Raw genomic sequence first — 119,071 nt, forward strand, 5'->3', positions numbered from 1 at the left:
ACTCTGTGGCGACCAAGTTATATAATGATTCCTCACGCTCCCTGAACCACTCTTTGACAGTTTGAACCCAATGAATCTTGGTATCCTTGTCCTGGAATATGTCCATGCCGACAGGGAAGAGAAACATCCATTGCTGATGGATGGAGGCGTAACCTGGCCAGTCAGTAGATTCAGGTACTCAGCTGACTTCACTTTATTGCTGCGTAACGTTGCTGTAATAATGATCCAGTCATTGGCTGTTAAGTATTTGCAGATATGGGTTCAAATGGTGCATTTTTTGTTGGCCGGGCAGCATATAAGATATACAGTACAAATACAACACATGTAGCTTGCATTGCATTTTCACTGCATACGTGTAAAGGCTTATGATTCAATAACACCCATCAGAAAAATCATACTATATTGACAGACAAATTACTGAGCTTTGTAGAAGGAATCACTGGAAACTGATATTCATTTTTCCAAACTAGTATCAAATAAAGACACCAGAATATACTAGCTTTTCATTGCGGTCAAAAAGAATTCATTTCTTCATATGAATGAATGAATCGATATGACCTTATTTTTATAGAAAATTCGCCAGTTATTGTTAAAATGATACATTTGGGTTCGATAAGCATTTGTTTCTTAAAAGGAAATCAATTGTAATAAGATGTATTAGATAGGCAGGTTCAGGGAAAATAAATGGTTTAAGTAAGTATTTTTGTATTTCCCCAGGAACAAATAAAATTCTTAATGACTTTCCCAATGGTCGTATTTCGTATATCAGAGTATTTGCAAGCTCATATCGATTATCTCATGGAGTATGAAACAACTTATGGGTTTATGAAATAAAGTGAAAAAAAGAGAGAAAAATCACTAAACTGTCATACAATTTATATGATAAGATGCCAAAGATTTTAGCTCGGAAATGTTTACTCTAGAAAGTGGCCTGGCTCTTACACGCACTAATTTACTTCATCACAAAGGGTTTGCAGGAATACTTTGAATTTTTCGGATGCTTTAATACGGCACAAAGACTCTCACTCAAAGAAGGAAGGAAACGCCGCGATCAATCAACTGATCAATCGAGCTTAGACATCAACTCTGCTGGAAGCAATACTGGTATAAAGACTTTATCTAGAATGAAAATGTGGGATTCAGGCTGCCTAAGACATTTGCATGGTAATGCTGACAGATGTGTCTGTGCTATTTAGTAACGTTTCACTATTAGTGTGTTTCGCTGACTACAACACTGCACGTTAGTCAACATAATGTGCAAATGTGAAGTCTGATTTTACCACTTTGGAGTTTGGAATCTGTTGAGAATCCACAGTGACCTTTATGAGTTTTATACATTGTTTCTCGGTGAATATTAGTAACTGATACAATATGTAGTAAAATGAGTATGGACCTAATTTCAAATCCTTTAAGATTCCGTCAGATGGCGGATCTCCAGGTCCAATTCAGCAGCGATGGCTGTCGGGTTTTGTGCCACACAGGCCTCGCAGCTAAAACCGGACTCTTGGCCTGGTTGTGTTTTTTGCTGGTTCACATAAGACGAAAGCAATGTATCAGATTTTTTGCTGGGCCGTTGTGTTTCTGGCCAGTTTGCCAGCTAGATTGAACTGGCCTGTCGAACCCCATTGACTTAGTTATTTTTACACTGTAGTTCTCCTAGTCATTAATCATTTTCTTAAGCAAAAAAGGAATAAGGAAGAATCCTGGCTTTCATCAGTCTCACACCTGAAAAGCAGGTGCTTTCGTTAGACCGTTTTCCTCCTGAAATCTGGGCAAGCATGGGGTGGCGTCATGCCAAGGACAAACAACAGGGGGCGACACACCTGCCCGCTCAGGAGCCTTTTGCACCTGAGCCATATAATATGTTCTGTCAAGTACTAGCTGATTATAATAAATGTGTTTAAAGGTTTTTTATAAGTAATTTTATTTGAGAATTAATTATTATTGACTATAGTTATAGTTTCTTACAATCAGTGAAAGCTGAGTAACGATATTTTATATTGTATATTGTTATTTTATTCACTGATGCCTTTCTGTGAGAACTTGGTCTACATTGTCCAAAATTTGGTTAAGTTAAAGCTAAAAAGCTTAAAAATACTGAGGAAGCGTCTGTCCCATGGAAACTTCAGTAATTCACTCAGAATAACTGCAGGGTAGACAAGGTAATGTGAAAATCAGACTTATTAAAAACAATTCTTGCAGTTGCTTTCAGAGGCAGCGACGGCCTTGATTGGATGTCTGTCCTGTGGATATTTGATGCCTGAGCAACAAAACAAATTAAAATTAAACAAAAAAATTCAATATAAACAACGACGAATTATTCAATTTATTATCCAACTTTCCTTTTCACAAAGGCAGCATCGATCACAAACAGGGAACCAGTTAGAGATGAATACATTTATAACTTCATTCTAAATAAAATATTTTTGTTTCTTGTGTTTGTCATCTACCCGTACATTGATAATTTGCAACTATTCATATTTGGCTGATTCTAAGGAATTTCAGTCTTTAATTATAATATTAAGCTTCATTATTAAGACTCTCCTGAGGTGGACTGGTGCTGAGAAGATTATAGGAAATGTGTTTAAAAGTGTTTTTATAAGTAAATTGATTTGAGAATTTACTAGAAATCATAACTCTGTTGACTATAGTTATAATAGTTTTTTACAGTTATCAAAAGTTAAGTAATGATATTTTATAATGTATAGTGTCCCTTGTATGTCTCTTGGATATTTGATAGCTGAGCAACAAAAGAAGTAATTTCAAAATGTAATATAAACGACAACGAATTATTCTAATCATCACACAAACTTTACTTTTCACAAGGACGGAATCAATCACAAAGAGGGGGGTCACTTATTAAATAATACATTAATTCTGCCAAATTCTAAGGGATCTGAGTCTTTAATTATGGTATTAAACTTGATTATTAAGGCCAATATCGAGAAATTACCTAAATTAATTGCCCTGTGGCGGGTCAGCGCTCCATCCTGGGTTATTTGCAGACTTGTGCCCATAAATTCCAGGATAAGCGTCGGACCCCCGCGACCCCGAGTAGGGCAAGCGGGTTTAGGAGATGCACGGATGGATATTAACTAAGCAGTTACTCACCACTAGGTGGGGCCGAGTTTAAAAGGTTAGGGCAGATTTCCAGGGCCACCGTCCAGATTCCCAATTAGCGACTCCCTGCATGTCGGTCTCCCAGACCAGAATAATAAAACTGTCCTGGGGGGGCAGGGCTGATAAAACATGCCAGGGACACAACTCAACAAGTTCAGACTGTATACGGCCATGATTTGAAGGCTCTAAATCACATAGTAGATATCAAACTGGAGACAAATGCACACCATTCAGTGTAGGTTTAATGAGGCCTGGAAATTCAAATCTTCCACACAGCGGAATCTGACCCAAACTTAAGCAACTATTTTTTCTGTCAGCTTGGATTCTGATTCAATCCAATACACAAGAAATGATGTAGAATTTTAATATCCAAGGACACTTGCAACATAATAAAACACCATTATAGTGTTATATTAGCTTAAATCAGGTTGGTGCCGAACCGCTGATAGGCTTGTTACCCGAAGGATGTGAGTCAGGAGTGACACCTTCTTGTAGTCCCCAGTGGAGCTGACGTCATCACACCAAGGAACGATCCGGCTGAATAAATGAATTGATAAAGTCGTCTTACTTCTGTCCAAAGCGCCAGCTAAGCACCTTTTAAAAAGAATCATTTCCATAAGCAGGTGGAAGGGTCAGGTGTTGCACATAATTAAATTGTAACCATAATCTCTTCTGTAAGTCACTTTGGATAAGAGCGTCTGATATGTTGAAATAGATTAAAATGAATCAAGTCAGAAGTGTCAAAAAAGTGTCTCGTTAATCAGACGTAGTTTTAAATGCAACCAGGTGAAGTGGGCATGTGTGTTGCTCAGTTTCTCTGTACCCCTGCTGTCAAGTAGGAGGTAAAATAGAGAGTTTTCTGCAGGCAATAAGAGATTGGAAACCAGCACATTAATCCTATCAGTACCAGTACATTGTCACGACCCGCTCGGGTCGCTGGGCGATCGGGTGGTCGCACGGGTCGGAGAGCGAGCGAAAGCAGGCAAAACAGGCAGGATACAGGGCAAACGGGGATTTAATGGGGAGATTCGGGACAAGGAACATTCGACGCCAACTAACATCAATGACAGCCAAGGGGTACAGGCAAGACCTGGACTTAAATACACCAGACGAAGAAAAACAACAAGACACAGCTGGGTACGATCAGGGAACCACACGTGGATAATTAGGGGGGCGTGGCACACAGGAGGATCGTACAAGCCGGGCATCACATACATTAAGCGTAATGAGAACTGGTTCATTTTGAGCTACTGCAGATGTTTGTAAATCTGTATTACCTTAGTTGGTAGAAGTCGGTTTACTGTATTGTTGCTTTTGTTGGATAGACGTATATATTTTATTGCGTCGTCAGTAGTAGTATAATTATTGTTATGACTGTCCTATTTTTAGTGGCTGTAGAGAAATGTCTTTTTTTTCCATTCTGACATATGTGTAACAATGTATGATTTAAATGACAGTAAAGTTCACTTTGAATCTGTAAATGACAAATGAAAACCGAAAGGCTCGATGGAACGGAGGCCGTGTGCGTAGCGACAAATCTCCCGCTTTCATTGTGACCTCGGTGAGACGCTCCAGGAGAAGGCTGCCCCCATTCAAATGAAAAGGACCTTTACCGGTGTCATGCTGTCTACCTCCAACGGTCCACGAAAACAGACCACTCCCGCCTGGCCTCGGCAATAACCGGCACACATCACCTTATCAGCCCTACCGCAGACTTCAAAACCCATTCATACGAAAAGCCTTTTCTCAGAGTAACTTGAAGATCTCTGCAGCTGAATATATCTTAGTGTGTGTATGTAAAATTACAGGAATTATGACACTATTTGACTGGTGCAGCAATCTGAGTGTAATTTGGCTTCAACAGTCAAGAGAGTGATTTCCATATCCACAGTACCGCATCATTAGCCAGCTGTTGAAATGGGATGGAAGAGTGATGCTTCACGCCTTTTAATGCTCGCCTTTTTTTAGTCTCGAGCAAGTACGGCCCCGGAGATCTCTGCCGCTTTAAAAAATAGATTAAAAATAAACTTCGAATGAACGTGACGCATGGCTTTGTTTAGCGCTGCAAATATCGGGAGGTCGGTGCTACTGTTAGTAGATCTTTCAGCCAAAGTTACGTGCAGTCACGCCTTTACAATCATTATTAGACAAAATACTGGTATAAAGTGGAATGGATGACTTTTCAGCCACAGGAAACTTGCGATCAACATTAATACACTGATATCATGTGTTGGATCTTAACTTCCACTTCTGCTCCACTTGATCCATAGAGACAGTCATGTGACAATTGGCCAAAGTCATACTTATGCGATGGCATCTTATCCATTCTACAGACAGGCCATTGCCAGGACTTATTTTTTATGGATCATACTCTGCCTGTAAATCCCCATTTGGTTTCCCTCACATTCTGCACGATCAAATGACTTTGCCGTAGGGCAGTTTTATAGTAAATGGTGCGCCATTGCTCTCCATTGCACTGTGAGTGGCACCTTCCGGAGCCAGACGGGATTTTGAGAATGTTACGTTACGTGACCTTACATTCATTATTCATTCCGGAGCCCGGATAACTGTGGGCCCCATGGCCCATGTGTCAGGCACTCAGTGGGCCTTTGTCGTGGTGGAGAAAAAAGAGAGTTTAGAAAAGAGGGAATTTTTTTGGCATGGTTCAGGTAGTGACACTTGGGCAGAAAACAGATTTCCTGTGCAATCGAGAACACACCGTTAAAGGTTAAGATAGGAGTTCTTTGTTCTTGAAGAATGGAGGAGAAAGTGTTGGGATTAACGATGATTAGGTGTCAGGGATCAAACAGCAGTGTTTCACGGGAGCCCAGAGTTTGGACGACGTCGCATTTCTAACAGCTCTTAAGGACGCGTGAGTCATCTGATTCGTGCAGGGCAGTGAGAACTCTCAGCGGCAGGAGAAGCGGGTGGCGTTTGGAGACAGACGCAGGGAGTGTGAGCCGAACTGGGAGCCAGGGGAGGGCTCACCCTGGGGTGACTTACCTTAGGGGCCCCCACATTTCCAAAGAGCGGCGACTCCTCCGTCCCCAGAACAGCCGCGCCAACGCATGGCGCATTTTACCCGCCGCTCCATTCCGTTTATCCGTCCATTAGTGGTGTTTGTGCCGAGACGAGGTTCCCAGGGAACGGGCCTCGATTGTACAGGCCAGATTCTGCGGCCCAGTTCAGGGGAGGTAATAGGAAAGAAATATCTGCACTGCCACTAGTAAAAACAATTACCCTCTATAAACTCACATTAGCAACCTGTGATTGCTATCAGTCCCAGGTTTCATGGGTCTGCTTGCCTTTCATTGCTCCACACATTAGGCACACTGGTTAATGGTGCAGTGTGAGCAATAGCGTGTGTAATTATAGAATTATTCAACTGTATACTTTGTATTTACACTTTTGGTACAGTGTGAGTACATTGGACAGTGGAATAAATGGATGTCGTTTTGTGAATGTTTCAATCAGATTTGATGCTGGCCTGTGTAATAGTATTTTTAATGGTGCAGTATTTATAAATACTGAGAAGATATTCGGTGATTCTCCGCCTCTACAACAATGACACTGTGTCGGTCCCTGTGGAGAAATTCTCTTTTCTCCAGTGATCATCTTGCTCACCGTGACACACAGACATACAGTATGTGTAGGTAAGAGCGAGTTTTCCAGCGAAGGGCAGCCGCCTGCAGTGACGCCCGTCAAGCTGGGGGTTAAGGGCCTCGCTCAAGGGCCCACAGACGTGTGACTATTCTGCCGAGGCCAGGCTCAGACGAGGGCGCTTCTGATCACAGGTGCAGAGGCTTCGCCTGCTAAACCGCACTCTCCAAGTGATGGAAAGGGAGATATTGTATTTTTGCTTTAACCATCCATCCATCCATCCATCTATCCATATTTCTTCCAAAATCTCGATCAGTCTAGGTTATAGGGAGCTCAGATCCTTTCCAATACAGTTTAGGATTAAGCTAATTCATCTAGCGATGTGCTAATTGAGGTTCACTCTCCGTGGCCCGATTTAGTACCTAATTGCTGTTGGGCTTGTACACACCTTGGTTTAGCTTGAATTCTGTCACTCTTGCTTGACAGCCAGTATGCCGGAGGGTGGGACTACAGCTGTCCTTCTGCACATGCTACTCCTCCTTGGCTATTTATCTCCCAGTATTTTTCCCTGCTTTCTTCTCCAGCTTCACTTGCAGTGTCCTTTCTTAGCACGTGTCTCGCGGTGACCTGGGAACAGGCAAAATGACCGCCGTGCCTCTGTGCGACCCTAACCTTTAAAAAGATACCGAGGGTAATTCAAAAGACTGAATCTCATTCGTAAAAAATGTGCTCATTTCGGTGTCAGGCACCAATCATTTTTGCTAAATCTTAACAAGAATGCTTATGAAATGTTTCTGACTCCTTACGGCTTCCGGGAGACCGATTTCATACATAAACAAGCGGATTAACAACAACATCAATTGTCTTTCTCAAGTTCTTAGAATTCAGGCTTCTGAGCTCAATTCGAATTTTCAAATACTTCCCCCAATCTGGCCTCCATAGCGCTCTGGCCTAATGACCGTGCCATTGCAGACCAGGCTCTCGGCCCGGCTCCTTTCCTTCCCACGGCCGTCTCCAGGCACGACCTCCCACACAGGTACCTCTCGGGTCCCTTGCATGTCTCCCTGGCTTCTAGGATCTCCCTCTCCATCACGCTGGTTTGCTTTGGGCCTGCTCTTCCTGGAGGTGTTCATCTAAACCCGGCAGTCACCCTGGCACTTGCAGCGGGACAAAAAATAAGCCCTTGGAAAGCTATTCTGTACTGTGTGTGGGGGTGCGGTTACTGGGGGCTGTAAGTGCTTGTGGGGCCCTTCTGAAGCTGGGGCCTACACCGCTTTGCCACCAGGGGGCACTAAACCAGCTAAGTGCAGTTTCTATAAATGATGGAAATTTGATCCCTCTGTCACTAACTAACATGGAAACTGTGAGTTGTATATAATGCCCTGCGACGGACTGGCATCCCATCCAAGGTGCGTCTTGCCGTGTCCCTTGTGGTTTCTGGGATAAGCTCCAGATTCACTATGACTTCATATTGGATGAACGATTATGTAAGTTGCATAGATGGATGAGTCACAGGCAATTATCAAATAATATTAAGGGAACGAGGAAATTCTCCACTGAAAAAGACTCCTCATAAAATATAATTAGTGTGTTATTTGCAGCAAGGAAGTCCTTTAGCCATTTCCATAATTCATCATCTGATATAAATTATTTATTTGCTAATTTGCATCATTGTGAAGCATTCTACATGTCATTCATCAATACCACGGTATTCACAGCGACGATTTAAGGACAGGTGGTCGATCGCGCTGTCACACGCGTCGCTCTTTAGCCGACCGTCCGCAGTAAAAGATGCCGATGGATTTCTTTACACAGCGTGTAGTTAGAGTATGGAATAGTCTTCTTGCTAGTGTAGCACAAGCTAAAACCCTGGGTTCCTTTGAATCAGAGCTAGGTAAGATTTTAACAACTCTGAGCTATTAGTTAAGTTCTCCCCAAACGAGCCTGATGGCCCGAATGGCCTCCTCTCGTTTGTACATTTGTTATGTTCTTATGTTAACTGGTTAGTTGGAACAAAATCTTGGTCTGGACTTTTACTCCCTGGACCTGAACTGCGCAACTCTGATATACATGGAGTCAACTTGGCATAAGTGCAGCTAGGCTGAGCTTAAAGATGAGTCCAAGTGTAAGAAGAATAACAGCAGGAAGAACATAATAAAACTAATTATGGGCTGGAAGGCAATATAAGAACATTCAGGGAACACAAAGAGGTTTTAGTTATTCCTTTTTGTTGGGAAAGTGTGGACTATTCTTCCATGTGAAGTGAAAGTAAAAACACACACATCTAAACGCTGAAGCGTAAACAGCACGTGTGATAAACTTGATTTCTCTCATCCTCTGTGTCGCCTCCTGATTGGATTCACGGGCTGTGGGATGAATCCAGCCCGGTCCTTTGGTCCAGCTGTCGTCACTCTGAACTTCCACAATCACTGGGTGAGTCCTTCTTATCGTACCCATCGTGCATTTTGACAGTTACGCGTGTTCTTCCCCTGACCGGGTTAAGTGGTTATAAGATGTGTTTTTTGGTTTTTCCTTGATTCGGGGTCTGATTCATTCAGCATAAGCGTAGGAGTATTTCTGCAGACCATATAAAAGACAACGTAGAATGCATATGATGCAGTCATACACTAATTCCCTGCAGAACATGAACAGCTTTGACATTTCATCTATTTAAATTTGGTTCAATCTCTTTACCTAAACATTTAAGTCCAGGCTCTTGGTGCACTCCGTAATTTTGTTATGGATATTAAAGGGCAATGCTTTTCTGAGGCCTGGGGGAATTTGAGTAAAGAGACGTTGATATAGGAGCAGTGTGTGTGCAGGTGTACTGGGCAGGGCTGTGCACTGGGGAGCTGCTGGCGGGTACACTGCATGATCTACTTCTTTACCCCCGCTGGAGTCGACCTGCTGACCGGCTAGATGATCTCAAGAAGATGCTTCTCAATGGCCACCACAGGCAGCCCGTGGGTTCCAGGAAACGCTGGAGAATAGGGGCCCCGTCCCTCTGCACATGCATGCTGCAGATAAGGCATATGTGATGTCACTGTGCTGTTCAGTTCATCCATCCATCCATCCATCCAGTTTCAGTGAAACTTAATATAGTTAAGGCCATGGTACCTTCAGCATGAAAGAGAATTCAAATCAAAACACTTTTCCACGTCACTTCACATTTGATATGAATGAGAAAATGTGTCCAAACTCCACAACAGCAGCAATGAAATACTGCAAATAATTCCAGCACATAGGAGAGTCCATGTTTCCCTTTTGACTTTATAATGGTAAAACTAATCATTTAATAAAAATTTTAAAAAAAACACCATGAATGAAATGTCACCGTGCTTGAAGCACCTGGCTACATCTCTAAACATTCAGGGTCACCCAGAGCACATACGCCGTCTGTTCCCACAGAGATGAATAGATTTCCTGAGGGTCAAAGGTCAGGCGGCCGGATAATGATTCTTCTCACCCTAATTCTTCTCTAAATTATAAATGTCTATCACCAGGGGGGGCAGGTCTTCTATTAACCTTCTTAGATAAATGAAAGTCTTTTCATATCTTTCAGTTTCTCTATTTCATAGAAATATACCGTTAAAGAGGCCTTGTCACTGCCTGGACCAGATTCAGTTTAATTAAACCAACTCAAGATATAGAATTACAAGTATAATCAGTCAGATAAATGATACTTGCACTGGTTTTAATTCATCTTGCATTGTATATTCAGATTAGACAGCAGTCGAAAGTTCATGGCCAAAAAATAAAAGTCCAGACCAGGATTTTGTTTCAACCAACCAGTTGAGTGCTCTGTGACTGTGACTCTTTATGTGCAACTGGTTGGTTGAAACAAAATCTTGGTCTGGATTTTAGTTTTGGACCTGAACTATTGACCTCTAATATTGACCCAGAATTGCACATCACCTTTAGCTATTGTAAATTGATGAAGGACACTTTCATAGATGTCACAGGGGAGAAACGAGAATGGCTGAAGCCGTAAACATGTAGAACAATGCATGTTGCCTCCATCTCGCTGCTTGCCGAGCCAATAAATTAAAAATGGAATGGCGCTTAAATACACCTACTCTGCAACAGGCGTGTTTGATCTTCAGCCCACGCTGGGTAAGTTTAAGTTGGAGGGCTGTTTTCACGTCTCTGTGGAGAAAGTAAAATGCCACAGAGACCAAATATCTTTGTGTGCAAACCTCAAACAGAAAAACAAACTCAAAATGAAAAATGCGTTACATTATCTTATTTACGTTTTAACGTTATAACACTTGTATACTTTGAATCTTCTTTAGAAACACTGCCTATGACACATTCTCACCATTTTGACTTACTGGCTTTCGAAAATGAACACTCAAAGTATTCTTGGTTATAATTCATGTTTTATGAATGATATGTAAATGTGGGCTAGGGGGCCAAAGGTGACATTTCATCTGGGGGCTGAGAATGTCTGGCTACAGCGCTGCGCGTAGCCTTAGCTGCGCTGTGTAGCTGGCTACAGATGGACTTGTGGACGGCCAGCAGGCCTGTATTTGGTGTTGACGCGAGGCACGCTCCGGGTGATTGGCTGCCTTCAGAGGCATATCTGCCACGAGCCTCCGCTCTTTGATTTATTACGGTGACGCGGCTGCATAATTCCTCTGACACTTTCGGAGGGATCACACTTCATAAGCTTCCCCCCCAATGCCCAATTACTCCATTTATCATGCGTGTCCACCTGAAGACAGGGCACCCCCATGTGTGTGCTGTTGTCTATGCACCAATTTCCATTGTACATGCCTGGGTCTTCATCCAGTGAGATAGCACAGCTAGAAGATACCAGGTCCTAGTGAAAATTAAGCCATAGTCTTGTAGGCGTCCAGCCAATACCAACCATATACACTCTCAGAAAAAGGATAAACATTTGAACCTTTGCTTATTACTGGGGTTGTACCTTTGTAATTATACTTTTTAAGGTACAGAAATGGGATTCTGAGGAACATCCCAAAGGTTCAAATATCATTAATGTACCAGCAATGGAGTCCATTTCTGTACCTTAAAAGGTAGAAATACCTACAGCTAAGGGTACAATTGGCAGACAAGCAAACATACACATTGTTAGCCGTTTTTTCTGTGAGTGTACAACATGAAATCCCAGCCAGACTAACCAGTCAGTTAAAATTGAATTTAGGCCTCTCTAAATGCCAAATGACATCCCTAAGACAAACAGGGAAAACTACAAAAGTCCAAATATGCGCATATACTGTCAGAACTGAACTTATAATGCAATTATTACCAATGTAGTACTGTACACCCAGCAAGAATAAATCCACTGTGTGGATTATCCACAGTTTACGTCTCTGCCATTGTGAAGGGGTGTAGCACTGTGGTAATTTCAGGATCAGTTGATTTCCCGATGGCTTGAAAGATCTAACAAACCGCTGTTGAGATGTTTCCAGAAAGGCTGGCGCGAGTCACCGGTCGTCTCCGTGACGTCTTACAATAAGTCGGTATCAAACTCACACAGCAGCAGGCGCAGTGGGTTGCTCTGTATATGTCTGTAGGGGGAAATGTCCTAAGCTGCACAAATTAATTAAGGACTCAAGAGACATACTATAATGTGCGTAAGATGCACACACTTTACACTTACCGTAACTGCGCAATAATTGCTTCGACAGTGTCTGTGCACTTCACTTACAAAACTGATTAAACAAATTCAAGAGATACAAAAACAACAGTCACTAGCCGTTTGGGAACAATTTCACAAACCCATTTTCTTTAATCTCTCAGACTCTAGTTGTTTTGGTTCCCCACCCTGGATAATCTGACCGTTGTTTACATCACGGCTGTCTGTTTACATGAACTTTCCCAGTGAACTGCACTGCATACTCCATACCTCGTAGACATTCCGTATCTGCTGTTTTGAGTCCTTTGGCTCATGTAGTCTTATTCTACTACTTGTCTTCATTGTGTTTTAATTAATGTTGCTGCAATACCTGCAAACTCTGTATTGTGATTGTTTGTGCTGGGTACATTTCCTGGTTCTTATTATGCTTTTGGGTTTATAATAATGTTACATTATCTTTTTCAATTAGTTTTTTTTTATCCTCCAATTTGTTTGCTCAGTGATCATACTTTTTTTTTGCAGAGTTACTCTGTTGTATATTATTATGTAGAAACAACGCAGTCTTCAAATCGCCTGAAATAAATCTACTTGAAATGCAACTCGTCTTCAAAGATGTCGATTCTGGAATATTTCTATGTATGGGAAATGGCTGACTAAAGCAATTACTTATGCAAACACATATTTGGTCAAGAACTTCAACTTCCCAACCACATTTCCTACTCTTCTAAGCTTCAGACAGTGGCAGATACCGCCGTACGGCACATTGCGGAAATAAGATAGCAGATACAACGGAATAGTTGCAGAAGGAAAAGGCGTATCGTCATATATAACGCTCACTGCAGTACCAAAGAAATTCACTTCAGATGCAAAAGATGAAGAGAACAGAGAATTATCTGTTGCTACTTGTTTTTCATGTGTTCAGTACGTTTCCTCATCTTGCCTCAGCCTTAAACTTGGATGCAGAGAATGTGACTGTTTATTCTGGTCCGGAGGGAAGCTATTTTGGATTTTCTGTGGACTTTTATGAAGACAAAAATAAATCGTGAGTACCTCCTTCTAACACTGCATGCCTGCCTAAAATCTCTAGGCTTTCTGAAGCATCATGCATCAATGTAAGTGATCCAGCAGCACCAACGTACCTGTTAACCTACCCTTCGCCCCCCGCAAGTCAGAATTCTGAACTGTACTCTTTCAGAACTCACATTTAAAACAATGATTATTTTTTTGAATGCGGGAATTCAATAAAATTCATTAGATTTTTTTTTCTTGATTTCAGTGTAAATCTGATGCATACTAGCTGTCTTCGGATCTAGAGTTACGGACGAAGGTTCCGTGTCGTACTTTCTGAGCAGTGCAGATCCGCGTGATGTCACAGGCCTGACACTGGGGTCGGAGCAGGAAGCCTCCATGGTGGAATGTCTGAGAAGCTGTTCATTATCTTTCTCTCCAGGGTCAGTCTAGTGGTGGGGGCCCCTAAAGCCAACACGAGCCAGCCTGGAGTCACAGAGGGTGGTGCAGTGTTCCACTGCCTTTGGTCTCATGGGAATAACCCGTGTGACAGACTGGCCTTTGACGGTAAAGGTAAATGCTCATGTCAGTCATGCAACAACAGCAGAGGGCTGCAGAGACTTTTGGAGGAGCAGGTGCTGAATGGGGGGGGGGGGGGGGCTTGGTAAATTTTCTGTAATTGTTTGTCATCCACATGGGGACATTTAGGACCCCGCCAGGCGCATGAAAGAGACACAAGTTGCGCGAAAACATAAAACTTGAAATTATTCATTATCTTAATCATCAAATACTTAATCATTGTTATGAATCGCAGTCGAGAGGAGCATCAAATGTGTACTGGAATGCCGGCGTAAATATAAATTCTGAATAAAATCAGAAAATCGTGGATTTTGAATAATCTATCATTCCCTCGCGTACTGTTTCATGAGGCAATGTATAATTATGTTTTAATAGGCAGTGAAAATTATTCCTACTCCAGCTACCACATAGAAGCGTCCAAGTCGCACCAGTGGTTCGGAGCCAGCGTGCGAGCTGCACAGAGCTACGTTTTGGTAAGCGCCTAGTCACGGAGGACAGGGGTCTCAGACTTTTTGTGTCGAACCCCCTAAGGAATCAAGCCGAAGGTATAACTTGCTTAAGGATTGCTACCTATAATATTTCTGGGGGTGGGGGTGTCAAAGAAAGAATGTTTAAATTTCTTCTTTTTTTTTGGCGTCTCCGGAAAATCATTTCGCCCACCCTCCGAATTGTTTGCCCCGCAGTCTACGAAGCGGTTGGGTCAATCCGTAACCCGCTGGACATCTCACTCCATTGGTCCGTGTATCACTACCAGGCTTGTGCCCCGCTGTACCACTGGAACGTAAAGGAGAACAAAAACGAATCGGGGAGCACGCCAGTGGGAAACTGCCAGATGCTGGACATGCAGTCGGGGACGCTTACAGAATACGCCCCCTGCAAAGACCTGCTGATTGATCAGGTGTATGAGGACAGGAGCTTCTGTAAGTACGAAGCCCGGCTGTTCATTGCTTAACCACGTTAATCTGGGCAATTTATCATCACCCTTCAGACAGCTGCACTTATTAATATTTTAACTGACTTGACTAATTTTACAAATATAACAAACATATACGACACTATAGTCAGATGCTTAGACCAGTGTTTCTCAACCTGTGGGTCGCGACCCAAGATCTGAGGGAGTCGGTAGACAGAGCTCTTTTGCTGATCCACGATCAGATTTCCCAGCCCCAATACTAGAATTAACCTAAATAAACGGGTCTTGGGTCTGCAGCTGCTTAGCGCATAACTAGTGACCAGTCAACCAATCCACGAAGCCAAACCACAGAAGCTTAATTTAAAATTCACTGGCGCATCCAATCAGATTTGTGCCATAGGCATCGATTGGCGTAAACTGCAGAGCGCACTAAGCGCACTAAGTTAATTAAACCTATACTTGATATACTGTAGGGTCGGACTGAGGTGGCATGGTGAAAATTGGGTTGATAACCACTGGTTTTGGGGTGGGTTAAAATCTTCTTGTTAAACAAAAGTGAGCGAAATGGTTGTTTAATTTCTGTCCCGTTCAAAGGGACCACACGCCTGATGTAGTGCTAACATATGTGCATTGACTTTCTCAGATCACGACAGGCGATACTGTGAGGCTGGATTTAGTTCGGACATTACAAAGGTGGAGATCGTTTACTGAATTTTTCTAATCTAAAACGCACAAGCTGGTACAGTGGTAATATCGTTGTCATTTACCTTTCTGCTACTTAGCTGTAAGTCTCAGACCCATGTTTTTCTCTTAAAGGATGGAAAGGTTGTTCTTGGTGCCCCAGGTGGTTACTACTTCGAAGGTAAAATAAACTTAGAAATAAACTTTCCTTTAGAAGTAAAGGAAATGCCATGGGTATCGATTCAGTAAAATGTTCCCATGTAGAAACGTCACTTCTGTATTTCACATTTTTGCAGCAAATTCGATTGTGCATTGATCCGTTTAAGTGTATCTGTTTTCTGATAAATACAAGAGGTAGGAATTAAACGAAAAGATAAAATAAACAGAGATGGCTGGCGCCCCCTACAGTCACCAGTCAGGAATTATGTTCGCGCAGTTGGTTCCTTGCTCCCTCCAGTGTTTAGAAAGTTGCAAAATACAGAAGGCAACTGCCGGAGGCAAACTATTTATTCGATTTAAAAGTTTAAGATCAGAGCATAAACACTGCGGTTATGTTATGGTTAACAGTAGTCAGAGGACGTATATATAAGACACTGAATATATAGTCTTGTTCGTCACTCACAAACCGCGCGCGGTCCGGTAAATGACAGCCAGTGCCTCCGTGTTGCAGGTCAGATTATCGCTGCAGATATACCTCGCATCATTAAAAGCCGTCAGACTACAAGCCCAGTGCGATATGTGGAGAACACAATACTGTCGCCGGAGATGAGTAACTACGATGTCTATAAAGGTAAGGGTGATTCACATTACACAGATTATGAAAGAATACATGATTCTAAATGAAAATTAATTTAAAATGTACACGTGCAAGGAAACTGTAAAAAATATGCATGTGTATATTTATTGTTTTGCATATTTCAATATGCATCACAACTACCGTGAAATCAGAGCACGGTTGTGTTGGACATGGGTATTTAAGTATATGTTTGTTTATTATTAATTAATTTATTTTGTTTTGCCTCTTAATTTAATTATTCACATATTTCCCCCTCCCATTTTCCCAGTTAGCCATATAAACTGAAGTCCTATGGATTTTTCATGATATGTACTTATGATTTATGAACATTTAATTTATATGAGCAAAAACACATTTTTTTCTCCTTGGCTTTTAAAACCTATGATCTGTTACACAACAGTGTCCCTGTCAAGTTTAAATTGTATTTATCACACAGACAACGATACAATGTATCTGTGTAGCGACATTCTTCCCCACCCGCTTCCAGAATTGTGCCTGAAATGACATTGGCCTACAGTATACGATACAAACAGAGGTGGAGATTCCAGGTCCATAAAGTACCAGTCCAGACCAGGATTTTGTTTCAACATTTCATTAGCAATGTTAGCAATAGCGTGTACTGGATATCACTGCTGCTGCGTCTGTTTGTCAGGTTATTCGGTGGCTGTTGGCGAATTCACGGGAGATTCCATCCCTGGTATGTCGGCGAACTTTGACGGTTACTTTCTACTGTAAAGGTTTAGTTTTCCCGCTGAACGTTACATGCATCATAATGTCACCCACATGTTTGAGAATATGATTTATTGGCTCTGCAAGACTATGATATGGAGTGATATTTGCGTCATTTGTTTCAGACTATGTGGTCGGAGCTCCCAATGATCAGAACACAGTGGGTTCAGTAAGTTTCGCTGCCAGATCGTTACTCCTGTCAGTGCTACGCGAGTGGGGGTAAAATTAGCCTTATTCGCTTTCATTAGGAAGGACAGAATCAGGTGGCAGGGGCATGGATGGCATTTAAACAAGACCGAGAAATTATCTCTCTGAACAATTTATTTGTGGTGTTTATGGTGTTCTACAGCCTCACAGACCTTTGCTGTTTTAGGTTAAAATCTACAATGGAAATACAAAGTATTCTTTACAGATGTCCCACACGTTCTTCGGCACCCAGGTGAGACACTTCCTGCATGGTGTAAATGGAAGCTTCCGCAACGCCCAGCATCTCAGCATTTGATTAACGTGATATGAGCTTCTGTCTTATTGCTAGTGTTATCATTGATTTAAAGACAGCTGAAAAGCCCCACACCCTCCAGGATGAAGAACAGGCACCAAAGGCAACCAACGTTGTTTATTTAAATCTTCTCTTCAGGTTGCCTCGTATTTTGGTCATGCTGTTGCAGTGACTGACATCAATAACGATGGGTAAGGCACCAGGGCGCTTATTAGTGACGAACAAAACGATGCTTCGTGAACCATTTGCTGTATTTTTTGACCCCACTAGATGTTATTGATAATCCAATAACACCATTATTATAAATAATAATTAATGCATCACAAGTGCCTCTGGGGATCCTATGCTTAATCTATCTCTGAATGAATCCCTCTTTCACTAAACAAAGTCATGCCTATCCCCGTACCTGCAGGCGTGACGATATCCTGGTCGGGGCTCCACTCTTTATGCAATGGCAGTCATCCAAACAGCTGCTTGAAGTGGGCCAGGTGTTGGTCTACCTTCAGAAGGAGCGATTCACCTTCTCCAGCAAGCCTGACCAGAAGCTAATAGGTGCTGACACGTACGGACGCTTTGGAAGTGCCATTGCACCACTGGGAGACGTTGACCAGGATGGCTTCAATGGTCAGGCAACCTCCATAGTTCTCTGGCCATAACCATCAATGCCGATGGTGCCTTTTTGAAGTCTTAGAATGTTGAAATTATAATGTTTTTTTCTCAGATATTGCAGTGGGGGCTCCCTTCTCGCACAGCGAGGGCCGGGTTTTCATCTTCATGGGGCAGGCTGATGGATTATTCTCCCACCACCGCCAGGTTCTCCAAAGTCCATTCCAGAACCTGCCAACCCCAGCAGCATTTGGCTTCACCCTGAGGGGGGCGACTGACATCGATGCCAATGGTTACCCAGGTCAGATTAAGAAGCCGTTTCTGACAGTTCGCTCTCGCTCTCACTCTTGTTGATCCCAGGAAGTGTTGAGTTCATATGTGTGTGTCTCAGAGCGTCGATGTGCTGTGGCTGTGACTGCAAGGTCACCGGTTCAAATTCTGTGCAAAGCAATTTCAATGCTGGGCCCCTGAATGAGGCCCCCAGGCCTCCCCAAGTCCGCAGGACCGATCTGCTTCCTCCATTGTACAATATACATTAAGATACCTTTTTGTTTGCGCAAGTCCATGACGTTCCGTTCCCATAATATGCTTGGTTGCTTTGTTATCTAAGCATCTTTGAGATCCTGAAAAGTGCTATATAAATAAAATGTATTTCAGCAGTTCCAATGACAGGTAAAATGTCAGGCTGTCACTCGTCAAGTTCTCACCTTCATGGAGGGTCAGAAATGGGAGTCTGTAGAAGATGTCCCAAACTGGGGCAGAGTGCCTGTCCCTGCGCGTATGCTTCCTTATGTGTGGCGTTTCATTTTTAGGGCTGTCTTCGACTTTCTCCTGATAAACGACATTTCAGTTCACCTCTCTGACAGCGAGCGTTACGTGACAGTTCCATTAGAGCCTCTACATTCTTGCAGATCAAGTATCGCCGCGGTACTTATTCACTGCACACGACAAAAACTGAGCATTTGATGGGGCGTCCGCACTTAACTATGTAAGAAATATCTCCTAGGCAGACTGAGCGAGGATGCAGACTCGTGAAAGTTACGCGTAGGAGCATTTCACCCTCACTCTCTTTTTACGAATCCTGTCCTGGCCTCCAGTGCATTACCATCCATTTTTCGGAGGAGCGAATAATTGTAATAACTGTCAAAGCGTCTCTGAAGACAAAGATATATTTTTATCTGCCTTTTTACAGATCTTGTAGTTGGAGCATGGGGCGTCAGCAAGGTTGCTGTGTACAGGTAGGATCTAGCTACTGAAACACGGATTATCTTGCAGGGCCATGGAATCCAGCAAAAAACAGGAATAATCTGCGTAAGACGTAACATAAATGCGGGGCCCTGTGCTCAGATATGTTGTCAGTACCTGTAAGTTATCCAGTGCATTTGTCGCAAATAATTATTCTTATTTAAATAATTAAGTTTGGATGAGCTTCAGGCTTTTTCCGTTCATTTTAAGATACAATGAGTGTGTTTTAATAACGGTGTTTAATTTTGTGTTTAATTTTTAACATAGTTCTTTTAATTACTGAATGCATATCTTCTGAATTCAGGAAATACATACTTGTATTATTGTTATTAGTATTAACATAAATGGTAGTAATACTGTTTTTAGTATTTCAGAAATGTCAGTGAAATGCCATCAGTGTGTGTGTGTGTGGTGTGTTCTTGGTCTGCAAAGGGCACAAGCCGTGGTGATAGCGAAAGCCCTTATCTCCCTTCACCCCGATTTCCTGAACCCTGACGTTAAGCTCTGCCGGCTTCCGGCGACTTCCAGGGACGTCTCCTGGTAGGAGAACCTCATCAAATACGTGACTCATGAACCACTGTTCCCTGTAATCACCGCGACTTGTTGACTGACAGGAACGCACTTATTTGTAGATAAGGGGGGTAAAATGATAGTAGGAATCTGCTAATTATTTTCCATTTTTTCAACATAGCTTCACAATCCGGACGTGTGTCAGCGTGTCTGGCCACAGAATTCCAGAAGAGATAGGTAAATGTTTCATGTGCACTAGTGACCAAAACTGTGGAAACATCTGGCATTTTTGGCATTGCATTTTAAAAATTACTGCACAAATATTGGGGGAAATGTTTATAAGAATGTTACAAATATCATACATTGGACGATTAAATAAGTAACTGGAGCAACAGTTGAATAAAATTCCACAATCTCTAAAAATTGGAAGTGTTTCCACAATTTTGGCCACTAATGTAACATGTCTCACTTAAGATTTAAATTAAAATTTAATTTACGTGATTTATGTAATGCTACCCTAGGGCCAATAACGAACAGCTACCTACTTGCTTACTGAATTCTCATCTTTCACCTTTCTCTTCATTGCGACACTTTCAGTCCTGAACGCTGAGCTTCAGCTAGATAAGATGAAGCAGAAGACTGGAAGAAGGACCCTCTTCATGAAGTCCAGTAACCCACAGGAGAACCTCTCCTTCAATATCCTAAAGGGAGTGGGCGAGGCCTGTACGAACCACACTGCCTACCTACGGGTAGGTTGCTCCAAGTGAAACATCAATTATATGTTACTTGAATAGGGAAAAGGTCCAATGATGACTTTTAGACGCCATTACGGCATTAGGGGGGATGGTGTATTTTTTGTAGATAGCTAGCACTCATAAATAGTGACGGACAAATAAAGCTTCATGATCCGCTTGCAGTATCTTCTGACCTCACCATATTTTGCTCTTTGTTCAAAAAAAGAGCTCAAAGCCACTCCCCAAAGCAAAGCAACAGCGCCATCTAGTGGGGTCACGAAATACAGCAAATGGTTCATGAAGCTTCATGTGGCCATCACTACTGTAAGGTACTACTATTTCCAGAAATACTTCTTAGCATATACTGTGATCCATTTTCTTTCTTCAATAATTACTGTACACATGGACAACTAAAGTACTGATTTCCAATCAATTAGAATGACTGCAAAACATCACAGCAATGTTTAATCCACTATTTGAAATCTGCATTGAGTATTGTACTTATTACTCGCTGGTTACTTTAGAATTGTCCTGTTTGTACTGATTTTCAATAGTACACAGTAACCAATCACAAAGTCTTGTAGTTTTATCTGATATTACGTGGACGTTTTCTGTGCAGCACGAGTCGGAGTTCAAGGACAAGCTGAGCCCCATATTCATCGCCCTGAGCTACAGGCTGGCAAACTCCACCCAGGCCGTGCTGCAGGGCCAGATGGCAGCCATCGCACAGGTGACCTTGTAGGAAATATTAAGTGAGGGAATAATGGCTCCGTGAGCATGTGTCTTAAACGTGGTCATGTGACTGTGCCTGAATGATCCTTCCTGATGTATGGATGGAAACGGTTTTGGACTAGCTTAGGGGTAACACCTCACCACGCTAGGGTTCTGGCTCTGGTTCCTGTTCCTACTCTGTGTGTGGAGCTTGCATGCTCTCTCCATGTTGTGCAGATTTCTCCAGGTACTCTAGTTTTCTCCTGCAATTTCACATAAGTCAACTAGTATGTCTGAAGTGCCCAAAGGGTATGATTGTGTACATGCATGTGTGTCCTGTGATGGACTGGCGTCTCATATAGGGAGTCCCCTGCCTTGTGTCCTGTGATGGACTGGCGTCTCATATAGGGAGTCCCCTGCCTTGTGTCCTGTGATGGACTGGCGTCTCATATAGGGAGTCCCCTGCCTTGTGTCCTGTGATGGACTGGCGTCTCATATAGGGAGTCCCCTGCCTTGTGTCCTGTGATGGACTGGCGTCTCATATAGGGAGTCCCCTGCCTTGTGTCCTGTAATGGACTGGCGTCTCATATAGGGAGTCCCCTGCCTTGTGCCCTGTGATGCACTTGCGTCTCATATAGGGAGTCCCCTGCCTTGTGCCCTGTGATGCACTGGCGTCTCATGCAGGGAGTCCCCTGCCTTGTGTCCTGTGATGGACTGGCGTCTCATGCAGGGAGTCCCCTGCCTTGTGTCCTGTGATGGACTGGCGTCTCATATAGGGAGTCCCCTGCCTTGTGTCCTGTGATGGACTGGCGTCTCATATAGGGAGTCCCCTGCCTTGTGTCCTGTGATGGACTGGCGTCTCATTTAGGGAGTCCCCTGCCTTGTGTCCTGTGATGGACTGGCGTCTCATTTAGGGAGTCCCCTGCCTTGTGCCCTGTGATGCACTGGCGTCTCATATAGGGAGTCCCCTGCCTTGTGTCCTGTGATGGACTGGCGTCTCATGCAGGGAGTCCCCTGCCTTGTGTCCTGTGATGGACTGGCGTCTCATATAGGGAGTCCCCTGCCTTGTGTCCTGTGATGGACTGGCGTCTCATATAGGGAGTCCCCTGCCTTGTGCCCTGTGGAGCTTGTTCAAAGGGCCACGGATTGTTCTGCCAAGGCTGGGGCTTGAACTAGTACCCTACCGATTACTGGCACTGCTTGTTCTATGCAGGGTCGCGAGGGTCCACAGCCAATCCTGGAAACAATGGACACAAGGCAGGGAATAACTCAGGACAGTGTACCAAACTACTGCAGAGGATGGTGTAATATTATAATTAAAATATGTTGGTAGACAGGTCCTGGAAGGAAGGTATGGATGCATATTGGTTATTGGCTTTTTCATCTTGTGTTACAGACCCGCATCATATTGGACTGCGGCGAGGACAATGTGTGTGTACCTGATCTGAGGCTGACGGCCAAGGCGTAAGTATTTTCCCAGTAATGCTCACTGAAGACGCTGTGACTTATGTCTTAGACAAGCATCCAGGAAACACAATAGTTCGTAAGCAGTGGGCAGCACATCTTGTATACGTCAGATAAAGCCACATTTCTTAGCGTAGGGTCTGTTTGTGAATGACTTTCCGCTTTTGCGGTAAGTTCCTGATCAACGTGACTGTTGGTGAAAATGGCTGAGGGAGATGTACCCTGAACCGGCAGCTTTATTTTCACCTGCGTTGAAGCCAGCAGCATGCGGCCTTGGCACTAGTTTTCATCCAGAATATACCTCTGTGCATCTCCGCTGATGATTCTGTGATTTGGTCTGAAAGGGAAAATGACCGTCTGCTGATTGGAGACGAGAGTCCGGCGCTGCTGCTGATTGGTGCAGAGAACCGGGGGGAAGGTGCCTATGAAACAGAACTGCAGATACACCCGCCCCCTCACACACACTACCAGGGGGTCCTGAGCAACAGAGAGGTGATGTCTGGGTCCATGTCGTCTTATCACCTATATCACCTACATCCAGATGTTCTATCAGAATTCATGCACCACACAATGACATGACTTCAAGATTAATTAATTGGTTGACCAACTGATTAATTGGCACCGTAATTGATTGCTTGATGGATTTTAGCATTTTGTATTATTTCAGATTCGCATCAGCTAAGTTCAAAAGTATGACAGTATTTTATATTTCTGTGTATGCTTCAAATACTGGATGAAATGCAACCCGTAATCACTTTAAAATCTATGCATGCATGCAGCCTCTTAAAATGTGCTTTCAATTGGAGTGCTCTTTGAAAGATAAAGGTGAAAGCATAGAATTGCAACCCCATTCCCTTAAAAGCTCCCATGTGAATGGAGTGTGATGTCACCAGTTTGAGATTTCTGACAAGCAAGCTTTGTTTATACCAAAGGAACTGACCTCACGTGGGAAATAAGGGTGTTTCTCAGCGTATTTGGGGGAATCGGGGCTTTGGTGTTGTTGTCATGAGGGATAAAGATGTGCTCCAACATGCATACGCCTGTGAATGGCGCAGATTAGCATCAGTAGACCGGCCACGCTATGTTTTTGCAGTGATATGTCTATCTGACTCCACCAGGGTTTCAGTCGGCTAATGTGCTCTCAGAAGAAGGACAATGGGAGCGTCGTGGTGATCTGCGATCTGGGAAACCCCATGAGGCAAGGGCAGAAGGTGAAGGCCTGACAGGATGTGTCCTTATTAGCTTTGGACTGAGTTACATATATTCATATTCATACCAGTGCTGACTGCGGAAAGCCGATTTCCGGAAGCGGATAGTTCAGATCCGGAAAGTAAAAATTCAGACCAAGATTTTGCATAAGCAGTAAAGAGTCACAGTCACAGAGGACTCAACTGGTTGGTTGAAGCTAAATCTTGGTCTGGATTTTTCCTTTCTGGACCTGAACTGTCCACCAATTTCCAAACAGAAATATACTTAATAAGTGATACTTTATCTTCATTTCTCCTGCATAACTCCTTCTTCTATCTGACCTTGAATTTGCTACAGGTGCAGGCAGGTCTCTATTTCAGTGTGGGTAACCTGGAAGAAGTGGATAGCCATGTGTCCTTCCAGATACAAATAAAAAGGCAAGACAAACGCCTTCTTTTTACTGGCTTTCAGAGTGTGAGTATGGTGCCACACTTGTCTCATTCCTGTTTTAATCCTCAGCAAGAACAGCCTCAACCCTGACAGCAACCTTATCGATCTGCCTCTCAATGTCAGCGCCATTGCCACTCTGGAAATGAGAGGGTGGGTCTCAGCGTGTCAGATGTCAGAAATATTCTCCACTTTCGAATTTAAAGTAGGATGAAATATTAGTGCAAGTGTGGAGCTTGGCGCCCCCTACCTCGATCAGCTGAAGTTCACCACAAAATGCAATAATCAGGGCAGGGGTAAAGTAAAACAACTGTACAATTGGGTCAGGGGTGCGGTAGTGGGGGAGAAAGCTAGGGGATTCCAGGGGCCCCTAAGTGACTGTGGCCCTAAAAAAATTGGAGTGTAATTGAATTGGTCTGGGTTGGGGACCCTATATGATATGCTTCTGTGGGGCCCCTGCTTGAGCCAAGAGAGAAAGGAATCACCAGCCTGAAGCACTGCCTCTCCGTTTGGGCAGGGGCTCCTCTCCTGCGGAGTGTGTTCTGCCCATCGTTAACTGGAAACCAGCACCACAGCCCCAGAGCCTAGATGATGTCGGACCTCTTGTTGAACACGTATATGAAGTAAGTCAGTCAAAGTCCAGTCATTTTAATGCCAGTTTCAGACACAAAATTGCTTTTCTGAGGAGCATCAGACAGCCAGAAGAAAACACATTTGCAAAATAACCTTATAGTTCAAAGCACAATGGTTTTCCGTCCTTAAAATAGCAACTTACTCCAGAGTGTTGGCTATGAAATATTTCCTGAAAAGGGACTCATGTTAGGGAGCGTGGTGACGTCTCTGTGGTTGATCTTCCAGCTTCGCAACTTGGGTCCAGCCACAGTCAATGCCAGAGTGCGGGTGGATTTCCCCACCCGTCTGCAGGGGAAGTTCCTGCTGTATGTGTTTGCCAACGCCTCAGAGGAATCTCTCACCTGCCATACTAACTCCACTGATATTGATCGCTACAATGTAAGCATCTCCTGCCTATTTAGAGAGTCTCTCTAGGCAAATCTAGAGTGGGCAAAGCTAAGTTTTTTATTAAATATTAAACATTTAAATTAATCACAAAACGATCAAATTTCGTAAATGTTTTGTCCAGTCACTTGGATTTAGGTTTATAGAATGAAACTCAAGAAGACAGTTTATGTGTATATATTTTTTAAATTTAATGAAATTAATTAAAGTAGACATTGGGAGATAGTTCTGCTTTTTATCTTTCCGTTGCTTTAGCTGGTTAAGGATAACCCATTCAGTATAACCACTGACCGAATTCATCGGATCGACAAGCGCGCGGCAGTGGAGGCTGAGCCCCTGCGCAAGGAGACAGTGCACGTGGTACCAGATTACCCCGCACCCACAGACGCCGCACAAGCAGTAGCAATTCCAAAAACTGCCACCAGAGGGGGATATCTTCCCAAAAAATAACATGAACTTTCTTACTGGTATTTCAAGCGTTAGGTTACATCTTGTTCATTTTACCGACGTATTAGATTTTATTAATTTACTCATCCCAAGTCCTACTTTATTCATGAATGGCATAATATTTCAATGAAAACTGGCTTTGATTAATGCATTTGCTGCACTGGTGTGAGTGAATGAATTTTGCTGGCAGAACTGCTCTGGCAGGGATATCTGTTCGAGCTTCGTTTGTGAGGCCAAGGGCTTGGAGAGGGGTGGCAGTGCTGTGGTGAAGGTCATGTCCAGACTGTGGGTGCAGACATTTTTGGAGGTAAGAGCAAAGGCAAATTCTACGCATTTGGTTCATTTTGCATCCAAAGGGCAAGTCAGTAAGGAGAATGTATACCTTTCAAAAGTGCTGGAGCTGACGATTTTCAGCATAACCTTAATTGATTCCTCCTTGTTCTAGAAACATCTTCTTATTTTGCAATATGCCCCATCTCTCCCACTTTCAAGAGACCCTATGAAGTCTTCGTGCTTCATTCTAAAGCTTCTTATGAGCTGGAGAGCATGTCCTCCAAGATCCAATCAGAGGTGCACCTCAGTGGCCAGTCAGAGGTGAGACAATACAGCTGTCAGTGACGTAGCAAGCCAGTGAGCTTCTTTAGAGAGATTATATGCTGAGATGGAAACCTCCGGTTCAGAAAGTACAAATCCAGACCAAGATTTCGATTCAACGGACCAGTTTAATATAAAGAGTCGCATTCAGAGAATTCTCAACTGGATGGTTGAAACAAAATCTTGGTCTGGATTTTTAACTTTCTGAAACTGAACTACCAATCTCAATAAAAAGACATACAGAAGGTTTGAGGGAACATAAACTAAAGACATAGAAGGTTTTAGGGAACATAAGCAAGAGACATAGAAGGTTTGAGGGAACATAAACAAAAGACAGAAGGTTTGAGGGAACATAAGCAAGAGACATAGAAGGTTTGAGGGAACATAAGCAAGAGACATAGAAGGTTTTAGGGAACATAAGCAAGAGACATAGAAGGTTTTAGGGAACATAAGCAAGAGACATAGAAGGTTTGAGGGAACATAAACAAAAGACATAGAAGGTTTGAGGGAACATAAGCAAGAGATATAGAAGGTTTTAGGGAACATAAGCAAGAGACATAGAAGGTTTTAGGGAACAAACAAAAGACAGAAGGTTTGAGGGAACATAAGCAAGAGACATAGAAGGTTTTAGGGAACATAAGCAAGAGACATAGAAGGTTTTAGGGAACATAAGCAAAAGACATAGAAGGTTCTCATCCAGTATTGGCCATAAAACATCATACTGACAAATTATTGTGGTGTAAAACCAGGTGTTTCAGTTTCATTGTCCAACCCCTGTATGTGGAAGCAGTTGGATCAATGCCATACTGACATTAGTGCTGGTGCTCATGCAGACCCACACAAAGGTGGTGTGGAAGAGCCCCGATGGGGAGAAGAAGGTGCCAGTGTGGTGGGTTGTGGTGGCCATCGTCGCTGGTCTCCTTCTCCTTGCTCTGCTGAACTTCATCTTCTGGAAGGTACTCCAGTCTATTGTGTGTCTCATGTAGCAGGTCTGCACTTTATTCCTATTTAGCATCTTTTTCATCGTTAAATTCAGCTTCATTGGGCTGAATTTGATGTTTAGTGTTTGTTGCTCAAATAAGACATATTATTTTATTATGTCCCTGTTGTTCTGCTTTCCTGTCTGTTTTGGCTGTTTTTTTTGCCCATTTCATATGTGTGCTGTTCATTCGCAGTTACAGTATGTTGTACAGTAGCCGGTAATGTGTTAATAAGGGAGAAAAGTGAACAGGCAGACCTGAGATATCATTATATCCCTGTATGTACGTACAGGTCTATTCAAATCTGCCCATGCTACCTTATTTCCACAAAATGCTTGCCTTTCAGGTCGGCTTCTTCAAGCGCATCAGGCCTCCCAGCGATAGTGACAACACCTGTGAACTCGACGCCGAGCAGAACGAATGTTTAGTAGAACAGCCGAGAACTTCAACTGACATTTGAGCCGCCTCAGGTGTAGACATTGAACGTGGATTCCAGGGGGACGAGAATTTTAGGATGTGTCAGCCAATGAGTGTGTGCTGTTTAATTGTGACGTCGTCATCGGAACCCCAGATTCTCCTAATATTGTGAATTGAGGTTGTTAGCCTGCAATTCTGCAATCTTCCTCAAGGTGTCCCCATAGGCATGCTGGCTTCGGCAATGATTTTATAATAAGCACAGATATTGTAGTTTGAGCAAAACAATTACAGCTTGTCTATGCAAACAACTGTCTGTCATTGTTAGCGTAGAGTATCAATCAAACACTTGCTTGATGTTTGACATCAATAATTTTTCTATAAACACTTGGAGAACATAGGAGTACCGAAACTGTGATCCAGAAATAACAGCTTCACAAACAACAGGTTTTTGATTAAAAAGTTTCAGCATATATTTCCAGGTGTCCTGCAGCAATTCCCGCAGACGTAGGCTGCTGATAAATTGCTTCTCATTGACTCTCCTGTCCAATTAATCCTTAATTAATAACTTGTGCGTAACTGCGATCTCAAGACATCATCATTAGTCATTAGTTTGTTGTCGTTTGTAGTTAGAAGGTCATTAGTTTGTTGTATTTTGCTTTCCTTCTTGGCCATGTTTTTATCGTTCTTATTCTTGCAAAAGTATTTGATCACGATCTTGCTGGAGCGTTAAGGACCGCCCCCATCAGGCATAATCCTGAACAACGAGGCACCACTGAGGTACCCTGAGCACGGTACCGCCCCCCCCCCCCCCCCCCCCCCCAAGCACTGCTCCCCGGGCGCTGAATTAGCTGCCCCCTGTTGTGTGACATATATGTTAAATGCAGAGTCGTGCGCTGTGTGCTGTGGTGTCAACAGTGACAACTGATCAGCTTTCCCCCTCTCCTGCTAGTTAGCGATGACCTGGATTTGGTGAAGATCATCAGTGTCTAAGCAGCCATTCCACCACAGATCGTAACACTGCCTCCTCCATTAATTAACCCATAAGGCCAACTCATATTAATAGAGAATATATATATATATATATATATATATATATATATATATATATATATATATATATATATATTATATATAATATGGCATAAATAAATAGTCTCAAGCAGAGGTACGCAGACTTTCACCAGGTACTGTTTGCCCTACAAGGCAAACACAATGAACATGTCAGGACCTATTCCCACCACAACAGCACCACAACGACTGAAAGGCGTGGTACATTTAATGAATTTTTATTTGGAACCTGTTTAGAAGATCAAAGCGCCGGACATTTAAGAAAGAAAAAGCATTTATTTAATGGCCACAGCTGAAGTTTAAAGGGAAAGAAAACAGCCAGTGGCAGTACAGATGAATTTATTGTTCAGCTAAAGCGATGCTGAATGCATCATCTTTCTCCTGAGAAAATGCGTTTTTTTCACAAAGGACGTGGTTAATGTTGGAAGTGTAATCAGATCTAATATTACGTGAAGCCCAGTAAAAAAGTATTTCCTTGAAGTTTCTAATTTAGATTAAACTGGTCAAAACATCAAATGGCGTCCAGACGCAAAACATTTTGGACATATTTGTTTTGCTAGAATTGATTAGATGTTGTGTCTATACCCTGTACGATGTTCTTCCTTCTACAGCCTAGTTTTTATTTATGTCTTGCAGAACATTCATTGTTTGTTTAGGTGATATTTTGTTTGCAATAGTTTAATATATAGAAAACTACGATCTTTTATATGATTTCAAAGTTCTCTTCATACAAGACACATACATTCAATTTGTATGGGTTTAGATGATCGATTGAGTATTGGTGGTAACAGTAACAATTACATCTAGGCTATATTACCGAACCGAATATTACTGATAATAGATTCCTAATTTAACCAGTTTAGCTAATTAAAAGCTCCATCCTCGACTTTAGCAATGAAGGGCAGAAAAAATAAAAAGCAGGAAAGAAAAAGCAGGAAGGAACGTCAGGCCACAATTGTTGTACGTTACGTTACATCCAGAAATGTATCGCTTTATTGCTGAAATGAACAAATGAAGGTTGAAACATTTTAGATATTGTTTGTATTGTCTGTATTCAGGGAACTCAAACAAGGGTAACATTGAACACTTACTCAGCTAAATGTTTATTGAGCCATTTCAAAACAAACAACTCACTTTCAAAACAATACAACAGCTTACATTCAATTAATAAAATACATAGATTACTTGTTTTTCACTTCCCTGGGTGTGTCGCTTTAATGGTCTATTCTAGTTTACAGTTTTCAAAGCTTTATGTGAATTATTGGATACAATGTGGCATAATACACATTGAATTCTAGGACATTGTGAAATCAGCAACAAGAAAAGACATTTGTGCACTGAAGGGATCTCCTGCTAACTATGGCGTTTCCTAAATTGTCTTTGTGGTACTTATTGTAAAGGAGGCAGTGTGGCAATTAAACATCTTCATTTCCTTTCCAGTTTTTCTCCAGTTTACTTCAGATTCATTGTAATGTAGACTAGACACCTACGTTTTTACTTGGAATAAAGTAAACTGATGTTAAATATGTAGCAATTAATATAATATAATGAAAAGTTTTATATACAATGCAGTTGCCAAATGTATATTGGCTCTACCGTAAGATACGGCGCTATATAATTGCACATAGCGGATGTGTTCAGTCCATCCGTCTATCCATTTTCTAAACACTTATTGCTGGTCAGGGTTGCAGGTGGGATGTAACGCGTATCTCTGAAATGCCTTTATTCCACCGATGTCGCGATCAGCAAATTTAATCCCACTGCGTATAAAAGCGAAGGATTTCGTCATCGTTAAGATTTTAACTGGTGAAGCGCCGACTTAGCGACTCACCGGGTATCCAGGAGGGGGCGTACGCGGACACAGCTCCACCACTATCCCCTCCCACGTAAGACAATGGGAGTGGGCATGCAAGGCAGCGATCTGCGAGCTTTCGGTACCGACCCCAGAAACAACATGGACGCATGGCTGCTTGCTCGACGATGCTGATGTCGCCGTGAGAATGTCAGCTCTGCCCATGTCGCGTTTTCTTTTACTCTTCCTCCTCCTGAACAACCTCTGGAAAAAAACACTTGCTAAATCCATCCCGGATCTGGGAGCGATTGGTAAGTCTGGCGTTGAGATCTAGCATTAAAAATGATTTTAAAAGACATTGAGATTAATTTTGCGGATGAGGAAATTGATGCTTTTAGAGAAGAAATGCCTTACTTTTTTCCTGCAATGTGCGTTAGTATTGGCAAGTGGATGGCGTGGTTTCTCGATTATGTAATCGCCTCATTTTATATTGCATTAGTGTCCGTAAGATTGATAACCGTGTACTTAAAATTTTTAATTACACTTTGGAAACAAAGATTTTAATTTGAACTTCTGGGCTGTGGCGTGTTAAATGTTAATATTCGCGTTACTGATGTTTCAATGCAAACAAAAGAACATAAACTGAATACGTTATGAAATCAAATGGGGCGCTTATTGTTATATCCTTTCAGAGATAATGAGCAAATCTTCTACACTCGAAATTAAGAACATTTTGCGATTCACTGTGATAATCCTGAACCTTGTATAATATAATATCCCTGTGCCGACACATGCATCAATGCGCCCAAATGTTCCATTATCAGTTTGCTGTTTAAATGTTGGTTGTTTTACCCTGCTTTTTATTTAGCATGAAGATGTTTAGGTGATAAAGGCGTAAGATTTTATCTTAGCTTGGCCGGTGGTCTTATTGATTTCACGCCCCGTTTTGTTAATTGGAGGGACAAAGAACGGCATTGGATCCATTTTACGTAATTGTACGGATAGATGAATTAGACTTTTTTATATTTGCGTATTCTTTAGTGTCGTGGATTATGATAGAGTAGCTGGTGTATCTCGGGGCTATAGAATCAAACGAGGGCTTAAAGACATTAAGGTTATGTTATATATATATATATATATAGTATATAATTCTGAGTAAGTAAAATATAAATGCGATCTGATTTCACGGTTTGGAGATTTATGGGGACACGATGTGGTGCCCTAGGCGAGATTCACTGCCGGCGCCCCCCAAAGTGAAATTGGCTGGAAGTTGGATCTGTAGGCAGCTGCCTATGTTGCCTATAGACAGGGGCATAGCTTTGGGTTAAGCATTGGGGGGTTGAGGTCCCCACCCATTTAAGGGGGTACAGGGGGTTGTATTGGCTGCTGTGGGGTTTCCTCTGGGTACTCCGGTTCCTCCCTGGAGCCCCCCCCCCCCCCCCCCCCAATAATTCACATCCATGCCTATAGAATTCACCAGGCCTGTCTTATAGTTGCAGTTTAGATCAAAGTTAGTCTTTGTTTTTGGTGTCCGAGTTGCTGGTGGTGATGGTGTCCAATTACTTTCCATTATAAGGTCCGTCCATTGATCCAACCATCTTCAAACTGCCTTTCCTTGTGATGGTCGTAGTTGGAGCAACGCATATGGAGACTCGTGCCCCTGACTGATCAGTTGTCCTCATCGCATACAATAATGTTGACTTGCAGTTGCTTAGGGGCGGCATGGTGGTGCAGTGGTTAGCACTGCTGCCTCACCCCTCTGGGACCCGGGTTCGAGTCTCCGCCGTGTTTGCACCTTGTCATTGTGGGATTTCCTCTGGCTGCTCCGGTTTCCCCCTGTAGTCCAAAAAACATGCTGAGATTAACTGAGTTATGAAATTGCCTGTCTGTGATGGGCTGTTTCCTGACTTGTGCTCGTACGCTCTGGTCATATAGTAAAACTATGTGATTAATATTTAATCATATTATAATCATAAAATCACCCCAACTTTGTAAGGCTTTCTGGCTGGATTCCCATAAAGTTTGAGGGCTTCGTGTTTGTAGGCTTGATCTAGGGTTTAGGTTTAGGTTTAGCCTACCATGCAGACCTACCATCCACTGGACTAAAGTGATCTCATTCCACAATGCATTAAGAAACAACTTCTGGACTGCTTTCACTCCTCAAGGCGATGGGTGCACATGGGGAGCAGCGGTGCCGTCCTTCAGCAGTGTATGTCATGTTCTTTCATGGCTCTTCAGCCTCCCAGGTAGACCATTCATCTCCGCCGTCTTGCCTTCCCTGAGAAACTCCTGCAAATCCAACACGCCCCATTCCAACGGATCAGTGTCAAGCTACAATTACCACGGTCGCGTAACCATATCGTCCTGTTGTGCGTAGACTAACTGTTACTGCTGGTTTGCGTCTCTCATTAAAGTTCTCTTTGTTTAATTAACAGTATATGCTACAGCAAACAAAATGGCTGAACAATAAAATGAAAGGAATCCCCTTTTGCGTGTCTGTAAGCTCCGTCCAACTCCTGATGCGAAGAGCTTCAGCTTGACAAGTTTCAGGCTGAATAAGTTTAACTGATTATTATTATTTACCCTGTATCCTTTGCTGATGGGAGGAGCACTGATTGGATTATAAGAAGGTTCCCGGAGAACACGGCCTGCTCAGAATTCGGCTCTCGGTTTCTTGCAAGGGACTCTTGGCATAAAGGGCCGAGCCTTCTATGTAAAAAGTGGGAAACTAAGCGCAGGCCCAGTCACATAGCTGCCAGCTAAAAGGCTTTCTGTGTGTGCGCAGGAAAATGCTCGCTAACCCTTAGCATCTACAGAAGTGTAGCTGGATGACAGTGAACCTGCAGTCTCTGCATTGGGCTGCTCCGCACAGTTGCCTTTAAATGAAGAGGATGTGTCTTTAATATGAATGCAGGCAGAACTTCTGTCTCACAAACGGCTGGCAGAATGCTTATGTTTACCGTATAGGGAGAATTTAATTGGTTTCGTGTCTTTTTTTTTTTAAGGATCAAAGCAGACTGGCTTGTTGGATTGTTCTAGGTACTAATTCCTCTGCAGCCTCCTCTGTGTCCTTCACAGTCATGTCAGTTCCGGTTATTGTACGAAAGTTCTGACCAAGTGGTTTCACCGATAAGGACTGCAGTGATCAGACGGAGCTGATCTGCCTTGGATGTGTCTCAGTAGGCCTTTTTATATCTAGATTGACTGGTCTGTCTTTGCACGGTGAGCAAGTGACTGATCTAACCAAGCTGTCACCATCTGGAACAAAGAATTCTGGGAAATATTGAGAGACAGACAGAGAGAGAGAAGACTTCTGTGGAAGTCTGAAATTAGAATATCTGGAAGCAAGTGGATGATGAGTCACGTTTGCTTTGAAGTTTTCGCCATACAGACACTTTGAAAAAAACATGTGAAATCAAGTTCTGCCACCTATATTAAACTGCTTAATATGATTTTTTTTTGGGGGGGGGGATGGGCAGTTGCAGTTTTTGGTCATTACTTACCATTAAGGTGCAGTGTATTCTTTAGGCTAAATGTAGTTTGCTTTTCTGCTGGATTTTGGAGGGATAACAACGGATATTTTTGCAACCTTGGCTGAAAGGATTCCGCTTCCCTGTGACTTCCTTCAGGAAAGGAAATGTGTGCAGATGAATCGTGTGGCTTGCGAGTGTCACATTACTTTGTGTTTTCAAACCCGTCGTTCTCACTGTTTAACCTTTTAAAAGAGAACTATCATTCGGAATTTATATCAATTCATATTGCTTGTGTTTTAAACCAGTGTTTCCCAGTCAGGTCCTCGGGCACCCTTGAACAGTCCATGTTTTTGCTCTCTCCCTACCTTGAGCTGGGAGGGAGCAAAAATGTGGATGGCTATGGGTTCCTGAGGACTGGAGTGGGAAACCCTGCTTTAAACAAACAAACCGATCATTTCTTTGATCTGAGCGTCATGTGACCGTAGCACAAACTATCTTTTTATACATGGTGAAAGGTGCTAAAATGTTATAATGGGTGAAGTGGGTGGTGTATCTTACCTTATAAGTAAGCTGTTTCTCAACCATAGGTTCACAAGTTGACCTTTTGATGGACTGCTGCCGGGCCTTGTGGTTTGGAAAGGTTCAGACTCCCTTATGCCCCTCCAGAAATATTTTTATCAGATTAGAGATCACTGTATTTTCCAAAGAGATGGATGCCAGATCTTTATGCAGGAGTAAGAAAATAGAATCAAAGGAATGCAGAGTCCTGTGATTTTCCGATAACAACATGTACTCTCCTCCAGTCATGCAGCGCTGAGTTCTAGTTCTCTGTCTACATTTCGAACAAATATCTGTGTTAGTGTGGAAATACCATTCAGTGACAGTGCAATTTGGAACAGTACTCGTCCTGTAGTAATTAAATTCTGAGACGTTAACTAAAAATTCATTATTCTGTAATTAATCCCCAAGCAGTAAAAGAACTTGCCTCGCGTTAATTATAATTTGCCGCTATCATTTTCTATATATGATGTCACTGTTTAAACATTTGGGAGGTGAATCACTTGTCGGGCTGTTAATCCTCTTCTGGCGTCCAGAGTTCATCTTCTTAAACACCCGTGGGATTAATTGTCGCTGATGTTAATCCAAGTGAGAAAATACTAAAATAAAGGTAGACGGCTATTAAGCTGTGTAACCACTTAACTCGTTCCTGGCTTATTTTCAACAAGAAGTAGAATCCAGTGGGTCCGCTGTCACTGGTGTGTAGTGATACATCGCTTGCAGGATAGAAGAGCCCTGCATCCAAGAGGCAGAAGATTGACTTCCTGATGTACCAGAAGAAACCCTCCTCTTTGGGGTGATCTATCTCCTTCTTCTTATGGGAAAGTGGGCTTCCACCTCCAAGATCAATTGAAGGGGAGCATAAAGTTTTTGATGTTACGAGGCTAAAGAAACCAATTTGGCATGTGCTGTCAGACAAATTGGGACCAGTGACGCTGATCCCAGCTGGCAGAACCTGTCATTTCTGTTTGTCTTTCATCTTACAACAGGACACAAGCATTCTGGGATTCTTTAGGAAATCTGTATCCCATCGTAGGCGCTTAGCCCTTTTGCTAACCTCGGTGTTTCAGAGAATCTGTGTCACTGAGTCAGATTACAGCAGTGGGTGTCCAATGAACTTCAGGTAAAATTCTGTGTAGGCCACAGGAAGGCTGGATTTATCTCAGGACATACAGTAGACAACTCTCCCAAGGGATTGATGGATAGAATATATGGATTCTATTTTCCAAACCACTTATCCTACTGGGTCACGGGGAGTCCGGAGCCTATCCCGGAATCAATGGGCACGAGGCAGGGAACAACCCAGGATGGGGGGCCAGCCCATCGCAGGGCACCATTCACTCACACCATTCACTCACACCATTCACTCACACATGCACTCCTACGGGCAATTTAGTAACTCCAATTAGCCTCAGCATGTTTTTGGACTGTGGGGGGGGAACCGGAGTACCCGGAGGAAACCCCACGAGGACATGGGGAGAACATGAAACCTCCACATACATGTGACCCAGGTGGAGACTCGAACCCGGGTCCCAGGGGTGTGAGGCAACAGTGCTAACCACTGCACCACCATGCCGCCCCGTGTCATTCTATAAATAGATATATAAAAAAATATACTGATGTTACTGAATTTGTGGTAGGGACTGAACATAAGAAAATAGAAATTGAACGAATCTCTTGAAACGATTGTCCAGGACTCCTGGTTTTGCCGTAGCATGCTGGACCGACAGCGGGGAGAAGTCTGGAATTTGATAGCTAGCGGATTTTCCGCCTCCTGCTCTGCGGTGTTTTGGCAGAGGCCCACCTGGCAGATGCCCCCAGACCCCCCCCCCCCCCCCAGTCTGGTCAACAGGGGTTCTCATAGGCAGCTTCAACCATCTGTGTGATCTGATATGGAGGAACATGCATCTTCATGTGGAAACGCTGTCCTCAAATATCCCCCCCACTGGTGGACAGGATGAGAATGCTGTCGTGTTGACAGGGGGCCTCACCTTAATAACAGTGTCCAAACCTGTGCCAGCCTGTCATTTTTCTAAGCATTAATGCAAAAGGCATTAAGTGAAGAATGTTACATCGGCGGCACTTCTCCGCTTCCTCTGGCTTGTCTGCCAGACACAGTTGGCTTTTCTGGGAAGGTTTTACCTGGGATTTATTAGGCTTTATAAGTTACAGCAAACACAGAACTGTAGGGACGATGTGTGGCTCAGTGGGTTGAGGTGCTGTGCTCGGAAGGTCACCGGTTCAAATCCCAGACTCAGCAGAGTGACGTCACCAGTGATGGGGACTGTCTGATTCTGCTTTCCCATTTTGCATAAAAGAAATGTAAATAGGTAGGATATAGCGTAGAAATATATAAAAGGGAATCACGGGACTCCAGCGCTGCTGGAACTGAAGTTAATTACACCATTGGTGGTTGATTCTGCGTTCCCATGATCCTGGAGGAAGCGTCCTGTTCTGCTACGCCGAGCAATTTCTGTGACCTGTCCGTACCCCTCTTCAAAGCTCCACCCCATATGATTCAAAAGGATTAGTTCTTGCCGTCCCTCACCTGTCCGTCTCACTTTCCCCCCTGTTTTTACTCCTTCAGTGTCTAACCACGGAGATGGTCCTTTAACTGCAGGCGCTGTTCGCTTGTCTTCCAGCTGTCCCATAAGCCTCAGGGTTGAGCTTAGCAAAGTCACGTCCAGATGAATTGAATCTGACATTGCCGATCGCCACAGCACAGTAAATGCCATCTGTTAACCGTTTTCATTTTTGCTCATTTAATGAGTATTCCTACCCATTTGTTTTGAGGAATTCCCCCAAAAATCTAGCACGTTGAATCACTACAAATTAAAAGCAAACACTTCTAACATCAAATGCAAGTCATTTTCACTTGAATCAGGACCTTATTAAATGCCATGCAGTAAACATATTTTGTCAACGTATTTTAATGTTTTTATTCTGCATTTAATACTTTCCTTTGCCAGCAGGGAAATTAATAAAGATGATTTTTCACTTACCAAATTTTTTTTAGATGTACCGAACACAGATTTAATAAATAAAAACACGGCAATAAAACGAATACGGCAAAGACCTAAAAAGAATGAGGATTTATTAACTGGTGGTATGTGTTTTTTTCCGGAATCTGGGAGGTGTGATGAGGTAATCTCACGAAGTGATGGTGTTATTAATAATCCATTTTAAGTGGTGCAGGAAGTTGGAATGGGTGAGTCTTCACGCAACACGTCAGTGGATTGGAATTTTAAGTTACATTGAGTTTACCCCCCCCCCCCCAAAAAAAAAGTTACACTTATCCTTTTATTTCTTCAAGGACAACTTTTGACATCCATGGAAACGATACAAATAATCTAATTAGAATAATGAATGTGTTTCTGGAAGGACCGTGTGAATAATTAGATTAATTAAAGCGGTGATTGGCGCGGACTGTTCCTCTCTCCTTTATCCTGTTTCCTCACGACCAGCTCTGCCTTTATAGGAGACGTGGTTACACGTAGACGTAGGAGATGTGGCTTCCAATAGCAGGCGGAGACTGATTTGTTGCATCAGTTGTTGCACTTACTGGTCAGAATCTGACCAAGTCATATTTAAAATTTATTTAAATTAATTTTGATGCTGTGTGCAAAGAACATAGTCTGTGCATGTACTAAGGGCATGAAACACCCTTAGCCAACAAGGCTTGAGGGTGAGGTAGGAGCAGCAAGAAATGCGATGAGAGGGATGCACGTAACTGGCACGCAAGTACGCATTCGCCGGAGCGATAGGCGCGACAATTTCTTGCTGTAACAGAGCAAATTCGTACTTAATGTATTTGGATTTGTCCTGCTAGGACAAGAAGAATGAAGTACGAATTAGCGGTATAAAGGTTAAAATTCATGATAATTTCTTGTCATATTGCACATAAATGCACATAAAATAAGTTTGCACCTGCCCTGTCACAAGAAATTGTCGCACAAAATGCGCAATTGCGTACCAGTTATGTGCAATCCCATCTGTAAATAAGACTAAGAAATAGATGCTAACCGATAAATAATGGGTTTGTCGCAGTAATGTGCGAGTGTCAGTACTGTAAAATCAATGGTTCATGACTTATCTAACAAAATCTTACAATCAGTGGTGTGAAAGCAATATCCTGACTGTTGGTTTCAGGACTGATGAACCAGGTCATCACCGTGGAAACCAGGGAACATGTGATCAGTGCTGGCCAATCCCAAGGCTTGTTTTCCAGGCATTTTTGCAGGACTTTCAGTATCAATAGTACTCGGTGGCTGATGTCCCAAATAGACTTTATAGGGCAGGAAAGTGCTAATCTGTTTTCTGCATTTCACTGTCAAATAAGCAGAACCAAGCATACATATGAAGGAAAAGGAAAACCATGTTTGGTAACTTGACTTGATAATCTGGAGATATGTTTTTAATGATCCATCCATCCATCCAGGGGCGCTGTAAAGGGGGGGTAAACGATGGCGATTCTCGGGGCCCATGACTGAGAGGGGGCCCAGAGAAGCCCCCAATAAACTGTGTTGGGGGCCCTGTCAAGATTCTTTTCATGGGGCCCAAAATCCTTAGCAGCGCCCCTGCATCCATCCATCCATCCATTTTCCAATCAATTATCCATTAAAAAGTTGTCAACAGTGTCAATTTCAAGATGTAACCGGAAACTTTGTGTTTATAGAAATACCGTGTATATTTTGAGTCTAAAGTTTTGCCCCCCCCCCCCCCCCCCCTTTTTCTATTCACAGAGGTGCTGATCAAAGTTCAGGTTTTTGACAACAGTGACCTTTCACCTCTGGCGGGCGCTGCTGTTGAGATCTACGGGAACCAGTCCACACTGGCATCTAGCAGGGCTGGCAGCGATGGTGTCGTCATGGCTACCTTCGTGTACCGTCCAGGAACATGGGTGATCGTCACCCGCAACTAAACAGGGCTACGTCACCAACTCCGCCCCCTGGCATGCCAACCGTGTCCCCTGTGAGTGACTTTCTCACTTTATCTCTGTAATATTTCATTTTTTGGTCTCTCTCTTGCTCTCTCTCCGCCCCCCCAACCACAAAAGCCATAAAATAATTACCATTAAACACCAGTTTTGTAGATTCGCTTTTCATAAAGCTCCAGGTTTAGGTTCTGTGTCAGCCAAGGCTTCTGCAGGAAGGAAACAGCTGCGATTTGTCTCATCTGCTGCCAGCACCTTTTTAACTATGAAAGTGCTGTCAGCTTCTACACCCAGTGATTTGTTTTTGGCACCACCTTCTCACTTATTTACCAGGCCAACAGATCCACTGCTGTGTTTCCACTTTCAAAAGGCCTGCGTTCATTATCTTTCTTCAGGAATTTCTGCTTTACTTCGATGCATATTATTCAATTACCCAAACCAGGATTACTGCCCAAGTCTACATTACGCACCACAGAGTGACTCGGCCCACTTAGTCTTTCAGATGATCTTGGATGATCTTCAAAAACAGATCAGCAATGATCGCTAATAAAATTTCTGGTTATGTGGCTCTGAAGTGGATTTCATTTTCGAGGTACAACATCACATGACGTAAAGGACGTCAACACGACGTCGTCTGTTAATCCCTGTTGCTGTCAAGCATGTTGTGTGTTGTTCTGCTGAACTTGATCAGTCTCCCAAGCAAGCACTACAGCCACATCACCAGCATATCTCATTCTTATAACGGCCTGCCTTTCATGGTGAGGCTTCCCCAGAGTGGCCTCTCTTCAGTGCTCGTTGAAAAGGTCTTTGAACGTTCCTCTGCTGGATTTCATCCCCTCAAAACATTGCAGTGATACCTGACAGTCCTATTGCAAAATCAACTTCTAACCAATCTGAGCAGCTTTTCCATTGCATTTTTGTTGCATTTCGTATGTAAAATATGACTAATACTCCTTCCCGCTTCCCCAAGAAACTGCTCAAGTGATTCACTCGTGCTGGAGTGTTTGTTGGACACGTGTTTCTCGTCAACAAATACCGATTTGTCGAGGCTTTGGTTTTACTGTTCCTTAGATGTTTCGGTGCTTGTTTCTTTGTGCCTGGCGACAGTGGAACAAGGGACCTTTGCGTGTGGTCAAGCCTTGGCTGAAGCAGGGCTGCCGCTCCTTAGGAGGCCTGAACGCAAGCCTGCCCAGCAGATGGTGAGATGGAAGGCCCAGTGCTGGCGCCATCAGGGCACATGGGGGGGCATTTCCTGTGAGGATCATGAGGGGAGCCAGATCGACGTACCTTTGGAATCAAAGGGACTGGAAGAAACATGAGGAGGATTCTCCCTGAAGGTGTTCAGCAAATGATGATTAGAAGCACTTCTTAGCCAATACCTGCAAACTCCCAACAAATTATGTTGCATCTGTATGTTCAGCCTCTCTCCAGGTTACGATGGCGTTAGGGTTATTGGAACCTATCTTAAGCCTAAAAATGCATTTTTATACAGTACACCTAACCTAACAAGCATCATAGCCAAGCTTAGCCGTATCGTAAATATGCTTAGAGTTGGCCTACAGTTGGGCAAAAGCATTAACACAAAGCCTATTTTATAATAAAGTGTTGAACAGTAATTTATTGAACAGTACACTGAAAATGGATAAACAGATTGGAATTGGGATACGCATCGTAAAGTGAAAATATCGTAAATATCTGATTTGACTCCCTGCCGGCCCCTGGAGGATGGGCTCCCCCTTTGAGTCTGGTCTCTCCCAAGGTTTCTTCATTCTTGGGAGTTTTTCCTTGCCACTGTTGCCTTTGGCTTACTCACTGGGGGCTTTGGGTGGGGATGCTGTAAAGCGCTTTGAGACGATGTAACGTTGTGATAACTAACTATACAAGATTAAATTTGTTGGCGAGTTGTATGTTGCCCTTTGTGCGTCTGATACATTCTGTATCACCCTCTCCAGTTTTTTAGATCTTTGGATTTAATTTTTCACACCTGCCGGCACCTTGCTTTAACAATCCCTCACTTTGGTCCGTCTTCCTGGAAGCAGCTTTATAGAATTTATGTTACGTTACAGTTGGTTGCTCTATAAGCAGCTACACTTGTGAATTTTTTTAGATGGGTGTTTAATGTACACAGAAACCCTCAGTGACAAATGATGCAGGTTGTGTTACATGTAATTACTCCTGAAGTACGAGTATATTTATAACCCGAAATTGCAGTCTTGCCAATCGCAGTAGTAAAATTAAACATTTTACAATTACTTATTTTCCTCTCCGTGCTTGTCGGCTTCGCAGGTCCATTCAGAGGCAGCATTGCCAGGCGCGGGAGAAGCTCTTAAACGTTGCGCTTTAGAGGCAGCATTGCCAGGGGCGGGAAAAGCAACCCTCCTCGATTCGTTATCCGCTAGCTGGCATCTACGTGAGCTACATGTATCCTACATCAGTTGGGGGGGAAGGAGAAACCCCCAAGAGCCTCGCAAGCACAGTAACAAAGATACTTGGCAGGCGCAGCCTAGAGAGCGGGTTGGCATAAATATTCAAGCCCCCCCTGCCGCCTCACCCTCGCCCTATTGGTGTCAAAACAAATCTGGATTCCACTTTAGCCCTGAACCATTCTGGGAGCGGCTCGCCCTTTAATTTGGGCTGCCAGGTCCTGGCAACGACAGATTTATGGTTTCCCTCACTAGTGTGCTTGTGGTTTGTTTGGACAAGGGCATGTTTATACCTGTCTGGCATCGGTGGGGGGGAGGAAATGCTACAGCCCTCCCTCAGTCTCGCGTGTGAGTTGGCTGGAATTGGATTTGTGACCAAATACATTATTACATGCAGCCCTCACAGAAAGTCTTGGCACTCTTTCTTAATCCTGCAAAATAGGAAATTTATTAGTTTTCTAACATAAGTCCATTGACAAGCAATGTTTAACACATCTGCACATATCATCCACACAGACATTTTCTTTTTTATGTTTTTTTTTTTTTTGACCGACTCATTCACTTCTGTTCTTGCCATTTTTATATTATTTGCAATTGTAGTCACTGGCTCCCAGAGGGACACTAAACAGAAATGTTAGGTGTTTTATGTTATTGTTTCCAATGTGGTGTGTGTGTGTGTGTGTGTGTGTGTGTGTGTGTGTGGATAATAAATGAATAAAGTATGAATGAATGAAATGAGCGTTCCAAGACTTTACAGCATAAAATCAAGAAGTAAATAGTTGATCATGACATTCCTGTTTCTTCCAGTATACGCCTCCGTCAGCCTCTACCTGCTGCCTCAGAGGCCGGCCACGCTCATCCTCTACGACGACGTGGTCCAGATGCTGCTGGGGTTGCCAGGTGAGACCGTCTTCCAGGATTTAGGCGAGGAGCATCCTGTCCAGTGGATTTAATGGATATCCAAAAGCAGCTGGCAGGAAGCAGGCCGGTGCTTCGAGTGTTCAGCAGTGTTTTCCTCGTTAAAAACCCCCATTAAATGCTGACCCTGCAAATGTCAGCAGCCGGAAACCAAAGTAGAGAATTTGCTGAAAAACAAGAAAGCCGTGTTTTTTTGTTAGACCATTTACGAGATTTTGTTGACCATAAATATGACAATAAATATCTTGAGACTTTAGCTGATTACGCTAACATAATTTTAATTAACTGCCTAAATCTTTCTGTACCCTACAATGTCGTACTTTTGTGGCTAAAAGACGCGCAGGATAGGATTTGGATAAACGCTTGAGCCATGGAGTGTGTGGGCTCTTTGGGAATTTTAGTTAAACGAGTAGAAATTGAAAGTAAAACATAAATTTACATCAATTAATTATCTTGGGAAGTCGGAATACATGTCAGGTACTGTGTTGGGATCTTTAATATAACGGCACTCGGTTTTGGGAAACATTTAGCTGTTTACGTCCCGTTGTCAGTGCTTAAGATGGTTTTTGTACATTTCTGAAGATGATGTAAATCCTCTGAGAGCTTGCTGAGGTAGCAGATTGCAGGGTTCAGAATGCATGTGCATATTAAAGAAAAATCAATAAGAGGCGCGTAACAGCAGCAGCTATAGTCATCCATCTGCAAGCAAAGTGTAAATATCTGCCTCTTATCTGCGTTGGGGGGGTCAAGCCAAATGCATAAAATCCTGTGATGGAGAGCAATGTCAGAATCCAGGATTACTGATCGCAAAGGGTGATTGAGGCTCGGTGTGAATTTCCTAATGAGGTAGTGAAGACGGTCTTTGTCTCGCTAGCGCTTAGTTATTCAGCGTTTATTTAATCTGTGTCCTTGAGGGCACTTCTGCTCTTTTTTCCATGTACAAATTTGGTTCAGGTCGTTATAATTTGCAAGCTTATATGTGAAATTCAAATTAAGATAGCTAAGTGTGTTTTTTTTTTTTTTTTTCTTTCTAGCAAGCGGTTGTCCGTGTCATACTTAATTTGCAACTGCATTTGGGGGGGGGGGGGGGGGGTGGTTTCTAGGGAGACAGTGGCACAATGCTGAGGGCGGGGGCTTTGATTCGGGGGGGTGTGGGCGTCTGTCAGGAGATGGCCCATCACATCCGCCATCCACGTGCTCTTACTGCAGATTTGACAGGCCATGACGGATAAAGGTTACGACTCGTAGATACTCGCTAGGTGTTTTGAGGGTGTTCAAAAGGAAGTGTGCCCATAATTGTCACCAGCTCACAGAAAGCTTGAACTGCTCTAAACACTAATACATCCATGTAAAAAACCTGAATGCTAATATAATAGACTTCATTTTGATCACAATGTTGCTGGATTCTCTTGGCCCATTTTAGGTTGCTGTGGAAGGAATTCACTTACATATTTAAAATACGTTAATCAAGCAGAAAGCCAGGAACTCAAGGCCCGCGCCATTACAACTAATATTAGCGTCAACAGCTGTAGACGTTATTATCCTAGTTAGTGGATTTCATTTCATTAGTCCCTTAAAAGGGAGAGTTCTAAGACGGTGAGAGAGTTCTGTTTTAACATACATGACTGTATGTTGGACTATTAGTCGGTTATTTAAAGATCAAATACCTGAAGCAAAGGGATGGTTACAAACATCCCACCTCAGGCGTATTGATTTCAGGGAGGTGAGAGGATGGAGAACACAGTCACAAAATGAATGAATGAAAGAAGTAACACGTCGAAAGGGGTCGGGGTTGGTGGGGGGGGGGGTTCTTTTGACGGAAAAATTTGTCGAACGTTTAGGGGGAGGAGGAAAAATATGCAGATTAAACAACAAATTTTTGGGCCATAGTGCATCATTCATGGATGTCGGGGAGCTGCAGTCAGTGTACAGGAGACTCTTGGAAGTGATTATATATCGCTGCTAATATGATGCAACTTCCTTTCCCTGTTTACACGACAAGGTAAGTTGGTTGCCGTGACTCCATCTGTATTACCTGAAGAATTTTGCTGAGGAGAATTGGCTTACTGGGGGTCGATGTGCAGGAAGAGGCCGAACTACCCGCGGGTCGCGTTTCAAAAAAGGCGTTTAATTTGCCTTGTGTATGTAGGATTGGCACGTTTCTCAAAAGAAGCACATGACCGGTAGCCGGTTAGGTTTCTGATGTGTCTGCGTGGTTTGTGATGACATTCCGTCTTTCTGCTGCCACCTTATCGGCAGTTTTGGTGCCTGGACGGCTGCAGGTCTGCACAGGAAACCAACACCAGGGTCTTTGTCTCGGTCTCTGGAAATGACCGGGACAGTTTGTGCAGCAATCACTGGAGGACTTTTTCCGGCATCTTAGCTGGGCCTGAAGGCCAAACCGCAGTGGCTGGTCGGAACGGAAGACTGCAATTTAGAATTTTTCGAGCACACCGATGTCACTAACCCAAAACGCCACCCCAGAGAGCGCCGAGAGGGGGGCAGTCGGCCAGCCGAAGAACGGATCAGTAGGCAGAACAGCGATCTGTAATGCACGTGAAATGAAGAATGAAAACTCACTGACCGACAGATCACTACAGCCAGCACTCCTGGAGAGTAAACTTAAAAGTATCCTGTCCGTCACTGCGTTTTTTCACTCTGGTACTAACGATAATGAAAACACTGTTTCTGTGAATATTATATGTTACCACTGGGATGGAGAGCAAATCCTGCCAGTAGGGTGTGATGCCGGAAAGATTAAGCGTAGACCCACTTTCGGGAAGCACGGATTCCCTCTAGCTCGTGCTTAATGCCCTGGGCTGGACCTTTCGGTGAATAGTACACAGGGAGCAAAAATGTGGACTGTCTGTGGGTCCCCGAGGACTGGATTGGGAAACCCTGCTACAGAGAGTAAACAGTCATCAGCTGCCAAAGTGGGAAGACCAGAAACCATTTATCTCACCTCATGGCATCATAAGATCGGACACTTGCAGTAAGTAGATGCCCAGTAAGGTAAACTGCCTGCCCCATTACCCTTTGACCTGTGACCAACTCTGGTCCAATGGGAAGGCAAGCATCCTCTGTCTGATGTACGTGACTTAAATACAATGTCTTGATACATCTGTCAGGGAAACACTTGAAAGATATACAGAAAGTGACAGAAAGTCTTGGGAAGCTTGCATAATTCTGTAAAAATGCCGCAAGTTTATTGCAGTTCTGTTTCTGCTATTAACTGCAATTGAATGAACTTTTTAACTCGGAACAGCCCCTTCAGAACTATAATGTAGGTTTCAATTCATCACCTACTTGTTTTACTTAAAACTACTCATTGTGTCTAATGTGATATGTATGTATGTATATATGTATGTATGTATATATGTATGTATATATGTATGTATGTATATATGTATGTATGTATATATGTATGTATGTATGTATGTATATATATATATGTATGTATGTATGTATGTATGTATGTATGTATGTATGTATATATATATATGTATATATATATATGTGTATATATATATATATATATATATATATATATGTATATATATATATATATATATATTATATATATATATATATATATGTGTAAAGAAATGAGTAACGTATTGATTTTATTGTAAAACAAATACATTTGCGGTATCTTTAGCGAATTAAGCAGGCGTCCCAAGACTTTGTGTGAACTCTGTATATAGATCCCTCTTTTATAACTGAGCCTGTTGCTTGATTTAAGGATAATAAATGAATGAAGCCTTTGATATGTGACTTTCCTCTGAGGTTCTTCGCCTTTAAAGGTTGCTTCTCCACAGCAGCCTTCAGGGGCGGCTCTAAGAAACTGGAAGAATCTCTTGACCTCACTTCCTGTCTTCTGCCTCCCAGGCATCTGGACCGTTCTGTTCTCCTGGGTTCTTTGTCTCCCCCCACCCCCCCTCCTGGCACGGGCCCCCGGTGCTGGCGAGTGGCAGGCCCTTTTTTGGAAGAGACCCCTCTTGAGGTCCCTGGTCATCTGAAGGAGCGATTCAATGGCTCATAGTTCTGCGACTCCGACTTTGGCTTTGACAAGGGCCTGGGAACAGCTCGTAGATGAATGAGGGGCAGTAAGTAGCTGTGGGAAATACTGCAGGAAATCACGGCCTCATTCGGCAGGGTAGCCGTATGCAAAGCAGAGTTGTGCGGTACCTGCCGCTGTGAGATTGCAAGGCTACAATATTTCTACTTTCCTGGGCACATTGTAGTGGGGAAAAGAAAACAGTCCAGGAAGAGATTCACTGACTTGTTCGGGTTTTATAGATGTACACAGGGATGTGTCTGCTTAGAGGAGTGTCACAGTGATCGAAGAGCCGCATATAAAATAGCCGCAGAGCACAGAGATATGCGGGTCGCACAGCTGACGGACCGGTCCCCAGTGCGCAGCTGTGGCTGGTTAAGACCCCAGGAATGCATGCACTCCCTTTGCTGTGGTCACAGGATCCCAGGGTGTAGCGTGCTCCGTGCTGGATGGTAGAGGATCGTTGGCTCATGCAGTTGATATTGAGAGGAACACAACGCGCGTGCAGTGTTTTCCGAAAACGTTATCGTCAATTATTTTGCTGTTGACTGTATCGAGGATTGACCTAGATATTGCGTAATCCCCCGGCGGGCCGAGCAGATTGGAATTTTTCGGTCCTAAGCTTCCTCTTCTACACCCTACAGTCAAGCTCAGAAAGATATTTATGCCAGTGTGTGTCATAAATTATTTCTCGCAAGAAGGCTGTCTTATCTTGTCAGCTAACAGCTTCTTAATTCTTTCGTCAAGCTCGCTGTGGGGAGCCTAAATGGCTGGGGGGCACTAATATTTTTGACCTAATGTGGTTGTTGTTGTTGTTGTTGTTGTTAACAGTATTTTCATTGTTCGTTAAATCGCTCAGCTGGAAAAAAGATCATCAACAGGAAACGAGCTCTTCCTGAAACAACCTTGCCTCGCACAGGCCGGGACCTTTCCCCATTGTGTCGCCACTCTTGTCACTGGCTAGGAGACACACTGGGTCTTTATTAGAAACAGACGTCACTTCAGCCTGCTCTCTGTTAGCTCTGCCAGCACAGCTGATGCGAATAGGGCCCAGCGGAGACGACCTCAGCTGACCGCAAGCAGCTAAACGTCACGGCCCTTAGGTCTATATCCTTGATCTTTATTGATCACTTTGTTGATTTTGTTTGAAATTTTAATCTCACTTTTTGGAATAACACTCTGTTACACTCAAATCAGAACTTTCTAAGGTCTCCAGTCAGGCTAGTCGGACAACGGGGCCAATTCAACTTTCACTGTCGGCAGAGGTGGAAAGTTGAGGTCCAGATAGTAGAAGTCCAGGCCAAGATTTTGTTTCAACCAACCAGTTGAGTGTTCTGTGACTGCGACGGGCACAACCAAATCTTCGCCTGGATATTTACTTTCTGAACCTGAAAAGCACCCCTGTTGGTCTCTAGAAAAGCTACTGTTATAACGTAGGATATGGAAGATTATAAGCACAAAAATTCAAATGGCAATTCATTTTGCAATTGTCAATTCAATATTCAACCAGAGCATGCATTTGTCATTTCAATATTTAATCTGTGCATGTAATTTGAAAATAAATTTTGCAATCGGCAATTCAATGTGCAAAGTGCTTATGCAATCCTTAATTCATTTCATAATGTTTTGAATAAAAAATAGAATGACAATTCACTGAATTGCATTTCGTTTTGCCATGGGCTTTTTGCCTCTTTATTCAAATGGCAATTCATTTGGCAATTGTCAATTCAATATTCAATCAGAGCATGCATTTGTCATTTCAATATTTAATCTGTGCATGTAATTTGAAAATACATTTTGCAATCGGCAATTCAATGTGCAAAGTGCTTATGCAATCCTTAATTCATTTCATAATGTTTTGAATAAAAAATAGAATGACAATTCACTGAATTGCATTTCGTTTTTGCCATGGGCTTTTTGCCTCTTTATTCAAATGGCAATGGCGTCCCCGGGAATTGCATTGCATGTTGGGGAGAAAACTCAATTTGCAATTCCCAACTGTCAGATCGCTCATCAAGGTGGACCTTCATTAACGACGTCACTTCCTTGTTTAGGGCCTCGCTACCATTGATTTGTTCGTTTAGTTAGAATGAGTAATGGCGGCTGAAGAGCTTGCAGCAAATATTTCTGCCTTAGCAGATGACATGGAAATTAATCGGGTATCAGCAGTAGATGCGTTTGATAGGTTGTTTGTGTTGTCACAGAGGGTAACCAACTGCGTGACTTGATGTAACGCCTGAGCTACATTAGTTTGCACCCTTCTCGTATCAAGTCCAGTTAAGATTGTAAGTTCCTCTACCCTCTGTGACAACACAAACAACCTATCAAACGCATCTACTGCTGATACCCGATTAATTTCCATGTCATCTGCTAAGACAGAAATATTTACTGCAAGCTCTTCTGCCGCCATTACTCATTCTAACTTTTTTTTTTTTTACGTTTTAAAGAACTTTATTTAGAGCAAAACAATTACAAACTCAAACAAACAGTTACTTATAAAAGTCTACATAACAATATATCACACCTCCTGTGGTAAAAGCATGTTATTGCAATGATATAATCAGCATGTTACAATCAAATAAGGAAAAGTGCAACTAGTTATAATTATTACAAATAATAAAAATAATAAATAATAATAAAAAAATTTAAAAAAAAATAATAAAGAAGATAAAGGGGGTTTACTCATTCTAACTAAACGAACAAATCCGTTGAATGGTAGCGAGGCCCTAAACAAGGAAGTGACGTCGTTAATGAAGGTCCACCTTGATGAGCGGTCTGACAGTTGGGAATTGCAAATTGAGTTTTCTCCCCAACATGCAATGCAATTCCCGGGGACGCCATTGCCATTTGAATAAAGAGGCAAAAAGCCCATGGCAAAACGAAATGCAATTCAGTGAATTGTCATTCTATTTTTTATTCAAAACATTATGAAATGAATTAAGGATTGCATAAGCACTTTGCACATTGAATTGCCGATTGCAAAATGTATTTTCAAATTACATGCACAGATTAAATATTGAAATGACAAATGCATGCTCTGATTGAATATTGAATTGACAATTGCCAAATGAATTGCCATTTGAATAAAGAGGCAAAAAGCCCATGGCAAAACGAAATGCAATTCAGTGAATTGTCATTCTATTTTTTATTCAAAACATTATGAAATGAATTAAGGATTGCATAAGCACTTTGCACATTGAATTGCCGATTGCAAAATGTATTTTCAAATTACATGCACAGATTAAATATTGAAATGACAAATGCATGCTCTGGTTGAATATTGAATTGACAATTGCAAAATGAATTGCCATTTGAATTTTGTGCTTATAATCTTCCATAGTAGGACACTGAGAGATTAACATCCCCTCCACCATCAGGATAACATCACAAACAGATCCTCTGGCCAGTAAGATTTACATATGAAGTCATTTATTCCCTTGATCTTAAATGCTTCTAAATAAGGCTTTGTGATATTTGATTTTAATGCTTGTTGTGTCGTATAATGTTATGTACGAGCTGTGTAAGAGGAATTTCTGTTAGTTTGCAATAGAGACAGTTTTCTTGAAACTTGGTGACAATCACAGAACGACTTTCCCGTCGTCGTACGGCATGTTCACCAGTCCTGGAGTCAGGGATACGCAGTTCAAAGGTGAATAAGACACCAGGGTCAAGTGAAATAGAAGCTCAGCGACAGAAGACTTCTGTGATTTAAAATGTACTCTCTGTGGGACTGGTGCCGTGGTCTTGCTCCGGTATGGGGGGAAGGGGGGGGTGCGATGCCTTGAATATTGAAAGAGATTGGAGGGGAGACGGAGAAGCAGTCGATGGGTGGGCATGGCGACAGAAGCAGCACTGTCTAAACAATCAGACAAGAGCACCAAGAAATGGTGATTGGTCAAGACAACTGTGAGGATGGTGGAAACGGATGTTTTTATTTTAAGCTCTATGTCTCCCTCTGCAGTTCAAAACTTTCTGGGAGCATTGTCGTCTGTAGATTAAACAGTGCGTGTTACTGATTTGAAGTGCATTTAATTATTGTTTTCCTTCTGATTTACCCTTTTGTAGCACATCCATACATATTTGGATGTTGGGTTGCCTTGTGTTGATGGTGGTAGCTGCTGGTTTTAGGATCACTCAGTTACTTGCTAAGTTACCCCACCCAGGGTGCTACCCTCTAGGTGAGTGGTCCTCAAACCGGTCCTCAGGGACCCCGAGACGGTGCACGTTTGTGCCCTACAGCAACCGTGACCGGTTTGGGAAACGCTGCTCTAGGTCAGTGGCCGATTTTTAAATAGGTAGGTTTCTAGAACTATGTCCTACTTCAGCTTCTGTGAATCTCTGGGATAATAACCCTCAGTGTTGGCAGTGATTAAGAGCAGGGGCTGGTTCTTTTTTCCTATATTTAATCTCTGTCCCTCTCCGCCATTCCAGGAGGCAGAAGCCAACCTTGGGTGCAGTTTCAGAGGAAGGCCATCCGACTGTCCCTCAACTCTTCCTACACCGATCTGGTGGCTATGCTGACGGCGGCCAAGAGCCAGTACGAGATCGGAGGCTTCCCCTACCCACTGGGCCGGGAGGCCAATGGCACAGGTGAGGGGGCGGGGCCTTTAGGGAAGGAAGTGAGTACAAGCAGATTGTTTGTTTGTTTTCCCATAAAACATCTAATTCTTGATTAACAACAAGGATTCTTGTCACTGATGTTTCAGTTGGATATTGTCTGATTGCTTTAATGAAGTACTTGTGTGCTTGGCTGTAGGGGGAGACGGCAGCTGGGTGGATCTGACGGCGGTGGGTGCGGTCAGCACCCTCCTCTCCACCCGCGACGGCAGCGTCCTCCACGTGTCGGACCCCGTGCACGTCTCCGTCCCGCTGCCCCCCGACACGCCCCTCAAGGCGGCCACCAGCGTGCCTGTTTGGAGATTTGAAGCCAGCACAGGTGAGCGCTGCCACAGCGCGGGTCATGTGACTGTAATGGCCACACCTCCTTGGCGGTCTGGATTATATCATAGTAAACTGGTTTGTCAATAGGCATAACCAGTCCCTGGGGTCAGTCTGTGGCTTAGTGGTTTAGCACACTGGCTACGTCCAAATTCAGGGGTTGCATCCTTCAAATGACGTGGTCAACGAAGCTGCAGCCTTTGGAGATCGAGTCCTTTGAAGGTTGAGCAGAAAGCCTGGTCAAACGGTCTGCTCTCCAGATTATTTCCTATTTGTGTCACCAGCCTTTTCCGCTCTTACCCTTGAGTTGCGAGGTGCTGCTCCTCCCGCCTGGCTGGACGCACCCACCACACCTGAGGTTTGGGGCATGTTGGGTTGCAAAGGATCCATCGGGTGAAGCCTTTGCGACTCGGCCAGAGATGGACACTTTTCTGGACCGTATTCGAAGGGGGCTTTGAAATTGGACGGCCTGCTTGGATCACTGTCGCACATGCAGTCTTTGAAGCTTTAGATCAGTGGTTCTCAAACTCGGTCCTCAGGCCCCACTGCCCTGCTTGTTTTCCAGCCATCCCTGCCCTACACACTGCTGATTACCTGGATCAGGTGTGTTCAACTGACGATAGCGACGGACCTACGGCAAGTTTAAAGAAACCACTGACCACCTGGCTACAATTTAAAGGCGGGGCTACAGGACACGCCGGCGCCCGTTTTATTATTCGGGGAAAGCTCGTTTAACATGGACCCCCTACCACGGTAAACATGACAGACAGATGGCACGCAGGGGGAGAAAGGGAAGCTAATTTAAGGCTCGGGGCCACCGGCGCGTTTCGAGAATGCTGCCGTCAGCTTTTCCTGTCCGGACCGCGGCGCTGAAGGGTTAAACCAGTCTGGCTGCACCGCGAGCTTCGCCCGGCTGAAAGCCCCGTTATGCGAGAGCTCGAAGGCTTTCAGAGAGGTCGCCCCACAGTTTTCCACATAGTGGGGGCTTTTGTGTGCCTCCCGTCAGCTTGAAGGAATGAGAGGCTCGCCAGACTGGGCCTCTTGAGTGTTTGCAGCCTTCATCCAAATTTTCATTTTGAAGAATCCGATTTAATCTGAGGAATCTCATCTCGGTTCCCTCTGCTTTGCGGGATGAATGAAATGCGTTTCCCTGCAGATGTTCACGTCGCACTTATCCTCTCAGCGGTATCGACTTCGTTTAGGCAGTACGCCTTTAAGTTAGTCGAAAGTGGGGGGGGTTCTGCGGACGCCATTTTCGATGCGTCAGTAAACAAAACAGCCTCTTGAAGCTACTTTGATGCTGTTGCATTTCAGCCTTGGGGGGGGGGGGGGTTCATAGCTGTTTGCTAAATTCCCAGTTTAAGCAGTGGGAGAAGTGATGTTTAAGACTCTGTCCACAAAATAGCAGGATGCTGTCTGATGCTGATGCTGGTCTGATTTGCCGATAGATGTGGTGTAAACTCCATGAACGGCGAATAAATTATCCACACCTTTCTGTTTTTTTGTCGGAGGGACACTGTTGCCATGGTAACCTGCTCAGTGACAGAAAAGGGTGGAAATTAGTGGAGGGTAGGTGGAAAGGAAAGAGGAAGGAAGCTGTGTTTCTGTGGGGTTTTGAGGTCCCAAAAAAGCCCATTTGCTGTCCCTGGGGGATTAATCCCACAACCTGTCTTTCTATTGACTGGATCTTTCACTATAAACATGAGCAGATCAGTAGATCAGTGATCGGGATGGGTGATGTAGTCAGAGCCCCCTCGTTAGTCCCTCACTTCCCCCCACCCCCGCAAATTATGCTGCATGCCCCAGCCCATGTAAGCATACCCAAGAATAGGCTGAGTATATTTTATATAGCTTCTGTCACTCAACAAGTAGAGCACTAACAATGCATAGGCTGTGGGTTCGAATCCCATGTTGTATAACGCAAATTGCAGCCCTTCTCTGTACTGTAAGTTGCTATCATATAAACAAATAAATATGTTGGAGTGAGAGGAACCGTTTGCTTTTCAAATCAGCAAGACAGACACAGGGAGGATTTAATTTGCCCGTAAGGTGACAGTGCTGGCTGACTGGCGTCAGCGTGGACCCCACAGAAAAGCGTGAAGGAAGGGCTGTCCGGACACGATCCGGAGTGGGTGACCAGCCGATGAGGGCAGCCAGACTGGGATTTACGCTGCGTTTGCTCCCCCCCTGCCCATCTCTCACTCTCCCTGCATAGTGACTCTGTCCCCTTTCATAACACATACTTAATAAACCACGAGACAAGCTCTCCCTGAGGTGCCAAACTGACGTCCTGATCTGTGAGAGAGGGGGGGGCTCGGGATCCCACACACACCTGCCTTTTTATCCCATCTAGTCCGGATAACGGGCGACTTTATTCCCATCGTCTCCTTCGGCGCGTCTTTCCTAATCTAGCTGTTGGATCGAGCCCGTGGTTTTCCAGTCCGCCAATTGCCCGGAGTTGCCGTTTGGGATTTTTCATTTCAGTGGGTCCTGCCACGTGCAGAAGAGCTCGAGATGGGAATTAGTATTCGGTGTGTGTCTATGGGCAAAAACAGGGATGCTGGCGGAAGAGCAGAGAGCCAGCAAGAAATGGAAATGCAGGGTTTCTGACGATGACCGGGGCCGGCATGTGGGACGGTTATAACCCCCCCCCCACCCACCCACCCACAAAATGGCACTTTCTTCTATTAGAAAGGAGGGGCTGTATTTTTATTATTGGGACTCTGGAGTCAGTGCACAAAGACTGATGATTTCCGTTATTTTAACTGAAGCTTTGTGACTAGAAAACAGGAAACTGAATACTGGTAAACCTGCAGGCCATACATTAATATCGAGCTTAAAATGCTGAAGAAGGCCCTCTGCCCCACAGGGTAATGAGGCCGCCCTCTACTGCCACTCAAACAGCGCCCTCGTGTGGTCGGAATCTTAAACAACATGCAGAGCCCCTGTATTCAGGACTTCTATCTGCTGTTCCATTCCTTCGCATTCTTATTGAAGGCTGGATTTTTTTTAATGGGATCCCACTGGGATTCGTCACAGCAGAGGATATGAAAGGCTTGGAGAGGGGAAGACGGCCGATCGAGGGTTCGGGCCGTCTGGCTGAAGCGAGAATAACATTGACTGTTAGCTGACTAATGGACCTGCTGTGTGGAAGCTGAGAAGCAGACAAGGGCTGCCGAGGAGCAGAAGAGAAGCGCGTCCCCACGGTCGTTCCTTCGGCATTTTAACTCTTCAGGAACGACAAACGAAGAGCTCACCCTACGTAACACTGAGGATCGCTGTTCACCATCCATCCCGCATAGATTTCATTTCTTGTTCATATCAGAAACGACTATCAGGACCGGGGGTTGGGCATTTCGGGTCCAGAAGCTACAAATCCAGCCCAAGGTTTTGTTTCTACCGACCAGTTGAGTGTAAGGACTCTCGGACACAGAGGACTCACCTGCTTGGTAGAAACAAAATTTTGGTCTGGATTTGTAGCTTCTGGACCTGAATTGGCCAACACTGGCAGAGAAGACTGAATTAACACTCCGGCAGTGGGATCCCACTGCCGATTTCCATAGACACGTCAGTGACGTACGTCAAATAATACAAAGGTCCCCTAGACTGGATGTGGTTAAAGGTGATCGACACCCTTAACATGACTGTGACAGTTAAACCTGCTGCTTTTGACTTCCCTGGTTCCACGCTCAGGAATGAATGAAATTAATTTCATCCTCCACCCTCCTATATGAATCCCCGTATCAGGAATAAAAGGGTTTAGATTTATTTTTGCCACGTCTGTCAGCACTGGAAGCAATCAAGAAACCATTGCAGTGCAGGTTTATCTTGTTTTGCTTTAATTTTGGGGATGGGGATGGGGGGGGCGGGGGGGTAGGCATGGCAGGCTGCTGGGGATACATTTATAGAGCGCAGTGTAATTATGAAATTGCCAATGGAAGCCAAAATATGGTCAGATGTGGTTTTGATTCCAGTGAAATTGGACTTTATCCATAATACCAAATGTTCTGTATTAAATATGAAGGTCAGGGTGTGTTTTTATATTGTCTGTCATCCTTAGTTTAGTGTTTTAAAAATCCATTAACAAAATTCACTGTCCTGGAATTTGTTATGAAGGTCGATAGATGGGATTAACAAAATGTACAATTGTAAAATACAGTAGTTTATAGGGAGATTGGATGGATGGATGGACAAACGGACATGTACACATGTTATGGAGCAGTATGTTGTCTAGGGTTATACTTTGCCATTTGCCCTGTGCATTCTGGGATAGACCCCAGGGTCACCATGACCCTGCACTGCATAAGCAGATATAGGACACGGTCTGATAGATGGAATTAGAAGCACATATGTATATATGTATATTTGTCAAAAGTGTGAAGATGCTGAGCCTGACTTTGGCGCCATCTGGCGCCTGGAAGCGGAAGTGCATTCTTGTCACGCTTGCATGGATCCTCGTTAGCTGACGGTGTCTTGTGCTCTCGTAGGTCTCTGGATCAGGAACGGCACAGGATACATTAAGAAAGAGGGAGTGCAGATGGTCTGGAGCTTTGTGGCCCCTCAGCTGGGCTACTGGCTGGCAGCCTTCCCTTCAAGCTCAGGTAACTGCAGCCTCTCCTGTGATACAATAACCCCCCATTTCCCAGCAATGAACGTAATACTTACACTCTATGTTCTAACTGTGCAGTTTGTTTGTTTGTTTAGTTGTTTTATTTTTAGATATACCAAACTCCAAGCGATTAAAAACTAAAAGACATCTGAAAACAAATAGGATGAAATAAAGGTCATTCATTCCTACCCACAACAAATTCTTGTTTGCGTCTTAATAGTTAAAAATAAAATTCATATACAAATATGATTCTTCCTGATTGGCTCAGTTTGCTCAAGTTTATAGTGATACTGCATCTAATTGGGTATATAATGCAATTCAATATCTAATGAGTTTTTAAAGGTGCCTACTGAACGGCTTGTTACTTGGTATACTTTCAGAGAGAAAACAATTTGTAATTATAGGTTTGTAATTATAGTCTAAAATAAACTTTATGCTTTGGATTACAAATTGTGAACACATGAAACCATCAACTGTGTACATCTTTGACATTACATTAGTAATTCTATTCTTTGTTTAATACATGAGTAGTAAGAATAGGATTACTAATTTATGTGAAAAATACATATACTTGTTCTCTTTACTTAATGTTTTGCATTTTGGAAAAAATGTAGCTATGCTATACGAGAGCCCAAGATTACCATAAAGAAATAATGTTTCATTCAGGCTGAGAGAAAAGGCATCTTCACTTTCTTTGCAAAAGCAAAATATCACAGTGCCAGTAAGTTAAAAAGGTCAAGGTAGCTGCCGGCAAATTCCCATTCAGGCACTATAAGAAAAAAAATCCCTTTAATGGCTGAATAATTCCATGACCCATAACCCTTTGTGCATTCTCCCGCGGAATGTAAAACGCCGAATGTTAGAAAACGGGCTCAGTAACTGCAGTCTGTCATGACTGCCTGACATTTTCATCTCCTCGACGGATTAAGCTGTACTCGACGGATCGCAAACTCAGAGCACCCGTTCTTGCTTGTAACTCATAGCAACAGCCCGGTCTCAGCATGATGCTGTTATGGCGGGTTCAAAAGTCCAAAAATGATCCCAGCTTTTGCCAGCATCGTTTGGTTCTGTACCTACAGTTTAAGGGCTGATTTATGCTTAATGGTCTTGACATGATCGGCGTATTTTAACAAAAATGTTGTCTGGAACGTAAAAAACTATCAATGATTGCATCTTAACAACCTCAGTATTGTTCATTCCAAGATGAGTCCATCTAAGCGTACTTAAAACCTGGCCGGCATTTTTTAATGAATAATTAATAATTTATGGATGAAAATCACAATTTAGGTGCTTTATTAATATATCGATTACTTTTAAATGGTATTTACTTTATTAGCCACTTTACTGAAAATTACTGCACGTACAGATCTTGTGAAGTCTAATTATAATCATTCATATTTATTTTATTTTATCCACGACCCAAAAAGGATAAGCGGTTTGGAAAATGGGTGGATTATTATTCCATTTGAAGGGAGCATTAAAATGTGCTGCCCACAGCTTTCTCTGCCTTTTTCTGGTGGATATGGGCCTGAGATCTGGACACTTTGTGCAGAGCATGAGCCTCATGAAGAAATCCCTATTTTTAGCAGGTCTGGCTCTAAACCCTTCTGGCTTGCGTGACATCACCACCTACCACACCATCTTTCTCCTCGCCATCTTGGGCTCCTTGGCCTTGCTGGTGCTCATCCTGCTCTGCCTGCTGCTGTACTATTGCAGGTAATTGGAGCATCAGTGACATGCATGCTGGGAGAATTCCCGAAGCCTGGCTGTCGCAACATTATATGGAAAAAAAAAATGATTGGTTCAGTGAGATGACCAATCAGATTGTAGTGGAGGTGGGTCCAAGCACCTAGAGGAGGCGGGGCCAAGTCTTGGACCCAACTCTGCTACAATATAATTTGTCATTTCTGTGAACCAATCATTTTTCATTCTGTCCTCAGAACATTTTTTGTGTAAGTAAAACTCCCACAAGCAAGCAGAGGTAGATAGTTTAGGTCCAGAAAGCTTTGTTTCAACCAACCAGTTGAGTGCTCTGTGACTGTGACACTGTGATACTCAAGTGGCTGGTTGAAACAAAATCTTGGTCTGGATTTTTACCTTCTTTACCTGAACTATCCACCCCTGCTCTGACGTTTTCTCTTGCTTAGAGTCCCTCATTCCTCACCCCCCCAGTGTAAAAGTCTCAGGGTTTCTGCCTGGGTTTTCTTTTTCACCTGCCATTTTCTCTAGGATTGAGTTGTCTTTCCTCCATCGTTCTTCAGGAGGAGGTGTCTGAAGCCTCGGCAGCAGCCTCGTAAGATGCACGTCGCCTCCACGCTGGAGGCCTTGAAGCAGGACCAGGGCACCTCAACCTCACACCTCAACCTCATCAGCAGCAGCCATATCGAGTCGGCCTCCTCCAACGGCAACCTGGGTGCAGGCAAGGCCGAGCTCTCCTCACGGGAGGAATACTTCCGCCACATCCCCACCCAGAAGGTGCGTCAGTCCACGGTCAAGGTGGATGTGGCTGCCCGACACGGGGAGAGTTTTCCCATGAAAGTGACTCACTCGACTGAAACCAACAACCTGGACGCCCCACGGCGAGATGACAGACATCATTTCCACATCGCAAACGATAACCGGGGCTACTCCTCCGACCCCCCTTCTCCTCCTTCTTTCAGTAGCCACTACCAAGACCCCAGTCATAATGGCCGACCCCCTGAGTATTCCATGTCGCAGGCTTCAGAACCCATGGTCCGGCCCACCTCCCTGAACACCCAACCCGGTCAGCTCATCTTTTGTAGTTCCATGGACCAAATGAAGGAAAGCATGTACCGGAGCGTGGTGCCCACTTTGGTCATCCCAGCCCACTACATGCAGCTCTCCACAGACTTCTCTGGTGTGGAGCAAGCTTTGGAGCAGCAACAGCAACAGCAGCATGACCGAGAAGGGATCCAGGTGAGCATGACCCTGCCCCGGCAGACAGCATCTCATCAGCAGCAGCAGGGCCTGCAACAGCAGATAAGCGGCCAGCAGGGGGAGCCGTCGGGCACCGTTCGTATTCCAGTGCTGTTCGACGACTCCACTATGGCCCAGATGAACGGCGAGCTGCAAGCTTTGACAGAGAAGAAACTGCTGGAGCTTGGAGTGAAGCCCCACCCTCGCGCCTGGTTCGTGTCCTTGGATGGACGGTCTAACTCTCTAGTGCGGCACTCCTACATCGAGCTTGGAAATGAACGTGGTGCCAGTGGCTCAGAGTCCAGGCTGGAGACGCGTGACGGCAGACTGCAGCCCCGGAAAGTGAAGGAGGAACGAAGCGGCGCCGGAGAGCGGAGGGGTCACGGAGCCAAGGTGTATTCCAAGCTTGCCTGCATGGATGACACGGAGCCCAGTAGCAGTGACAGCCGCACTGGGATGTGCTCGCCGGATGACAACTCCCTCACCCCGCTTCTAGACGAGGCTCCCGAGCCCCGAGGAGCCACCTTCCCCCGGCCGAGTCGTAGCCGGGGCAACAGCTCGAGGAGCGGCGACAGCGAGAACCGCCGGGGTTCCGTCACTAGCCCCGAGGAGAACACCGAAGGGGATGACAAGGACGATGATGGCGAGAACAAGAAGAGTCCATGGCAGAAGCGCGAGGAAAGACCCCTCATGGTCTTCAACGTCAAGTAAGGTCTTCAGAAGCCATTTTGTAAGAGTTTACGGTTATCCCCTTGGGAACATCTCAAACCTCGTGCCCTTCGATTGTGTCATTGAAGTCTTTGCTGTAAACGGTCTGTAAGTTAAATCAAAGGAGGATAAAGAAAATCGCACTTACTTAAATCTAAGGCACAAAGCACAACTGTGAACTGGACCAACATCTGATAACCTTCCTTTCTAATTGTCGTTGTCCTTCATGCTGGAGACTGATCACCTTAACCACGCTCCTGTACATCGGATGCCTTTCGAATTGTTTGTTCGTCGTCATTTCTGCGGGCCGCAAACCTTGAGCAAAGTCGGCATTTACTCTTTGGGTTCGTGTGACATGAGAGGAAATCAAGACATAAAATAGAAATAGTTTTTAACGTTCTCTCTTTTTCAAGGTAACGCCACATAATCCGAAAATTCACCTGTCATACTTTTTTTTTTTTTTTTTTTTTACGTAACCTGCTCTTCACCTCATTGGTGAAAGATTTTGTATTGACTTCGGGAGCAAACAGCAGGTAGACGTGTTTATTCCTATGGAAAGAAAAATACATCTTTTTTTCTGCAGACGAAGGAAGGAGTGTAGATAATCCAGTTTTTTTAAGGATTGCTGTTTTTTTTATTTTTTATTCTGTAGTTTTTAGGTTGAAACGGGAGCTAAATGACTAGAGTAACTGGAGAGAGAGAGCAAGGAACTTCCAGTCAGATCGAATAAATCTATATATAGATATAACAAAACTCTTCATCCGACCGGGCTGTCCCGTGAGTTTTTTTTTTTAGTAGCAGGTTAATGTTGCTGGGGGTGGAGGGGGGGTCTTTCGTTTGTAAGTGCTGCAGAGAACACTGGAAGGTTTGCTCAATCTTTTGTTCAACTGAATTTTTTTTCATTAGTACTGGAGGCATCAAAGCACGAACACGTAAGGAAAAGAAACGCCTTCCGTTCCTGTTTGCTGAGCTGGGTGGTTCAGGTTAATATTAGTAACAAAGCCACTTAAAACTCTCTGTGCATTACAGTTGTTTCCTCGATTACTGACAGTAACCCTTCCTGTGAAAATCTTGAAGAAATAGCTAAGTATGTCGTACCGTCGGGTCTCCTCCAGCACTTTTTAGGCATGAGGCTGATCCAGGACTAAAACTGGTGCCATGCCTAGGTTTTCATTAATTAACGGGGGATTTATTTTACAAATAACGGGGGATATTATGGAGAACAAACTCTGGAATATCATTAAGTGTGGCGGTTTAAAACAACTCAACAACACTCCGCATATGCCACTCAGAACCCTATTTTGCGTAGTTGATAAATTTAAGAACAACAGAAATATTCCATTGGATATACATACACACAATAAAAACAATAGTAGTTACGTTTTATATATGACAGTTCGAAGTACAAGAATTTGAAGTGTTCTGAATTTTATATTATCGAATTTGACTGCAGAGAGATCGAGTATCTAATTCAATATAATCCTCTAACTTTATTTTGAACCATCTAATTTTGTTTTTCAACGGCATTTGTACATTTTTTCTACGCAAGTTTTTTATTTTTATTTTATATATACATAAAATTCAACAGGGTGTAAGAAAGTCACACGGTTGCAGCTTTTGGTTTTAGGTGCTTTGTGGTAATCGGTTCCCTCGAATCACTCTCCAGTATCACACCCCTCCTGGTTTGCCCGACCAAAATAAGCAAACCAGAATAAAAGACCGTTCGTTCTCGGTCGCCTTTGGCTTTGCATTTTTGCATGAGTACTGAGTTATCCAACAATGCCTTTGCTTCAAGAATTCTAGGCTTACCTGGAACTGCTTGGGCCTTCACCATACCGTCCTGTGAGTTGAGAAGAAGCTGATAACGAAGCCTGAGTTGCGCTCATCGGGCTGAGAGCTGAGTGAGATGCGCCTCTGCTCACCCACACGGCGTCCTTGCTGAGTCTCGCTCTTAAAGATGTACAGCTGAAATATATAAATTCTGGATTAGATAGATAATATAGTAAAAAGATGTTAAACACAAGATTTGTTTGTTAATTTTAAATGTGGAAAAATATTGTACTTTTCTGTAGCGTGGTTAACAATTGGTGAAATGCATATTTGAAATGCAAAAATGCTGCAATGCACCAATTGCCCAGCAATGGACGCTGCAGTCTGAAATTCTTTCGGAATTCTTTATGGAACTTCATCCCCAAAAAAGTCATGTTCCGCAGTACGTTTTCACAAAGGACTGTGGGGTGTCAAACATCAATGAAACAAGCTCCCAAGGACTGTTTGGGAGTCTCTGAGGACCAGGTTGGGAAACACTGATGAAGTGTATGTATAGGACTGCCTGCTCAACATTACTAGGCTGGAATGATGAGCCAGTTTGTAAAACCAGCAGTAGTTTTACACAGGCTACGTGTCCCTTAACAAGATATGTAAAGTATTTTTACATTACAGCAAAGTTTCTGCCTTGACTCTGGTATGACTGCACTGTAGTACTGGGTTAACCACTGTGAGGCAGAAGCAGGAATGGAGTAAAGCTGTAGGTGTGGTTCCTTGAATGAAATCTTTTCGAGTCTTTGCTTTTTGTACGGATATAAGCGAGTCTCTGTTCGGTTTCTGTCGGCTCCAGCATTATGGCTTCCCGCGGAGCTGAGGATCATGGTCTTTTTGAGTCCATTTTTTCCTCTCTTGATTCACTGTGGCAGGTAAACCTTTTCCCGTTCCTCTTTTATGTACTTAATTTTTTTTAACTCATCACCATCAACAGTTGTGATTCAATTTCTTAAGAAACTTTTAAGAAATGACAAAGGGAAACATTTGTCAGCATGAGCTCCCAGGCAATACTCCCGCAACGTGTGCAAGCGTGGACCTTTTCACGGCTCCAGTGCAGGACTGTGTAGAACAGTAACTTCGTGGCTATACCATAGCGCTCTGTTTCCCATTTGGATTACACAGCTAATAAGCTTTCACGTGTAATTTTGTCTAGCTGTTGTTGAATTCAGCTGGAGAAAAACGCCAAAGGAAAGTGTTACTGCTGAATGTTTATGGCTATTTTTTCTGCGAAAGATAACGCATAATAAAATGTAGGCACTTACTTTTCTCTTATCTGTGGTAAATATAAGTGTTTTATTGTTCAAGAAGGGGTTTTACATTTTTTTTTAGATATTGTCAATCTTCATATCCCATTCAGCAAAAGGGGAAAGGCGTTAATGCGTCTTAACAGTGCCAAATTAACCCCCCATGCCATCTTCCTGACTGGAGACCTGAAATGAAGCAAGCCTGTTTCATCAATAGGTCTCCATCTGCATTTTGGTGCCTTAGTTTCCAGTCACTTGTACTACAGCCAATCAGATTACAAATATTTTTTCCCATGCAGATTAAAATAGAAATATGTGCCTGTTCCAGAATGCACACTGAATTTTTCTCTTTTTTTGCCGTTATCCAGACACTGTAAGGAGCCATTACTTGATAGAATCGCCACTCCACAAGGAAGTTTAAATATTTTGACATTAACAAACTTTTTATCCATAAATGTAACTAAATTATAACGTTAAAATTTCACAGGGATAGTTGTATATATTTTATAAGGGGTGTTTTTCTTTTCTTTCTTCTTTGTCCTTCGTGGTTAGATCACTGGTGTGTCGCTGCTCAGCAAAATATTGAGCAATTTCTGAGGAGATATTACTTCGTCAAAGTTCTCCACCAGGGGGCAAAATTGGACAAATATGGGAAGTTTCAGGCGGTTCTGTGACTTGAAAGAAGGCATTGTTTGATATTTTTGTATTATTTATGTTGCTGTTTTGTATAATAAGAAGGTGTGGTGTAATTCGGCCTATGCGGGCAACACAGAAAGCAAAACAATGTCCTGTATGCTTGACTTGAGAAATGCCACTCGGCTCCCTCTCAAGAAACCTTTTTTGTGTGTGAACTTTGAAGTACTTTATGCCCGTTCTTACTAAAAATGTTACAATTCAAAGATTAAAGCATTTAACAAGTAATCTGGGTGCTTTTGTCCATTTAATGTGAAAATAGTACAGTATTTAATGTTCTGTCCAGTATTGACAACTGCATGTTTTTGTAGTGTGTGTGTGTGTGTGTGTGTGTGTGTGTGTGTGTGTAAATCAACCCAAGCAAAATATTTAGAATGCATAACTTCTCAATATGACATGTATATGTTTTAACGCAGTGATCTAATGTCAAATACAGTATATATTGTGCAGTACAAAGCAGTATATATTGTTCTGTTTTAAAGAGAATGGATCTGCAAATCTGCATGCCAATAACATAGGGTCAGATGGGTACATACATTTCAGTTGGGTCAGTCAAAATTATGCACTTAAACGCAGATAATATTTACAAGTTTTGTCTTCTTGCACAGAACCATCGAGTTCCAAGTCCTAAATGCTAGACGAATCGAGCACTGTTTTTGCCCATGACTGTGTTGTTGTGTTTTATTATGCAATTTGTTATGTGCGCCACACCCTGAACACGTCACAGCTCCCCACTCAATGGAGGTGGATGGTGAACCGGTGTCTGTAAGTCATGCACTAACAGCATCATGGCGGTAGGACAAAGTGGGTCCTGCTAAGGAACTGGGACGCCACGTTTCCTCTTCCTGTTCTTGGTAACCGGTATCCAGTGTATTGCCATCACTGAATTTTAACAAAGACCCTTAATTTAGTCAAGGAAAAGAAAAAAAACAAGATTTTCAGTGGACATATGAAGCATACAAGGCTTGTTTTATTTTTTGCTTTTGTTATTTCAATCGTGTTCCTAATTTCTTGATTCAGCATTGGCCAGTCAGCTTTTGCAGAGCACAAAGGACTCTCACTTCTGGAAAACAGTTCCGCTTTCAAAGACAGTTGTCACACAACTATTGTCTCACAAAATTTGGGGTCATTAGCTGTCCTCACATGGTATCATGACCACAAACGTTGTTCTCAAGGGCAGTGGTCCCTTGCTCATGCCACCTCCAGGAAGCTGAAAACAGTGGTGGTTCTAGTTTGTACGGTGAACCCACCACCCTTAGGCAGACATTGGCAGAAATACATCAGAATGTAAGTGTATCAAACTAATATACATATAAAGCCACCTATAAAGCATCAGAACAAAGTACAGGATCTTGCCTTTTAAAAATGCAAAAATACATTTCACATACTTCTATCTGTCTGTTCCTTCACATGCACACTGATTCGAATGGACATGCATAAGAGCAACATTTTCTCACTGCTTGATGAGACGCAAAACAAATGTGGAACCAAACGAAACGCCAAATATTCAGAAGTGTCTGAAATATATCCCAACTATTCACGTGAACAGTCAAATAATGGCAATTCGACTAATAACAACAAACTCAGAAATATTTGTTTTTTTCCTTGGTAATATAATTAACAAAACTGCTTCCTTTTTCGCACCAAAGTTGCAAATAACTCAAAACAACAAAATTTAAACTGAAAAATGAGAGACACCAGTTAAGTGCTTCACTCAATTACATCTTAAAAACTTTAAACACAAATAGGCCTGAATGGAGGTGTATAAGAGAACCATTTTTGTTTACCCACTACCTCTGTTCCTGCTGGTGGTGACATGTACAAAGTGTCCTAATTGATACATTCCTCAGGTCCCCCTACCTCAGCCTTCCAGTGGGAAGGCCTGAGGGCAGCCTGGCTACACCCCTTTGCCCACCTTCTAAGTGGCAGCCTGTCTAGCTCACAAGCGAAGATCAGGGACTCACTCCGACAAGGTCAGCTGACCCACTCATTGACGTAATATCATTCACGTAACGTGCAAATGAGTGATAGAAAACCGATCACGCAAATATCACAACCAAGTTGGTTTTTTGTATGTGGGTGCCTCCGTGCCCCCCTGGCAGGATGCCTAAATCCGGCAGTGCTCCCACCTTCACAAGGTCCTCACCTGTTGTAATTTTAATCAGTGGAAAATGTGTTTTCCAGAACAATTTTGTGCGGAACGAATCACATTCTAATTCTGCAATGAAAGTGTGGAATTTGCCGAACTTACTAAAAGTGAATTGTTGCACGATTTTGTACTAATTATACCCTTTTCACCAGAAGATTTATCTTCTGCATTTTTGGGGTGTTCGAGGAGCACCAGGGAAAGTCTGTGGGATGTCATTCTACGAAAACTATAAAGCTGGAAGTCATATTTCTGCAGGCCTAAATTTTAGAGGTCAATATCAAATTTATAAAACTCTTGTGTTTTATTCAGAAATGGAGAGAAACTGAAGTAACTAAAATTCAGTTTAATTGCTATATCGACTAGGGAATCTAAATACTTTCATTTTTAGTATACAAAGTTTATGCAATTACTATTCACATCCCATCTCGTGTTTTCCCTCACAGGACTATTATTAGTTTCTTCCTCCAGTCCAATGAGATGCAGTTTAGACGGAGCAGTGCCCTGACATTTTTGCACCTGGTTCCTCTTTTGTGTTTCACTGGCTTGCTGTTACCTTGTGCTGGATTTGCACATTTCAGAATGACATCTTAAATAAGTTAAATCAGTTCATCGACGAGCCCAGCGCTCCCCTAAACACTGGGCTCGCACAGTATTGATACGGGCATGTCCTTACCGTCCACAGACAAATGGACGCCCTTGATCCCGACCCAAATTCACGATTAGTTGTCGACCAGTGTAAGATCTATTTTTTTTCTAAACCACACTCAATGATAATAGTCTCCCGACCCACTGTTATGTGGGTCCCACTGCTTGAGAAACGATACTTAAATCTTAGATAATTTTCAGAGTAAATGTACGAACCAATCCCCTCTTCGTAAAAATAGGAGATGTGACGTGGTGTCCTGATTGACAGTTCGCTCGACGATTCAAACACAGGTTATGGTCCATTCGCCAATCAACAAAGTTATAATTATTTTATACTGCGAATGTTCGGGTATTCGTGTTGATCAGGTAGTACGAATTGTTTTAAGTAGCTCTCTGTCCCGGGGGCCGGAGGTTATAAACAGAGGTAAGATCACAGCAATACGTTTTGACTTTCTGTGTTTGTGTCGGGATTATTGTAATCGTTATGCATAATGTACAGTTCATTTTATAATTTATAATACTGACATGATCATACTTACACATTTGGACGAGTGCAGTGGCAGAAGTGAAATATAGGCTACTTTCCCCTAAAACCAAATTTTAAATCCACTCCAGTTTTGCCAAAATTTAATTAAGTAAGCAACGATAAAAACGAAGGAGCGGTCGCGGTGTCCTGCTTAGTACGTTAAGGACATTATATTATGGATTTTTTTAAATTAATTGCTTGCATAATCGACTGTTCATAGGCCATATTGTTTTAGACTGAATTAATGCTGATATGTAGAACCGACTTAAAAAAAAAACTAGCTATTAAAAATATTATTACTCTGCTTCCTCTGAAATAGCCTACAATGAAATGTTTCATATAATGTAAAAATGTTACGATTGTGTTGCTAAATATGTGAAGGATTGTAAATTAAACTCATGTGTTTATAGGTGATGCATGTGCGTTTTTGCAACTCTTGACATAATCTACAATGAGGATGTAGCCTAATGTAAATCTTAAAGAAAACGAAACAAAACGACACAAAACGACAGCAACAAACATATTCTACAACAGGATGTCTAGTCAAAAGTGCATCATCGCAATCTAATTCACAAAATAGTATTGTTTTTGTCGCTATTGTGGTTATTTATGCTCTTTCCGTACAAAAGCAGTGTATTTCGTAGTAAAGTATAAATCGAAACCCACAACCCGCTCCGCTTAAAACTTTTTTAATATCGTACAACAATTCATTAGTCTCCAACAAGCGAATACAATTTGGTTCTGTGAATGCATTCTGTGCTACGAAAATCTGTGTACTAGGTTATACCTTTTATACTGATTATTCAGGTATGGTGACAGTCCACTTTACACAGACAGGTTAATGAGGGAGGAGGAAGTCCTGTTTACATGCATATAAACGGGGAATTCCTGAGAACTAAAACAGGCAATATTAAAACAAGGGAAATATTACGTGAATGTGACAGTCATACTCATTCTTACAGTAAGTGTGAAATCGCATTTACACCATATTTATATGTTGAAAAGGTCAATCACTTTTTCATTGTCCATGGGTATATGAGATTTTGTTGTTCTTCTTCTTGTTGTATCGAGTACGCATGTTTCATCTCTATTGTCTTACAGAGAAAATAATCCCGACTGCCTTTTTCTGAGGTATTTGTGAACTCTTATTACTCATAAGAGGAAGTGAAAGTGCAGTCTGCTATTAGCTTGATTTAAATTTTCTGTTACGGTAGCCATGGAAAGGAGAAATACTTGTAAACATAACTGAAGTACATTAATTGTTCATTGCGCGACAAGATCACGTGTTACTTTCCCCGTCCTTCATTTCTTGCTCTTCCTCATCCTGGTTATCGCTTGATATCTCCCTTGATTTCTTCTTAAACACATCTGCCCTGATTTCAGATTATGACCTCACTGCATATTAGCATGTGCAATATTTTCTTAATTGCACCGCTGTAACGTACAATATTTTCATATTCATTGTGAATCTGAATAACATTTATTTTAAACACCTACTTTTTCTCATATTTCTCCAGTTTATTTTTACATTTTTATGCTTTACACTTCTGTTTTGGTCAAGTTTGTTGTCTGTTTACGTAATTATATCGTGATTTGTGTTTATGCTGTTCATCTTCTGTTTATATTATATTCTACTCATTTTATTTGTTCTGTAATTGGTATTTTTTCTGTCCTTTCTCTTTCTGGCGCCGACGAGTCTTCCAATTGTACCTTGTACAATGACAATAAAGGCATTCATTTATTCATTCATTCATTCATTCATTCATTCACCTCTCCTAGATGCTGCCATCAGTGGTGCTCTGCATGGCCCTGCTGGCCTCGGCGGCTGCCATGACGTGTCCCGATGGTAGAGTCACTCAGGATGGTAGCAGTTGCTGCCTCAGCCCCTCGGGTGTCTATACCTCTTGTCCTCTGCCTCACGTAAGTTGAGAGGTCGCTTCGCCAGAGTACCAGGATCACAGGCGCCGTCGCCCCGCACTGATGTCCTCACATCCTCTCTTGCATTTTCCTGGTGATTTACATTCAACGGAGTCAGTACTGCTTTCATCTCCCGGTTCACGCGGCATATCTCCACACCGTCCTTCATTTCACGAATCAGTGACGTCTGTTTAATTTAAGTCATTATTGGGAACTGTTCTTTTCTTAAGGCCGTTTGCTGTGAGGATCACTTGCACTGCTGCTCCGAGAGCAGCACCTGTGACCTGGAACATAACAAGTGTGTCAATGCAACTGAATCACTAGAGATGGTCAAGAGGATTCCTACAAGACTGCTGCCAAAGGTATGCGGCTGTCAGTGGTCCCAGCCTGAACATACGCCTTAGCTTTCAGCGACTTAGGGAGAAACTCTTTAGGGTTTGTCCTTCTGTTCTGCTGTATGTGTGAAAAACTTAAAAATCTATTCAGTGTAATGTTACATCAAGGGCATTTTAGAAACAAGTCTTTTGAAAAATGTACCTTCAATGATGTCAGAAAACCTTGGCATCTTTTTAATGTTACTAAGCAAACTCATTGTCTTTTCTGTTACTAGTCTTCCCAGATGATCCCCACTTTCTCAGAAGATACGAATTATAGGACAATGTGTGCAGACAAGACTCGCTGCCCCACTGCTTACTCTTGTTTGAAGACGGGCGACGCTTTCGGCTGCTGCCGCTTAAAGCAGGTGACCCGAATTTGCAAATCGTATTTATGCATCATTCTTCCCAAAACAGGCATCCAAAAGCGAAAAGCCAAAGCATTTAGCGATCAGACCAGGCTCATAGAGAGACAATGTGACAGTAAGATACAAGTGTTATTGACAATAAGAGCAGGAGGAAAAAATAGAAAAGACAAAACAGGAAGCGGAAGACAGAACCAGGTATCAGTTACATTAGATGCCAGATCATTCCTTAGATTAGAGGCAGGGATTACAGTTTATAGCATTCCTAAAAAGGAGGGGAGGAATTTGTGTGTCTTGAAGGGGATTCCAGTAAGGAACTATGAAAATAAGGGTAGATTCATGCTTCCTTCCTGTATTTAAAGGTCTATTTAAAATTTTCTCATACTGTACCTCCCTATTTGCTCTGTATATGCTTTGTTAGACCTTTAAGCCCCACCCCCAGTATGTTCTAATTGGTCAGCTGACCTTGGTTGGCGTGTACTTTGGCTATTAGGAATTAGCAACTCGTTTATATGCATATAAAGCTATATAGCACACTGGAACAATTGAGAAAAATTGGAAGACCATAATAGAGTCCCTTTAAGACTCTTAAAAAGAGACCACTTACCCACTGTGTGTTCAGAGTGAGCCTGGAGCCTATCCCAACAAACAGAGGCTGACTACCTGGGATGGGATGCTAGCCTATGACATCTCGTCAACTATTCAGATATGTCTTTATTTCATGAACTGTGCATTCAGTTTATTGAGGTAAACTAGGTGTATCATTGTTAATTTTGCTGTATATTAAGATGATTCTTTTCTTGCAGGGTGTCCCTTGTTCAGATGGTAAACACTGCTGTCACAAGGGCCACAAATGTAGTGAGGATGGAAGGTTCTGCATCGAACAAAAAGGTTGAGATTTTTGACTGACTTTGGTTGATGCATGGTACTGGAAAGTAAAGATAATTATTGTTTACACGTATTCTTTTTGAAGCGAAAGACATACATCGTAGGAGAAACAAAATATAAGTAATGAGAACCGCAGAAATAAAAGTACAGAAATGATAAACACTCTTATTTTCCAGATAGCAAGCTGTTTGAAAAGACAAGAGATGTTCCTTGTGATGATACCACTGCCTGTCCTGATAATGCAACCTGCTGCAAGACAACTACAGGTGGCTGGGCTTGTTGCCCCATGCCAGAGGTAATAAACTGAAGTGTGGAAATTTACTGGGGTATAGTGACAGCTCCCCATCTTACTATGTTGACCAAATTACAATTGTGACCCATCACCACGAAATGAGTCTTATGGGTGTATTACTACCAGTGTGACTTAAGACTCATTCCGTGGTGATGGGTCACAATTATCTGGTTGTCAGACTGGAGGAACAAATGGGATGCGGAATTTTATGCAGTGAGCAAGGTCCAGATGATTATCACATTATTTTAACAATGGAGACGGACAGCATGGTTCTACAAAGCACAGAACTTTCTGGAAAGACTGTATAGGTGGTAAAATTACGGTACAGTGTAAATGTTCTCTGCATTTATAGAATAAAACGTGTTTCAAAGTATTGTAGGTATATGGTTAATTTTCATGTATTACGTGGAATTCATTGGGAACCACTGAGGTCACGTTGAGTTTGGGAATCATTTATGGTCTTGACATGGCAATGAAGTATTCCCTTGATCCCTCTCACAGGCCGTGTGCTGTGATGACCACGTCCATTGCTGTCCTCACGGTACCAAGTGCAACCTAGCTAGCAGCACCTGTGATAACGCTACGAGCTCCATACCCTGGTTGGAGAAGTTGCCCACCATAAACAGGCAGTCTGCTAAAGGACAAGATGTTCCTTGTGATGATACCACTGCCTGTCCTGTTAATGCAACCTGCTGCAAGACAACTACAGGTGGCTGGGCTTGTTGCCTCATGCCAGAGGTAATAAACTGAAGTGTGGAAATTTACTGGGGTATTGTGACAGCTCCCCATCTTAGTATGTTGACCAAATTACAGTTATCTGGTTGTCAGACTGGGAGAACAAATGGGATGGGGAATTTTATGCAGTGAGCGATGTCCAGATGATTATCACATTATTTTAACAATGGAGACGGACAGCATGGTTCTACAAAGCACAGAACTTTCTGGAAAGACTGTATAGGTGGTAAAATTACGGTACAGTGTAAATGTTCTCTGCATTTATAGAATAAAACGTGTTTCAAAGTATTGTAGGTATATGGTTAATTTTCATGTATTACGTGGAATTCATTGGGAACCACTGAGGTCACGTTGAGTTTGGGAATCATTTATGGTCTTGACATGGCAATGAAGTATTCCCTTGATCCCTCTCACAGGCCGTGTGCTGTGATGACCACGTCCATTGCTGTCCTCACGGTACCAAGTGCAACCTAGCTAGCAGCACCTGTGATAACGCTACGAGCTCCATACCCTGGTTGGAGAAGTTGCCCACCATAAACAGGCAGTCTGCTAAAGGACAAGATGTTCCTTGTGATGATACCACTGCCTGTCCTGATAATGCAACCTGCTGCAAGACAACTACAGGTGGCTGGGCTTGTTGCCCCATGCCAGAGGTAATAAACTGAAGTGTGGAAATTTACTGGGGTATTGTGACAGCTCCCCATCTTAGTATGTTGACCAAATTACAGTTATCTGGTTGTCAGACTGGGAGAACAAATGGGATGGGGAATTTTATGCAGTGAGCGATGTCCAGATGATTATCACATTATTTTAACAATATAGATGCACAGCATGGTTCCACAAAGCGCAGAACTTTCTGGAAAGACTGTATAGGTGGTAAAATTACGGTACAGTGTAAATGTTCTCTGGATTTATATAATAAAACGTGTTTCAAAGTATTGTAGGTATATGGTTAATTTTCATGTATTGCGTGGAATTTATTGGGAATCACTGAGGTCACGTCGAGTTTGGAAATCATTTATGGTCTTGACATGGCAATGAAGTATTCCCTTGATCCCTCTCACAGGCCGTGTGCTGTGATGACCACGTCCATTGCTGTCCTCATGGTACCAAGTGCAACCTAGCTAGCAGCACCTGTGATAACGCTACGAGCTCCATACCCTGGTTGGAGAAGTTGCCCACCATAAACAGGCAGTCTGCTAAAGGACAAGATGTTCCTTGTGATGATACCACTGCCTGTCCTGATAATGCAACCTGCTGCAAGACAACTACAGGTGGCTGGGCTTGTTGCCCCATGCCAGAGGTAATAAACTGAAGTGTGGAAATTTACTGGGGTATTGTGACAGCTCCCCATCTTACTATGTTGACCAAATTACAGTTATCTGGTTGTCAGACTGGGAGAACAAATGGGATGGGGAATTTTATGCAGTGAGCGATGTCCAGATGATTATCACATTATTTTAACAATGTAGATGCACAGCATGGTTCCACAAAGCACAGAACTTTCTGGAAAGACTGTATAGGTGGTAAAATTACGGTACAGTGTAAAATCTTCTCTGGATTTATATAATAAAACGTGTTTCAAAGTATTGTAGGTATATGGTTAATTTTCATGTATTGCGTGGAATTTATTGGGAATCACTGAGGTCACGTCGAGTTTGGAAATCATTTATGGTCTTGACATGGCAATGAAGTATTCCCTTGATCCCTCTCACAGGCCGTGTGCTGTGATGACCACGTCCATTGCTGTCCTCACGGTACCAAGTGCAACCTAGCTAGCAGCACCTGTGATAACGCTACGAGCTCCATACCCTGGTTGGAGAAGTTGCCCACCATAAACAGGCAGTCTGCTAAAGGACAAGATGTTCCTTGTGATGATACCACTGCCTGTCCTGTTAATGCAACCTGCTGCAAGACAACTACAGGTGGCTGGGCTTGTTGCCTCATGCCAGAGGTAATAAACTGAAGTGTGGAAATTTACTGGGGTATTGTGACAGCTCCCCATCTTACTATGTTGACCAAATTACAGTTATCTGGTTGTCAGACTGGGAGAACAAATGGGATGGGGAATTTTATGCAGTGAGCGATGTCCAGATGATTATCACATTATTTTAACAATGTAGATGCACAGCATGGTTCCACAAAGCACAGAACTTTCTGGAAAGACTGTATAGGTGGTAAAATTACGGTACAGTGTAAAATCTTCTCTGGATTTATATAATAAAACGTGTTTCAAAGTATTGTAGGTATATGGTTAATTTTCATGTATTGCGTGGAATTTATTGGGAATCACTGAGGTCACGTCGAGTTTGGAAATCATTTATGGTCTTGACATGGCAATGAAGTATTCCCTTGATCCCTCTCACAGGCCGTGTGCTGTGATGACCACGTCCATTGCTGTCCTCACGGTACCAAGTGCAACCTAGCTAGCAGCACCTGTGATAACGCTACGAGCTCCATACCCTGGTTGGAGAAGTTGCCCACCATAAACAGGCAGTCTGCTAAAGGACAAGATGTTCCTTGTGATGATACCACTGCCTGTCCTGTTAATGCAACCTGCTGCAAGACAACTACAGGTGGCTGGGCTTGTTGCCTCATGCCAGAGGTAATAAACTGAAGTGTGGAAATTTACTGGGGTATTGTGACAGCTCCCCATCTTACTATGTTGACCAAATTACAGTTATCTGGTTGTCAGACTGGGAGAACAAATGGGATGGGGAATTTTATGCAGTGAGCGATGTCCAGATGATTATCACATTATTTTAACAATGGAGACGCACAGTATGGTTCTATAAAGCACAGAACTTTCTGGAAAGACTGTATAGGTGGTAAAATTAGGGTACACTGTAAAATCTTCTCTGGATTTATATAATAAAACGTGTTTCAAAGTATTGTAGGTATATGGTTAATTTTCATGTATTGCGTGGAATTTATTGGGAATCACTGAGGTCACGTCGAGTTTGGAAATCATTTATGGTCTTGACATGGCAATGAAGTATTCCCTTGATCCCTCTCACAGGCCGTGTGCTGTGATGACCACGTCCATTGCTGTCCTCACGGTACCAAGTGCAACCTAGCTAGCAGCACCTGTGATAACGCTACGAGCTCCATACCCTGGTTGGAGAAGTTGCCCACCATAAACAGGCAATCTGCTAAAGGACAAGATGTTCCTTGTGATGATACCACTGCCTGTCCTGATAATGCAACCTGCTGCAAGACAACTACAGGTGGCTGGGCTTGTTGCCCCATGCCAGAGGTAATAAACTGAAGTGTGGAAATTTACTGGGGTATTGTGACAGCTCCCCATCTTACTATGTTGACCAAATTACAGTTATCTGGTTGTCAGACTGGGAGAACAAATGGGATGGGGAATTTTATGCAGTGAGCGATGTCCAGATGATTATCACATTATTTTAACAATGTAGATGCACAGCATGGTTCCACAAAGCACAGAACTTTCTGGAAAGACTGTATAGGTGATAAAATTACGGTACAGTGTAAAATCTTCTCTGGATTTATATAATAAAACGTGTTTCAAAGTATTGTAGGTATATGGTTAATTTTCATGTATTGCGTGGAATTTATTGGGAATCACTGAGGTCACGTCGAGTTTGGAAATCATTTATGGTCTTGACATGGCAATGAAGTATTCCCTTGATCCCTCTCACAGGCCGTGTGCTGTGATGACCACGTCCATTGCTGTCCTCACGGTACCAAGTGCAACCTAGCTAGCAGCACCTGTGATAACGCTACGAGCTCCATACCCTGGTTGGAGAAGTTGCCCACCATAAACAGGCAGTCTGCTAAAGGACAAGATGTTCCTTGTGATGATACCACTGCCTGTCCTGATAATGCAACCTGCTGCAAGACAACTACAGGTGGCTGGGCTTGTTGCCCCATGCCAGAGGTAATAAACTGAAGTGTGGAAATTTACTGGGGTATTGTGACAGCTCCCCATCTTACTATGTTGACCAAATTACAGTTATCTGGTTGTCAGACTGGGAGAACAAATGGGATGGGGAATTTTATGCAGTGAGCGATGTCCAGATGATTATCACATTATTTTAACAATGTAGATGCACAGCATGGTTCCACAAAGCACAGAACTTTCTGGAAAGACTGTATAGGTGGTAAAATTATGGTACAGTGTAAAATCTTCTCTGGATTTATATAATAAAACGTGTTTCAAAGTATTGTAGGTATATGGTTAATTTTCATGTATTGCGTGGAATTTATTGGGAATCACTGAGGTCACGTCGAGTTTGGAAATCATTTATGGTCTTGACATGGCAATGAAGTATTCCCTTGATCCCTCTCACAGGCCGTGTGCTGTGATGACCACGTCCATTGCTGTCCTCACGGTACCAAGTGCAACCTAGCTAGCAGCACCTGTGATAACGCTACGAGCTCCATACCCTGGTTGGAGAAGTTGCCCACCATAAACAGGCAGTCTGCTAAAGGACAAGATGTTCCTTGTGATGATACCACTGCCTGTCCTGTTAATGCAACCTGCTGCAAGACAACTACAGGTGGCTGGGCTTGTTGCCTCATGCCAGAGGTAATAAACTGAAGTGTGGAAATTTACTGGGGTATTGTGACAGCTCCCCATCTTACTATGTTGACCAAATTACAGTTATCTGGTTGTCAGACTGGGAGAACAAATGGGATTGGGAATATTATGCAGTGAGCGATGTCCAGATGATTATCACATTATTTTAACAATGGAGACGCACAGTATGGTTCTATAAAGCACAGAACTTTCTGGAAAGACTGTATAGGTGGTAAAATTACGGTACAGTGTAAAATCTTCTCTGGATTTATATAATAAACGTGTTTCAAAGTATTGTAGGTATATGGTTAATTTTCATGTATTGCGTGGAATTTATTGGGAATCACTGAGGTCACGTCGAGTTTGGAAATCATTTATGGTCTTGACATGGCAATGAAGTATTCCCTTGATCCCTCTCACAGGCCGTGTGCTGTGATGACCACGTCCATTGCTGTCCTCACGGTACCAAGTGCAACCTAGCTAGCAGCACCTGTGATAACGCTACGAGCTCCATACCCTGGTTGGAGAAGTTGCCCACCATAAACAGGCAATCTGCTAAAGGACAAGATGTTCCTTGTGATGATACCACTGCCTGTCCTGATAATGCAACCTGCTGCAAGACAACTACAGGTGGCTGGGCTTGTTGCCCCATGCCAGAGGTAATAAACTGAAGTGTGGAAATTTACTGGGGTATTGTGACAGCTCCCCATCTTACTATGTTGACCAAATTACAGTTATCTGGTTGTCAGACTGGGAGAACAAATGGGATGGGGAATTTTATGCAGTGAGCGATGTCCAGATGATTATCACATTATTTTAACAATGTAGATGCACAGCATGGTTCCACAAAGCACAGAACTTTCTGGAAAGACTGTATAGGTGATAAAATTACGGTACAGTGTAAAATCTTCTCTGGATTTATATAATAAAACGTGTTTCAAAGTATTGTAGGTATATGGTTAATTTTCATGTATTGCGTGGAATTTATTGGGAATCACTGAGGTCACGTCGAGTTTGGAAATCATTTATGGTCTTGACATGGCAATGAAGTATTCCCTTGATCCCTCTCACAGGCCGTGTGCTGTGATGACCACGTCCATTGCTGTCCTCACGGTACCAAGTGCAACCTAGCTAGCAGCACCTGTGATAACGCTACGAGCTCCATACCCTGGTTGGAGAAGTTGCCCACCATAAACAGGCAGTCTGCTAAAGGACAAGATGTTCCTTGTGATGATACCACTGCCTGTCCTGTTAATGCAACCTGCTGCAAGACAACTACAGGTGGCTGGGCTTGTTGCCTCATGCCAGAGGTAATAAACTGAAGTGTGGAAATTTACTGGGGTATTGTGACAGCTCCCCATCTTACTATGTTGACCAAATTACAGTTATCTGGTTGTCAGACTGGGAGAACAAATGGGATGGGGAATTTTATGCAGTGAGCGATGTCCAGATGATTATCACATTATTTTAACAATGTAGATGCACAGCATGGTTCCACAAAGCGCAGAACTTTCTGGAAAGACTGTATAGGTGGTAAAATTATGGTACAGTGTAAAATCTTCTCTGGATTTATATAATAAAACGTGTTTCAAAGTATTGTAGGTATATGGTTAATTTTCATGTATTGCGTGGAATTTATTGGGAATCACTGAGGTCACGTCGAGTTTGGAAATCATTTATGGTCTTGACATGGCAATGAAGTATTCCCTTGATCCCTCTCACAGGCCGTGTGCTGTGATGACCACGTCCATTGCTGTCCTCACGGTACCAAGTGCAACCTAGCTAGCAGCACCTGTGATAACGCTACGAGCTCCATACCCTGGTTGGAGAAGTTGCCCACCATAAACAGGCAATCTGCTAAAGGACAAGATGTTCCTTGTGATGATACCACTGCCTGTCCTGATAATGCAACCTGCTGCAAGACAACTACAGGTGGCTGGGCTTGTTGCCCCATGCCAGAGGTAATAAACTGAAGTGTGGAAATTTACTGGGGTATTGTGACAGCTCCCCATCTTACTATGTTGACCAAATTACAGTTATCTGGTTGTCAGACTGGGAGAACAAATGGGATGGGGAATTTTATGCAGTGAGCGATGTCCAGATGATTATCACATTATTTTAACAATGTAGATGCACAGCATGGTTCCACAAAGCACAGAACTTTCTGGAAAGACTGTATAGGTGGTAAAATTACGGTACAGTGTAAAATCTTCTCTGGATTTATATAATAAAACGTGTTTCAAAGTATTGTAGGTATATGGTTAATTTTCATGTATTGCGTGGAATTTATTGGGAATCACTGAGGTCACGTCGAGTTTGGAAATCATTTATGGTCTTGACATGGCAATGAAGTATTCCCTTGATCCCTCTCACAGGCCGTGTGCTGTGATGACCACGTCCATTGTTGTCCTCACGGTACCAAGTGCAACCTAGCTAGCAGCACCTGTGATAACGCTACGAGCTCCATACCCTGGTTGGAGAAGTTGCCCACCATAAACAGGCAATCTGCTAAAGGACAAGATGTTCCTTGTGATGATACCACTGCCTGTCCTGATAATGCAACCTGCTGCAAGACAACTACAGGTGGCTGGGCTTGTTGCCTCATGCCAGAGGTAATAAACTGAAGTGTGGAAATTTACTGGGGTATTGTGACAGCTCCCCATCTTACTATGTTGACCAAATTACAGTTATCTGGTTGTCAGACTGGGAGAACAAATGGGATGGGGAATTTTATGCAGTGAGCGATGTCCAGATGATTATCACATTATTTTAACAATGTAGATGCACAGCATGGTTCCACAAAGCGCAGAACTTTCTGGAAAGACTGTATAGGTGGTAAAATTATGGTACAGTGTAAAATCTTCTCTGGATTTATATAATAAAACGTGTTTCAAAGTATTGTAGGTATATGGTTAATTTTCATGTATTGCGTGGAATTTATTGGGAATCACTGAGGTCACGTCGAGTTTGGAAATCATTTATGGTCTTGACATGGCAATGAAGTATTCCCTTGATCCCTCTCACAGGCCGTGTGCTGTGATGACCACGTCCATTGCTGTCCTCACGGTACCAAGTGCAACCTAGCTAGCAGCACCTGTGATAACGCTACGAGCTCCATACCCTGGTTGGAGAAGTTGCCCACCATAAACAGGCAATCTGCTAAAGGACAAGATGTTCCTTGTGATGATACCACTGCCTGTCCTGATAATGCAACCTGCTGCAAGACAACTACAGGTGGCTGGGCTTGTTGCCCCATGCCAGAGGTAATAAACTGAAGTGTGGAAATTTACTGGGGTATTGTGACAGCTCCCCATCTTACTATGTTGACCAAATTACAGTTATCTGGTTGTCAGACTGGGAGAACAAATGGGATGGGGAATTTTATGCAGTGAGCGATGTCCAGATGATTATCACATTATTTTAACAATGTAGATGCACAGCATGGTTCCACAAAGCACAGAACTTTCTGGAAAGACTGTATAGGTGGTAAAATTACGGTACAGTGTAAAATCTTCTCTGGATTTATATAATAAAACGTGTTTCAAAGTATTGTAGGTATATGGTTAATTTTCATGTATTGCGTGGAATTTATTGGGAATCACTGAGGTCACGTCGAGTTTGGAAATCATTTATGGTCTTGACATGGCAATGAAGTATTCCCTTGATCCCTCTCACAGGCCGTGTGCTGTGATGACCACGTCCATTGTTGTCCTCACGGTACCAAGTGCAACCTAGCTAGCAGCACCTGTGATAACGCTACGAGCTCCATACCCTGGTTGGAGAAGTTGCCCACCATAAACAGGCAATCTGCTAAAGGACAAGATGTTCCTTGTGATGATACCACTGCCTGTCCTGATAATGCAACCTGCTGCAAGACAACTACAGGTGGCTGGGCTTGTTGCCTCATGCCAGAGGTAATAAACTGAAGTGTGGAAATTTACTGGGGTATTGTGACAGCTCCCCATCTTACTATGTTGACCAAATTACAGTTATCTGGTTGTCAGACTGGGAGAACAAATGGGATGGGGAATATTATGCAGTGAGCGATGTCCAGATGATTATCACATTATTTTAACAATGGAGACGCACAGTATGGTTCTATAAAGCACAGAACTTTCTGGAAAGACTGTATAGGTGGTAAAATTACGGTACAGTGTAAAATCTTCTCTGGATTTATATAATAAACGTGTTTCAAAGTATTGTAGGTATATGGTTAATTTTCATGTATTGCGTGGAATTTATTGGGAATCACTGAGGTCACGTCGAGTTTGGAAATCATTTATGGTCTTGACATGGCAATGAAGTATTCCCTTGATCCCTCTCACAGGCCGTGTGCTGTGATGACCACGTCCATTGCTGTCCTCACGGTACCAAGTGCAACCTAGCTAGCAGCACCTGTGATAACGCTACGAGCTCCATACCCTGGTTGGAGAAGTTGCCCACCATAAACAGGCAATCTGCTAAAGGACAAGATGTTCCTTGTGATGATACCACTGCCTGTCCTGATAATGCAACCTGCTGCAAGACAACTACAGGTGGCTGGGCTTGTTGCCCCATGCCAGAGGTAATAAACTGAAGTGTGGAAATTTACTGGGGTATTGTGACAGCTCCCCATCTTACTATGTTGACCAAATTACAGTTATCTGGTTGTCAGACTGGGAGAACAAATGGGATGGGGAATTTTATGCAGTGAGCGATGTCCAGATGATTATCACATTATTTTAACAATGTAGATGCACAGCATGGTTCCACAAAGCACAGAACTTTCTGGAAAGACTGTATAGGTGGTAAAATTACGGTACAGTGTAAAATCTTCTCTGGATTTATATAATAAAACGTGTTTCAAAGTATTGTAGGTATATGGTTAATTTTCATGTATTGCGTGGAATTTATTGGGAATCACTGAGGTCACGTCGAGTTTGGAAATCATTTATGGTCTTGACATGGCAATGAAGTATTCCCTTGATCCCTCTCACAGGCCGTGTGCTGTGATGACCACGTCCATTGTTGTCCTCACGGTACCAAGTGCAACCTAGCTAGCAGCACCTGTGATAACGCTACGAGCTCCATACCCTGGTTGGAGAAGTTGCCCACTATGAACAGGCAGTCTGCTAAAGGACAAGATGTTCCTTGTGATGATACCACTGCCTGTCCTGTTAATGCAACCTGCTGCAAGACAACTACAGGTGGCTGGGCTTGTTGCCTCATGCCAGAGGTAATAAACTGAAGTGTGGAAATTTACTGGGGTATTGTGACAGCTCCCCATCTTACTATGTTGACCAAATTACAGTTATCTGGTTGTCAGACTGGGAGAACAAATGGGATGGGGAATATTATGCAGTGAGCGATGTCCAGATGATTATCACATTATTTTAACAATGGAGACGCACAGTATGGTTCTATAAAGCACAGAACTTTCTGGAAAGACTGTATAGGTGGTAAAATTACGGTACAGTGTAAAATCTTCTCTGGATTTATATAATAAACGTGTTTCAAAGTATTGTAGGTATATGGTTAATTTTCATGTATTTCGTGGAATTTATTGGGAATCACTGAGGTCACGTCGAGTTTGGAAATCATTTATGGTCTTGACATGGCAATGAAGTATTCCCTTGATCCCTCTCACAGGCCGTGTGCTGTGATGACCACGTCCATTGCTGTCCTCACGGTACCAAGTGCAACCTAGCTAGCAGCACCTGTGATAACGCTACGAGCTCCATACCCTGGTTGGAGAAGTTGCCCACCATAAACAGGCAATCTGCTAAAGGACAAGATGTTCCTTGTGATGATACCACTGCCTGTCCTGATAATGCAACCTGCTGCAAGACAACTACAGGTGGCTGGGCTTGTTGCCCCATGCCAGAGGTAATAAACTGAAGTGTGGAAATTTACTGGGGTATTGTGACAGCTCCCCATCTTACTATGTTGACCAAATTACAGTTATCTGGTTGTCAGACTGGGAGAACAAATGGGATGGGGAATTTTATGCAGTGAGCGATGTCCAGATGATTATCACATTATTTTAACAATGTAGATGCACAGCATGGTTCCACAAAGCACAGAACTTTCTGGAAAGACTGTATAGGTGGTAAAATTACGGTACAGTGTAAAATCTTCTCTGGATTTATATAATAAAACGTGTTTCAAAGTATTGTAGGTATATGGTTAATTTTCATGTATTGCGTGGAATTTATTGGGAATCACTGAGGTCACGTCGAGTTTGGAAATCATTTATGGTCTTGACATGGCAATGAAGTATTCCCTTGATCCCTCTCACAGGCCGTGTGCTGTGATGACCACGTCCATTGTTGTCCTCACGGTACCAAGTGCAACCTAGCTAGCAGCACCTGTGATAACGCTACGAGGTCCATACCCTGGTTGGAGAAGTTGCCCACCATAAACAGGCAGTCTGCTAAAGGACAAGATGTTCCTTGTGATGATACCACTGCCTGTCCTGTTAATGCAACCTGCTGCAAGACAACTACAGGTGGCTGGGCTTGTTGCCTCATGCCAGAGGTAATAAACTGAAGTGTGGAAATTTACTGGGGTATTGTGACAGCTCCCCATCTTACTATGTTGACCAAATTACAGTTATCTGGTTGTCAGACTGGGAGAACAAATGGGATGGGGAATATTATGCAGTGAGCGATGTCCAGATGATTATCACATTATTTTAACAATGGAGACGCACAGTATGGTTCTATAAAGCACAGAACTTTCTGGAAAGACTGTATAGGTGGTAAAATTACGGTACAGTATAAAATCTTCTCTGGATTTATAGAATAAAACGTGTTTCAAAGTAGAAGTAGAAGTATTCCCTTGATCCCTCTCACAGGCCGTGTGCTGTGATGACCACGTCCATTGCTGTCCTCACGGTACCAAGTGCAACCTAGCTAGCAGCACCTGTGATAACGCTACGAGCTCCATACCCTGGTTGGAGAAGTTGCCCACCATAAACAGGCAGTCTGCTAAAGGACAAGATGTTCCTTGTGATGATACCACTGCCTGTCCTGATAATGCAACCTGCTGCAAGACAACTACAGGTGGCTGGGCTTGTTGCCTCATGCCAGAGGTAATAAACTGAAGTGTGGAAATTTACTGGGGTATTGTGACAGCTCCCCATCTTACTATGTTGACCAAATTACAGTTATCTGGTTGTCAGACTGGGAGAACAAATGGGATGGGGAATATTATGCAGTGAGCGATGTCCAGATGATTATCACATTATTTTAACAATGGAGACGCACAGTATGGTTCTATAAAGCACAGAACTTTCTGGAAAGACTGTATAGGTGGTAAAATTACGGTACAGTATAAAATCTTCTCTGGATTTATAGAATAAAACGTGTTTCAAAGTAGAAGTAGAAGTATTCCCTTGATCCCTCTCACAGGCCGTGTGCTGTGATGACCACGTCCATTGCTGTCCTCACGGTACCAAGTGCAACCTAGCTAGCAGCACCTGTGATAACGCTACGAGCTCCATACCCTGGTTGGAGAAGTTGCCCACCATAAACAGGCAGTCTGCTAAAGGACAAGATGTTCCTTGTGATGATACCACTGCCTGTCCTGATAATGCAACCTGCTGCAAGACAACTACAGGTGGCTGGGCTTGTTGCCCCATGCCAGAGGTAATAAACTGAAGTGTGGAATTTTGCTGGGGTATTGTGACAGCTCCCCATCTTACTATGTTGACCTGCTGCATTCTCCCGTCTCCTTTTAGGCAATATGCTGTGACGATCAAAAGCACTGCTGTCCCAAGGGCTACGTTTGCGACATGCTTGTGCAGACTTGCAGATCATCAGGCAGCCCCAGCTCCCCTTGGGTGCAGAGAAAACCTGCCATGAAGGAGATGCCCACAGATGTCGTCTCCAGCTCTTCTGAGTCTTCCCGCCAAAAATGTGACCCTTTCAGCAGCTGCTCCAAGGATACAACTTGCTGTTATATGAATAAAATCAGCAAGTGGGGCTGCTGCCCTTTGCCAGAGGTACATTGCCTTAGTAAATCCATTTAGGTTCTTTTTACGTTATGTTACTGCTCTTCTAGGTGTAGTTGCATACTGGTAATGGACCGTCTTTCTCTTAGGCTGTGTGCTGCGGGGATGGGGAGCATTGCTGTCCTTCGGGATACAAGTGCAACGTGAAACGGACCACCTGCTCCCGCGATACCCTGGTCATTCCCTGGTACAGCAAAATGGAAGCCGAGGCCAATCAAGTGCCTCGCACATCTGTCAAGTGCAGCATGAAGGACGGCTGTGGCTCGGGCACCCCCTGCTATCAGCTTCCGTCGGGGCAGCTTCGCTACTGCCCACTGGCCAAGGTGTGTGCAGCTTTATCACAGCTTGTAGCAGAAGTATCTTCATTTATTTGTGTCCCCGGGCTCCTGAAAGGCAGCATTTATCCTTTCACATTGCCACCAGTTCGAGTCTCCGCCTGGGTCACACGTGTGTGGAGTTTGCATGTTCTCCCCATGTCGCCGTGGGGTTTCCTCCGGGTACTCCGGTTTCCCCCCACACTCCAAAAACATGCTGAGGCTGATTGGAGTTGCTAAATTGCCCGTAGGTGTGCATGTGTGCGTGAATGGTGTGTGAGTGTGCCCTGCGATGGGCTGGCCCCCCATCCTGGGTTGTTCCCTGCCTCATGCCCATTGCTTCCGGGATAGGCTCCGGACCCCCCGCCACCCAGTAGGATAAGCGGTTTGGAAAATGGATGGATGGATGGACATTGCCACCATGACATTAGAAGTTAAACGACAAATTACAGATAAAACAATGGATTCACATGATACAGGCCTTCGGGAAGATTTCAAAGTAGAAACCTTGCATATAATTGCACTAATAAATTTGTTTTTCATTTTGCTGCTGATATAATAAAGAGCTGCATTATAAAGCTTTTAATAAACAGTAGAAACATGGCATGGTAAGCTGGCACAGTGGTGCAGTGGTTCGCACTGCTGCCTTACCTCTCTGGGCCCAGTGTTTGAGCTCCTCCACTACAGGTCTATATGTGGAGTCTATATGTGGAATTAGGGTTGCCAAATTGCTAATAGCTGTCAGTGTGCCCAGTGTTAGTTTGGTGCCCTATCCAGGGTTGGTCCCTGCCTTGTACTCATAGGTTTCAGACCCCCTGCAACACTGAATATAACAAGTGGGTACAGAAAATGGATGGATAACAATGTAATTGTAGACATACTTCGATATATTAACATCAATGTTCAGCCCAAATGTCAGCCTTAGTTAAAAGGTAGCCTTATACCAAGAGATATCTTTCCAGTTAAGGATATCTTTTACAATTGATTGACAACTGACAATATCTCCATTCCTTACCTGTACTTTCATTGTTTCTCAGGCTGTATGCTGTAGTGATATGCAGCACTGCTGTCCAAGCGGCTACACCTGTGATCTTGTCGGTAGATCCTGCACCAGGGCAGACCACAGATGGGACGGCTGGGATGAATTCATCACAAAGCGAAAACCTCTCATCCATTTGTGATGCTGTGTTGAGATTTTCTGCTCGCACTGATCAGTCTGTCACACACTGATTAATCTGCTACACATGACTTAATTACTTGAAACAGAATTCTTATTGTTTGATTGGGGCATGTAAATTTTCAAAGGGTTTGATTTTTGTTTTTTTATATGATTTCATAGTGTATTATTAACAGCTACTTATTCAGCAACTGATTGGATGATCACAAAAACCTGCTTTGTTTCTACAGTTGGCGAATATGAATATATAAAGATATAGTTGATTTTAAGGGTATTCTTACTTTCCTCCAGGTTCATTCCATGTGGCAGACAATCAAAATTTACAGCACAGTAATAACCTCATGAGTAAATGATCTGAATCCATTATCTTTTGCTGATGCCAGATGAATGTGGTAACAGTGCTCACATGCAACTCAAGCTGCATGCAAGTTTTTAAAAACTTGTGTAAAGAGTTTTCACTTTGCAATAAAAAAACAGAATGTGCCTTTATATTTAACAGAAAAGTAAAACAAGAATCAAATATAAAATAACAGACGTAAAACTACTGACAAAACTCCGTGATTTGGGGCTGTGTCATGTTTGGTGATATCACTTTGTTAATTCTGGCCATGTACATTTTTAAGGTAAAATGATTGTAATTACTGCCTTTATTACCACTGTTGTTTCATATCAAAATAAAATTCAGGGACAGTGTACACAGTTACTGTACTAATCAAATTTTTATGAAAAGGCTGAATGTAAAAGTAGTATGAGTAACATTCATCCATGTTGATGACCTTAGGTTTTGTTGTACCAGGTAAAATCTCAATGCAAAATATAAGTCATCCTTTAAAACTCTGAACACTTAAATAATGCCAACATCCATCCATCCACCCATCCAATGCCGACATATTGAATATTAATCTAGGTGTATCTGTGTTGTGCTCATTTATTAATACTTGTCAATATAACAAATTGGTAGTTTACGAGAATCTGACATACTTTAAGTTTATAAAAAAGTAAAGGAGAGTCTCTTTTTGATCCTCAGATTGCTAAAGACACGTTTTCTTTCTTTGGTAAAAATCTGCTCTAGTCAGACATGTTCTATGACATGTCCGGTGGTGAACATGTCTCAGTGACACCCATCCATCCATCCATCCATCTTCAGTAACTGCTTATCCTGTTGAGGGTCGCGGGGGTCTTATGGGTGACGGGTAGGGAACAACCCAGGATATGGTGCCACTGAATTGTAGCTGTATGTTTGTGCTGTGTGCCAAAGCAGGCTCGGGAGTGTACTGAAAAAGATTTGGATTTAAGAACAGCCTAGCAGCCTTTGTTTTGGGCTTTCGCCTTAAAATAAATAATTTTTAAAAAAATTAGCGCAAACAGCACGGTGGGCGTCATATGGGCCTGGGCAGGGGGCACGCGGTGTTTGTTTAAGCATGACGTCACTGACAGCCTTTATTCATCGTCACACTTCCTCCAAGATGGCGTAGCGCTCCTCTATAGCGGCAGTATATATATTTATATTTAAAATAATTGTCCAAGTAGGCTTATCTAAATTTACCAAGAGTGCCGCTTAAACAGGAGCACTTATATCGCTTGTTTATACTGCCGGCTTCATTTGACGCAGCATGTCGACGGAAGAGCTTTCGGCCTCAGACAGCGAAGCGGCACTGGCAGGTGCCGGCGAGCGATGGGCGCCGGTGGGAGCCGTAGCCAGCCCCGAAGACGAGGACCCGGGCAAACGGGAGCCGGAGCCGGGTCGAAAAGGCTCTGCGTCCACGGGCGTCGCTGAGATGGCGACGAAGCTGCGGAAGCTGGAGGAAGAGCAGGAGCAGCTGAACTCGTCGCTGCTGGCGCTCACGTCGCATTTCGCCCAGGTGCAGTTCAGGCTGAAGCAGATCGTGCACGCGCAGAGCGACGAGAAGGAGAGGATGCTGCTGGAGCTGGAGGAGTTCGCCTTCAAGGGCTGCCCCCACGTCCTGGGCTGCAGGGCGCGGGACGCCCAGCTGCTGGAGAACTCGGTGAGCCGCAGCACCGTGCACTTCACTGATCCATAAAATTACCTGTCCGTCACCAATCATGACGCTGTTACTGCACTGCAAGGTACTCAGGAGTAAATGTGTTCCTCACATTACCAAATGACACGAGCAAACTCTGAAAACTTATTGCACTGGATAAAACATGAACTCCTTATGAGGGAGCCAATAAATGTAATGCACGGTTATGAATTATAGCCCAGTCAAATTATACTGACATCAAATATTGCACAACAGTTATTTAGATAAGGATTAGTGGGCGTGTCTTATTTTTGCCTGTGGTAAAGTGCTTTGTCCTCTTTCCTTCTTTACCTCCATCTCTGTTAAATATGTTGGGAATTTTCCCGTAACTAAATCTTGTTTCTTCCTCATGCACAAACATTGTAAGGAGGGCCTGGTGAGTATGATTGTGCTTGAAGATTCACTTTGTTTGTTTTATCCTGGCAGTGTTAGGAAGTTCGCAGTAGCTTTGTGCTCGCTTTAAACAGCAGGAAGTTCCCTTATGTATTTATTACATTACCGGGGGCTGGTATCATGAGGCAGATGACGAGTCGGATTTAACGCTAAACGTAAGTGAACAAAAATAAAGTCTATTTAACCGGGGGTGCCTCAAATCCGACAAGTTACCAGGCTAAGCAAGAAGTCCTGCTTCGTGATACAGGTCCCAGATGCTTTCAGTCATTCATTTTCTAACTTCTCATCCTGGTCATCGTCACAGGGCCCTGGATCCTACTCCAGCAGCCCAGAGTATATGGCTAGGGGCACACCCTGGATGGGATGCCAGTCCATCACAGGGGACATATGCTCATACGCCACAAGCAATGTAGAGATGCCAGTTAACCTAACCAGGGCCGGCCCTGGGCAAGATTCTCCCCCATCCTGCCTATAAACACAACAACATAAATAAATAAACCCGCATAAATTCCCCCTATACAACACAAGATTCTTCTCCGCGTCATTGTGTGTTCAAAACACCAACAAAATACAAACAAAAGGTTATGAAGTACAACAAATAAAACAAAAGGAGCAAAATCTGTTGCATAAATAAAACATACGAATACAAACGTCAAAGTGATGAAGCGCGCAAAATTCGGCTTAGCAATGTAGTATGCACTGGATTTTAAATAAGTATGCACTGGATTTTAAATGTAACATTTTTTGAAAATGATATGGTTCTCATCAAAAATCAGATGGTCCTCTACACATTTTGAGATTTCTCAGGTGCATTCGAAATTAAAATCTGATGTAAATTAAGAACGGAGTAATTATCCTGACCTGGAGCTACCAATGAAGAAAAGTGATGGCTATAAGTGTTGAAAAGGAGGCGTTCTTTGATAGTGCCCAAAAAGAGTTTTGTTTTTACGCTCTATGCATTTTCCCATATACATCGACTTCTATATTTATGCACTGCAGGCTGAAAAAAGAACTTCACAATACAGATCAGCAGAAAACAAATTTTGTCAGCTCACTTGTATTAACAACATTTCAGTAGCACTTACCTCTCTGGCTCTGATACCTTCATAATGCATTATAATGGTCAGTATAAACCATTATAATGCATTATGAAGGTATTTATAGTGCATTATAAAAGATATAATGCATAATACACGTGAACATATGTTGTGCCTTTGAATAAATAGTTACAGTTGTGTCTATAATACTTTATAAATGCATTTTAATGTTTTACAAAGGTATATATGCATTTACATGAGTGCTTTAAGTGAAGCATTACCATTAGGTTCTTTTAATTTAAAAGAATCAAACTAACTAGCTGCAATAATAAAATACCTGTGTGTTTTAATTTTTCCTGGTCTTCTTTTTGGCGTTTTTTTTCCGTGCAGCCCTGAGTCGCCTGTAGGGGGCTGCAGCCCTGAGTCGCCTGTAGGGGGCTGCAGCCCTGAGTCGCCTGTAGGGGGCTGCAGCCCTGAGTCGCCTGTAGGGGGCTGCAGCCCTGATTCGCCTGTAGGGGGCTGCAGCCCTGATTCGCCTGTAGGGGGCTGCAGCCCTGAGCCTAACTGCATGCTCACTTCACTCTGTGTTCACGACTTACTCAGAGTGAGAGGGAGAAGAGGGAGCGTCTGGAGGCCCAGAGGAAGAAGCAGAAGGAGCTCATCATCCAGCTGAAGACTCAGCTGGACGACCTGGAGAGGTTTGCCTACCAGGAGGGCAGCTACGACTCCCTGCCCCAGTCGGTGGTCATGGAGAGGCAGAAGGTAGGCGCCCACATCCTGAGCACCTGACGCTGTCAGAAAAAGGGTATAAGAATGCTGCAGATTTGTACCCCAAAGTACAAACAGCATTAATGTACCCCAATGGTTAAAAAAATGTTCCTCATAGTCCATTTTTGTACCTTAATAGGTGCAGTTTAAAACAACCTACAGCTAGGGTACAGTTGGCAGACTCTTGAGGGTACAACCACAGTGATAAGTAATTGTACCTTCAAAGGCACAAATTGGTACCTTTTTCCTGACAGTATACCTTTGTTCCGTAACTGTACACTAACATAGGGGTTTATTTGCACACAGAAAGACTAAAAAAAAAATCAGTCCATTACAAATCGTTCTGTTGACTTTGCAGGTGATAATCGACGAGCTGATCAAGAAGCTTGACGTAAACCTGAATGAGGACATCGGGGATCTGAGCCCTGAGGAGCTGCGGCAGAGGGTGGATGCCGCTATTTCCCAGATTGTAAACCCCGTCCGTGTGAAAGAGCAGCTGGTGGACCAGCTGAAGACCCAGATCCGCGACCTGGAGATGTTCATCAATTTCATACAAGGTGCCATCTGCCTACATCTATGTGATATTTGTCATGTCACATGACAAGTTACTGGTTACCAGTCCTTCTTTTCTGGGAGGATTTAATCTAGAATCAGCCAAACCACATGCAGCATAGTCAGTTACTTCTTCACCAGTGGTGCATGAAGTTTTTATCTTGTGTAATTACAGCTAAAGATACATTAGGTCTCTTCAGTCAGAAATAAATATCCTGTCCTTCTGTGTGCTGAGCGTTCTTCTTTAGTTTCCTTATCTTCCTGCTCAGATGAGGTTGGAAATCCCCTTCTATCTGAAGACGATCAGAACAGACCAGCGGGTTTATCTGGTTCTAATGTGCGAGGCATGGGTGGAAGAAGAAGAGGTCAGTGTGGCTCCACCTTGCCTGTGTTCTAGCCTAGTTGAAGCGGCATATCTGCCAGCTTACTGAAAAGTGCGATTGAGCCTCTCTGGTAGCCGCCGCTGTGGCATTTCAGTGACGTTCTCAGCTTTGTGTCCTCACTGCTCTGCGGTTCCCCATCTCCTCCCAGTGGACACCGAGCAGGCCCAGAAGATGCGGGACACGGGCCTGCAGCTGATCCAGCGTGCTGTGGCGGTGCTGCAGATCTTCGCCGTCAGTCAGTTCGGGTGTGCCGCCGGGCACGTGCCCCAGAAGGTGTGGTCCCAGGGGGACGGAGGCCAGGACTACGGGCCCCTGCTGCAGCGTCTTGAGGCCGCCGTGGACCGGGTGCGGCAGCAAGCTCTCGGCAAGCCGACCCCCGAAGAACATGTGGTCAGTTTCAACAGTGGCGCCCCCTGCGGGGCCCGCGACCAACTGACAGTCACAGTCCGCAAGGAGCTGGCTTTGGCACTACGTGACCTACTAGCCCACGGCCTCTACTCCCCGTCCCAAGGCATGAGCCTGGTGCTGGCCCCCATTGCTTGCTTGTTGCCTTTCAGCCCTGCTCCTCAGGATTTGCACCCCTGGGAGCTCTTTGTCAAGTACTACCATTCCAAAAACGGCCAAGCTTTCGTTGAGTCTCCGGCCCGGCAGCTCTCGCAGTCGTTCAGCTTGCCCGTCGGAGCTGGCCCGGTGACCATCACGCCCAAGCAGTCGCTGCTGTGGGCTGTGCACTGCGTGCTGCAAGAGCACAACCCCTACAAGAGGAGCGCCGATTCCGAGTTCAAGGCTCTGGTGTGCTTGGCGCTCAACGAGCAGCGGCTGGTCTCCTGGGTCAACCTCCTTTGCAAGTCCAGCACGTTGGTCAATTCGCACTACCAGCCATGGAGCTACATGATCCAGACGGGCTTTGAAAGCGCCCTCCGCATCCTGGGCCGCCTCAGCCACTTGAAATTTAGCCTTCCCGTGGACCTGGCTGTCCGACAGCTCAAAAACATTAAAGATGCTTTTTAAACTCTGATTTCTCTAATCAGGGCAAGTGCATCACTGGAATGTTAATCTTTATGAACTCGCTTCCCTGCTGCATGAAGGTGAATGAACCACGTTTTCCGATGGTGTCTCATTATGGATTTCTCCCACTGTAGGAGGAGTAGAGGGGCCTAGTGTAGTGTCTTATTTTAGACTCATTTCAAAGGGCTCTGAATGAGCTCTAAAATCCCTGGGCTCCATGTAGCCTCCTTGCAACATTCCAAAAGAACCCGTGTCTTTTTAATGCCAGTAGTCGTTTCCTTGAAGGGCATCGTTTAGCATAAATTTCGCTGCATGCTGCCAACCAAAGTTCAGTGAGTCCCATGCAAGGTAACTGGTACATGGGTAACGTTATGGCCGAAAAGCCAATTGTCCCATACCTGACTCTCGCCAAACGTGTAACATTCCCCACGATTTGAAAATGCAGTGCCAATGTGTGACACACTTGCATAGTTGCACTGAAAAGCATACTGCATTTAATTTTATTTACATATGAATCGATATGTGCCACACTTTGTCCCCATTGGGATGAGATAGATAAGGTGGCTCTGAGCTGAGCAAAAATTGAAAAGAAATCTGACATTTAGCAGTGAAAATATGTCATTACATCGCTGACCACCCATTGTGAGACTTTGCAGAGAATAGACCACTATCTGTATATCATTTCCTCTAAATCTGTTGTACATCTAGAACCCTAAGTTCCCAGGGTTCCCCAGTCCCAGCCTAGGAGGGCCGGTCTGCAACACAGTTTGCAGATTTCCCTGCTCAGGCACTCCTACTAAAGCTGGCAATTAGCTGGTGAGCTGAATAAGGCGTGTTTGAGCATAGAAATCTGCAAACTGTGTTGCAGACTCGCCCTCTAGGGCCAGAATTGGGGAACCCTGATCTAGTCTAATGTGCGTGTCTTTAATTTATTGATGTTTAACGGGAGTTTATTTCACGGAGTACATATATAATGATGGGACTGCTTTAAGAACCCCACAAGATCGCCATCTGTAGGCATAATCTCAGGAGATGAGGAAAAAAAAATGTGTACATACCTGCATTCTGAATGTATAAAAGCTATCTGGAAAATGAGCAGTTTCAGCATGTCGGCTGTTATGTGTTGAGTTTATAGCTTCTGTTTTACGAGGTCTATGGCATATATACTTTTATTAAATAATCAGTGTGTGTCTTTGAGCAGATGTAAGTTCAAATCCAGGGAAACCAGGGCTGTACTGATCCTGTGGAATGGTCAAGAAGTGAATGTTGCTATAATCATATAATTTCAATATTTAAGTTAATTTGGAGTTGCCGCTGGTTCTTTTCGTATTGAAGTTTAAAAGGAAGTCTTTCTGGGACTTGTGAATCATTATTTACATATCGGTAAGTGAATCTGAATGTACCAATGGTATATGCTGTATAACGAAAAAACTAAGATTTAAATGCATACATTTCCAAAGCTGGTCATTCATCACTCCACTTTGAAAAGCATGATCTAAAGCTAGTTCTTGTCCTTGAGAACTGCAGTGAGGATTTTTTTTTCTTTTTCAACTGTAGAAACACAAAGACCTCTTGTTGGTTTAAGTGGTGAAAATGTTTAAGTAGCCCTCCGGGTTATTTTAATGTAGATCAGTAGTTGCATCAAAAGTAATTCAAGGAAATGCAAGGCTTGCCTCAGCTGATTTTGTCAGACTCGCTGAAAATTGCTATTTGATTAGGTACCCTTTTTTCTTTAGTAAATGCAATTACTTATCTCTTTGTACTACATAGAGGTTTCATCTCTAGTGTTGAAGCATACGGTCCTTGGTTTTATGACACTGTGCTTTGGGTATTTACAGCATATATGTTGTAACTTGTTTACCCAAGAATATGTGCATCGTTCCCTTTGATAGAAGTTATTTCACGTCAAGCTTTGTAATCAGACCAGTGAAATATGACCAAATCTGTAAAATCTCTCCTGCTCTGTGAACGTTTTTTTCCTCAGTATAAAATATAAACCTGTGAATGATCTAGTTACTCTTTTAGCCTGTGTAAAAGTAACTACTACTGAAATACACTGTAAACTAAAATAAAGTACTGTATGGGTATGCCTTACATGATAAATTGTGCATAGCAAAAGGTTAAATGCAAACCTTTTTTTAATACCTTACAGTGTATATTGTTTTACTGTTGCATTTACAGTGTTGCCAACTCTCACGCATCTGGCGCAACATGCATTCAAACTCCCACGCAAATATTTTACAGCAAATCTACATTATTCCATTATAATTATAAAATTAGCTACATCAAAGGCGTTGGGGCAGTTTTGCATACCCTACAAACCATTTACTAGGTAATAAAACTCTTACATATAAATGTATATGTAGACAAGTCTCGAATTGGAAATCTCACTCCAGCCAGCTGACCAACCTTAGCAAAACATATCACTGGATCTCTTCAGGGCTAGTCTGCCATAACTGTCCTCATATGACTCACAACACATAACGACGACCACTGGGATGTTGCTACCGTTACTGCTACTGCATTTTAATTGATTGAGATCATTTGTGCAACAAGGGGCGTTACCTTCATCTTAAGCCATTACTCTAAGAAACGCTACATTAAGTGTACATCGGGTTATCAATAAAGTAAGATATTTAAGAATGGAAAAATCTAGCTGTTTACTTTGTTGAGGTAAGCTAAAATGGTATAGAAATAATACCCTGGAAATTGCTTGTGTGTGACCAGCTATACTGACATTAAAATAAAGTTTTTTCAAAAGGAAGTAGTGTCTGGGTAATTCTGTTAACCGGAAGTTGCGTCTCTACATAGGGGTGAAAGGTCATGCGAAATGTTTCTACTTCCTTTCCTGTTAGCGGCAGCCATTGAGCACTACTAGTGAGTATTCTACCCCGCAAAGTAATCGTTCACCATCATTAAGAATGCCTATAAATAGCGATCTTATTCTGGTCTCTTATCGTTGCGTGTACATCCAGCAACGTTTGCTGATGTCCATTGTTATTAATTTTGCTGAACTGATAAAGAAAATCCCCATATTATCAGCTCATGTTCCTTCGCATATACACTGCAGAATTTAACCAAATGGTCGTATCATATGATTCATTTAAACTGTTTTTGACTTGTTGTTTGCCTTGTATAACTTGGTTGCACGTATGATATTGGTAACAAAATACTGGTTTCCCTTGTTTGAGTAGCCAAAGTACCGATGTACTTCTGGGTTGCTCTAATTTTGCTGCGGATCTTTTTCAAAATAATCGTTCAACAGAACAATAAGAAACGAGACAGTAGATAGTGAAGTTGGGTATTTGAACGCATGTTATATTAGCTATACTATAGAGAAACTTAATATATTAATCTCAGGGCTCCGCCAGTTTTAGTTACACTACTTCCTGTAATTTTTAGCATTGTCGAGTTATTCTGGAAAATTATGTGTATTTGCGGTGTTGCAGTCTTTCCTTTCATAGCCTCTGCTTTCTGTCCATGCGTATAGTCGACATCCTTATCACTAAGTTGCTGCCAGGTGAATTTGACCAGTAATCTGTTTGCACAGAAATGGGCAAGTTCATGAAACCCGGGAAGGTGGTGATGGTGCTGGCTGGACGCTACGCTGGTCGCAAGGCGGTCATCGTGAAGGTAAATGCAGGAAATGCCTCCCCGTGCCGTCTCCCACTGAAGGTCTATCCTGTGCTATTTTGTCAGGAATCACTCTTGTTGATAATGGGAATTTCATTGCCCTCGCCTTCTCTGGCAGAATATCGATGATGGCACTGCGGACCGCCCATACAGCCATGCCTTGGTGTCCGGCATTGACCGTTATCCCCGCAAAGTGACCACGAAGATGAGCAAGAAGAAGGTTGCCAAGAGGTCGAAGATGAAGGCTTTCGTGAAGGTGTTCAACTACAACCATCTGATGCCCACCAGGTCGGTGCATGGAATGGAGACTATGGGGTGGTGATTATAAGCCAGTGCTTTAGCCTGTGTGTCTTTGGGTTGCCTGTTTTTGTTTCCACATTACTGTGATGTGCAGGCAGTGGACACATTACTTCCTCAAGGATAGTTACATTTTCTCATATTGAGTAAAATGTGTCGTGGTTTTTGTTTTTCTACTTAAAGGCAAGACTATTTTCTGTTAGAGGTGAATGGTCAGTGTTGATTTACGTGTGACACTATTATTTTAAATGTAATGAAAAATGCTCGCAGTCAGCAAATGTAATGCATGTCTTATTTCAGCTTTTTATTCAGTGTTGTGGTAAATGTTTAACATTTGTTTTGAAAAATAAATGATGACCGGGAATTTAGTTTATTCTGTGCTAGTGAATAGATCGATTATAATGTTAATGGAATGTCATTCTTCAGTGATTCCTCAAATGTTCTCATGCTATAAACTGTTTTTAACAAGCTATCGCTCTTCATTCTGAAACGTAGGTACTCTGTCGATATCCCCTTCGACAAAACTGTTGTCAATAAGGATGTCTTCAGGGACCCTGCCCTAAAACGCAAAGCCAGGCGGGAGGCCAAGGTCAAATTTGAGGAGAGGTGAGAAGAATTGGTGGGGGTGCTAGTATTAGGTGCTTTCCCACCCACTGAAGTTTTGAGAATCCAGTTACTGGTTCCTAACTCCTGGCAACTGTCTTATCTTTCTCACCACATAACTGGAACTATGACCTACATGGTATATAACCATGGGAGATGTAAAAAGCTCATAGGGTGAACGTCACACCTAATTTTATACACAATTACACCCCAAAACAGTGGAAGATGAACAAGTTGTTTGTTAGTGATCACTTAGTTCGAAAAATGGGACAGAGCCTTTTTTATATGACCGGTGACATGTTTGATTCATTATTAAATCTGGCCAGTAGATTTTATTCCTCAGAAGAAAAAATAACGTCATTTTGCGGCGGAGCATAAATTAGATCAGTTTTCAGTCGAATTTGCCGATGCAGAAATATTGAGGCAAGCAAAAAGGTATTTATTGATGCATTTAATTAAGATACAAAAATTTCATTTTGCTCAATTTTTGCTCCACTGCTTGTCGTCTTCCCAGACTTCTGCATCACTTCTTAGTTCCTGCCAGGGCTTGTGGTCAGTCAGCAAGTTTCTAGCCAAAAGTTCCACTGCAGTAGTTGGTGGTTGATCGAAAAGTACTTAGTCAGGGGTAGGGACTGGAAAAGGTTCCAGAACTGCCTCAGAGGAACTACAATCGGATCAAGTTTCAGCAGTGATAACAAGTGACAGAAGTTTCTGGTTCCGGGGAAAAAGTTCCTATGATGGGAAAGATCCTTTAGACTGGGGCTGGGAAAATAACGACCGAATTACAAGTTTGTTAAAAACAGGCTGAAATGCACATTTCGATTGGGGGGAGGGCTGGCATTTTGTGGAACTTATTCTGGGTCCTACCCATGTCCCTGTGCTGAGCTGAATGTAGCATCTGACAGTTGTTACCCATTTTTAACGCATTCTCTCTCCCCACAGGTACAAGACGGGCAAGAATAAGTGGTTCTTCCAGAAGCTCAGATTCTGATTTGGCATCTGCATCAATAATAAAATTGTAAAATAAAACACGGGTCTTTTTTCCCTTTCTCTGTATTTCAGCTGTATGTTGGGATCATTCAGCCTCAAAAATCAACAAAATTAAATTTAAAAAAGAAATTGCACTGATTTAGAATAACCTTATCATCTTGCCCATATTTTTATTTGTATTCTACATTGAAATCAAATGAAGTGCAAGTAATCACACTAATTCGGTTTTTATGGATAAACATTACCCCTGCTTTGACTGTCTTGATCTCATACTGCAGTTAGCTTTGTAATTGCATACAGAAGCGTCCTCCATCCTGTCCAAAGGCTGTGTAGTCATTGGACCTCCTTGTACCTGGTTTTCCTCTAAGTCTATAAATGATAATTTTGAGACTTGTAGTTTGTAAAAGAAATACAGAAGTATTTAGCCATGTATTTAACTGGACTGTTCGCTGAGGTTAAGGTAAGTACTGGCTCATCATTCAATGCCATATTGGAACTGATAGGTAGAGAAGTATGGGAGGTTGCAAAATGAGTAAGAAATTGAACAAGTGACCAGCTTTAAAGACTGCCTGAACATCTTAAAACTTGGCTTTAATGTACGGTATTTCAGACCAAATGAGCATTACACTGAAATGGCGATGTTCCGCTCTCCCCATCTCTAGTGAATTAATAATGCGCCGATGGATACAAAAGCTTTTAACCACTTGGTTAGGAGAACTATTTTTAAATGTTTCGATTTTTTTTTTTTTTATCGAAAGATAAGGGCATGTAAAATGTTCTGAGTTTATAATACTTGTATGTAAATGCCTCGAGAGGGTTGCCAACTCAGGCATCTGCGTGACGCTCACGCTTTCAGACTAATAAATAAATAATTATTAATAATAATATAAAAAAAAAAACATTTAATCAGACATCTCTCCCGCAAATTGACAGCAGCTCCCTGACACCCGCAAATGATGGCCAGTGTCCCGGCAATCTGTCGTTCTACGATTCAGCGGATGTATCGGCCGCTGCGGACTCACACCAAATTTCACCGCCGCACTTTAGTCCTGGTCAACAAATTGTATCCTTCTACCCTCCCCCGCCCCGGTCAGCAATACATATGCGCTATTACCGTAATACCAGGCGAGCACTGCCCCCCGGATGCCCCTAATTCGCCTCCCTGAGATCAGTATCCCTCAGGTGGGATGTCTGTCGAAAACGAAACCGAAACGCTCAGAAAACGAAAGCCTAGTTCGCGTTAGCGACATCGGTAAGAAACGGCCTGGGTCTTGTATTTTTACGTACTTGTTTTTGATTTAAGCGCAAATTCGGTTGACGTACTGAATCTTGGGTGTTTTATAGACATGTTAACAGGCATAAATCGACTTCTGCTTTACCTGGTAAAGCCTTTACCAGTAGAGCAGGTAGTGCGTGGTAGCGAAGCTACACTGCTGAATACTCGCGAAAGTTTTGAAAGTGTACTGAAGTTCACAGAAACGCGTTCATTAGAGCTTAAAATCAAAGAAATGGAAAGGCGTAACCTACCTATATTTTATAACGAGACGATTATATGTGTATACATGATATGTGCCTTTGATTGGGGTTATGGTCAATGACGCTATGCATCATTATGAAAAGCTTTAGGGGTCCATATTTGCTTTGCACTTTCTGGTTATATCATTTGGCTTGTTTGGCAACCATATGTCTTTATTCAAAATCAAATTAACTCTCTCTGCAGAGAAACATTCTGACATCAGCATGTCATCTGATGAGGTAAAGGTTCCTGTTTTGAAGTTTATGCCTTTGGTCATATTAAAGCTGTCAGATGGACTAGATCAGTGGTTCTCAAACTCGGTCCTCAGGCCCCACTGCCCTGCTTGTTTTCCAGCCATCCCTGCCCTACACACTTCTGATTATCTGGATCAGGTGTGTTCAGTCAATCAGAAGCTGAACGACAGCTGGGACTCGTGTGTGTGTGTGTGGGGCAGGAAACAAGCAGGGCAGTGGGGCCCGAGGACCGGGTTTGAGAACCACTGCACTAGATAAATGGCAGTTTAGTGAAATCAACAAGGTTTACCTAAACTCTAACTTACTGTCTTTCAGGACTTTTCTCTAGTATCTGATAATGGCCAGGAATCTCCATCTTCTCTGGAGGAAATCGGACAGGAGATAGAAAATTACAAGGTGTGTGTACTTAGAGATGAAAATACTTGTGTGCAATACTGAGTCTGCTTTCCACAGTATCCGGTCCAAATTTACAACAAAGTATCTTGATCAAAGAATTTGGTAAATGACTATATATGATCTACAAATTGATTTGTGCTTTTTTTCCCCCCAATACTACTTTTCAGGAAAAACATAGGCAGGTGATTGCTGACCAGGAGGAGATATCTAAGGCCATAGATGTTGCGAATCACTTCGCTGAGGAGTTTCGCCAGCGCGCCATCAGACATGGGGAGATGCAGCTTGAGGAGGAGCTGGAGCGAGCCAAGCATCAGAACGTTCTCGAGGTGCGGGAATTCCCGTAAATCTATTTGAGCTTGTTCTATATGGGTAGCAGAACTTGCAGGAAGGGAAAGTAATATATTCTGATAAAGTCCCCAATTTCAGTACCGGGGAGGTTCCACTATTGAGTTCTCAGCCACGAAATTTCTTGTTAATTCTTTGAGAAAATGTATTCATTTTTGTAAATTTAGACCGTTTATACTTGGTTTTGAACTGCATCTTGGGAACAAATCACGATAAGACTGCTGAGACGCATCGTAGTTTACACCTGTGTCTTTCATGCATCTCCGTGGTGTCCACTTCTGTTCAGATTTCCTTACTGCCCCGCGACGCAGTTATTTTGACGTCCTTCTCAGGGATGCATCAGGACGCTTTAGCGTTTACAGTCAAAAAGATACGTGGCCAAATGCATCCCAGACCACTTTAGCAAGTGGTTTGAGTCATTGGATCACAATGCATCTTGGTGGTCATTTACACGCATGCTTAACGTTGTCCATTTGTGATCTGATCGCCCAACACGTGTTTTAAAAGCATGTGTAAACAGGGTCTTAGATGCAGCTGCAAGCCTGAAGAACTGAGATGGGTAACTAGTTGCATTTTAGAGCGAGCTGGCAGGGCCTAGATGGGTGCCACTGAGCTTGATGGTATGTGTGACGTTTCTGTGCTTTTCAGGGCAAACTGCTCCTCCTGCAGCAAGAGGAGTCCAGGCTGGAAGAAGAAGAACTGAAGGCCAAGGAGGCACTGCATCGTTTGGAAGAGATGATTGGCATCGCTCGACAAGAGACACAAGTCCGTCTATACTGATACTCAGCTGCACTACACATATGAATGGATAGCCATGCATTACTATATCTGTTAAAGGGGAGAATGTCTGAAGTAGCCCGATAGTCTGACATCCCTGCTGCATTCCAAGACACAACATGAAAAACATCCAATCAATCATCTTTTGATGAAGGAGCATTCATTACTTTTCCCCAATCCGGTCCTTGGGGACCCACAGTCGGTCCACGTTTTTGCTCCCTCTGAGCTTCCTGCCAGACAGTCCACATTTTTGCTCCCTCTGAGCTTCCTGCCAGACAGTCCACATTTTTGCTCCCTCTGAGCTTCCTGCCAGACAGTCCACATTTTTGCTCCCTCTGAGCTTCCTGCCAGACAGTCCACATTTATGTTCCAACTCTAGTAGGTAGCAGGGAGGGAGCAAAACGCAGACCGTCTGTGGGCCCTTGAGGACCGGATCGGGAAACACTGCTGTACGCATTATACTGTAAATAAGACTGGTTAGTAATGTCATACTGGTCATGTGACCTGTAATAGTGTTAGTAAAAAAAAAAGGTTGCAGGTAAGTTTGCTTGGCAAGGTGCGCTCACTTTTAGAGCGGATCGGGCAATGTTGGATTCATCCTTGACCTTGTTTAATTTCTTATAGTTGCCTACTGCCGCACCTGAGAAGAATGTCATTTTCACTGGAGCCGCCTGTGGCGAGGAGGTCTCCTGTAATTTTGACAGCAAGCCCCGTATTTTATACCCAATGGCTGGTGGCACGGCGCTGTTAACCTTCGAAGAAGTGGAAGGTCAGATTGGAAAATACTTTGAAAATGCCTGTTTTACCAGATCTAAGTCGATCACAGAAGCGACGTTCCTTTAATGATGGATCTGACAAGATCTAATATGCCTTAGAATTTAAAATGCGCGTTTACCATGTTTATAGCTGTAGCTAAAATAATACCAAGTAATACTTTTACCTCTATATTTGGGCCTGCAAGAAACGCTGATTGGATGAATGACGTTTGGCCTGAGTATGGAAGGAAATGGCTGTGTGTGTCTTTATTTCTGTGTGGGTGTATGGGTACACTGGGTGTGAAACAGGGCAGAGTGGAAATGTAAGGTGTCGTCTGCACGGAATGATGGGAGCGTTGTGCTGTGTGTTGACAGTGGCGGAGAAGATCATGAAGTTAAAGCACCACGAGGTCAGTTTAGGGGAGTGTTTCATCAAGTTACAGGCTGATCCTGTCTGGGTCCTGCAGCCCAGTCACATAGAGGTACAGTAGTGCTGTGTTTTCCTTTCTTGATCCTGAGCCCATGTGCGGCGCTCACAGAAAGCCTTGGGATGCTTGCAGATTTATTGGTTTTTACAGCAAAAGTTCATCTGCAGGCATTGTTTAACATATCTGCACATATCTTCCACAAAAACATTTTTCTCGTTATGAAGTGTCATGATGTTTTTTGGCCGATTTTAATTCGTATCGATTGCAGTATTAATTCGTAATGTAATCGCTGACTCTCAAAGGGACACTAAACGCAAATGTTTGGCATGTTATGTTATTGTGAAGGTGTTATACATTAAAAAGCACCCAATGAGATTGCTTGGCAATGAACTTTTTAACTCAGAAGAGCTCTTTCAGAACTGTAGTTCTGACTTTTAATTTATTGGTTTTGTAAACAAAAGCATAAAGTAATAATTTTTGTTAGAAAATCAATAAATTTGCTTTTAAGCAAGCATCTCAAGACTTTCTTTCAGCGCTGCATGTTATATGCATCAGTCAATGCTATATAGGTGCAAGTAGAATTATAAAAAGTGCACAAAGTATGTTTAAAACTTGCCTATGAATTTGTTGGGGCGTATGGTCCTTACAAGTGGGTTTGTGGGTGCATTGTACGGTTAGGTGAGCACCCACATTTGCCCGAAGCGCATTCTGGTGTCCAACCTGCCGACGACTGGCATGAGCCGCACGCTGGACAAGCTGGAAATTCACTTCTCCAAGAGTCGCAACGGAGGTGGAGAAGTGGAGGCTGTCGAGTTCCTGCAAGACTCCGGCAATGTCGTCATCACGTTCGTGCAGGATACTGGTTGGTGTTAGCTCCGTTATCGGAGCCGTCTCTCACAGCACAGATTACTGTGAACATTTCCTGAACTTTTTAAAAATTTTATTTTATTTCAAGTCCATCCTTTACATTTTCAGCCAGTACTGTTCTGTGAGCCCCACGGTTCATTCGGATTGATCTTTTTTCAGTTGCTAAGGCACTGACTGACGGTCTTTTCCACAACGTGGATTTTGGAACTGGGAGGAAGCAAAGGGTGAATGTAAACCCTTTTATGAACGGGGAGATCACAGCCTTAAAGGTCAGAAGGTTCACTCATTATCTGCCTGCATGACCAGCATGGAGTAAATTCGTTTTTGCCATTGTACTTATAAGTAAATATGTAAAATTTTACCACTTGGGCGTATTGTGATGGCTTCCAGATTGGGCTTCGAACTCCCATGACCCCGCATAAGACAAATTTCAGAAGATGGATGGATGGATGTTATTGTGCTGAGAATTATTTATCTACTGCTGTTGGACAACAGAAATGTCACCCCTGGTGCATCAATAATGTTCTGGCTGCATCTTGAGCCCCGTATCTGCCTTTGTCTGACCTCCTACCTTTATGTCCCTCTTCCCATACCTGCGCCGAACGCTGCCAGACGCGCATGTCCAAATCGGCACGCACTGTGCTGCTGACTGGCATCCCCACCGTCATGGAGCAGGAAGACCTGCAGGACCACTTGGAGATCCACTTCCAAAAGGCCGTCAACGGAGGTGGTGAGATCGATGCCATCACCTACAATCCCCTTGGCCAGCGCAAGCTGGCCGTCTTCCTGGAGGACTGTCCAAGTCCATGATCTACCAGTAGAAATGACCCAGTTGGGTAACAAGCATTTTACCCTAGAAGAAGTGGGGTGCAGAAAATGCATGGATGGATATTATAAGTCGTCATTTGTTAGGGTCTCCTGCTTATCGCTTGATACTCTTCAATCCCAACAAGGATGATGCACAATATGTTCCCACTTTCTCTTAGTTTTGATTTAGTAGCTGTCCTTAACGTGTCACTTTGTAATGGGGTGTAAGATACTGTCCTGCTACTATATTAAGATATATGCATATTTAGTGCCTGCTGTCCGAGCCAAATCCTGAAGTCTTTCGTTATTCACTCATGTTTTGGTTTCTTCCGTATAATTAAAAAAAATTATTTAAAAAAGCCCAGTTCTGTCTGTGCATCTTTACAAAAGCATCCTGTGTCACTGGGCCTGACGTAACTGGGCTTCGTGGTTCATGTGGAAGTTGAGAATGGTAGCCAGTAATGAATGTTTTTGTCAAGAATAATAATAAATATTAAAATGTTTGTTTTTGGAATTTCCACATAACTACACTTGTCTTTTGAGGAATATTTTTAGAGAATTTCTGCGCATTTGCATAACAAATTCTGTGTTAATGTATAGATTTTTTTTATTTTATTACCTTCTGCAAGAGATATTGTTCGGAAATAATTCCTCCTATAACTGAAGTGCATATTTTTGGTTATACAAGAAAAATAAATGAATATGGTAGTTTTGAGAGATACCAGTCCAAAATGGGATAAACGCATTCTGCTCCTTTCATTAATAATGTACCTTCTCGTTCCAAGCACATTGCTGGTTTGTGTGTGGCTGTTTGTGCCTGATTGTGTTACAGAAACCTGTTAATGTGACAGACTCTGGTACATGAGCTTATTAAAATGAACACACATTACAATCTCTGTTTCATTATTTTTACTGTATCGTTTTAATACCGTTTGTTGATTTGATAGGTACCTGAAACTCCTTTGACACAAGGAAGAAAAACTGGCAGTAACATTCATAGTGGCTACAACTAATTACAAAAAAAATACTTGACACGTAAAACAAAACAAAGCGTTTTTTTCCATATGAAGAATTAATTTCATTCTCTGCTTGGATTCTCACAGAAATGGTCTGATGCTTTATTTCTGCTTGAACTTCATCAGAGACCTTCAGTTACGTAAGAGGCAGGCAGAGAACAAGGAGGGAGAAGGACTTCTGTCTTAGCTTCAAACCAGAAGCTGCCACTAGGAGGCAGTCAAGTCCATTCTGTTCAAATTTTACCATGTAGGGTCTCTTGAGGTCAACTCTGCTGCAGTGAGATAAGACTCCGTGCTTCCGCCCACTTCCGTACTTCTCTGCCTGCCCTGCCTCAACACATACAACACTCCAATATTCCAGCGCCCCCCACCCTGCCCGCTTGCTCTAAAATGCGACTGGCAGCTGAACTTAGAAAACCTGATAGTTTACGTAATTTTCACATTTTTACAGTAGGAATAAAACAGTTCACATAAGCTGATGTTTTCACAGCTGACTCACAGCATTGTTCAAATAAACAGATTCACAAGTCTATTCAAACATCGTTGTCAGACCAGGAACACCAATGTGGACGTCGAGGTGTGGCCGGCCGGCCAGCTCAGTTCCGCGTTTCCAGCATTCCTTCCCTGACCCGCCACGTCCAGCCATCGCTGCGGTTGGGAGCTCGCGTGCAGCGCAGGTAGAAGCCCGAATGTTGCACCTCCTCGTCGGGTGAAACCGGCTGCCCGTCCTGGGTCTCCAGGCTGAAGGCCTGCTCTGAGATCTGAGGGAGAGCAGTACATAATGGATTGAGATGAGGCTTCACGCCCTCAGGTCAGGCGCCCCAACCAGGTACGACAAGCACCTACCTGCTCGCTAATCCCTATGGCGATGTGTCCCACTTTCACTTTGTGGTTCTCACGGATTTTCAGACAATGGCCTTCAAGGTCTTTGATATACACGTCCACCCCTGCATCCAACAGTCAAGGCAAGGGTGTAAAAATCCACGTGTCCTGGCAGTGCTCCTTTACAGAGTAACTACTTAAAAAATCTGCTGCTATATATTTAGCTCTATAAATCCATCCATCTCCCTTAACCGCTTATCTAGTACAGGGTCACGGTGGGACAAGAGCTCATCCCATGAAGCACAGAATACAAGACAGGGGACATCCTACACATCTTGGCCCCAGTCCATCTTCAGGTCACAAACTCACAATAACATACTACGAGCAATGTAGAGGTAACAGGTCATCTAACTGCATGTTTCGGTAGTTTGACAAAACAGGACACACAGGACTTCAATCCCCAATCCTGAAGGTGTTAGCCCTACATACTGCTCTCTACGTTTATAATGTTTATAAATTCTGCATTTCGTATGAACCTCTCATAAAGCTTTGAATTCTGGTTGCATAAATATCTTTACCTTCAAAACAGCGTGGTGTTGGTAAGCTGGAGGACCCCAACCAGTCCTTGCTAAAACTCTTCTGTCCCTCTGATTGGCTGTTGTAAGAGAAGACCCCAGAACTGAGGTCGTCGCTGGTGCTGACTGACCACCTGACGAAGTCCTACAAGGCAAGGAATTAAATAAGGTCCAAGTGCACAGCAAGTCACACACCGGCATCCCTAAACTTTCGGGCGAACGATTCACAGTTCGATGTTGAAGGTAGAACAACAGCAGCACCGGCCAACTGGCACTGATCTCGATGTGAACTGACCTTGTCACCGGGGGCAGTGTAGGAGGAAAAGCTGCTACTCAGGCAGGATAGCATCTGTTCCTGGAGCTCGGGGGAGTATGGCTGGGACAGACTGCTCAGGTAGAAGTCTGCAGAAAGAGAGGAACCACGGTGCTGAGTCTCAGGGGCATGTAGCACAGGCTACTGCTGAAGCCCCTAATTTAGAATCTCTCCTTATTCACCTGCTCTACCTTCTGAACTACACTCTTCCTTTTTGGAATAGGTCCTCAATTCAAATTCATCATTTCCTCGTCACTTACGCAAACCTCACACCTTCTTTTAGATGCTTTTATGAAATTACAAGTTAGATGGCCTATAACAGAAAATACATATATAGATATATATGTGCATCCAAGTTATGGAAATCTTTGCATGTCGGGATATTATTTTACACACCGAATGACAAAAGAGCAGTTAGTTTGGTTTTGGCCTTAACCTAGCCTGTCATAAAACGCTATGGTTCTTCAGCAGGTTGGCCATCTCTGCCAAGCCTTCATTGCTGTGCCTTGACATGAAGGCTCACCTCTCTCCAGCTTCTGCAGCTCCTGCTCAGACCGCGTGAGGACAGGTTCAGTCCGCTTGTTCTTCTGATGTCCGGATTCCTTGGCCTGCAGGGAGATGAGAGGTTCCGGAGACGAAGAAGACAATACTGCGTCGTCCTCCTCCTCAACGCTGTCATCCACATGCACCTTCTTCCTCCTGGGGCTTAGAGGTTGCAGCACCTGCTCAAAGTGCTCTCTCAACGGGGCCATGTCTGAAGTGAACAGGCTGGATGGGATGGACCTGGAGGCCACCCTAGAGCTCTCCATGAGCTCGCTTTTCTCCGGCTCCCGATAGTCTCCATGGACTGGGCTGGTGAGTCCACCCACTGTGAATGATAACCAACAAACCCATAGTGGAGTTGAGGTGGGGTTAAACATCACCATAGGTGGATAGTTCAGGTCCAGAAAGTAAAAAATCCAGACCGAGAATTTATTTAAAAAGAGTCACAGTCACAGCGTACTCAAGTGGTCGGTTGAAACAAAATCTTGGTCTGGATCTGGCCTGGACCTGAACTATCCACCTCTGAGCATCAGAATCTCTGTCTGCCTAAAGGCACAGTAAAGACCTCACACACAACCCTTGTTAGGTAAAGAAATTAATGAGAATGAGAAATTATACTATTGCTGATTAGCATTGCCCGCGGGTGTATCACAGAATCCGGGAGCAGGCTCTCACCTTCTTGCAGGGCTCTCATAGTTTTCGCTCTCAACTCTTTAGCGGAGGCTCTTTTGATTGGATCTTTAACAAATCCCGCCTTGATTACATCGGCAGTTTCAGGCCTGCAGTCATGTGGGATTTCTCTTAATGGTGGCGCCTCGTTGGCAATCTAAGGTTGGGGAAGGCAACGGTCTCATTAGTGAAGCTTTTCCCAACCCAGTCCAGGGGACCTCCCTCCGAGCTCCCTATCAGACAGCCCACTCCCCCATCCCCCCATAATTTACACCCATGATCTAACAGTTACATGATATGGTGATGGTTGCTACACCTATGACCCTCCTACTCAAGCGTAAATGCGGAGACCATGCTGCGTATTCGGGAGTGTCTGTGCTCACCGTGAGACACAGCGGGTGGCTGTAGTAACGCGTCCATGGCGGGCAGCCAGTCAGCATGTGCAGTAGCATGCAGCAGCTGCTCCACACGTCTGCCTTGAAGTCGACAGCCTCCCCCTTGACCACCTCAGGTGCCATGTGGCTCTCCGTGCCAGGGAACTCCTCTCCTGCACCAGGCATCCAAAGAGTGAACAAAAACTGTAAGCTTCACACTTTCGTTTAAAAAAAAAATAAAAAAGCACAGATCAAGGAATCAGGGGGTGTGGCTTAATGGTTGAGGCATGAATGGACTTGAATGTCTGCGGATCTGGGATAATCCAATAAGTTTAATTGTAGCTGTACCTTGCCATCCCATAGATGAAGAAATATTACTTGCAATCAGTCAATCAATCAATCAGTCTGTCTGTCTGTCTATCTTGTATTTTGCCAGATCATTCTTTCAATGCCAATAACATTCTTGACAGACACCTGGCCAAAATGGCAACCTTTACGGCTACTACAATGATTCAACAACAAGAAAAGCCGTATAACACAGACAGACGTAATTTTGCTTACATCACGATTCCCGTTTTTTGTTGGCCTTGTTTCTCCTAATTGTGGAACGTTTAGTAATAACTGGTGCTGGGTGCTGAGCTGTTCTCATTACCTGCAGAGATTCTGGCAGTTTTCCCATTTTGGTCCAGCCTCTGGGAGTGTCCGAAGTCACTGAGGTACGCGTCCTTCCCATCTTCTGACAAGAGCATGTTGTCCGCTGCAGATGCAAATGTTGCATGTGGCCACGTCAGTGTTGAACTTTTTAACGTGATATGGTGACTGAGTTACACACCATCGGGTGTCTGTACTTCATGAATATTCAAGTGGATGCCTAACATTTTTGGATGTTTTGTGTGGACAAAAACCAGGAAATATACAAAGCTCTCCAGAACTACGCTTAAATAGCTCCAGAGTATTCCAATTTTGATGACAGATACAAGCTTATACAACATAATTAATAATGTTAATAACGCATATTTAAAAAGAGTAATGCATTAAGAATAGGCTGTCTGTAATACATCTGGAGCAGCAGAATTTAACTGCATTATACTGAATGGCTGTGAGATTTCAGTTAAGTATGTATTAAGTATGAATCTCTATCTGGCCTATATTCAAATTTTTGCAGCTCTCTGTATGTTTATATGGCGATTTACCTTTGATATCTAGATGCATGACTCTTTTCCGATGTAGGTCCTCGACGGCCTCCATAAGCTGGCAGTGGTAGTGAAGGGCTAGGTCCTCTGGGAGGCGTCCCCTCTGTTTCAGCAACTTTCCCACAGAACCTGGGTTGGGGTGAGTCATGAGCTTTCTTCCTTGGTTTTACGATGTTCAGTGGTGACTGGAGTAAAGCTGACGTTTTCCATTACAAAACAGCCATTGTGTAACGCTAAAAGAACGTAGCCGTGCATGCTATTTTTAGGCAATTTGTTGATTTAATGGGAATGACTCATTTGCATGGAATTCATTGGGTAGCAGCAGGTCTCAGTCGTGGGTCCAATTTGGCAAGTCGTACGTTTTTCAGCCGTCCCCTGAGATTTTGCAGTTAACGAAAGGACCCGGGTGGGAGGAGTGAGGTTTACCTGATTTCAGAGCCATGAACAGGACCACAAAGGGACCCTCGCGGACAGCCCCAAAAAGCTCGACGACGCGCCGGGAGGTCAGGGCGCTCCACGTGCCCACCTCCTCGCTTCTGAAGCAGTCCAGGGGTATCTGCAGGAAATCAGCATTAGTCTGCCTTAGTGCAAACCCACGGGGTGCCTGGGGGCTGCATGGGCCGGGCCGGGCCAGACTTTACCTTTTTGGCGGCACATTCAAAGCTGGTCCTCAAGTCCCGTACACGGAACACTTCACCAAAAGAGCCGTTTTGAATGTGGTTCAGCACCAAGTAGTCCTTGTTCTCACGGTACTCATAATCGTTGGGCTGGAGTTTCTAAATGGCAGAAAATGGAGCACAGGCTGTGTAGCACAACATGGGTTTTTTTATCCTTACATAATATAAAATAATACAGAAATATAAACAAAAGCTAATAACCACAGCAGTTGTCTGATGAGTCTCTCACCTCCTCAGGGTGGAAGAGAAGACCCTCATTGATCTTCTCATTGGCTGTAGTGCCTTCGCTGTCAGTCTTTGCTTCCCGTTCCACCTCCCGATAAAAGGCAGGGGCAAAGCAACGGTCCTCCTGACACACACTCCCACGTAGACCCCGTAGAGCCAGGCTGCAGTTGAGGGGCGAGTCCGAGCCAGAGCTACACTCCTGGCTGTAGAAGGACAGGTTAGGGAGAGCGCTGTGGCTTGTAGAGCCCCAAGGCAGGGTTGAGGATGAGGGACCCCGGATTTTAGCTGAGGAAGAGTATACAGGCTTGATGTGTGCCTCCCACTGCAGCTCCGCCGTCTCCTGTATCCCCAAAGTGTGGGTGCTGTCGTTGTAGACGACGCTAGTTCCGCTGTTGCTGCTGATACACTCTGATTCTCCCTTCTGTTGCAAGACATAAACGACCCATAACTGAAGTGTGGAGAAAAATGGCTCCAGAGTTTTTGTCTTATCTTGAACATTCATCAGTTACACCCATTACTCTAGTGCCGCTGAATATGCAGATGGGCCCCGGATGACTTGCAATAGACATGACACTTGCAGTCAATTGCATATGAAGTTGAAATCTTAGAATATTAACACCTTTAGATTCATTACATTCACCTAGATTATTTTGTCAATGACTTTCATGCTTATAGTTGCCTGGAAATAAGTCAGTTGCTCTTAGTTACTATGACTACTAGTAAGTACTTGAAATCCCTATTACTTTAGTTTCTCTGTTATGTGGCTTTTATCGGGACTATAGTCCAATCCACACCTGGATCACCTGCAAAGCACTGCTGCTCTCCTGCTCTGGGACTCCTGAAGGTGTCCTCTGCCTCTGCCTCTGCCTCGGCTCCTCCTTCACATTCTGCTTCCTCCGTCGCTGTCTTTTGTCTTTTGTCTTTCTCCTGGAGTGCTGGTGGACCTGAGGGCTTGGGCGTTCCTTGGCACTCTCCTTTCGGGCTACATTGTTGTGCTCTATCGAGACCCTGCAAAACATGACTTGTCAAGACTCGGCCCATCGGAACCCCATGTGAGACATGAGAGATCAGAGAAGGTTTGAGGACAATGAGTTTGGTTGTAGAGCAAAAACATGAGAAACTGGAATATGGAAACAGGTGTCTCAGACCTGCTCTGGAAACAGCTTGGAGAGGCAACATAGGGCCGTTCCCAGGAGCTTGGGCTAAACTCTTGTTGTCCTTCACCTGGAGAACATCAAAACATTGAGTCATGTTCCAAATTGAACAATTCAATCATAAAAGACCCATTTGAGATAAGGAGGCACATCTCTCTATTTCCATTATGTTCTACTTACATTCTGCCTGAGCGATGAAGAGTGAGGGTTTCTCCTGGATCAGCTGACCGGCAATTATGTGATCAGCAGTACCACGCATCAACACTTTAGACAGCAGGGGAGGAATCTTGTTGGACTGCTGCTCAACCTCACACCTCTTCTCCTCACTACCTGTCACCTGCTTTAGGCTGGAACCCACTGCAAAAAGGCCACCGTGCTCCTTGTGGGCCCCAGTGAAAGGCATGGTTGAGTTGAGGATCCTGTTCCGCACAGCCATTTCTCCTCCCTGTGCCCTGGGCGTGGAGAGAGGTACACCTCAGTGAAACTGCAGCTGTCAGCAAGTGTTGGGTGCTTCAGTGGGGCTCCGATTCCCCGGGATTTGATTGATATCTTCATCATGGTTCACACTGCCAACTGACTTTGAACGCTGTGTGACTAATAATGCTTTTCGACGTTGAGAAAAAGAGCCGTAACTCTATACTGCCAAGTCAGAGCTTGGCTAATACGTTAATGTTGTGGGTATCATTTTCTCATTAAGAAATCAATACCAACTTTGACAGTTGAATGTCCATCTGCTCCACAATAAAGAAACTCATTCACAGGCAAATCTGAGCAGGACACCTGCCATTTCAAGGACCAAGCAGAACTCGTGGTCACAGGAGGCTTCATGGTCATGCTAACAGTAATTGAAAAGTTAAAAAAAAAAACCCTCAGGGATCGAATGTAGCGCAACACACCTGCTTGAAGATGTGTGCTTGCTGTCATCAGTGGAGCTTTTATGTCCTTCTCGCCTTGCTTATACTTTTTAGTAAGAAGCACTAAACCACGACGGGCAGACATTTGACACCAAAGTACACAATCACCTGGAAGGCAGGCAGATTGTTCTTTAAATTATACCGCATATCAGCAGAAACATAAAGTTCAAGAAGGCTGGCCTTGTTGTAAAGGAGAAATATTGCTAATATATAAGGAACTGTTTCTCAAAACCACCTGTCACAGAGTCTGGGGCTGCCACTGAGCACGTCTGCAAGTCGCCTATAGATCCAAATGTGGCACCCATATTATTTATGATCATAGCATTTCTTGCTATTGCTTCTGATGTAGGGAAGAGAGTCGCATTTAGACGGGAGAATCTGAGGGTTGCACACCCTGTAGCAGAACGTATGAAACCGGAGAAAAGGTAACAGGAAGCTAATTCAAACATCTTGATGGTAAGAAAACATAAATACAGAGCCTGCGTAGAAAAACAGTGAGAGAAAGAGAGGGGTGCAAACATAACTGCTCAAGTCTGCATTTCAAATAATAATAATTAATAATAGCACATTATTATTATTATTTCAAAAAAGCAAAGGTTGCATGGGGGGATTGCCGGGGGGCGATTACGATTCAGAAATGACTGCCCGCTATTTGTAGGTAACCAAAAAGTCCACACCCATGATCTCCACCTAGTGTCGGACAGCATAGAGTCAAAATAAGAGCAGCTGCGGCCAAACTTCACATCAGCAAACGAAAGGAGCCCGACTGCTGCCAGAGTGACAGCGACACCTCAAACGGTGACTCCCGAGCAAAGCCGCCCCCTAGAGGACGACGTGATGTGACGGAAAAACCCTGTGGGTATCTGCCCCGTGCCGCTTCAGAGGTGACAGAAGAACTCCAAAACAAAAACAGACGGGACTGAAAGGAACCTGGTCCCATCTTAACTCGGTCCCTGTTTGCCGTGGTGTAGAAAAATGAAAACGACCATGGAAATGCATAAGGAAGGGGCATTTTCTCAGTTACACAGTGCAGCTTGCATTTTTTGCATTTCCAGGAGGAGCAGAAGCTAACCTAAACACACCTATCTCTGCATTCTATTCGCGTGCAGCAGCTCGCTGCGTCTTCACAAGCTTATTTGCTTCCTACTTCGTACTGCATCAGCTGCAAAACTACACCACCACCCTTAGGATTACACACCTACTTTTACAGGAACATCTTCATAACCGCTGCCCTTGCTTCCTCAGTAGAGAGTCTCCTCTTTCTCCTGCCTTACTAGGCTGCTCTCTTTTCCCCGCTACGGTCCTCGCTTCTGTGTCTGCTGATCCGGCCGGCACTCAGCCAGCTAAGCTGGGTATGAGCTGGCGTTCTCATTGGCTGGAGGCGATTTACAGGAAGGCTACCTCCATTTCCCAGCAACCCCTCCCTCCCTGCATCAGGGCTGGCTGAGACAAGCTTTGCCTAGCACTCCTTCCTTATGCACAGTGCCGTGCAACAAGTCTTAGGTAGTAAAAGAAATGTTTAAAGCTATTTATCTAAGTAGCGAGTGCACATTTGCTGAGCAACACACAATTAACACGAGAACGTATTCAAATTAAGAGTAACGATAAAAACTGCTAAAAATCCCTTCTGTTCTTCAAAAATAGTTACTGATATGTTGTTGGACGGCTAAATGAACAGCGCTTCAGTTCCCAGACCTCGCCTCAGCTCACTTCATTCATTCCTTTCATAAGTTAAGAACAGTCAATGAGATGTTGATTAACTACGCGAGGTGTGCTAGTGGTCAAGTCGAAAAAACTATATATCGGATGATTGCTACAAATTATGGTGTGATTTTCGCGGAGGTTTTGAAACGGCTAAGCTAGCACACTTTGACAGTCACTCATTTAAACAAAGAGTTTTGCACAGTGAATGTATCTATGAACACTGTAAGTTTTCTGGACAGGACAAACTGAACCACGTTTATGTCTTTAGTTGACTTTAAATTGTAAATCTGAGTTTTATAAAAAAAAAAAAAATCTAATAAATACATGGACTGTAGTGAGTTTAACTGTGCACAATAGCAAACAAAATATCTTTCAAGCCTACCAGCTTTTTGTGGTTTCAGTTCAAACTTTTTGACACTACGCAAACCAGACAGACTGAGTGGACTTAACACAAACATTATCTCCTGTCTACTTACGAATCCTTACACCTTCTTTCCTGAAATGCAACCTTCTATGACTTTATCCTTCGTGATTAAGCATTTACTACAAACTCCCAGCCTGACAGGACCCAAGGCCATATCCTGACATCTCACTTTGGCTACACTGTTAAGTAAAAAACTTAGACCCATAACACATTAGAAAGTTGCATGTAGAGTCTTTGTCACGCTTAAAGTATCAGTATTTAAAACGTATCATAGTTCAACCACATGAGAAAAGCATGAGAGTATGTTTCTCATTCTTATTTCCTGGAAGCTCTTTTTTTTCATGCTGTGGTTGGCACATGATAGTGTTTTGCACGACAAATAAGAACCTGGGCAGCTGCAGTGAGCAGCAAGAAAAGCATGCAGGTTTTGCACCTAAGACTTCACCTCAAGTGACCCGAGGCAATTAAATATATCGTGCAAATGCAGAATGCATGCTGACGATTTTTTGATATGAGAGAGACAGGATCGAAAAAAGCATTCCTAAAATTCAAACTCAACTCGGGATATATTTGATGAAGCACTTGAATGCATCTGTTGTCATACGATGAATATTAAATCCTATATTAGCAATGCAATCGCCTGCAAGCGAAGAACCTAAAGCAGGTTTGTGCATGATAAAATTAATCAAAAACAAATCAAAGCACAGCTTTGTATGTGAAGGCAGCTGTCCAGGGGGTCTTAGAAAAACAGAATGAGTAAAAAAAACTGCTGAGACAATTTTGTAGAGAAACGCCTGAGATTCTCATAGAATGGAATCAGTGTCTGGGTCCTCAAGGGGCCCAAACGGCTTCTTTGAAAAAGCCTGTAGTGAAAGGAACATGGACACACACTGACTCATACAGGCCACAGGCCTCTGAGTCATCCATGCCCAGTTAGTCTTCCTGCATTCTTCTGGCCCGGAAAAGCGGCATCCTGCTTCTGCGTTTATACAGGCCCGGGTCATCTTAAACCCCACACACACACACACACGCCTTTTCGCTGCAGGAGGCTTGACATCATCAGCGGACAAACATCTTACACACTTCTCCCTGGCAGCATCTGAATGCCTGGATTAATGAGTTCTGTGTTCAGTGGAGCTTAGTTGTCCAGTTGACTGATAAATTTTACTGAGCTAATTTCTGTAGCCATATTTACCATCTCTAGGATTGTTTATAAATGCCTTTGCTACTACATTTAGGGTAAAACCATCATGAAGTTCGCTTAAAATATCTATGTGATATTTCTTTTTAAAAGAGTATTTATAGCATCATCTGCTGATTGAACAAACTCATATACATATGAGAAAAAGTTTGTGTGGGAATTATCTGGAAATCTCAAACATTGTGATCTCATCTTCATCCAAGTCAAAATAATAGACAGTACAATTTATCAAACAATAAAAGCAATATTTTACATTACCATTGCTTTACTGGACAAATGGTTTAAACAATCAAGGTCATGGATGGGAAAAAGTATGAACCTCCAGGATAATGTCCTCTGAAGTCAAATATTCCATAAAAAAAAAAAACCTACACAATTTATATACAATCGAGGACAAACAAGGTTCCTCAAAAGAAGAGCAGCTGAATCTCATGAAACTGGAAAGGATTTTTAACGACTTCATTCTCCATTGGTCCACAGTCGGACAGGTTATGGATGGAAGAAATTCAGCACCAGTGTTTTTATCCTGGTAGTGGATGTCTTACAAAGATCGGTGCGATAGCAGGCTGTGAAATCTTCAAAGTGACAAAGAGGCCTAAGGCAACAGCTAAGTGTCTGCAGGCATCTCATGCACTTGATAACATCTGTGTATGCGAGTCTACCGTAAGATAAAAGAGTGTTTATGGGAGGAAACCACTGCTCTACCCATCTCACCCTAGATGAAGATGACCTTAATGTTCCACAACAGTACTAGAGCACTATGCTGTGGACACTGTATAGTGAAAACTACTTACTATTACAAACTGACACTAAAGCCTGATCTTAAGCATGGTGTGGGGCTTTTTTGCTACCCTGGGGGGCCAATGAATTCCGTGTTGTACCTGGAAATTTTACAGCATAATCATGGCGTCTGTCTGTGATCTTGAACTTAAAGTGAGAACATGCAACATGATAATGATCTACAACATTGTTTTCCAATCTGGCCACTTCCCACAGACAGTGCATGTTTTTGCTCGCTGGGAGGGAGCAAAAATGTGGACTGTCTGGCAGTGAGCTGGGAGTGAGCAAAAACATGGAACATCCGAGAAAAAGGTAAACTGGGGCTGTACCCTCAGGGTCTGCCAATTGCACCCTTAGCTCTAGGTAATTGTACCTTTTAAGGTACAGAAATGGACTCTGAGGAACATTTCTGTACCAGTTAGGGTACATTATCATGCTTGCACCTTTAGGATGTTCCTCAGAGTCAATTTCTGTACCTTAAAGGTAGAGTTACAAGGATACAGCTCCAGTAACAAGCAAAGGTACACATTTTTTGCCCTTTTCTGAGTGTGTGTAGGTCCCCAAGGACCGGATTGGGAAACACTGATCTGGAAGAAATAAAATGTCTGAGAGAGAAGAAATTCCAGCTTTCAGAGTGAAAAAGTCAGAATTCTGACCGAAATCCAACTGCAACGCTATGTCACATCCTACCTGCCATATCTATCTGACCCTCCTGTATCCTCCCTAGCATGACCCTACCAAGCCATGCCTGTTACTTGTTTGTCTTATCGCTCATTCCTAACCCTCATGTTAATCACTTCCAGCTACCTCTTGTTAGTTCCCTATATATACGTGCTTCCCAGTCCTGTTCTCCCCAGTCCTGTGCTTCCCAGTCCAGTCATTAACGCCACTCTGCCTGTGCCCGCCCACTCATTGTGATCCCTTGTGGTCATGTTAATGTAGTCCTTGTTTGTTTGCATTCAATGTATTTAGTTAACCCTTTTTGGGTCCCCAAACAAACACCTGCCCTGAGTCATTCGTCCTGCATGTCAAATTCAAATTTTATTTGTGGCATAGTAATCATACACAGTATGACTTGCACTGAAACGTTATTCTTGACAGTCTTGTGTCGTGACAAGAATGATCTAAAATATAAATTAACCGGTATGCAGGTCTGACATGCAGCTACAAAAAACATTCAGTTGACGTTACTGACAAAAAGAGTCCATGCATGGGCTCACTTGCTTTCTTTAACAATTACTTTGATTACCTAAACAACGTGTCCAATGAAGTCATGCCAGTGTAAAACGCTGTATGTGTTCTGTTTGTCAAATAAGACCAGTATCTATTATAAACTATTATTAATAAGATTTTACTTTTCAAACATGACACCTTATGATTGCGTATAACAATATCCCTTAAACTAAAATCAATGTAGGTGGTACACCTGCACGACCAAGCCTTGTTTATAGCGTAACCAGTCCGATTATTTACTAAACTAAGCCCACATGCTGTATTTTTAACTACTGCCTAAAGGTCCAAAAAAAATCGCTGTACTCGTACATTTTAATCTTTGACTTCCGCTTTTATAATAGCCGCCATTTTAGGGAGTCATTAGTGTACAGTAATAAAATCTTTATCACGTGCTTTATAAATACTATCTATTTAAAAACTGTCCAGTGTACTTACCCTAGTTCTTAGCCTTTTCGATCCTTTTGAAATCGTCCCTTTAGATCGTCTGAGCAACTTTCCTTAGGATACGCGGGGATTACATCACCACGGACGAATAGAAAACCATCAACTCCGGACAGAAGGGAAAGCGAAAATACGCCTGACGACGCCCGTTCATTGCAGAAAAAAAATGTGGTTAGCGCATACACAATACCTTACCGATTTAGCAAAAAGTTTCTTTTCAGATAATTGCAGAATAACATTAATTCTGGTAAAATACCACAGCCTGTTAAGAATTTGAAACCACATGGGAAACGGCATCAGTAGTTTTACTATAGGTTGCTCAGGCCGCCCTCAATGAGAAAGCAAGCTCATTTTCAATAAAAAAAAAAGTATAAATAAGCTGAACCCGATCAAACTTGATAATGCTTGAAACATAAGTCATTATAACTGACTTCATAACTGTACACAGATTTGAGAATATGTCCAATTTGGTGGATTTGGTGACTGTGAAGTTATGAAGATAACTGAAACTTCATTTCCTTCTCAGTTTCACAATAATATTACAATTCCCGATAACTGAAGCTATAACCAGGTAAATTCCGAATTTAATTTAGTCTTCGATTAAATGTTTATATTCAATAAATTTCTATTAATGCATACAGTATAGCAACACTCTCGTGCGATCGTTTTGTAAATTAATTGTGCTTGCATCCTCTTCCCACTTAGCAATTAAGTGATTTATTCACTTATTTTAAGACGAAAGAAAGAAAATGATCTAAAGATCAGACTATGTGCAGCTTTACTAGTTAGGGACAAAAAAACGGTTCCCTTATGTCTCGTTCTTATGCACCATATGACCACTAGGGGGCACTGAGATCTTTATTATGAGCACGTGTATTGCACATGCGCAAACAGTATGTGCCAGTCGTGTACGTCAAATGCAGTTTACCAGTGTTCATGTGAAGATTTTGAAAATATGCATTTGCCCTTCTTTGCCGGT

At 43.2% G+C, this 119,071-nt stretch overlaps 7 protein-coding genes across 12 annotated transcripts; 6 read left to right on the forward strand and 1 right to left on the reverse strand.

Moving 5' to 3' along the window:
• Positions 1 to 12,940: 12,940 nt before the first annotated feature.
• itga2b (integrin, alpha 2b) lies at positions 12,941 to 28,359 on the forward strand. Of its 2 annotated transcripts, XM_048992110.1 has the most exons (30): positions 12,941 to 13,364; positions 13,773 to 13,903; positions 14,285 to 14,382; positions 14,664 to 14,829; positions 15,466 to 15,515; positions 15,639 to 15,684; positions 16,174 to 16,293; positions 16,952 to 16,996; positions 17,154 to 17,197; positions 17,402 to 17,467; positions 17,666 to 17,718; positions 17,940 to 18,151; positions 18,249 to 18,434; positions 19,326 to 19,371; positions 19,811 to 19,918; positions 20,070 to 20,125; positions 20,486 to 20,637; positions 21,242 to 21,352; positions 22,730 to 22,797; positions 23,142 to 23,289; positions 23,916 to 24,008; positions 24,343 to 24,422; positions 24,505 to 24,585; positions 24,950 to 25,055; positions 25,291 to 25,443; positions 25,705 to 25,809; positions 26,087 to 26,203; positions 26,389 to 26,490; positions 27,324 to 27,446; positions 27,817 to 28,359. In XM_048992110.1, the coding sequence occupies exons 1-30, from the start codon at positions 13,186 to 13,188 to the stop codon at positions 27,928 to 27,930; spliced, it is 3,159 nt and encodes a 1,052-aa protein (XP_048848067.1). In that variant the 5' UTR covers positions 12,941 to 13,185; the 3' UTR covers positions 27,931 to 28,359. The 2 variants fall into 2 exon arrangements, with proteins under 2 accessions (XP_048848067.1, XP_048848068.1); XM_048992111.1 differs by lacking the exon at positions 12,941 to 13,364 and having other exon boundaries at positions 13,887 to 13,903; positions 14,593 to 14,829.
• Positions 28,360 to 30,830: 2,471 nt separating this feature from the next.
• fam171a2a (family with sequence similarity 171 member A2a) lies at positions 30,831 to 61,026 on the forward strand. The gene is given in 9 exon segments (XM_048991905.1): positions 30,831 to 31,058; positions 39,521 to 39,690; positions 39,692 to 39,749; positions 42,942 to 43,034; positions 51,541 to 51,699; positions 51,866 to 52,045; positions 56,535 to 56,648; positions 58,246 to 58,372; positions 58,918 to 61,026. Coding segments are annotated over 9 exon segments (2,391 nt in total). The 5' UTR covers positions 30,831 to 30,955; the 3' UTR covers positions 60,305 to 61,026.
• A 6,104-nt stretch (positions 61,027 to 67,130) lies between these two features.
• grna (granulin a) lies at positions 67,131 to 86,682 on the forward strand. 2 transcript variants are annotated; one of them, XM_048990917.1, is made up of 18 exons: positions 67,131 to 67,277; positions 69,159 to 69,299; positions 69,527 to 69,658; positions 69,907 to 70,038; positions 70,842 to 70,926; positions 71,100 to 71,218; positions 71,717 to 71,953; positions 72,367 to 72,603; positions 73,017 to 73,253; positions 73,668 to 73,904; positions 74,319 to 74,555; positions 74,970 to 75,023; positions 82,833 to 83,015; positions 83,335 to 83,571; positions 83,891 to 84,127; positions 84,220 to 84,483; positions 84,582 to 84,815; positions 85,844 to 86,682. In XM_048990917.1, exons 2-18 carry the CDS (start codon positions 69,159 to 69,161, stop codon positions 85,985 to 85,987), a joined length of 3,147 nt encoding a protein of 1,048 aa, XP_048846874.1. In that variant the 5' UTR covers positions 67,131 to 67,277; the 3' UTR covers positions 85,988 to 86,682. The 2 variants fall into 2 exon arrangements, with proteins under 2 accessions (XP_048846874.1, XP_048846873.1); XM_048990916.1 differs by lacking the exons at positions 73,668 to 73,904; positions 74,319 to 74,555; positions 74,970 to 75,023 and having other exon boundaries at positions 82,779 to 83,015.
• A 561-nt stretch (positions 86,683 to 87,243) lies between these two features.
• rundc1 (RUN domain containing 1) lies at positions 87,244 to 94,253 on the forward strand. Its single transcript, XM_048990919.1, has 5 exons — positions 87,244 to 87,989; positions 90,059 to 90,217; positions 90,582 to 90,780; positions 91,045 to 91,140; positions 91,307 to 94,253. The coding sequence occupies exons 1-5, from the start codon at positions 87,597 to 87,599 to the stop codon at positions 92,167 to 92,169; spliced, it is 1,710 nt and encodes a 569-aa protein (XP_048846876.1). The 5' UTR covers positions 87,244 to 87,596; the 3' UTR covers positions 92,170 to 94,253.
• Positions 94,254 to 94,967: 714 nt separating this feature from the next.
• On the forward strand, positions 94,968 to 97,728 carry rpl27 (ribosomal protein L27). The gene is made up of 5 exons (XM_048991985.1): positions 94,968 to 95,043; positions 95,717 to 95,799; positions 95,918 to 96,087; positions 96,592 to 96,702; positions 97,642 to 97,728. Exons 2-5 carry the CDS (start codon positions 95,719 to 95,721, stop codon positions 97,688 to 97,690), a joined length of 411 nt encoding a protein of 136 aa, XP_048847942.1. The 5' UTR covers positions 94,968 to 95,043; positions 95,717 to 95,718; the 3' UTR covers positions 97,691 to 97,728.
• Positions 97,729 to 98,748: 1,020 nt separating this feature from the next.
• On the forward strand, positions 98,749 to 104,359 carry LOC125718197 (interferon-induced 35 kDa protein-like). The gene is made up of 10 exons (XM_048991857.1): positions 98,749 to 98,941; positions 99,410 to 99,444; positions 99,775 to 99,855; positions 100,023 to 100,181; positions 100,849 to 100,965; positions 101,602 to 101,746; positions 102,108 to 102,214; positions 102,839 to 103,022; positions 103,187 to 103,296; positions 103,640 to 104,359. The coding sequence occupies exons 1-10, from the start codon at positions 98,833 to 98,835 to the stop codon at positions 103,835 to 103,837; spliced, it is 1,245 nt and encodes a 414-aa protein (XP_048847814.1). The 5' UTR covers positions 98,749 to 98,832; the 3' UTR covers positions 103,838 to 104,359.
• A 373-nt stretch (positions 104,360 to 104,732) lies between these two features.
• LOC125718196 (mitogen-activated protein kinase kinase kinase 14-like) lies at positions 104,733 to 118,435 on the reverse strand. 4 transcript variants are annotated; one of them, XM_048991856.1, is made up of 16 exons: positions 118,087 to 118,435; positions 111,576 to 111,847; positions 111,390 to 111,465; positions 111,045 to 111,249; positions 110,246 to 110,662; positions 109,981 to 110,115; positions 109,766 to 109,895; positions 109,340 to 109,468; positions 108,799 to 108,903; positions 108,156 to 108,319; positions 107,779 to 107,929; positions 107,084 to 107,428; positions 106,543 to 106,649; positions 106,251 to 106,392; positions 105,697 to 105,797; positions 104,733 to 105,611 (listed from the first exon to the last, which is right to left on the reverse strand). In XM_048991856.1, exons 2-16 carry the CDS (start codon positions 111,829 to 111,831, stop codon positions 105,447 to 105,449), a joined length of 2,628 nt encoding a protein of 875 aa, XP_048847813.1. In that variant the 5' UTR covers positions 111,832 to 111,847; positions 118,087 to 118,435; the 3' UTR covers positions 104,733 to 105,446. The 4 variants fall into 4 exon arrangements, with proteins under 4 accessions (XP_048847813.1, XP_048847810.1, XP_048847812.1 ...); XM_048991853.1 differs by having other exon boundaries at positions 111,036 to 111,249; positions 118,087 to 118,434; XM_048991855.1 differs by lacking the exon at positions 118,087 to 118,435 and adding an exon at positions 113,512 to 114,310 and having other exon boundaries at positions 111,036 to 111,249.
• Positions 118,436 to 119,071: the final 636 nt, after the last annotated feature.

The sequence above is a fragment of the Brienomyrus brachyistius genome, chromosome 22, assembly GCF_023856365.1.
Source record: "Brienomyrus brachyistius isolate T26 chromosome 22, BBRACH_0.4, whole genome shotgun sequence".
Classification (NCBI taxonomy): domain Eukaryota; kingdom Metazoa; phylum Chordata; class Actinopteri; order Osteoglossiformes; family Mormyridae; genus Brienomyrus; species Brienomyrus brachyistius.

Excerpts from the sequence above, each read along its gene's own strand:
- itga2b (XM_048992110.1), top strand. The coding sequence starts at position 13,186 with ATGCAAAAGATGAAGAGAACAGAGAATTATCTGTTGCTACTTGTTTTT. Across the intron at positions 22,798-23,141 it reads CTGAGGCTGACGGCCAAGGC|GGAAAATGACCGTCTGCTGA; the intron begins GTAAGTATTTTC and ends TTGGTCTGAAAG. Across the intron at positions 24,586-24,949 it reads GCCACTCTGGAAATGAGAGG|GGGCTCCTCTCCTGCGGAGT; the intron begins GTGGGTCTCAGC and ends CCGTTTGGGCAG.
- grna (XM_048990917.1), top strand. The coding sequence starts at position 69,159 with ATGCTGCCATCAGTGGTGCTCTGCATGGCCCTGCTGGCCTCGGCGGCT. Across the intron at positions 71,219-71,716 it reads CTTGTTGCCCCATGCCAGAG|GCCGTGTGCTGTGATGACCA; the intron begins GTAATAAACTGA and ends TCCCTCTCACAG. Across the intron at positions 73,905-74,318 it reads CTTGTTGCCTCATGCCAGAG|GCCGTGTGCTGTGATGACCA; the intron begins GTAATAAACTGA and ends TCCCTCTCACAG.
- rundc1 (XM_048990919.1), top strand. The coding sequence starts at position 87,597 with ATGTCGACGGAAGAGCTTTCGGCCTCAGACAGCGAAGCGGCACTGGCA. Across the intron at positions 87,990-90,058 it reads CCCAGCTGCTGGAGAACTCG|AGTGAGAGGGAGAAGAGGGA; the intron begins GTGAGCCGCAGC and ends CGACTTACTCAG. Across the intron at positions 90,218-90,581 it reads TGGTCATGGAGAGGCAGAAG|GTGATAATCGACGAGCTGAT; the intron begins GTAGGCGCCCAC and ends TTGACTTTGCAG.
- rpl27 (XM_048991985.1), top strand. The coding sequence starts at position 95,719 with ATGGGCAAGTTCATGAAACCCGGGAAGGTGGTGATGGTGCTGGCTGGA. Across the intron at positions 95,800-95,917 it reads GCAAGGCGGTCATCGTGAAG|AATATCGATGATGGCACTGC; the intron begins GTAAATGCAGGA and ends CTTCTCTGGCAG. Across the intron at positions 96,703-97,641 it reads AAGGTCAAATTTGAGGAGAG|GTACAAGACGGGCAAGAATA; the intron begins GTGAGAAGAATT and ends CTCTCCCCACAG.
- LOC125718197 (XM_048991857.1), top strand. The coding sequence starts at position 98,833 with ATGCCCCTAATTCGCCTCCCTGAGATCAGTATCCCTCAGGTGGGATGT. Across the intron at positions 100,182-100,848 it reads AGCATCAGAACGTTCTCGAG|GGCAAACTGCTCCTCCTGCA; the intron begins GTGCGGGAATTC and ends TGTGCTTTTCAG. Across the intron at positions 103,023-103,186 it reads CACGTTCGTGCAGGATACTG|TTGCTAAGGCACTGACTGAC; the intron begins GTTGGTGTTAGC and ends ATCTTTTTTCAG.
- LOC125718196 (XM_048991853.1), bottom strand. The coding sequence starts at position 111,831 with ATGGCTGTGCGGAACAGGATCCTCAACTCAACCATGCCTTTCACTGGG. Across the intron at positions 107,930-108,155 it reads GCCACCCGCTGTGTCTCACG|ATTGCCAACGAGGCGCCACC; the intron begins GTGAGCACAGAC and ends CCCCAACCTTAG. Across the intron at positions 106,393-106,542 it reads ACACTGCCCCCGGTGACAAG|GACTTCGTCAGGTGGTCAGT; the intron begins GTCAGTTCACAT and ends CTTGCCTTGTAG.